The sequence below is a fragment of the Ambystoma mexicanum genome, chromosome 1p (assembly GCF_040938575.1).
Source record: "Ambystoma mexicanum isolate Mex_15411 chromosome 1p, UKY_AmexF1_1, whole genome shotgun sequence".
NCBI lineage: Eukaryota > Metazoa > Chordata > Amphibia > Caudata > Ambystomatidae > Ambystoma > Ambystoma mexicanum.
The window spans coordinates 194,325,623-194,469,801 of NC_090921.1; the positions used below are offsets into that span (position 1 = coordinate 194,325,623).

At 46.2% G+C, this 144,179-nt stretch overlaps 1 protein-coding gene across 1 annotated transcript; it reads right to left on the minus strand.

The window, feature by feature from the left end:
• Positions 1–2,824: 2,824 nt before the first annotated feature.
• On the minus strand, positions 2,825–66,623 carry LOC138464594 (extracellular calcium-sensing receptor-like). Its single transcript, XM_069607218.1, has 6 exons — positions 66,526–66,623; positions 47,692–47,983; positions 28,053–28,877; positions 5,537–5,761; positions 3,849–3,972; positions 2,825–3,753 (listed from the first exon to the last, which is right to left on the minus strand). Exons 1-6 carry the CDS (start codon positions 66,621–66,623, stop codon positions 2,825–2,827), a joined length of 2,493 nt encoding a protein of 830 aa, XP_069463319.1.
• Between the last annotated feature and the right edge of the window lie 77,556 nt (positions 66,624–144,179).

The following is a 144,179-nucleotide window of genomic DNA, read 5'->3' on the forward strand; positions in this document are numbered from 1 at the left end:
CACATTACATCACATTGCACTACTATGTCATTTGCATATGGAGTGGTCAAAGTGTAGCTGGTGCAAGAGTATTTGTCCTGTTGATGTGCAGGTGAGTGTGGTCTAACAGGGAGCCATGGAAGAAGCTACTTTCCTGGATTCTATGACAGTGCTCCCAGGTGTTTATGTTGGAGGAGGATATGCCAATGTATAGAGAGACAAAGCTATCAGGCAGGTACCAGAGGTGTCAAACATTAACATTCTAAGTAAATCAAAAGGTGGGACCAGTCAAGGTTAAAAAATCAGTATCAATATTTAATAACGAAAAAATCGTACAATTTAAAACATCCAATTAAATAAATTGGTCCACAATACAAAAATTGTCACATCCAATGTATAAAACAACAACAAGGAATACGTAGCAGGCTCGGATGGCCAGTTTAAAACGGTGTTACAGAAAAAACACACAGACACTGAGGGTACTTATCAAACAAATAGTATAGTACCCAACCAGGTTTGTATAGATGTGTCATAGATTTTAATCTCTGTTTAGAGTCCAGAGATTTGTCTCGACATGTTTCTGTTCCTCTAGAAAAAGGTGTGAAACATTCATCAGGAGGGACAATTTACAACGTAGCCTATTTAACAATTGGAGTGGTAAACATTACAACTACAGTATCATAGCACCTATCAGGGTGCCAGTTGGGGCTCTCTACTATGAATAGTAGGTGTAGATTGACAACCTTTGCGGCCCTTGAGAAGAAGGTCAGCCCGTAAGGGTAAGCTCCGGGACGAATCGCTACGTTCCGCACGTATGGGGAAAGTAAGCGGAGGACCAGTCTACCGCATTTGTTGGATCGACTCTGTGTGTCCAGTGGCAGGTGTACTTCATGGTGGAGGCAGGACAGAGGTATTGAGGTAGGTTGGTGCTCCACATTGTACTAGTAAGAGGGTGGATTTGAGGGTGCAGCCTGGGTCGTTGGGTCACAGGGGTTAGTGGGAGGAGGGCAGACATGAGAGGGGTGCATGGGATTGGGGCAGAGGGTAGTGGGGGTAGTGAGGACTTGGTGTGCTGCCGGGGCTGGGTCATTTGGTCAGTGGGGGCAGTGGGAGGAGGGTATACTTGAGGGTGCTACCTTGGGTTGGTGGGTTGAGACAGTGTGGGTAGTGGGACAAGGACAGACTTAAGGGTGCTGACTGGGGTTGGGGGTTGGGGCAGTGGGTGTAGTGTGAGGAAGGTGGACTTGAGTGTGCTGCTTAGGGGTGAATGAGTAATTCTGCAGTTTGTGGGTGCTGCTTTGAGTTAGGGGGTATGTGTTGCAGTTTCACAAGGCTTCTGCATTGAGTTAGGGGTTATGGGCCGCAGTTTTTATGGAGTTCTGCTTTGAGATAGGGGGTATAAGCCACAGTTTTGCTGGGAACCTACTTTGAAGTAGGGGTTATGGGCTGCAGTTTCGCCAGGGTCCTGCTTTGAGTTTGGGGGGACAGGCTGCAGTTTTGCTGGGGTGCTGCTTTGAGATTAGGGGGAAGAGGTGCAGTTTACCCGGGGTGCTGCTTTGAGTTAGGGGGGACAGGACACAGTTTTGCCAGTGTTTGCCTAGTGCCCGGCAGAATGGTTGTTTGAAGGTGCAAAATTTTGCTTGCCATGGGGGCGTGCTGTGGCGTTCTGGGAGCAACTTGTTATTCTTTGCACTGCACGTTACTTTGGGCTTTGGATTCTATGAATTGGCTACCACTACTAATCTTTTCATGCGTGCAAGTTGTCAGCACAGGGCTGTTTTTGTAAATCAGGCCCTTAGACGCGTACCCACACACAGAGCACGTTTGCTTGCGATCTGCACACATTAACACAAAAGCAAAGCAATTCTTCTCCCACTCCTTCTGACTACTGCCAAAGCATCCTCCCACAGGTAGCAGAGCACAAAGAGACCATGAAAATGACAGCAGAAAAGCCAATAACATAACATAACACAACACATTATTCTCTACATTTGGAACTCATGAATATTTGTATTTTATTCCAAGTGTGCTGGTTTATGAAGATGGTGGTATTTCTAGGATTGGGGACTATTGATCCACAAATGAACCGTTTGTAGGGGAATTGAATGATTATCTAAGCTGGACATCTTATTTGTTTGCAAAGCACAGACATTAATTCAAGCCCTTTCATATGGACCAACAAGTTGCCATTTATTTTTACTTTTATCTTATTGTCGATTTGTGCAGCATCAAATGTGTAAAATGTCTCACTTCAAAGTGGAGAGTTATCCATGAGATGAAGTGGAGCAGGGCAGGAAGCATGGAGGGGAGCTAAGCAGTACTACAATACTAATATGGAGGGGGTGTAAAATAGAAAATAGGACAGCTCCTAAGCAAGACTAAAACAACTGACCATTTACAGAGTATCGATGTACACATTTAGGGTGAGACATATAGGATACGGCAAGCTAATCCTGTTAGCAGCCTACATTCCCTCACATACAGGCAGCCACTTTCCATGTCCCTAGTGTGGAAAGAAAGATTAGAAGAGCGACATACCAAGGAGAAAGATGGTGCCTAATTCTGTAGGTTACAGTTTTTATTTTTACATAATCAATAGAAATTGTCTCCTGAACTGCGTTTGAAAACCTATATGCCATTGTTCAATCCCATAAACGTACTGGAAACTGATCCGCTCTTTTCTACATAGTACTTCTCCACTTTATACCTTACCAATGCTCTAATCAGTTCCTCAATAGAAAATGCAGATCATTGTATCTGTCCTTCTGTCCTACTCCTAGATTCGTCATTGATTACATCTTAGTTTATTCAATGTGGAAAAGGTCAACAGTAGAAGATTCTGGTTTTACATCCTTTTCTCCTTGTTGCTTTGGCCCGCTCCACGCCCCATCAGATATTCCTTTGAGTTCATCTCAGATCGAAACAAAATTATGTAACATTTAGGAGCAAATATGCAGGAAACCAAGGAAAAACTGGAGGATGAGATAGCAAAGATCTCCATGGCCACCATGTACTTTCCTTTAGTGCTCAGATAGGCTGGAATAAATGAAATCCAGACACTGAGGAAGGCCAGCATGCTGAAGGTGATGAATTTGGTCTCATTGAAGCTGTCAGGCAGGTTCCTCGCTAAGAAGGCCACTAAGAAACTGATGGTGGCCAGAAGCCCAAGATATCCCAGCATGCACCAGAAAGCAATGGGAGACCCCTCATTGCATTCCACTATGATCACCCCAGGCTGAATGTCAATGTTATTGTCTGAGAAAGGGGGAGCGCGAACCAACCAAATGACACAGAGAAGAACCTGTAGGAGTGTGCAGACACTAATGATGGTGTAGGAGAGTTGAGGCCCAACCCACTTCCTTAAGCCACTGTTAGGTTTGGTGGCATTGAAGGCAATGACCACCATAATGGTTTTGGCCAAAATGCAGGAGACACAAAGGGTAAAGGTGATACCAAATGCTGCCTGGCGGAGGAGGCATTTCTCTTGTGAAGGGTAACCAATGAAAGCTAATGATGATAGGAAACAAAGGGAGAGGGACAGCAGGAGGAGGTAGCTGAGATTAGAATTACTTGCTTTGACAATGGGGGTCTTCCTGTATTTGATAAATAGTCCCAGAATGACGATCGGGATTATCGATGATAAAATGTTGGTTGCTGCTAAAATTGATCCAAAAATGTCCTTGTAGGAGAGAAACTCTGTGATCTTCGGAATGCATCTGTCCTGTTTCCTATTAGGCCACTGATCCCATGGGCATGCAATGCATCCAATTGAATCTGAAAAGGGAAAGATATCAAGAACTAAGGAAGAGTTACTTTCTTTCGGTCTGGAAGATCAAAACTAATGGTCCATAATAGGTTCGAAGCCCTACCAGTTTGGTTAGAAATATCCCCCTGTAGACATGGGAGACAGCGGAAGCAGCAGTTCGGCTTTCCCTGCATTGCAGTTTTTCTGAATCCAGCGGGGCAGCTGGGACTGCAGACAGACACAGGGACCTGGGGGTCAAAAACAAGGACATTTAAGAATAAATAAGAATATATTAACTGTTGAATGAATGAACATTGTTCCCATTCAGTTAGGGACTCTGCTGACATGAGATTCCACTGCACTCAAGCGCATAACAATGAGGGACACAGAGACCTGGAGAAAGTGGTGCTTCTTTATTCTCTTCTCCCTTTCTGCCGGGAACGCTTCAAAACATGACTGCGCATGCGCGAGTGCGCTAGTGCATTTGTTACAGCCGGCATTACGATTAGCCTCGTCACGCTACGTTAAACTTGTCCTTGCTGGACATGACAGCCCTGACGCTAAATCTGTAAATAACAAACTGCAGGCGGGAGATATAGAAAGGAGGTCTCAGAGGCAGAAGCATTTCCTGCATCACTTTCACAATGCACTTTCACAATGTGCAAACGATCATATGCAGGGCAGGTGCACCTCAGACAGATATTCACTCACCTTCCTTCTGCGTCTGCACTTTATGAAAGATTGCACAGGGAATTTAGATGCTCTGGGGCACAGTGAGTGTGCATGGCACATTTCCTTTCACAGCAGGGCAGCATGGGCTATTGGCTAAAGGGCTTCATGTTAGCACATTCCATCTTTGACTGGATGGACCCTTTCTCCCTTCCCCAGTCCCTGTGCTGTGCACGGGTTGAGGCAGAATGGACATGAAGATGTTGCATGGATATCATGGGCTATCGAAAAACACATTGTGCCCGATTCATGGAATATTTGCCGGGTTCAAAGTGAATTTGAACTGCTGAAAAGTGACTTTGCACTTTCGACACAAACCCTTATTCATGGGACTGTGCAAAGTGTATTTTTGCAGGGCACAGACCGGTGGGCAAATACAGCTCATAATCATTTTTGCAGTTCAAAATGACTTTGCCCGGACTTTGCATGGCAAAAGTACACTTTGCACAGTTCCATGAATCAGGATTTGTGTCAGCAGCGCAAAGTCACTTTTCAGCAGTGCAAATTCATTGTGAACCAGGCAAATATTCCATGAATCGGGCCCTAAGCCTGTAAATTCAAAAAGAACACTGGTTCTATAAGGTCTCATATACCACTAACAACTCCCACAGCACATTCCTCCATTATTTCAAACAACAGCACAGCAATATACAAAAAGACATGGAATATCTTTCAAGAGAAAAGAAAGCAAAGAACACTTCCTTTGATCCTGTTGTGAATTCTCAATTATGCATTCTTCTGCAGATTCTTCGAGAATAAGCTCGAAGGGGCTATGGTATAGAAAAGGCGCATCTGTGGAAATAGGGCAAAGATTGTCCTGTTCCAAAAACGCATTGAAAGCATGTGTTTTTGCATCAGAGCAACTTTTACCATTGTGCTCATTGCATTCACACTGGTGCAACATTTTCGGAACAGTCTTTTGGCAAACAGGTCATTTGAAGCAACTCGTTTCATAGAATGACATTTCTTCTTCTTCTGTGTGAGTACGTTTGACGCACTAGAAGCGTCTTAATTGACTGATGACTAATAATACCTTTAGATTAGATATGCTGAGGTGCTTCCTAAAACAGTTACGCTTCCCACCTGTGTGTTCCCTGCAGCCCATCGGATCTCGCTGGCATTTATCACAAAGATCTTCCCTGTAGGGGCACTGGCATCATAACTGCCCACCTTGATGTGCCTGATGGTGTCCTCCGGATCCCGCTGCCAATTTACAATGTCATACCGTGTCGGGGGGTTGCCATATTTATCAAAGAAGGGCTCAGTGTCGTTCCGTCGTAAGCGCACCTTCTTGATGTAGTGAAGAAGCTGTGGAGAGAGAGAGGGAGTCTTATCATTGGAGGGCTTCTTCCGAAGTCTTAGGCATGTTTAAATAGGGCAGCACTTTGCAGGCTCTTGTCTCACATTCTTGTTGCCATCGCTGGTGGGGTTCTTATTGAAAATGATTTAAGAATAGCCCTACTTTGTGACCCACACTGCCTACCTATGGAAAGACACATATTGCAGATTAAGGGCGGCTGGCAGGACTGAAATCTGTCTGGGTGCTAGTGTTCCTAAGCACAGCCCCCAATTGGGGAAAAAGGAATGCCAAATGTGCCTTTACTGTGCATTCGGCTGAAACCAAAATACTGAATTCCATTACACTGAACCCGCGGAGTACTGGTTGCGGGGGTGTCCCCCGGTCCTCTTGTTTGGTATCATGGCTTTAGGCATTGCAGGGGTGTCCACTATTACCATTACCTGGATGGCGGGGGACAATAATGTAATTTAAAAAAAGTTTAAAAAAGAACAAAAGGGCTGTGGCACCAGTTCTGACGCACGTTAGTGGAAGAGAAACTGACGTGGCAGGGATAGGACTGAGTCGGTGCCACACAATGAAGTGTGTCGCTGAAAGGGAAGTAGGGGTATTAAGGGGTAGCGGGTTTGGGGATGCGGGAAAAGGTGATCTATGTGATCACTGCACGGTTTTCATTGTCAACATTGTTGTCGGAATTTCGTCCCGCGCAGTGATCACATAGGGAACCTGGGCAGGTAGTGCTCATGTGACTGTGCTTAGAAGGGCATGTCTTACTGTTATACACCTGAGGGTCTTGCCACACCTTTATGAAGAACACTATGCTTCTGTGGAATCTTTATGTCTTATCAGTTTGTGGCCCTCATTACGACCCTGGCGTTTCGACCATGGTGCTAGTAGCACCATGGTCCATGCCGGTAACTTACCGACTCCGCCATGGCGGAATGGGGAATTACAGCCCCATTCCGAGGTTGGCAGGGCGGTAATTACCCATGCCGCCATGGCCCTTCCCCATTCCCATTTTTGCCCCGTAGGGCTCAATGGGAATGGGGAAGGCGCTAAGTACGGTGCCGCAAATTGTGGCACCGTACTTAGCACCAAGGTCCTTTTGCGGGTTGGTTTTTAACGCCTGCAAAAAGCAGGCGTTAAAGTCTCCAACCCGCAAAGGGACCTCGTAATCAGGCGTTAAGGGTTTAACAGCGCTGCCACCTTTTACGGCGTCATTATCCCCTTAACGCCTGGGTTGTAATGAGGGCCCGTATGTGCTATTGTTATATATAAGGCATTGACACTGACCCGTAAGTGCATCCTCCTCTCCGCACCTGACTACCTTTCCCAAAGAATCCACCTCTCTACTTCCACAAGACCTACAAGAACACCCTACGCGAACATGCTCTGCGTACCCTTGATAAAGGGAGCACGAGCAGGTGGCGCTAGCTTCCCCTACCTCGCTCCCACACACTGGAATGCCCTACCCCCTTCCATTAGGGGAGAGGCATCCCTCATGGCTTTTAGAAAATCCATGAAATTCAAATGTATCAATGTACCAACGAGGTATGCATAAATGCATTTCCCAGCTGTACCTTCCCTGTAACTAAGCTCCTCACAAGTAACAGCGCCTTGATGCCTATGGGCTGCTGTGCCCTATATAAATGTAATAAATAATTAAATAAGAGAAGGATTGGACACAGGTACCCAGCCACTAAATGTTTGTGTATAAGCCTTTTGGTCTTCGGGTATATAGTCCACGTGAATGCACACCGGGGTATATACGGCCCTTAAGCACCTACGTGGCTTTTCTATCCCTCCTGATCCCCCTTCACAGGCAGCTTTAATGAACATTTGACCACAATTTAGGGTGCCTTGACTTATTCAATAATATTTGAGTCTAAGAAGAAATATGGAGAGCTGGAATACTATGAATGCAGTAAGATAATAGTCAGATAAAAGTGCACGCCAAGCACTAAGCAGACTCTGAATGTGAGTGTTGGTCCCTTTTGCTTTCATTTCTTAATGTGCAAATGGCATGTCTTGGCCATGCTGTCACATTGCTTTTCGTATATTTACTTACACGCACTTCTTGTTAGAGAGGTTTGTGGATTTGTATTTGTTTGTATTGATATTTGGGTTTATATTGTGCAAACCTAGCTTGCAAACACCAGAGCGCTGCAGCAGTAATTTGAGGTTAAAAAGGGGTCAGTAAATGGGAAGGTTACGGGTAATAATAGCTTGGATGCTCGATACTGCAGGGATGGAATATACCTAATAGTAGCATCTCCTGCGTGAGCGGGGCCTTGAGAGCCTTCCTGAACTGCAAGAGTGTGGAGTGGTCCTGATTGCGACCGGAATGGTGTTCCAGTAGGCTCTGTGCGCATGTCAAAGCAAGTGCTCTACTCGCTGTGCTATCTGACCGGCCGACCTTGCAATGGCATTGCACCTACAGGAGTGTGTGCCAACTGAGCCCACGAGATTTGTGGCTCGGTAAGTGGTTGTGTAGGCAGAAATTGCCCGATATGCACTGCAGGCAGTTTTGAACCGTATCCAGGCTGAGATGGGTAGCCAGTGTAGGTATTTTAGCATCCGGCAGATTTCTTTGATCCCATTATGAGGCCTCCAGCAGCATGTTGAGCAGGCCTAAGAGGTGCCGCCTGCTGCTGTTAAGAGCACTCCCTCCATTGAGATGTGTGATTACCAAGACCTAGAACATGATTCTGAAATCCTCAAATGGGAGCAAGGGTTTTATTTTCCGGAGGAGTGCTGGTTGATAGCCGGCGGTTTGGGCTTTTTTGTTGATATGTTTCCAGAAGAAGAGCTTGCTGTTAATAATGAACCTGACTGATTTGGCACACAGGAACAACAGAGGTGTGAATCCATCAAGGTGCATGCAATTCAGCTTTCATTGGATGGCCTCCTGTTTGGATGGATGGCCCAGTAGGACGAATAGGTAGGTTCCTAGATGGAGGCGAGGCATTTCTTCAGTCGTGGCATTTTTTGAGTGCCATACACTCTGATGTATAACTAAGTATCATCAATGTATTGGTGAAGGGAGATATTAGGGTAATTGAGAAGTGACCCAAGTAGTGCCATATGGATATTGAAGATCAATGGGATGAGTATTTACCCCTTTGGAACTCGCTGGTGACTGGACTACAGTTGGATATACCCATATGGACTGCTTAGTGTCTTTCCGAGATGTAGGATATAGGAGGCGAACCAGTTGAAGACTGTGCCTGTGAACCCCTATAAGTAGACTTATAAGTGTGAATTGGTTGATATTGGCAAACATGCCAGACCGGTCATGGAGGAACAAGAGCTGGGGGGCTCCTGTTGCAGGATTTTGAGAGCAGCATCTATGACCTGGATAATGGTGCATCCCAGGTTTAAATCCAGATTGGTAGTGGCTAAGCAGTCCATGTTGGTTAATCTGAACATGGAGTTGGTTGGCAACTGCCTTTTCAATGATCTTACAATAAATGGAAGGGTAGTGACCAGATGGTAGTTAGCAAGGTTATCATGTTTGGGATGTTTAAGAAGCGGGCAGATATATCCTGTTTTTAAGCCGCGGTGGAAGATCCCCTGATAAAGCAAGGCATTGACTGGAGAAACGCAGTATGGGCTGATCCTGAGAACTGTGTCTTGATGGTGGAGGGAAGGATGCCATCCATTTTTAGGTGGATTTTAGTGGAGTGAGAGTATTAGTGGTGTCTTTGCGTGTATCCAGGATTGTTTCGCAAGTATTGGAACTTTGTTGCATCGCCTAGACTTTGATTCTGTCCCTCATAGGTGGTAACTTGTTTTAGACTTATTGCTGGGATAGGCTTGTCTAGACTTCATTGGCAGATTGAAGTATACTCATGCCCTGAGGACCTGCTAAACCTTTATCCTTCCACTAACCTTTTATTTCTGCAACCTCAGAATCTGCAAAGTATAACTAGTGATATATAAATCCATTCTCAAACTTAGGTGGCTTGCCCCCCTGTTGTTTATAAATTGCACTGTATCAGTAATTAAAATTGCATTGTGAAACCTAGGCCATTCTCCCTCTATGCAGGATTCTCAAACATAGGTGGCTTGCCCCCCTGTTGTTTAAAATTTGCACTTTATCAGTATTTAAAATTGCATTGTGAAACCCAGGCCTTTCTCCCTCTATCCAGGATTCTCATGCTTAAGTGGCTTTTCCCCCCTGTCTTAAAACGTGCATTGGGATAGTTCTTTAATCCTGAGTGTTGTCGTCTTGTCCTATTGCTCAACCTTCTTACCTCTCGCTGGCTCGTCTGCCAGCACCCTGCCAGGTGTCCTTCCCTAGTGTTCCCCTCTCCCTTCCACCTCCCTACTCTCCCCTTCTACTCTATGGTGCTCTCTGTCTCTTCTATCTTTTCTAACTGATTCTCTATTGACTATCCTGCCCTCCTCACGAAATCTGTTAGGAAGAATTAAAAAGGATATCCTGGTCTCCAACCCAGGCATCCCTATCGCTGACACCTATACCAGTGCCTCCTCCAGGGAAACTCTCACTGACACCCTCTTTGCCATTCCCTCGCCAGACCTATGGACTCTACATACGGTCTCTGTGCTCTCTCCTTTCTCTTCTTCTCCCATTAATGGCGGCACCCGGTGGGATGCCCTCCTGGCCTCATTCCATTCCTCTAAGGTCATCATTAATGTTTATTCAAATGGGACCGTCCCGGTCCAAGGCCCTCAGGCCAACCTTCACCTCTTTGATAGATGCTTTCCGCACCTCATCAATTTCCTTTCCTCTCCTGCCGTCTCCTCTCCCCCTCCACAGCCTCCTCGCCTCCTCCTGCTGCCTCCTTGCCCTCTCATTCCCTCTCTGCCCCCCCTCAGGCTGCTTCCACACCTCCGCATGCGTACCTCTGATCTGTACCCCTCCCCGGAAGTCCTTCAAGGATGGCAACTTTTTCCACATTGCCACTCTTAACTCTCGCTCAGCTGTCAAACACTCACCCGACATCTGCCGCCTTCTGGAAGAAATTGACCTCGATGTCCTCGGTCTCACCGAGTCATGATTCACGGCCAGCTCTGTCACAAGCTTTGAACCGCTCCTCCCTGACGGCTACAAGATCCTCTCCGCGCCCAGTTCTAACCGCTCTAGAGGGGGTGTTGCCCTGATCTTCCCTGAGTGGATTCCTGCGCGGGCCTACTCCTCTTTTAGGCTCTCTCTCTCTCTCCCCTAGCCATTCCCTTACTGTGGCTACTATCTATTGGCCACTTGCTCAGATTTCCTCCTTCCTCTCTGAGTGGGCGGACCTCTCCTTCTCACTCCTGGCCTCAACCAATCAACTCCTCCTTCTTGGAGACTCCCACATCCACCTGGATGCCTCCTGTTCTCCCTCTGGACTCTTTTGGGACCTCTGCGACTCTCTCTCACTCACTTTTCTCCCCTTTGGCCGACGCACTCTGCAGGGCACACTCTGGATGTTCTGCTCTCCTCAGACCTTCCCCTTTCTGTCCCTCTAACCACTCCCCCCTCTTGGAGTGATCACTTTCTCCTTTACTCCCATCTTACCCTCTCTACCCCACAGGCCAAGCCACTTCCATCACTGCCACCCACCTTGTTGGTCATCCCACCCATGAAGCGCGTATCCGTTGAGGCTTTCTCTGCCACTTTGTCAACCCCCCTCACCCTTTGGCTCACTCTCATCCTGACACAGCCCTCCCCACGCTCCACTCTGCTATATTTGATACCCTTGATATCCTTGCCCCTGTCATGAGGATCCGCCTGAAGGCCAAAGCCAAGTGCAACTTCTGGTACGACTCAGACCTCGTCACCCTTAAACACAGGTGCAAGGTGGACGAGAGGAAATGGCCTGCTTCTTGTACATCCCCTGTCAAACTGGCCTTCCACCTGCTCCAAAGGCAATACCAGCTCATATCCACGTCCGCGTCTCGGCGGCATCAAACAACTCGGCTCAACTCTTTAAAATCTGCAAGGAACTGGCCAATCCTGCTGCAGTCTCTACCTCCCCTGTACCTTCCAAGGCCCTCTGCACGGCACTGGCTTCTCACTTCATCTCTAAAACTCAGGACATCCTATCCTCACTCTCCTCCTCTCCCCTCCCTATACTCCCTGCTCTTCCTCTGGCCCCTCTGCAGCCACCTCTCCTTCCTCCTTCTCTGCCTTTCCCCTGTTCTCCGCAGACAAGGTTTCTAGACAAGTCTAATCTATGAAAGTCTTATCAAAACAAGTTTATCCCTGTTCCTCCAAAACCATCAAGGACCACATTGACACCCTTGCTCCTGACTTCTGCAACCACTGCTTCACTACTGGAGTCTTCCCACACCCCCTGAAGCACTCCCTTGTGCACCCTCTTCTTAAGAAACCCTCTACCTATCCCTCCTGCCTGGCTAACTATCGCCCATCTTCATCACTCCCTTCCTGGGCAAGCTTCTGGAGAAACTGGCCATCTCCCAGCTTAATCTCCACACTGAATATGTTGGTTGTCTTCATGACCATCAGTCTGGCTTCAGAGCTCCCAGAGGCACGGAACTGCCCTCCTGAACATCCGTGAAGACCTGCTCTCCAACCTTGACTCCAACACCCCATTGTCCTCATCTTGCTTAATCTCTCTTCTGCCTTTGACACTGTCAACCATGCCATCCTCCTAAATTGTCTCTGTGATAAACTAGGTATCACTGGTCAGGCCCTGGCGTGGCTGACTTCCTTCCTCTCTGACCGACCCTCCCAGGTCCAACTCGGATCCTTCCTCTTTGCTATCTTTTATCTCTGCCGGTGGTGTCCCTGCGGGGTCTAACCTCTCTCCCTGACTGTTCAACCAATACCTGGCAGTCCTTGCCCACTGCATTGCCGATCTCTGACCCAACTTTCAGTGCTATGCGGATGACACTCAGCTCATTTTCAGGCTACCTTTGGCCACCTCTCCTCTGTCCCTCATCTCTGAATGTCTGTCTGCTATCCAAGAGTGGTGTGCCGCCAATGACCTCTGCCTTAATGCCAGTAAGACTGAGATTCTCCTCATCGGCACACCCACTCCCTTATTTCCTGTTGCTCTCTGGCCGGCCTCTCTTGACCCTTTTCCTGCTCCCACCCGCAAGGTTAAAAACCTCAGGTCATCTTCAACTCCACACTCTCCTTCTCCCCTCACATCTCTGACGTCTCTAAGAAGTCACACTATCAGCTGCACCTCCTCAGAGATATTCTTCCTTTCCTCTCCTTCCCTCAGAAGCTCACTGTCTCCAGAGCTCTAGTTCTCTCTAGGCTGGACTATTGCAACACCCTCTTTCTAAATCTGCCTGCTTCTACTCTACACCCTCTGCAAATCATCCAGGACAGGACTGCAACACTTGTCCTTAGCCTGAAGCCCAGGGATCGTATCTCTCCAGGACTGAAATCTCTGCACTGGCTCCCAGTGGCTGTGAGGATTAAGTTCAAAACCCTCTGCATCATCCACAAGGCTTTCTGGGGCCTGGGGCCTCAAGACCTAAATATCTTCCCTCTTGAGCTCTTCGCTCATCCGCCTCCAACTCCCTCAGGGTCAGTCGCTTCTCCAGGAAACACGTTGGTGGTAGATCTCTTTCTTCAGATGGGGCCTCCCTGTGGAACAGTCTCCCTGCCTCCCTGAAACTTGAGGAGAACCATCTCCGGTTCCGGAAGCACCTGAAAACGTTCCTCTTTGCTTCTTCTTTCTCTCCCCCCTCTCCCCTGCTGAAGTCCTGGCTGATACTGAGACTGCACTGGTTACCTGACCACCCATCTGATCTCGGGCCCAGTCCCTGCCAGTTGCACCCCTGCATTGCCTCCCTGGCAACCCCTGCACCTGGGGACTGTTTTCTGTATCCCTACAGTCCCCCACCAGCACTTATGCCTGCACACACCCTGAAATTTATCTTGTCATTTATTATCCCATGTACTGCACTTTCCACTCCCTCTTACCCCTGCACATTTCCTTTTCCCCCCTTCCCTGCATGAACTGAATGGCGCCTGGCCTAGTAAGGTCGCTGTCTTCCCTCTGCTCCCCCTCCCTTGCCTCGTCGCGCCTTGAAACACTTGTGTATAGGCGCGTTATAAATGCCATATCATATCATATCAATATTATCTGATTTTATCTATCTTTGTGGTGAAGTAGTTGTCTATTGCTACATGTTCCTGTAAACTCTGGGATTACCTCATCATGCAATTGGTATGAGCAGTGTATGAGTTCTACAAAGAGGGCTTTACTCCTGTTATTGGTTGCTGACATAGTTGTGGAGACAGACTCAGCTTTAACTTCAGAGTGAGTGCCTGTGGAGTACCTTTAATGTGAGGAAATAATTTTGCCTATTCGTTTTTCAACAGGGTTTTTTGTGTTTTGAAATTGGGTTAATTGTCAGCTCCTGATTGTACCAGGGGTGGAGGGTGTAATGCTGCAAAAATGGTTCTGGGGTAATGTATATCTACCAGTTCCTTTATTGTTTGGTTGACAGGTTTACTAGGGGAGACTGTAAGGTAACACCATTGCTTTAAATAGTACTATATTTAGATAGAGAGTAGTTTATTACTTTCAGCACTAGATTTAAAGTTGAGGTAATTAGCATTTATTTTGATGTTTAAAGGCAGAGATTTCATATAGTTGGCGCATCAAAATGTGGGATTGTTAACTGGTCTAAAGCATTAATAAAAATAATAGTCCCTGAGAACATAAGCACGGGCTTTATGGATAGACAGTGACTATCAGTTGTGTTGTTGATTTTGTCTAAAAGCTAAATCTTTTGCTGGTCCACGTACCGGCATCTCAGAGCTATCTCTCCTACAGTCCCTCACCGTCTCATGAGATTCATGGATCATTTTTAAAACTGAGAGGAGCAGCTCTAATGTTAAAGCTGATCTTGAAGGGGAAGTAGAAAGGAGGAAGGAAAGGTAATAGCCTCTGGTAGAAGGCTGGCCAAGAAAACCTTGTGACTATGTGCTTTTGCTGGTATAAATCCATCCACATCAACTTTAACCGAGTCTTCTAAAGCCGAGTTTGCTTTAACACCACTTACAAATTAGCATATTATCTTATTAATTCGATATAGTTTGTGTAATTCAATTACTCAATTACATTTTTTGAATGTCTCAAAAGCGGCCCCCGGAAAGGGGTGTGGATTGATGGCCATGCTGGGGTACATAGCAAGGTCCTTTTCTCAAGTCTCTCGAACCACTCAGAGGTGCATGGGGCAACAGGACGATGGAGCTCAGAGCCTGAAACTGGATCCTGGTGTATGGAGGCTTGGAGCCAAGAGTGGAGGGTAGAGAGCGGAGGGGGGAATGGGCTAAAGCAGGGGGGAATAGCAGGCCGAAAAAGCTGCAAGTTGCGTGGAAGTCGCTGTGTGAAGAGGTATAGAGGGCCTGTTTGTTCTGAGCTGCTTCCCTCCTTGGCAGTATTCCTCCGGTGAGCCAAGGTTTCCCTCCTGTTTTCCCTCCCACTTCCCGGTCTCACCATACCTCAGAATTCCAATCCACATTAACCGGGCTCTATCCTGGCACCCTCCTGAGGGGGCCTGTTTCGGCCTGATGGTCTGGTGGTTTTGTTGGGGGGTTTGTTGGGGAGGCAGCTTGTTTGCTGCCTATTTTTCAATTGGGGGCAGCTGGGCCCTCCCTTCCCCAACCCCTCTACGTCAACCTAAACCCACTAAAGTGGTGAAAGTAGTGAAGCTGCTTACGTCTGGGTCTACTGTCCCTCCTGTGACTGCCAAGGCAGCCTCACTGAGGCCACACAGGCTACTCCACCTCCACCTGGTCTCACCTGCTGTCAGCGTTGGGCCCGGCCCAGCCACATGCCATCTGGTATGGGTCATGTAACTGGTCATATGACCCCCATGGCCCCTTTAACACTGGCCACCATTGGGCACCCCTGCTCTGGGAGCACACACCAAAGCAGGACCCACTCAAGGGCTGTGTCTATCCCTGTTTGCCCCTGTTCGCCCAGGTGCAGCGCCCCTCCCTAGTCTCCTTATTTACTTTTAGCACTTTTCTGTCTACCTTACCCATCCTTATGCCTTTCCCTACCCCCACTGTTCTTTCTCCCCGGCAGTTTCCACCTGCTACTTACCGCTTCCTAAACCAGCAAAATCTCTCCTACCTGATTATATCTCCCGATCCTCTGTCTGTAGTTTCACTTGGCCTCTTCAATGCCCATTATCTCTGTAAAAAACCCCACCCTGTTCTTGATTTTTCTCTTTCCTTAAATCTTCACTTTCTCTGTCTAACCAAGACCTGGATATCTCACACTAATGCCACGACTTCTCCCTCCCTTTCTATCGGGTCTACCAAAGTCTCTCACTCCCAACACCCTACTGGCCGTGGGGTTGGCACTGGGATTCTTTACCACTCCTTATGGACTGTGTCTCACTCTCCGCTTGGCCAGCCACTGTTTTCCTCCTTTGAATATCATTTTCCTTCCTTTACTAAACTGCTGCTTATTTCATTCCTTACACTATCCCAACCTCCATCTCGACTTCTCCCCTTTTTTCTACCTTCCGGTTCCCCTATTTTCCTACTTGGCGATTATACTCTTCACCTCTCTCATTCTCCTTCTCCTTCCCCACTTGTGTCCCTCCTTGACTGCTACCACCTTATTCAGCTCCCTACTCCCTTCTCTCATATTTCCATCTCGTCCTTAGGTCTTATCTACTCCTCTTTTCCTCCTTCTGCTTCTGTTACTGCACATCCTACATATCTTTCTGCTCACTTCCTTCTTTGCTTCTCTCCTACACTTCCTCTCCACTCTCAACCCCCTCATACTGAAACCATCTTCTTTTGTTCTGCAATTTTCGATGCATCATCTTTTCCTGCTACCCATAGTTCTGCTATCCCCCTTTTGCATGAATTCTCCTCCCTGTCTCCTGATCATTCCAATTTACTTTCCACTCTTGTTTCTTTGCATCCTCTTCACTAGTAGTAACCCCTCCTTCATGGCTTAATCATCCTCCCATTGCTCACCATACTACACTGTGTCTGGGTGAGTGGCGTTGGAAAGAACCCAGTCTCCAAATGATCGTGGCACTCTTTCTTCTCCTACCTCATCCTACAATACTTCTATATTGGCAGCTTAAAATGCTATTTCTCTGACCTTCCTATCTCTTTGTCTCTTTGTCGAATCTTTCAGTTTCTCAAAACCATTCTTTCCCCTCACCCCACAGACCCTTCTTTAAATTCTGCATTATTGTCTTCTGGCACTTCACTCCTCAATTCTTACTTCCTCTATTAATCTTTCACACTCCTCCTTTGATCTTCCTTCTTTTTCCTTTTTCACTCTCTTAACTGATCTATGAAGCACAGGTATTCTTACACATGTCCACCCAAAAGCCTCCACTCGACCTTCCCTCCTCTTGTGTTCCCTCTATCTCTGTCTACCCCTTTCTTATCCTTTATCTCACCTGTCTTAAAATGCCTTTCTCTCACGTCTTTTGGGAGTACCCCTGACTACGGCCACTTTTAGTACACATTTCAAAACAGGCCTTGTTCACATCATGGATAATCTGTATTTTATCCTGGGTATTCTTCTGGTCAAGTCATGATGATAATTTAATAACATTTTTGATTAACCATCGTATGTCCCTTGGCAATCTTCACAAAATCAAGTAGATATTTTGCATTAACAGTACCCTATGGAGTGTGGGCCTGGAGGAGGGCGTCATATATCCCTTTAGCTCCATCAACATTTTAGCAAAAGAACTAAAAAGCCAGCTTTTTAGCCTCTGGAACAATGTGAAAGAAGATTTAAATATTGTCAAACCTTCTGTTAGACGCTATCTTCCACTCTCGCCTCCCACCAGGATGGCCATGTACCTGACCTTAATAACTAACTTTTAACATGTCTCACTTTTGCACAGAGCCAGACTGAACACCTTACAAGCAAAGCCTGTGACCTGTAACTGGCTGGGTACAAAATCTGTGATTGATTTCCTCTGTCCCTGTGGAAATGAGGAAACTCTTGCACACCTTATTCTTTTTTGCCCTCTATATATAGACCTGCACAGATTATAACTTGTAAGTTTACTCCCTGGTTTTGGTTTACATTACTGGAAACCTGCACTTATTGTGTTGTTGAACCCTGGTGACATTATCAGCACTTTTAGCCTTTTCTGATACCTACAACATGCATGGAAAAGAAGGAACCTATTGTTACAACGCTATCATTTGTACGCATGTTTTGCAGTAACTCTGTTTTAGGGTTACATGGGTGGCCCTGCAATGTTATGCTGGTATGTTTTTTTCATGTTTTTATAATGTTTTAGCATGTGTTATAACTCTGGGATTTTATGTATGACTATGCACTGTTGTAGTTTTATGGGTTGTTTTCTACAAATATGAAATAGACCTGATACTACTATACTACTACTACTTGTCTAATGAACATCTCTCTTTCTACTGCCTATTTCCCTTCCTCGTTCACATATGCCATCATCACCCCATCCCTAATAAATGTAATCTAAACCCTGCCCATCCTGTGGCCATCTGACCTATCTCTCCACTTCCTTTCTTCTCCAAACTCCTAGAGCGTTCTGTCTACTCACAAGTATCCTCTTATCTAAACTCACACTCACTTTACCCTCTCTTCAATCTGGGTTCTGGCCCAATCACTCTACAGAGACGGCTCATCTTTATGTCAATAATTCTCTTCTCTCAGCATTGATCCCCGAAAATTGTTCAATACTTAGGGCCTCATCACGAGTTTGGCGGTAGCCCTTAAATGTGGTGGTAGCTCACATTTAATGGTCCACCAAATCACGGCTTTGGCTGATTTCCCCCCAGCTCTGAGCTAGGGGGGAAATTTGCCGAGATTTTCGGCACGTTTACCACCGCCGGGAAATCCGCCGGCGATAAAAGCGCGAAATTTCCCCATTGAGCCCAATGGGGAATGGGGAATTCCCGAATGGGCTCAATGGGGAATGGGTAATACCCATTCCGCCAAACCCGTGATCCGGTGCTAATAGCGCCAGTGGGTTTGGCGGTAGGGCTAATAACGCCAACGGCATTAGCGCTAGCGTTACCACCCAACTCGTGATGAGGCCCTTACTCTTTTAGACCTGTCTGCAGCTTCCAACAATGTTAATCATGCTCTTCTTCTGTCCTCTCTTCCCTCCCTTGGGGTTTTAGGCTTAGGTCTAAAATGGTTTGCTTCTTACTTCTAAGACTGCTCCTACTCAATCTCCTAGTCCAGTTCTACTTCTTCCACCGTCCGCTGCACCACAGATACCCCCAACGCTCAGTCTTTACTCCCCTTCCATTTTCCCTATTCACTATACCTCTATCCGATCTCACTTCCTCTTTTAATCTATCGTGTCCCTTCTACCCTGAAAACATCCAGGTCTTCTTGTTCTCTTCTTTTTCTTACCCTCTTCACTCCACTGTTTCCAGCTGTCTTTCCGCAATCCAATCCTGGATGACTTCTCACTTTCTCCTTCTTAATTCTACCTAAACCGAGACCCTTTTTCCGCCCGCTAATACTCATCCTCCTCCTCTTCCTCCACCCTCTCTCCTCTTCCCTCCTACTCCTCTTTCCTTCACATCTGCTGCTAAACATCTAGGTGTCATCTTCGAATCTTCTTCTTCCTTTTCTTCTCACATTTCAAACATGGCTCGTGTCTGCCATTTCAATATCTATAATTGTTGTCGTGCTGACCCTTTTTTTATCCATCTCTGCTGCCAAACTCCTTTATTGACATTTGTTCTGCCTTGTTAGTCGGTCGTCCTACCTCTCAGCTTAGAGAACTGTGTTCTCTTTATATTGCTGCTATTCATCTACTCTTCCTTCTTCACTCTCGCACCTCCATCACTTCCAGTCTTGTGTCATTTTTTTTTCCTTTTCACTCTTGTCTCTTGCTCCACTTTTAAGTTATCATCTTTAAGTGCGTTCATGGTCTCGGTCCTCCCTTAGTTCTCTTTTTTCTCTCTATGCTCCTTCTGGCCCCTGCAATTGCAGTCTCAATGTCTCCTTGCTGGTCCTGCTCCTCTTTGTGCATCTTCTCTGTTTTACTCTTTCTAGCTAAACCTTGGAACTCTCCCACTAAACATTTGCTTTTCTCCCTCGCTCCTTCTATTCTGCACCCGCCTTGAAGGCCATCCCAGCTCTACTTTCTCAAACTAAATTGTGCTTCTTTTCTTCCTACATCCCTTCTCACGAATTGTATTTCTCATACTGTTTGTACTGTTATTATTATTTGTGAACAGCTTGGCAAAAGTGCTTTAGAAGCCCAAATACATACAAATTCAAATATAACTGTACTGCCATTTTGCCCTATAGTATAAATATATATTATGTTATTATTCAGGAGGGACGTCGGAAGCGGCCAGTTCTCAGCTCTGTTTCGGATTGTGAGCTTCGAACGTGGTGCGGCTTGACGTGCTCGTTCGTTTCATTACGGTGAGAACCGTGAGGTCCTTTCCTCTACGACGTGGAGCGTGATGAAGAGAGTGCAGAGGAACTTCGAGCAGCGTCGGAGAGATGCAGGAAGCGAAGCGAGTCAATGCCTGCGTTTGATCTCGACCCGCCGCTCCTACTACCTGCTCGCCACCAACACTGGCCGCGCTGCTGCCAGCTTCCCGCTGCCACCGCGACCTCCTGACTGGCCCTTCCAGTAACGGGACTCCATTCGTTGCATGGAGGTAAAGTGTGGTAAAGAGTGGTAAAGTGCAGCAGTACGAAGATTGGTGCCCTCCTGACCTTGCCTTGCCTGATTTTGCCTGATATATTAATCAGTGGGGTGTATGAATGCTGGCGCTGAGCGTGGAGGGTTAAAATTGCTGGTGTAAAGATACTGGCTGGGTCTACTTATCCTCAAATTATAGTTTAATGTGGGGCATTATCAGTTACTCATAAAGTCTTACATCACGACTGCTGTGGTGGGTCTAGTCTGCTTGTGCTGCCATTACATAATATACGTACAAGCTAGGGGAGACTGCGGGGGAATAAATTCTCCTTTGATCCCACTAGCTAACTCTAGAGCCCACTCTTTTTGAGTTATTATGTCGCCAGTGAGCAGTGCTAAAACGTCTTACAATTTGAGGAAAGGTAAGACAAATAATCCAAAGATGCCTATTAATAATCTGCCTGGAGGGGACAGTTCGAACTCCCCAGCTAAGACTAGAGGTACTATCCCGGCATTGTTTGAAAAAATCCCACAAGTACGTCCTACAGATCATACGGAGGACACTCACCCTATAATCCACAATGGTAGCCGTCCCCTGGATCTGACAAATTTTGATGACATAGATAATAATTCATTACTCGATTTGTGTCTGTCCATACAGAAATCAATGGCCCCCCTACAAACTCTGAGGTGCTGGGAAACCCCAAGAAGTCCGAGGGCAGCAAGTATGACAATTGAGGCGCAGGTACTGCAACCAGAAAATACCGCTCTGGGGTCTCTCTGCTCGGGCCGATTGTCGGAATCACCTAATCTTTTGATTGATATAGATCAGCCTGGGAAACACGACGCTGATCGTTTTAACAAATTATCACTGTTGAATTCTGCCGGGATTGCCGATCTGGAGGCGTCCTTAACTTCCTTGCAATTTGCGTTAAAAATCCTCCTAAAACTATGTGGGAAAATACATTTAAATACAGTCTTTCAGCTAAATTTACCTGGTTCAGGTCCATCCCACGGAGTGGAGTTTGAAGGAATTAAGGAGCCTGATATATTGATAATTCCAACTAATACAGAGGGGGGAGAGCCCCCTCCAAAAGAAGATCATATTCACTTGACTAAAAAACAGCGCAGAAAGGCTAAGAAAGCGGCTTTAAGAAACATTCCGGTGGAGGTGGCCTCTCCGCTTCCCAATACAGCGAATCCCCAGTAGAAATCTAAAAAAGCAAAAAAAAGGGCTCTGAAAAGAAAGAAACACCGAGGTAAGGGCCTGGGAACACTCACAAGATGGATATTGCCGGAGAAGTCCAAAGAAATATCCGCAGTGAGTAATGACAGTCAAGACTCTATTCTTATAGACAGCCCTATTGCTATCGACAACCAATTTTCCACCCCGCAAAGGAATAGTCTAAACAGTACCTACGAAAGCATGAACTCGGAGAAGGCATGTCCAATCCCAGCCACAGATGAAATTAAAGATGAAAATAGGATCTGCATCGTGAAGAACTTGAATCAAAAATGTGGAGACAAGTGGTTACCACGAGAGGCTATGCTTGAAAAACTTCACTTAATACCTCAATTAAGAGTTATTAGGTCAGAGGACTTGTCATTTGTGGAACCACTGTGTAGCACCAATCCAAATGTAACAGCACTCCATTGTACGGTTTTGGCTTCCGCACAGCTGATCCGTAAATATAGAGGCAACCTGGCGCAGGTGGGGTTGGGGGTGGATGTTAATCCTAACGATGAAGACCCATTGATTAAGGATAAATCTAAATCTACTAAAATTAATGACAAAATCAATCCCCCCCTAATTACCGGTAAGCAAGTACAAATGAGTGATATTCAGAATACACTAAAGTGGTTAGCAGAGGCTCTGCCCATGGCTACAAACAAACCATGAACTTGCTCATTGTTGTCCTGGAACACAAGGGGTTTTAAACATTTTATTGCAACTAATGGTCACTACCTTTTATTATGAACCATTCTTTTTTTATGTTACAAGAAACCTGGTTGATTGCTCCGATTGTGATAGATGGCTTTAAACTATACCACACTCCTGCCAAAAAAGGGCAAATGGGAAGACCATTTGGTGGACTGATGACTGGGGTGGCCAAGTTTATAACATCAAGAGAAATACCCACCGAACTAGAGGATAACATTAATGTGGTGGAGGTGGTCACATTAATTAAGGACCACTGGGCTAATCTATTGCTGATTAACCTTTATAACCCCCATGATGCATCTGTGAGTGACCAAATTCAAGATAGATTGCATGATTTGCTGAGTTATTGGAAGAGTGAATGTAAAAGCAATCTCATTGTTATTGCAGGAGATTTTAATTGTCTTATCAAGGGAGAAGGAGGTACGACCAATAATAAATTACTATACCCATACCCTCTTATGCAACATAACAGTGATGAGGAAGGAAAGAAATGGTTATGTTTCATGAAGAGTTGGGAGCTGGAATGTCTAAATGGAAGAACTATGAGCGACCGTCCAGGTCACTTCCCATGGGGAGCGGGTGTGGCGCCTCGTACCCTGGACTACTGCTTTACTAGTGCAGAGGTGGCATCCCTGGTTAATGATATGAGAGTGGTTGAGAATGATTGGAGTGATCACAATGGTCTCAGTTTAACCCTGAATAGTTATATCAAATCACCCCCTAAAATGATGACAGGAAGCCTAGCCTTCTTGTTAATCACTCAATTTCTCGACTAATTTGGTCAGAGAAAAATATTTCCAGAGCTTGCCGGGATTGTGGTGATTGGGATAATAATCATTATAATAGGTTTGTTAAATTATCTATGGAGGACTTGGAAGGGTGGATTTATAACTTCACTGGTAAATATAAAACCAAACAATCATTATTGGTTATTAGAGAACAGGGTTCGACTGAGACCTATGATAAAACAATAAGATATGCTAAACGCACACTTAGAAGGGAGATACGTAAAATCAGAGCTACCACAAAATCCATTATTACTATTCATGCCAGGATTAAAGAGATAAAAAATAGGAATAGATCATGGCTGAAACAATGGAAAAGGGCGAAAAAACTGGCATTTTGGCAAAAGACTGTGAGGATTATTTGCTCAAGAAATTCATGTAATATTTGGGCACTTCTGGGGGATGCGAGGGGTAGCAGGGAAACTCTGCAAATAAACCCGATTGATACAGAGGAATGGGTGAATTTCCTTGAGAAACTTAATGGGACTAGGGTTGCTAATTCCGAAATAACCGGAGTACCTATATTAGCTCCGATGCCCCTCCAGGTGAATTTGGAAGAGCTCATAGATAAGATCTCTAAACTCAAAGCCTCAAGGGCTCCTGGCCCGAATGGGCTTTCTAATCTGCTTATGAAGAAAAACCCAGTGTTCTGGGCTAACCTCTTAAAAATACTCTTTGAAAAAGTGCTTCAAGAGGGGAGAATACCGGAGACTTGGCAAAAAGCAATTCTGGTACCCGTATTTAAAAAAGGAAATAGATCCGATCCGGGAAACTACTGTCTGCTCTCGATGCTAGACTGTTCAGGTAGATTATTTGCATCTTTACTTTTACAGAGATTGCAGACCTGGGCAGAAAATTTAGGTATCCTGGATCGCTTTCAGAGTGGATTTAGAACGGGATATTCAACTACGCACAATCTATTAATTATGAATAGTCTAAGAAATAAAGCCCTGTCAGCTAATAACCCTCCTTTGTATGCCTTATATATTGATTTTAAGGCGGCTTTTGACAGTTAATAGAGAAAAATTGGGGATGAAGCTGAGGGGAATGGCATGCCCGGAAGGATTGTTACATTACCTACAACTCATGCACCAGAATACTTCTGTTCAGTTGAGGCTTGATGGAGGTGGATCAATCACCAGGGCGATTAAACAAATCAGAGGGGTGAAGCAGGGATGCGTAATTGCACCCACACTGTATAATCTGTTTGTCTCTGATATCCCTGAATATGTACGCACGGTACGTAACTGTCCCCCGAAAGATGGTAGCCAACATTGTTTAGTTATGGCCTACACGGACGATGTGGTTATCTTTGACCACACGTTCAGTGGAATCCTCCGCTCGGCTGAGAGGCTCTGGAATATGCAAAAGAGAATGAACTCACTATTAACCACACGAAAACAGAATTGATACTGTATAGTCATGGTAAGGTGAGCCGCCCGAGAATGACGTTGAGAGGAATGTAAATTCAATACACACAGTGCTACAAATACCTGGGAGTGGAATTTGATGCTAGTGGGAATTTTCAATCTTGTGTGCAAAACCGTAAAATAAAAGCGGCCCAATTAACCGCTCTGATCTGTAAGTTCTCTCGCAACCAGAGTGGTTTTTCTATTTGGGCGGCTCGCCAACTCTACATCCAAAGTTGGGTCCCTATGGTGATATATGGACTGGAGGCCCTGGTCGATCTTAACCTTGATTGGCTCCAAATACTGGAGGGTAAATTCTGGCGTAAGCTTTTAGGTTTACCACAGGGAATACCGATGGCGATACTGAGATTAGAATTGGGCCTACTCTCGTTAAAAGCATTGGTCTTAAAGAAAAGAGCTGACCTTTTCATTAAGATGCATATGAACAGTACCAATCAACTCTTGATGACGATGAAAGAGGACATAACTGGAAATAAACAGGTTAAGCTTGTGAGAGAAATGACCACTCTATTTGAGATGATCGAGTGGACACCCAACTGGGGTGATAACTCTGAATACTCGAAAGCTCAAATGGGGGAAAGACTAAATATTTGGGACTGGCAAAACAACTTTAAACATCTGGAAAGCCTACACAGCTATGGTTTTATATCCCATTTACTTTACACCTATAGAAGGGCACAAAGATATTTGAACTTATGCCCTTCGGATAATTTAAGACGCTTTATACTACTCTTGCGTATTAATCACCTACCTGTCTTAACTGTGATAGGACCTGAACGGGCCATTCCCAAACAAGAGCGATTCTGTAGGATGTGTAAAAATGAACTCTCACCCGAAACTGCGAGACACGCTTATGCTATGCCCAAGACTGAGTCTAACTTATATAAAACACTTAGTAGTTATGTCCATAATTTAGATCACATCAAGTCGAAAGATTTTTGGTATATGTGTATTAATACTTTGAATGCAAGTTTACATCTGGCTCTATATAGAGTATGGCATATGGTTAAAGGAAAACTTGAAGAATAGTTACTCCCACACTCAAAGTTCGCTTAAGAATTATAGGTGATTGGTGAATGATACTTAGTATCCGTTGCTTATAGGGATGGAGACTTTATGGCTCTGGGGGATAGCCAGTATACAAGAACAATTAAGGGAGGGACTGATTAGTGATCAATGGATTATGGATGGATTGATAAATTACATTCTCCTTGCACGGTTAAAAACATTTTCTTTTCTACTTATGGATTTTATTCAACACAGGTTTATGTGAAATTGAAGGTAGTGTACTCTTTTATATTGTATCTAATTGTATGAAATTTGAACTGAGTATTTGATGAAGTTATATGAAGGAATAGATGAAGATGAAATGTGTGTAACTTGATAAATGTATATGATGAAGATATTTATTTTTATTTACTGTATTATGTAATTTGATAACCATTTTATGAAATCATGTGTAAAGTTTTTGTTTAAAAAACTATATCACATTAAAATAAATAAATAAATAAATATAACTGTACTCCCATTTTCCTCTATAGGTACCCAACTGGGATAGGACCTGTTGTTGATGGGAAATATTTCAATAAAATTAGCGCCTCAAGCTCTCCCGACGTAGGGCAAGCGTGTTCCTCTCTCTTATTCTTCTTCCACAATGTTAAGATGTCACTGGGATCTGATGCTACAGCAGAGGTTTTTGTAATGTTATTCATTTGAAAAGTCATTTGAACCAACTCAAGGCTGCAAACTAGTGTCATGACTTTAGCCCCTCCTCAAATTGAACATCTTCTGGGTTTCCAAAGATCCAAGTTTCTCTTTCCAAGTTTGGATCTATAAGGTCTTTGTACGACGGGACTGCTATTGTATTACCATTTAAGCTTTGAACAAACAACTTCTTAAAGCAACGCAGATGTGCATAGTTTAGTTGGTTGTCCCCATGCCTCTGTGAAATATTTTCTTGTCATGCACTGTGATTAATTTCATTTTATTAAGTCATTTTGGTCAGCAGGTTTTTCATCTATAAGGCAAAAATAAACCTAGAACATATAAAAATAGTGAGATTATAAATTTAAAATATTGTGTATAACAAGCAACAATAGAACTTCTTAAAATAATTTTAAAATAATTGAGTCAAAGTGTATCTCGCGTAGAAAGTTATTTCTACAATATTGCCATTCAAATGCTGAACAGTACACTTCTAAAAGCAAGGAGCATACATTGTTTATCTGTAGCAAAATCTCAGTGAGATATTTTCTCATAATCTACTGTTAATTTGTTTTCTTTAAATGTATTACATTTATTTAGTCTGTGGACCTTTTACATACAAGGCAACGAATCTAATAAATGACACTAAAAATTGCAATAATTAAAAGCAGAATCATATCTTGGAGGGAACAGGAAGCATCTCTTGGGAAAAACAGGGAAAACATAATAAAATAGAAAAAAATCATATAAATGCATGGATTAAGTACATAGTAAATTAATGGGATGGAGAAAACCACAAACAGGATATGTGACAAGGTAAGTGACACATGGGCCTCCTATACATTGGCTGACAATTGCTTTAGATCTCCATTTCTCTCTGCTGCCTAGTATCCGCCCTGTGCCTGACCTATCTATACAAAATAAAAGGTATGAGTTCTCTATAGACAATCACCACATACCCTCCCATTAGTGAAGATGGGACATTCATAATATTTGGGAATTTGGTGGGATACTAATATGCGCACTGGAATTCTACAAAATTAATTTCATCTTAGCACTTCATCTTGGGATAGTCCTTTAAGCAACAAAGACATCTTTTCAGATATTCTGCATCAGAAATGGATTCTAGCCTTATTTACGTTGAGGCATGCGGTAACCTGAGATGACAAGAACAAGCATAGTGCACTTCCTTTATTTTTTGCATTCTGGATGTTACCCCGGATCCATGTAAGGAAACTGCCAGTGTCTCTGCCTTTCCATCCTGCATTTAATTTTCATGTGGAGGGAGAAGCTTGAATCCCTATGGATTCTGTCTGCATTTTAGGGAGGCAGATCATTGTGAGGCCCAAGACTGACAAGCAAATAGAAAAGCAGGAAGCAGGTGTTCTCTTGCTACACCCCAACCTAATGGAACACCATCCCATCGGAATCAGGACTGCTCTTGCAGTTCAGGAAGGAACTCAAGACCCTGCCCTTCAGGGAATGCAAAGGGGTTGCTTAGGACATGCTACTTCTTGGCATAACACATCTCTTAGTATGGGATATCCAAGTTACTATAACGAATAACCACCCCCTTGCATTGACCTCTGTTAACTCCAAATGACTTTTTGGGTGCTTTGTCATTTCTTGTCTAGCTTTTCACTATTTAAGTAGAATAGAAATACCCTTTGCTAATGATATTCTCAATGTTGATGTAATGTTGTAAAGGCATTCACAGTCAGAGCACAAGTTAAAGATATATCTTGGTATTCACCAAAATGTACGCACATTTCTGGGAATAGAGCACCTGGCCTGTTCCCTTCAATTTATAACAATGTGATTGTGACGAAATATTTTTCAAGGTATTACATACTTGCCATGGACGGAAGTCTGTGATGTTTGCACAGGTACCAACAAAGGAAGCACTTTGAGCATCTACACATGTATTTAGGTTGTGCAGTGACAGTGCGGTAGCATAAACTGCATTGTAGATATTGTACGTGATTCTTAAATCCATCATGCTGCTTAGGCGTGGGCTGTCCAGTTCTTCAGCCCCTGTGCATATCTTGGTTTTATTGTCCTTTTCATTGGGAAGGCTTTCCTGCTTCTTCCACTGGCAACCGAAAGCTTCCTCCCAGAACCTTATCAAAAAGGTATCCTCTGGAGATGTTGACGGGTGGAGTCTGTTGAAATATTCTTGAAAGCCCTCCATTCCTCCACTGTGTATTGCAAACCCAATGGTATTGGCTAGGATTTCAGAATATTTGTCGTAAGGGATGAGAAAAGATGTGGACCAGCCTTCGCTGGCAATCCAGATGTTCCCAGTCACATTCTGTCTAACGATTTCATCCAGGACAGGAACTAGATAAGCGATAGAAGAAAAAACAACAATGGCCTTGGCAGTGGAGGTAGTGATCACTTTGACGATATGCAATGCGTTCTTGTCAGCTCGGCTTAGCAGAATTTTCTCATTGAAGGCCACACACGCCCTGGCACTGATGAGTTCTTGCTGCACTATATGACTGCCCAGTTGTCCATAGTCATCATCTGTGGCAAGAATTCCCACCCAGGTCCATCCAAAGTGCATCACCAGCTGTGCCAGACCCAGGGACTGGAAGTCATCACTGGGAATGGTGCGGAAAAAGGAGGGAAACTGATTCCGGTCACTCAGGAGTGGACTTGTGGAGAAATAGCTGATCTTTTGATGAATAAAAATGGAAATGTGTTACCACATGGCCCCTCCACTATATTTCTGTTAAGCATTTTATTTTCTCTTTGAAGAGGCTTATTAAGTAAGTCTGTCTTGTCTACACTACCATACCCCAAAATTCACAAAGAGATAATTGCAGCAAAATAAACAATACAATGTGTGAAAAGCATATAAATAAAAATTGTATACAAAGATTTATTCACAAATTACAGACACATCATAAGAGAGAGCGGGAGACAGAAAAGGAGAAAGAATGAGAGCGAGCACTTGATTGGGCGACAGGAAGAGAGAGACAGTGGCAACAGTGATCTCACCAAGAGCTGCGTAAAACCCGTCTTACAGTTATCGTGCAATGAGGGATATTACAACCTGTTGTGAACCGAAAGCCAAGTGGCCAAACAGATAAACACTTTTCAAGTTCTGATTAGTTTTGCTAATTTGTTTTTAATAGTTCTTAATAACAAAGGCAGTTTGTACTATTATCATGAATTTACATAATTGCAAGCCGCCCCACAGCCTAACTTGTCTACCTACGTCACATGTTATGATAAGGTATATGGTGGCTTTATCGAGCGCACAATCACCTAATGGTATCTCAGCACTATATTACCTTGACCCAAAACTAAGTCAATTATGTTGCTATGCTTATAAGAGAAAATTACTAATTACGTAATTCGGCATGGAGTGTGTTCTATTGTCCGATTGCCTGGACAAAAAAGGTACAACCTGCCAAGCCTGCCCTTTCCATAAACAAGCAGGGTTAATCTTCTGTTAGCTCTTAATCTATAGGATCGTGATGATAGACACCCATTGATTTCCAGGTACAGAGAGGCCGGTGACGTGTGTTTGAGACATTTGAAAAAACGATACACACACTCTTAAAAGAGATGCAACTCCTCACCATTAACCAATGAAGGGAACACAGTGCTGGGGTGATGTGTTCAAATCTCTTGCATTTCAGCATGAATCAGAGGCAGCAGCGTGCTGTACTCTCTCCAATCTGCAGATCATGTAACCTGGTAGACCTAGGTAAATAGCTTTACTAAAATCAAGATGAGAAATAACCAAAGTATTCATCACCAGAACCTGGTGTGGAAAAGACCGATAAGGGAGAAGTTTCTTTATTCTCCTCAGAGTGTAATAACACGATCTTGTTAAGGCTGATATCTGTGCATTCAGTATAAACCTACTATCCATAGGGATGCCCAGGTTCTTAACTTTGACACTAGGCAGAGGGCAGTGTCCATATGAATCAGGACAACAAAAAAGGAGTCCATGTATTGATTGTTTCATTTATGATCAGTATTTCAGTTTTGACTAGATTGATTTTTAAAACGTATCTGTCCATTCATACCGTCACTCTCAGCAGACATTTTTATTTTGTCTGCTATGGCATCATCATTCTCCTTAAGGTCTGCCAGGATTTGGGTGTTATCAGCTTCATCAAATAAAATGTCACACCCGCTTCCTATAGAAGGTTAATCAAGGGGTGAAGATACACATTAAAAAGAAGAGGGGATAGGCCAGAACTCTGTGGGACGCCACATGCCAATGCCTGTGGAGTTGAAGAAGATCCCAATTGGATGTGTTGGGTCCAATCATCCAAGAATGATTCTGTCTATTTAAGCACTGTCCCCTAAATCACCAATTTATTTACATAGTTCATCAGCAAATGGTGGCCGACGGTATTAAATACCTAATAGAATTAAGTTTTGTTGTTATCTGCCTTACTTTGTAGGGGGTCAAGGACTGATATGGACGCTAATTCTGTGCTTCACATTGATCTAACACCCAGCTGGGCCCTGTCCCATAAATTGAAGGATTCTACAAAGTTTTTAACTGCTAACCCACAGCTCTCTCGAGTTGTTTAAATAAAAAAAGAAGTTGGGAGATGGGACCAAATTTAGAGAACTCAGAGGGATCAACTAACTTACCAACTATGACATGCCACCCACATTGCTGGAACATCCCGTGCCACATTTTGTAACCCCTCAACTCCATACTTCATATGTTATTCTCGACAACATGTACAGAGCTCTGTTGCTTCCTAGATAGGTTCTCGCTATATAAAAACCTGCAAACAAATTCAAACTCAATAGCGCAAGATTAAGCCAACACTGCAAGTGTTGACTGTTAGGAAAGATTTCATATTTGAATGTAATTTTCCCTCCATGTGGCAACCCCCAAACTTTTTGCTGCTGTTTTACACCCTGATCTAACCTTTGCCAGAGAAGCGCAGCCCTCCGCCGCACTCCTCTGGGCTTTTGCTCCATTCTTATGGGGAAACTGACATGCCCTTAAAACAGTCAGTACTGGGAGACTTTGTTTCCCTTAGTCCTTTCCTCATGTTGTAGCTTTTGTGCAACATGCAACAAGAGTGCAATGTAACTTACTTTACCGCACTCTTGGGTCTCTAGTCATTCCAAAGGCCCAAGAAACTCTCCCTGGACTTATTATGAACTGTGCAGGTGTGTCACGGACAGGACTGGTGGCAGCTATCGTTTATCTTATGTTTTGAACCCTTTTTTGCCATATTATCCGCGCTTACCGCATTTGGCACGAATAGGTGGCCTGGCTCCAAAATGGCCATGCCACGCGGTTCTTTGTCCTGTCTTTTGGCCATCTTGCCCCTTCACCTTCCCCAGGTTGAGCCGACCCGGGTCAGTCCTTATTTGGTCATGCACTTTCCTGCGAAACCCAAAGCTTTTGCGGGCTTCTGCATGCCTTGTGTGTGTGCCTCCAGGATGCGGGCTGGGATGTCTGTTCCCAGTACACATCCTGGGTGCCAGAGAGTCTGTAGTGTCCTGAATGCCTGGGACCACCGTGGTCTGTGATTGGTCCACGTATGGAGTATGTGTTTGTGAGCATATCTCCCATTGGGTCCTCTCCGTTTTAGCACAAAGGGAACTTTGGATAAGAGGAGGCCAAAAACACCACTACCATGTCGATCTCCTGAGTTCACACCGAACAAGGGTTAAGGAGCCAAGTATCCTGCAACAAGAAGCCGAGTCGAGGAACCGCTGGTGAACCGCTGGAAGGTTTGGCACCCTGAGCCCGCTGTCATCCGCTAGACCCCTCTGCATCTGATCATCCTAGAAGGTCTGCAAAGGCGATTCGACCCATTGGAATAGTGGGACCAACTATTCTCGGCACCTTCATCAAACCCTGCAAGTAAGCCTCTTTGGAAGTGTCCCTGTGCCAACCAGTGTGCTGACCAGCTTACACGGGACGTTTGCTCTGTCACCACCGCCGTTTCGGGGAAGCCCTCGAAACTTGGCCTACTGCTAGCTCTGGGTCCACGGCACCCTCACACCGAATTTCGTACACTTGGCATTCCCAGGTCTGAAGTGAGACGAGTGCGCCCGGACCAGAGTAAACGCGGTTGCCGTGTTGCCCTGCTGTGGTAACGACCTGTGCACGTTCGCTGCATTTTTGACCCCCTCAACTCTGAATCCTGCTAATGCGGAATCTACACGGTGTCGAGACGTCCTGATTGTCGCATCCGAACCTGCCAGCAATGTGAACTGAACTGGCGAAGTTTGGGTCTGCCTGCGTCGTGGACCGGTGAGTAGTCCATACCCCAACCGGTGGCCCCTAGCGCAGAAACCCATTTCTTTTCTACCGCTGTTGCGAAATAGCAGATCCATCCCACACTCTCACCCTGCCTCTGCCCGCAAGTGGAGGTCTTGCTTGAGTAGTGGGGACTTGTTCTTCATCGCTTCATCCACCTTCCTGATCTGTCAGAGACCCTTGAAGAAACCCTATTTTGTCCATTGGCACAAGCGTGTGCATGTACTATTAAGCGTAAGGCTCCTCTCTTCGTAGGGTTTGGACTACCTCCTAGTTAGGTGTATTACTGATGTCGAACTGGGTCTAACGATTACTTGCACTGCCTGTTTTCCTCCACATCTAGGTGATCTACATATTTCGTGCTTCTAACTCCTTAGACCCCTCAGTCTTGTATATATATTTTATTGATTGTGATGTGTTGGTTTAGTTTAGTATTATTGTGATTCTTTGCTATGGTCGATGTTACAAAGGCCTTGTAATAAATGTGTCTATATTTTTAATATAACACCTGTCTGGAGTAATTTGTAAGTGTCCTTGCTTTGTGTGCTCATTGAGGTCTTTCAGCCACCCTCACCCCTCTTGAGACTTAGTCTTGACCGCCGCCATCGCTACCCTGATTGGTCTGGCTTGTCCAGAGGTTACCCTGTTCCAAGAAACTAGGCTGGCCTTCTGAACCTCTGCCCCTCCAGGTCAGAGTTCAGAAATCCATCTTAACATTGACAGACAAACACCTCATAGAAGCAACAGTAAGACCGAAATAGGGTTTAAGGACTAGAAATGTTAATGATGGTGTAAGCCTAATTTCAAGGCTAAAAAAGCCCCTGAACTTAGGCTGTCAGCAATTTATTTGGAGCTGAGAAGAGTAAGTGTAAATGATATGTATAGTGACATCACTTCCAGCGTCCATTTTGGATTGATGACATCACTTCCTGTGGCCATCTTGGATTGGTAAAATAACTTCCTGAGGCCATCTTGGATCAACCCCTTTTCCAGTTGAAGGCCACTAGAGACTCCTCTGGAAAGACTAATCAGGAAGAAATCGCCTCATCCCAGCACCACCTGGGTCAATATCAGAGAGATCAACTTCTGACGGACTAGGCCATCAAGTGACAAAAGTGTGTGTCTTCCCTTCTGTACTTCGTCGGGGTATCAGGCAGGGACTTCCCAGTTAAGAGCATAACAGTAAAGGGTGAAGACCAGCCATTAACAAGCCTCTTTGTGTTTTAGCCTATGAGTCTTTGTTTTTGCCTTTCTCCCTGTTGCACCTATGAGGTTTTTATTTTTTAAATATTGTATTTATTTAAATAGAGTAGGAACAATGCTCTTTTAAACATAAAGAAAGGTACAATAGATTAGATGTGATGGGAAGTGGTGAGTGTGTTACAATGGGGTGAGTTTGAGGGACATTCTGACCAGGTTGTGGAGAGGAATACATGGAGCAGTCACCTGGGCAGGTCCCCAGGCTTCCTAATTACTGTTCAGTGTCTCCACACTGTGCTACTCACCTATACTACACTCATTCCTTCTCCTCCTACTACTCACCTCTTCCTACACTTTCTTCAGTAACACTACAACTGCCTCCCTTCCCATCCCTATTATAAAACTCACAACTCAAAACTCTCACTAATCCATCTCTCTTCTACCTACTTCCAACAAACTAAGCTGATGAGCTAATCATCCCTCCTCTATCGCCTATCTGCCTTGACTCTCTTCCTCTGAGAGTTAACTTCTCTACTCTTCCTTAACGTATCAACTGAACATTGCACTCTGGAATTATCAGTCCATAATTAACAAAACTTCCTCTATCACTGACTACTTTTACTCCAGCTCTCCTCCCCTAGACAATATTGCTATCATGGAAACCTGGATTTCTCAATCTGACACTGCCATTCTGGAGGCCCAACATGACTCCAAGCTATCCTTAATTTACTCTCCTTGACTGACTGGCTGAGATGGAGGTGCCAGACACCTACTCCCTTCCTGACACATTGCCTCACAAATATCCAAAACCAGGTCCTCTCCTGTCTCTTTTGAATTCACCATCTCTACTATTGATCTGCTTCACTGAGTTCACATCATCTCCATCCTTCGCCATCCTGGTCCGTGTTAGGGAGAGTTTTCATTTTAGTGCTAAATTCCTCCCACCATAGATATCCCAGCTCTTTTGCTGGATTTAGGACTTTTTAATGTTAATACCTGAGTGAGTGGGAACTTTTTCTCCCTCTTTCATGTGTTTACCTGATTTTGATTTTATGTTTTCACTGTGTTTGGAGTCTGACAAACTCCATAGGCATCTTCTTTTTGTATGGTGACACACAGCAACTTCAGTGCAGTGTCACTGAGAAATCCTTTAGATTTCTCTCAAGGTTTAAATGACTTTTCTTGTGTGAACTACAGTTCCTACGAATAGTAACGTGATAATTACTTTACTTACCTTTTCTCTTTGTAGGTCCAGCACACACCAGCTTATGTGGAGTGCTGGGGGGTCACTTAGTAGACCCTTATCCTACTTGCTCATGTAACATTGTTATGTTACCCTCACTTCTTTAAATGGCTGGTGGAAGTGATTTAATGTTAAGTGTCATTGTGTGTTTCTACCATAGGTTGAACCCTCAGCTGCAGTACATCACTCATGGGTGACCGTTTCGTCAAAATGGCTCCTGTCTTCTTTTTTCACCATTTTATATCTTGGGTTTTACTCTGTGCTTTGAGACAGGTTTGAGTCCTTTGTTTGTTTTGCCTTTGGTGGGCTTCAGCCCTGAAGCACGCCCCTGGCTCCTGTGTGTCTGGAAGGATAGGATGTGAGGGATGGTCTGAAACTCCCCTGTCCTTTATCTCTAGGAATGCCAGAATGCAGCTAGTCCTGATTGGCTGGCTGTCCCTTCAGGACAGCCACCCTGCTGTGTGATTGACAACCTAGGCAGTTTATGAATAGGAGAAACCTGCTTAAAAGTTGAGGGTTTTTGGGACTACAAGCAGAGTTGACCACAGGGAGAAACACCCGACGAAGAAACCGCAAACACCGCTTGCTGCAACCTCCTGGACTTTTCAAGTGCCCAGGGAATCCCTGCTGCTGTGCTGACCTCCTTTTTCACCTCGACAGAGAAGCTCTGGACGGAACAACTTCTCCCCATGGGTTAGTGAAACCGACTAAGCCTAAAATGAACACCACTGTACCACCATCCCCTACTTGATGTACTTCTCCGTTGCTGCGAGAGCCCAATGCCCGGGGTCAAGTGTCCGGAGTCAAGTGCAACATCTGCTGTGGAACGAATCCGGCTAGAAGCTCCAGGAGCCTCCTAAGGACATTCCAAAAGCAGGGCGTCCAGATCCAGAGTTCCCTCACCAGAGAGCAGGTTCAAGAGAGTGAAGGAAGTCCAACCGGTGTCTGAGATCTGCAGCAGTGCTGTTTGCTAAGCGCTGAAACCACGAAGTGCCGCAGAACCGATAAGAGCCCGTAGCTACCGACAACCCTCCCGAGTACTGCTGCAGGACCCCTCCAGCCATCCTCCCTCTTGTCTCCACGACTGAGGCTCAGGAACCAGGGTCTGCATCGCTGTAGTGAGACAGAATCCAGCTGGACCAGTCTTCTTCTAACAAGTGGTACTGCTTATGCTTGGGGTACTTACCTTACTGCCTGTAACTGCGCTTTTCTCACTGAGGAATTGCATTGGCTTACTTTTTTGAGTTGATTTTAACTCCCTGCTCACAGGTTTAACAGCTTGTGACCCTACAAGTGATTTTCTTCTGAACTCTCTAACTTTGTGCAAGACTTTAATCTAAGAAGTGCATCAGATCCATAGACTGTGTTCAAATGTTTTTGGCGGTCCTGGCTCCCTAAAAGCAAACCTCTAAATCCATTCACTTTGATAGTGCCTGTCCCTCAAAGGTGGTAGCTTGTGTAGACTTTCACTGCCGGGAAAGGCTTATCTAGACTTCATTGGAGGATTTAGTTGTCCTCACATGTTCTGAGAATCTGTTCTAACCTTTTTTGCTTCCCTTAACCTTTCCTTTCTGCAACTCTGAATCTGCAAACTATGCTAGTGTAATATATACATTCAAATACTATCCTTGTGATTGAAGTCATCTCTGGGTGTAGAAGTGTATGGAGCATATCCAAAGAATATTCACTGGCTTGTTTGATTCTGAAAAATAATTTAAAAGTTTATTCGTACTGTTACAATCGTTTACCTTTTTAGAGTATGCTTATTTTAAACTGATGTTAAATAAATATTTATAACTGAAATCTTGAGTGTAAGTGTTACTTGGCTACTGGTAGTTACGGATTTCATGTGTACAGCTCTACAGCTCACATTTACCCCTCTTGAGATAGGCCTGGCTGCTCAGTCACACTACCAACTTGTGTAGTACAGACCTATACCAAAAGGTGGGTTACCTAATTTATTTGTATTTTGTATTTGTATTTTATTTATTTGTATAGCGCACCAGACCCGAAGGCAACTGGGCGCATATCTTAGAACAACAGGTACATATAAAGGCAATGGTTACAGTTACAATCATAAAAAAGGACAGGTTAAGTAAAGTACATAGCAGTGCAAGGCAAGGCGGTTGTTGTCAAGTGATAAGGCGACAAGAGTCTGATCACTCGATTGTTTCCACCACCATCGCCTTTCCACCCTCTGAACTTTCCTCATCATTTGTTTCATCTATTACTAAAAGGAAATGTAAACCTACTGTCATTCCCCCTTTCTCTCTGACCTACAGTTCTCACTATCCCTTTTCACACCTAATGCCTCTTCCACTAACTTTACCTTCTCTAGCTTCCAATCCGTACTCAATGACTCATTCTCTGCTCACTTCCCACTGCTTACTTCATCCCTAAATCTCAGTATCCTCAACCAGTGGTCACCCCATTCATACGCTCTCTATGCACAGACATGCGTGGTTGCTGCACAAGCGGAGGCATACCCACTTACACAAGGACTGGTAACTCTACCTCTCTGCCCTGAACTCTCTCAATTCCACTCTTGATAGAGCAAAAAGGGAGTACAGCCTCACCCTCACCCTCATTGACTCTCACTACAACCATCCTCGCTGGCTACAGTGCACCCTAAACTCACTCCTCACTCTTCTAAGTCTAAGTCTATGACTATCAACTCCACTCTCGCAGCTAATGACCTACATCACTGCAAACATTTCCAAAAGGAGAGACTCTCACCTGGTCTTCCTCACTCGCCCTCCTCTGACATGTTATACTCTGCCTACTCTGCAATCATCCTCTGTCTCTATCTCCCACTTTAGTCACACTAATATTGACAAAGTGCAAGCTTTACTGATGTTGGCTATCCCCTCTTGTAACCCATCAGAACCTCTTGCTCCACAGCTAGTCAAGCCTACTGCCCTTTTAGTGGCCTATCAACTTGCTGCAGAGGTGTTTCTTGGGGGGGCCTAAGAGGGCTATAGCCCAAGGTCTTTTGGTTGTAGCCCCGGATAGAAGTTCAGGGGCTACAACCAAAAGGCTAGCCCTGAGTCCCGACATTAGTGTAGCCCTGAATCTTTTCCAGATTGAGCAACACCCCTTCCTCGCTGAACTGTTCCAACAGCGTTTTGACTCAATTTGATTTCCCTATGTTTTATAAACAGCCATTGTCTTCCCGCTTGTAAAAAAAAGCTAGGGGCTGACCCAAAACTACTGGCTAACTTTTGTCCTGTGTCTCTCCTTCAGCACTACTGTAAAGTGCTCGAAAGGGTTTTGTTCAACCGTCTTATTAATTTCTTAGGTATCCACAACCTTCAAGACCACCTACAATCAGGTTTTCTGCTCATGTCACTGCACAGAATTTGCTTTCATGAATGTGTCCAACTTCATTGCCTCTACTAAACGGTCCAACTTATTCTCTACCCCAGTTCTCCTTGACCTGTCTGCTGCCTTTGACACTGTTGATCACTCTGACCTCCTTAATACTCTATTTCATCTTGGAATTCATGATCAAGCTTGTGCCTGGATTGAATCCTACAATGCACCTCACCAATTCTCTGTCTCCTGGAACAACAACACCTCTCAACTCACTCCTCTGTTGATGTTCAACAAGGCTCCCTCTTGTGTCCGCTCTTCTTTACACTCCATACCTCTGCTCTTGGGGCACTAATCTCCTCCTTCGGGTTCTCGTATCAATTCTTCGTGGACGACACCCACATCATCTTCTCTTTTCCTAAACATTTCTCTGATCTCTCTATCAAAATGTTCAACTGTCTGTCTGCTTGTAAATATTGGATGGCTTTGCACTCTCTGATGTTTATTTCTACCAAAACAGAAGCACGCTTCATTCCTTCCAAATACTCTCTCTTGTCTTTTCTCTGCCTGTCCAGTTTCCACCTGACACTCACCCCTACTCTTCATCAGCTATAAACCTCAGCATCATATATGACCTTCTCACACTTTCTCTGCTTTCATCTCCAAAACAGCTCGCCTCCTTCCTTTCAGCACAGCCAAGCATCTCAAAACCACTCTTGTTCTCTCTAATCTGGGTTACAGTTCCAGCATCCTCTTTGGTATCCCCAAGTATGCTTTCTGTATTCTTAACACGATCATAAACTTTGCTACCAGGACTCTCTTTGAACTCCCTCATTTCACACATACCTCCTCATACCATTACCAGACTGGATGGCTGGCGATGCAAAACAGGTCAGATTAAAATTTCATCTCCTGGTTCACAAATGTATCCATGGTAAGGCACCTCTTTATCTATCCTCCTCTATTCAACTCTGCCAGCCTCCTCGTAATGTCTGCTGTGCCTCCTCGACTACCCTTGTGGCTCCTTGCCCGCTGTGGGCTTCCTCTCGCTTCCGCTCTTCCTCTTCTTGCTCCACTTGCATGGAATTCTCTCCCCCCCCAGATCCGAGCCACAGTCCACACGAATGTGTTCAAAGCCAAACTAAAAGCCTACCTCCTTGCCTCTGAGTTACCCTCTTAATTTACCTCCGATCTACATGGTAGCTAACATTTTTCCCACACCTCTAACCTGCCTTTGTCCCTCACTTCCTGAACATCCACTCTAGCACTTCACCCATTATGGTCAAATCCAGAACACAACTGACTGCACATCCAAGCTGCCCTTAAAGTCTAGCCTGGTGTCTTTTTCATGAAAGATCATGTACTACATCAAATACATCTTTAGCCACAACCAAACACACATCAATTATTACTTTTTTCAGCCACACCCATAGAAATTTAATGCAAATTTGGTAAACGTCATGGATGTTGTCATGTAAAAAATGTAGAAACCTCCTACCAATCAAGTGTTCTCTGCATTAAGTTTCCATAGACACACTTTCGGGGTATACATTTTACATTCTTTTGGTTTTTTCCATACACATAGGCCTTGCCCTAATTTTATAGCACACTGTCTGTGAACAATTGGGTAATAGGCTACACAGTATACGTCCTTATCGGGTCCCGGGAGCAGACCAGATTCTAACAACGGGCCAGTCATTAACGGGCCAGTTGTTAGCACCCTCCCCATTCCCATTGAGCTCTTTGGGGGCTCTAATGGGAATGGGGATGTACCGGGTCCGGGTTCCCTGAATGGGGAAATTTCCCCATTCAGGGAACCCGGACCCAGTACCCGGTATAGGAGTAGCCATGCCGCTAAATGCGGTATGGCTACCTCCATTGTCGTAATGAGGCCCATAAATTGCAAATCTTATGCCACCGCATCCTTAAAATGCTTGTTACTCGGTTTCTTCCATCTTTTACAGTGTGCACAGTTGTCAGGAGGCTTGATGCTTGGAGAGGCCCACCTCATTTTACTCTGCCATTGCTCAGGGCTCCTTCAGTGGGCACACCTTTGCCAGCCAGCAACCCAGATGCTGTTGCACAAAGGCGAGGCGATATGATTCAAAGGTTGTCAGGTCCAACAACCTTAGTCATAGGTATCTTTAGACGTGTCATGTCGCCTGGACAACAGTAAGGAGCTTCAGCAAATGTCTGTTGAGTTCCCTGGTTCTATCAACAGCAACATTGACAGGGTGTATTTAACCTTGGGTGCTATGCCCACTGTAATTTGAGTTGATCCCACCCCACAAGGAGAGATTTATAGAAGCCCATCTGTTGAATAGTGTCTATAATTCTTCTATGTTATAACATGCCAGGCTGTTTACGTCACATTGAAGCCAGACACCCAGGCATCTTAGTTTTAAAGGGTGCCATGCAAAGCCCACATTTACATGTCATTGAAAGTGGTAGGACGTTGGATTTGCAGCAGTTGAACTTGTATCCTACCTTCATAAGTACCAAGTTATAGTAGATAGAGCTTCTCGCTGCGAAATGCGTATGTCCTGGCTGACAAGAACCAAGTTGTCAGCTTATAGCCATAATGTCTGCTGCAGCACACAATAACGATACACCACTCACTCTGTCCTCATCAAATAGTATGGTAGCAAAAGGCTCCATTGCAATGATGAACAGGAGTGTTGAAGGGGGACATCAATGCCTCATTCGTCTCTATTTATCAAGCGGCAGCAAGATCAGACCATTCATCATTGCTGAGGCTGTTTGGTTCAGATATAACAATCTGGTCAGTGAAGCGAAGTTTGCATCATAGCCCATACTTTCTATCACCACAAATAGATAGTCCACTTGATTCAATCAAATTACTTTTCTGCAACCAAGTGGCTGGCATATTGCATTACCTGCCTTTCACATCTCATGGAGTAATCTCATCTCGTCTTTGACATTTCTCCCTTTGTGAACCCACTCTGGTCTTGATGTAACAATCTCTGTATTGCTCTCTGTAGTCATTGGACTAGAATATTTCTGAGCACCTTTTTACCAGGGTTCAAGAGACTGAGAGACGTGTTGCACCTGCAGTTCAAGGTTGGTTTAAGCAGCGGACTAATGATGGCATTGACTGATGTGCAAGGCAGTCTTCTGTGTGCAGCAACCACAGTTTGCATAGCATGCAAGAGCTTCACAGCATCTTCACACCTCACCTTGTGGAATTCGTCTGGCAAGCCGTGTAGCCTGGACATCTGCCCGCTCTTTAGTGGTGCAATCACCACCTCTACTTCTTCATGTGTGATCAGTGCTTCTAGCATTCTCAATGCCGCTCCCTCTAATTTCTGCAAGTTCCTTGTTTCCAAGTATTTCTAGATTGCTCTAGCCTAAGTCGTCAGCTCTGAGCTACATAACTTTCAGTGGGAGTTTTCAAATTCCTTATTGATCTTGGATTAGACAATTATTCTAGACCAAACTGGATTGTGTTCTGAAGCTATCGCGTGGTCACTCTTCATGCGGTGGAATCCATGAGCAAGGAAATCACTTACTCCTTTCCTGTTTCCACAGTAATTCATCCTCACTCTGAAAAGGGCATATTCCACTCTATCAACAACTTATTCAGCTCGAATTCCAAGCACTCCACATTTCTCCTGTTGTTCGTTGAGCTGGATTTCCTAAATCAGATCAGCCCTCTGTCAGCCCAATTTCACTTTCTAGTCTCGCAGTTTCTCTTAGTTTCTCTATTCTCTTCTGGCCTAACATTTGCCATACTGCCGGGTCCCACTCTTCTCCCATTATATTGTTTCTGATTAATTCCTCATGTTCAGCATTCATATCTTCCTTAAAACTGCCATCACTGAGTTATGATCAGTTCAGGCACCCGTTGAAGGATCGTCTGAGATGGTGTTTCATGGCTATCCTAAGGGATATTGGTGCGTGATCAAAAACCAGCATGTTTCCTATTCCACTGTTTGATTGGTAAATAAATGTTCATCGAAAAACTCCAATAACATCAGACAAAAAGGTAAACACAAAAACATAAAATAAAAATATAAATATAATACATTTACATTTTTAACAGTTCTTGAATGACCTATAAAAGGAGGTTTTAGAAATGAATGCACATCATAAGTAAAAGATAATTAATTACAGTTCAAACAGAGTGACCTAGCATTATTACCAGACCTAATATTATTTAAAATAAAGTAATTCATAAGCCATTTACCATTCGGAATTACCAGCAGGATTCTGCGGAACTTGTAATGAACCCTTATGGCCCTCATTCCGAGGTGGCTGTTTCGGAAATAAGGTGCCACTAACAACGTATATCGGCCACTTTCCGGATCGGCCAACTCCAAGTCTGCCGGTAAATGGCTGAATCACTAGCACTGTTACAGCGGCGCCAGTGATTTCGAGATACCTCATCTCATGGAGTGTTACGGGACTCCATGGATTGGGGAGTTACCAGCGTCTCCACCACCCGTAATAACCCAGTAATAACACCGAGATATCGGGCAGCAGAGACAGTACGATAGCTCCGGGAACTCATGATGAGCCCCCATCTCTTTAAGACATGCAAGGTCCTCACTTTTGGGCTGAAGCAGAATGGAAACAGTGATGCAATGTTTTCCCTCTCCTCAAATGTATGTATTTTATGGATTTACACAGCAGATATCATTTTCAACACTGTGATTTTCAGGGGGTGAAGATCTGAAACTGAAGGAAAATATGTAGCAAAGGAATTAGACATCATATATGCCCTTCAAATTTCCACAGCAGATCCACTTAACAAACCAACACTATGTTTGTTTTCCAAGCAACACAAGCTCAAAGAGCTCACACAGGGCAAATGGCTCCAAATTCAAAAGCACTTTTATTTTGCTTCTGTTATTTTTTATTGATGCAGGGGACTGCCTACATACAAACAAGAATAATGCTTGGGAAAAAATGCGGTTACAGTATTGCCATAATAGGTAAGAGTAAAATCCAAGATGGCGGATCAACATTTTAAAAGTTTGGCCCAATCCCAAAGCCCTAAATTAAATGAATGTAACCAAAGAAAAGTAGGCACTCACAGCCCTCATCCATTCACATGCACAGGTTCAGACCCTCACAGAAAGTCCAAAAGAAGGGTAGTGGCTCCCATTCAGGCAATGTGGGTGTTTGAAGAAGATGGTTGTGGCAGGAGTTTTCAGCGTGGTGGTGGTTTTTGGAGGTGACGGTGGAAGGACTGGGGATAATCAATGGGGAGCAGGGGAGGCTGGAAGTGAGAGGTGGAGTCAGCCATCAGGAAGTGAGTGGTATAGAACAGCAGGTGAAAGGCAGCGAATACCAGGAGAAGGTTGTATTTGAACATCAGTGGGTGGTTAATTTAGACAGAAGGAGGAGCCTGGATATGAATACCAGATGGGGTATGGAGCTGTTCATTAGCAAGTGGTTGGTTTAACATAGGAGGATGGTGAATCAGAATAAGGGAGGTGGCTGGATTAGAACATGTGGAGGGTGTTTGAGTGAAGAAATAGGAGGAAGAGCAAAATGCTAACAAGTTTGTAGCTGGCGAGATCAAGAGGGTGCAACTGAGCACTCTTTCTCCAAGGCAGTAAGGTGGCAGTAAGGCTGGGAGGTAAAGGCATAGGAACCATGCAACCAGATTTCTAAGAGAGGGAGATGGGCAAGTACTCCTGGACAGCTTGGAAATCAGAAGGAGATGAATTGGAGTTGGCATGCTACGCTGGTATTGATCTGTTTTCTCACCATCAAGGAGAGATTCAAGGTGAAAGTGTCTGAAAAAGAAAGATGAGGGAAACCGTTAAACCTGGAACTGAGAGGACAGGAACAAACCCCTGAAAAAAGAAGATACAAAGGGTGAAGGAACCACCTAAACCCAAGATTAAGATTCCAAGGACAGACTTTAAGAAAAGAGTGAAGAAGACCCTGGGCACCACTTAATGCTGAGTTTAAAACACCAGTGAAGACCCTGATAATTGAAGAAAATATGTTGAGGAATCTCTTACAACCATGATTAAACAGTCTTGCCCAGTAGGGCTGGTGAGACACAGTGATGGAAGAAACTTCGAGTGTGACAGACTAAGCACTTTGAGCCATGTGTATACAAGCCTGTTCTAGGGTTGTCCCGATGACATCTATGCTTTCTCTGTGTGAAACATTTGAAGAAAGGCATATTTGGGTGTCTGTGTATCTGTGTGTGTTGGTGTGTGTGTGTGTGAAAGGAATTGCCATCTCGCAAGGGTGCAAAGCCTGGCTTTTTGTATTTGTATTAATACATACAATGATGTGGGTGATTTCTTCTCCATACTCCATGACAATAGCATATTATACTTTTACCACGCTGCATCAGTAGCCTCTTCCGCAAAAACCTGCTCTGCTCATGGTGCCGAATGGGTCCAAAGGTCACACGATGCCCACTTAGCCACTACAGCAACACAAAGTCAATGCAGCACAAAGACAGCGTTTAAAATATGTCCCCTGTACCAAAACTACCATTTTATTTATTTATTTTGGCATTCGTAAAGTGTGCCTTAACCGGGGGCATCTTGGCGCTGCTGGGAGCATCTGGGCGCTGATCAATGATCATGAGTACCCCATGTTGATGGCAGAGTCATTTCTAAAAATAATGTATGTATGTGTTTAGGCATAGTGCATAGCTCTACTTAGGGATGCCACATCCAAATTGACATTGCACATGTGTTAGTTACTGTGAGTCAGCTCTGCTGTGGAAGGAATTATGTATTCATGTAATATGGGCCATTACTGCCCCAAGACAGGATAGAAATCCAGAGAACACAGCCTCTCTTTTATATCCATTTGTGAGGCGCTGGTAACACCCTCCCAAAGAGACTGTCGCAAAACAGGCAGCTGTCCTGGGCCCAGGTATGAAAAGAGCACACCCACTCAGGAGGCGTAGCCTCACACCAGGGTGCTGCATGTCTAAAAGTATTTGAAGTCATTAAGGAGAGAATGTGGCAGGAGTAGGATAGGCAGGAAAACTCTGGGCACTGGAAGAAGCCTTCCACAATCTTGTTTCTTGCTGTCTCTTTCCCTTTCATGCCTCCTTCACTTCCTCTGGTGCAATGCTCTTTGGGTGTGACATCAACATGACAAAGCCCACTCTGGCCAGGAGCAGGGTTTGACTGCCTAAAGCAGGATAGCATTAGACCAATCACCTGTGGACGTGTGTCTTGAAAAGAAAGGGACTCTAACCCCTTCAAAAAATTCCCTCTACTCCTCAAGAATCCTTTAAGCCAAAAGAGACATTCTGAAGAATCTCACTGGACTTCCTTTGGGATGGTTGTACTGTCCAAAGTCCTCAGCCTGAGGTGAAGAACGAGTCATCCAAGATAGAAGGAAGATCTCTACCTTAACCACTCCCAGAGCGCCAATTCTGTGAACCAGGACCACCACTCTGCAACAGATCTCCTAAGCTGGGAGAGCAGACCCTGAATGGAAGCATCATGTCCTATACTCCTTGGCGAAGGCCTCATAGAAGCTGGAGGGCCAGAGCAGCTGAAGTTCCCTGTTTTCTTGCACTCAACCAGTCTCTCTGTTCTCCACATCTTGAACCATAGGAAAGGTGCTGGCGGTGCTGGCGGTGGTGTCTGTGCTTCTCCAACCCGCTGAACAATTGCTTGAATCTAAACCAGCTCTATACTGTATCATGTTCTAGTGAAGCACTTCATTTGCTAGACCCAAAGCAGCTGCTCAATGCTGGACCTGAATCAAACTATTGGAGAGTCACTCACTGACTCTAACCAGGGGTTGCAACCACGGCTTGGCCCAGCTACCCTGTGAACTGCCGCCTCATTGATCGTACTTTGTCGCACCGTCGATCTCCACTTTGACGACCTGCGCCCAGCAACTCAAACTGCTGACTGGGGAACTGTGAACTGTTCTTGGGGCCGCCCAAGACTTCATCTTTGAAGAGCTGCTGTTCTACCGCACATATTATCCACATTCGCCCCACTTGATGGCCGTTTGCTGCCAGGCCTTCATGATCCTACGTGTCTGAACTGAGCCTGATCAGCTCACATAAACATTCAAACCCAGGTCTGATGCGTCAGCCTACCAAGAACTGAATCCAGGTACTGTTAACATGGAACAGGCCCACGTGTCCACTGGGACCCGAGAGACTGGTTAGGTCACGATCATCTCTGTTTTCAGTACGATAGTCTTTTTTTCGGTAGTACCTTACCTACCACCCCTGGAACTGCACTCAGAGTGCTACTTTGTCCAGTCAGTTGCATCTTCTCTGTTCTATCCTTTGGGGTGGGGTTTTGTATAGTAATCTCTTTTCGTTCTATGTGCGGATGGTGTGCTTTATAAACCTGCTTATATTTTTAATAGATAGCTTGTACATTCCCGTTATTTTGATATGATATGGCATTTATAACGCGCCTATACACAAGTGTTTCGACACTGTGATACTGTGTTGTCTGGGTCATACTGGTCATCCTCACACCCCTTTTGAGAGTATGCCTCCCCTCAGCATGCATTAGCAGAAAAGCTGAAGGAGTTATAGCTTTTATGAGTGCATTGTGTTTTGGTTTTTAAGTGGGCAGGCCATTTTATCCCTACACATCCTTATGCTCCTGCAAGACATCATCCATTTTTTCAGTGTGTGTGTGTGTGTGTGTGTGTGTGTGTGTGTGTTTTTGTTTTTGAGAGTGTTTGAGATTGTACTCTGGGCCTGTGCTCATTCTATAATTCACAGAAAAAGATGGTTGTAAGCAATAGTACGGCAAGCCCCATGATACACTGCCTGGTAATGGCCATAGGCCCAAGTGCAAGGCCTAGACAAACCCTTGGGGTGCCAATAACAAACGAAACAAGAAAAAACATTGACCATAACAAGCGCCTAGCTGTGAAGACATAAAAGAGGACATCTCATTTTCCATGGATATGAAAGGTAGCATTCCGCTCAGAGGGCATTTTCCATTTTCATGGCATATAAGGGAGGTGGCTGTGCTGGTGGCTGTTGTGGCAAGGTAAGAAGGTAGGGAGTGGGTAATGCGGGTGGAGGGGGAAAAGCCAAAGGGGTGGAGGAGGGAGGCAGGGGGCAATGGATGGTGCATCTAGGATAAGGCTTCCCCTGATCATATGCTTGGATCTTGGCATTCATCCAGGGTTTGAAGCTAACTGGTTGACTGGGGTTCCCTCCCAAGGTGCTAATTGATGCAATTGTGTGTCCCATTTAGAATGATATCGGAGGGAGAAACATTGGCGCGATATGTTCTTGCCCCCAAGATATTTCAAAGGAAAGGTTCAAACACAGACAAAAATATTTCTAATGCATTTCAGATCTAGTACTTATATAACAAATAATGAATGAAGCATGGGTCTTTCAACCTAGCCTTTGACTGATATTGTGAACTGGACATGGTATCTAGTGGTCTCTTCCCATGCCCATTCAAACACGGCCTCTGCCTTTTGATTAGCATAATCCCATTCTTCAAATCTCTAGTAATTCTACTCTCTTACCTGGGGGTGCCTGATGAGACCCAAGACGTGGGCAAGAATAATTGAGCGTGTGGATCCCGAATCCCCTATGATGACTGCTGGCAGCAAACCTCTCCGGCATTGGTAGTTTGGGATGGGTTCCTCTTTTCCTGATAGAGTCCATAGGATTCCCTTGAGAGACCGCTGAAGCAATGTACAAGAGTCATAGATCTGGAAGCCGAGGGTGATGTTGGGTAGAAGTTTGGGGTTGTTGTTAATCTCGTCAATGGCAAACAACATAGCCTGGATCAACTGGTAATTCTGAATGCCAAACCTGGAATATGCATACTAAGTTTACTAGCAAGTAAGTATGAATTGGAAAATATAAAATTAGTACTCCAAATGCATTAAACATGTTCAAGTGGGCTGCATAGTTCAGCGGTGTACATTAACATTTACCCTAGGTGTGCACTGCAAGAATAAAATTGTCCGGATCAGAGCAACAGAATGCAAGGCCCATGATCTCTGCACCTCTCCCAATCAAGAGATGAGCAGTCACTTAAGGATGGCCATCACTTAGAGGTTTAAATGAGACTTAAAGGGCAGGCTCTATTTTTATTCTGGCTGCCAGAAACTTCAGTATCTAGTAGATAAGCAGCTGGTCTTCCTCAGGGGGCATACTGGCTCCATGATGTAGCCTGTGTATTCCAGTCCTGGTCCATGCAAGGGTGTAGTCTTCCCTTCCTCGGAGTAGGGACAGCTCCCATGGATACCACCCTCCCCCACCTACCAGGCACGTGGGATAGGGAGGGGCACTGCACCTGCCGAATTAAAGCTCTGTTAATAAGAGATGGTCTTCACCCTGAGTTCGAGCACAGACCCGAGAGTGAATTATATAGGGATTCTAATGTGGACCCCTATTTATAAAACAACTCAACCTTTAATAATACTTTCCACTTTATTATTCCCTGGGATTCCCCTGATGTGAGCTCAAACTGCTATGTAAGCTCACCCTTCCTTGGAGGGGTTGTGTGGACCCTTACGGTGGGCCTGATGCAAATAGACACCTTAACCAAACTCAGGTGCCACCCACATGGAATGTGAGGCCAGAAGATGGCATCTGTGGGAGGTGCCATCTCGCTAGGTTGCCCAAGCAAGCAACCACACTATCCTGCTACCTCATGCCAGACTACCTCCCGTCTACCCCCTGTAATCTGTTAGTATCCATATATGTGTGATACCCTACCCCTACTTAATGTTTAAACCTAGATTACATTCCCCCTAACACTTACCCCAAACTCTACACTGAACAGTCTACTTAAGAGTAATTATATACACAAAGGGCCTCAATACATGGATGGCGATAAGTTATTACCGGCACCGTTAAGGGCACTGGTGCCGGTAATCACTTACCGCCCTGCTACGGGGTCCCTTTGCTGCTCCCTACCTTAACGGCTGGTTTTACCAGCCGTTAAGGACGGATCCGCAAAGAGACCTTGGAGGCAATTACGGTACCGCAATTTGCGGTACTGTAATTGCCACCTTCCCCATTCCCATTGAGCCCTATGGGGGCTCAAATGGGAATGGGGAAGGGCCAATGGTGAATGGGGAATTACGGCCCCGCCAACCTTGGAATTAGGCGGTAATTCCGCCATTCACCTTGGCGGGATCGGTAAATTACCGGCGGCAACCATGGTGCTAATAGCGCCATGGTTACCGCCTTCCGTGTAATGAGGCCCATAGACATATAACTACACATGCATATATTACAGTTGTGGCCCTGTAGTTATGGTTAAGTTGCTAAACCCGTAGGAAGCGCAGTTTTTGGGTGGCTTATAACTTTGGCGCTGTTTGGCGAAGCCTCACCAAACTTTGCCGAACAAGTATATGGCCACCTCCAAATGTTTTTGCGAAGTTTGGTGTGACATAATGACAAATTATGCTCATGCCTACTGCCCAAACCCCTAGATGGATTTGTTTGGTTCGGAAAGCATGCTTTTGCAAATTTTGTGTAAATCTGTCCAGTATATATTTTTAAAATGGCAAAAAAGTAGGTTCCTGATTTGGTGTCCGCGGACACCTCTTGGCCAATCCGGACATTGCGTAACATTCGCGGACAGCGTACGTGCCCTCTGTTTGATCAATTAAAAACGTGAGGTGTGTCAAAACTTTTGAAATGGATGCCATGTTGGATTTGCGATCTGCTCCCATAGTCCTTGAACATCGGAGCAAAAACATACTAAAAAACACTTGTCAAACCAATGGAACAATCCCTGGGGAGGTGAGGAGTGATGAGGATGGTATTATATGATATGGCATTTATAACGCGCCCATAGACAAGTGTTTCAAGGTGCAATGAGGCAAGGGCGGGGAACAAACGGAGGACAGACAATGATCCTACTAGGCCAGGTGTCATTCAGATCGCGCAAGTGCATGGAAGGGGAGGGAGGAGAAGTGCAGGGGGGTGAAGGGGAGAGGACAGTGCAGTTCATGGGATAAGAAGAAAAACAAAATAAACAATAAGTAAAAGTACAGCCAGCAGGTGGCAAGTGCAAGGGTAAGTGCAGACATCAGGTGTCAAGTGCTGGTAATGGGACTGTAGGGATACAGAAAACAGTCTCCAGGTGCAGGGGTTGCCGGGAAGGTAGTGCAGGAGTGCGACTGGCAGGGGAGGGGACCTGGGCCCTAGATCAGAGGGTGACCAGGAAACAGTGCAACATCAATGTCAGCCAGGAAGTCAGCAAGGGAGAGGAGGAGAAAAAGCAGAAGCAAAGAGAAAGGTTCTGAGGTGCTTCCGGAACCTAGGATGATTCTCCTCAAGTTTCAGGGAGGCAGGGAGGCTGTTCCAGAGGGAGGCCCCGGCCGAAAAAGGAGATCTACCACCAACACGTTGCTTGGAGAATGAGGTAGATGAGTGAAGAGCTCGAGAAGGAAGGTATTTAAGGAGAGAGAGTTGAAGGTAATGAGACCCCAGAAGGTCTTGTGGACAATGCAGAGGGTTTGGAACTTAATCCTCGCAGCCACTGGGAGCCAGTACAGAGATTTCAGCCCTGGAGAGATACGATCCCTGGGCTTGAGGCCAAGGACAAGTCTCGCAGTACTGTTTTGGATAAGTTGCAGAGCGCAGAGAGTAGAAGCAGGCAGATTTAGAAAGAGGAAGTTGCAATAATCCAGCCTAGAGAGAACCAGAGCTCTGGAGACCGTGAGCTTCTGGGGGAAGGAGAGGAAAGGAAGAATACCTCTGAGGAGGTGCAGCTGGTAGTGTGACTTCTTAGAGATGTCAGAGATGTGAGGAGAGAAGGAGAGTGTAGAGTCAAAGATGACCCAGAGGTTTTTAGCCATGCAGGTGGGAGCAGGAAGAGGGCCAAGAGAGACCGGCCTGAGAGCTACAGGAAAGGAGGGAGCGGGTGTGCCGATGAGGAGAATCTCAGTCTTACTGGCATTAAGGCAGAGGTTATTGGCGGCACACCACTCTTGGATAGCAGACAGAGAGAGATGAGGGAGGTAGAGGAGGAGGCTGAGGGTAGCCTGAAGATGAGCTGGGTGTCCTCCGCATAGCACTGAAAGTTGGGGCAGAGAGCGGCGATGCAGTGGGCCAGGAGTGCCAGGTATTGGTTGAACAGCCAGGGAGAGAGGTTAGACCCCTGGGGGACACCACAGGTAGAGAAGAAGATAGTGGAGAGGAAGGACCCAAGTTGGATCTGGGAGGGTCGGTCGGAGAGGAAAGAAGTCAGCCACACCAGAGCCTGACCAGTGATACCCAGGTTATCACAGAGACGGTTGAGCAGGATGGCATGGTTGACAGTGTCAAAGGCAGAAGAGAGATCAAGCAGGATGAGGACGCAAGGGGTGTTAGAGTCAAGGCTGGAGCGCAGGTCTTCACGGATGTTCACGAGAGTTGTTTCCGTGCTTCTGGCAGCTCTGAAGCCAGACTGATTGTCATGAAGACAACCAACAGATTCAGTGTGGAGATTAAGCTGGGAGATGGCAAGTTTCTCCAGGAGCTTGCCCAGGAAGGGAGTGATGGAGATTGGGCGATAGTTGGCAGGGCAGGAGGGGTCAGCAGAGGGTTTCTTAAGAAGAGGGTGCACAAGGGAGTGCTTCAGGGGGATGGGAAGACTCCAGTGGCGAAGGAGTGATTGCAGAAATCAGCCAGGGGAGGTGCCAGGGAGTCGATGTGGTCCTTGATAGTTTTGGAGGAACAGGGGTTAACCTGTTTTGACGAGACTTTCATAGATCGGACTTGTCTAGAAACGATGTCTGCGGAGAACAGAGGAAAGGCAGAGAAGGAGGGAGGAGAGGTGGTTGCAGAGAGGCCAGAGGAAGAGCAGGGAGTGAGGGGTGGTGGGGGATAGGAGGAGAGAGAGGACAGGATGTCCTGAGTTTTAGAGATGAAGTGAGAAGCCAGTGCCGTACAGAGGGACTGGGAGGGGACAGGAGAGGTAGAGACAGCGGCAGGATTGGCCAGTTCTTTGCAGATTTTAAAGAGTTTGGCCAAGTTGTTAGATGCTGCAGAGACGCGGGCTTGGATATGCGCTCTCTTCTTGGTTACAACAGAGAGCTGGTATTGCCTTTGCAGCAGGCGGCAGGCCAGTTTGTCAGAGGATGTACATGAAGCACACCATTTCCTCTCAGCCACCCTACACTTGCGTTTTAGGGTGACAAGGCCAGAGTCATACTAGGAGTTGCACTTGGCTTTGGGCTTCAGGCGGATTCTCATGACAGGGCAAGTATATCAAGAGTATCAGATATAGCAGAGTGGAGCGTGGAGAGGGCTGTGTCAGGATGAGAGTCAGCCAAAGGGGGAGGTGGGGTGAGGATGGGATGGTATATGGCCATAAAAAGCCAAAGTCAGGTGTTTTATTCTTTTCAGAACTCTGGGAACATCTGAGATGTTCGTGGACATTGCTGGGATGTTCATTTGCAAACTTTACAAAAGATCAAGGAAATCCATGCATATTTACAGGGTTGGTGATGGCTTATAACTTTGGTACCATTCAATGAAATTGCATGAAATTCTGCAATATCATTTTAGTTTAGACCCACCTTCGAATCCGTATCCAAAGTCTGGTGTTGTTTCGCCAATAGGGGACAACATTAGGGGTGGAGTCCCAAAATGTTTGAATGGCTTATACATTTGGTACTGTTGGACGAATCTGTGTACAGGTTTGCAAAACTTTTAAAGATCCAACTTTGAATGTTTTTGCAAAGGTTGGTGGAATTCTGGTAGAATGTTTTTGCAAAGGTTGGTGGAATTCTGTCAAGAGGGGGCAAAATTAGAAGTGGGTTTCAACATTTTAAGATGGCTTATAACTTTGGTACCATTTGATAAATCTGCACAAAGATCATAGACCGAACCCTGAATATTTTTGCGAAGTTTGAAAAGATTCTGTCAAGTGGGGGCTAAGATATATCACTATTATTTGTATGTACATTTTGACACTTTTCAAAAAATAAAACATCAACGGAATTGCAGCAAACGTGTGTGAGGAGCATTGGCAAGGACCCAAAAGCATAGTTTTGTCCGTGTTTTATGTTTTGAAAAGTGTCATAATGTAGGTACAAAAAATAGTGAAATACCTTTGGTGACTGGAAAGTGGGCCTGACCCTCAGCTGGGACTAATATCTACTCTGAATTGCTTATTGGGGCATGCACCATGGCCAAAGCCATAGGTTTGAATGGGAAAACAAAGTCTGCTTGTGGCTGCAGCCCGAAGTGCTGCATGGGATTGCAGCATACCTTGCATGAGGAGCATCAGCAAGGACCTGAAAGCATGCTTTTGCAACTCTGTCGTCGGTTTTGCTTTTTTGAAAGTGTTAAAATGTAAGTACAAAAAATAGTGATATATCGTTGGTGCCTGGGCAGTGTGAATGGCAAGGACAAATGTGTACTCTGACTTGATTATTGGGGCATGTGGTATGGCCGAAGCCCATGGACTGTGGAGACTGGCCATGAATGCAAGCGATGAGCAGTGGTCATTGTCACTTGAGGGTATAGTGGACGCTGAATAGGTACACCATAGGTTCAGTGGATAACGAAGGGCTTTGGTGGGCTGGGGTAATGTTCAAGCCTCATGTGCTAGGCAATTCATCCATTACTTACATCCCCAGCATGCACTGCTGATAACAACACACATCAGTATGCGTTGCAAAAAATATGTTTGTTAAAGGAGGTTTATCTATCGTTCTTTCATATATGTTACAAGAGGAATTATTAATAACATATATACAGTGATGTAACATCTAAAAACCTATGAAATTTACTGAAAACATTTTATTGAAGGGATCCTATGGTTAAATTGCACTAATAAAAATGAATGAAATTCATAAAAAATACTTTGTTAAAGGGACGTTATAGTTAAATTGCACTAATTAAAACCTTTGAAATTCAGTGAAAACAATTTTTTAAAGGGACGTTATGGTTAAATGGCATTAAAAAAGAGATCACATTCAGTGAAAAACCTTATTAAAGGGACGTTATGGTTACAAGTAAAATAAAAAAAGACTACACATGTGCCAGTTATGGTAAGCTATGCAACCATAGCTCGGGTCACCACCATGCATTGCTGATGACAACACATATCCAGGCCGGTTGTTTTTACTTATGTGTTGTCATCAGTGATGTCATCAATAATGCCATTTGTGATGTCATCTTTGATGTCCTGGGGTGTTAGTCTTAGCAGTACACAGCGGTGGCACGAGTTATGGTTGCATAGCTTACCATAACTGGTGAATTTCTTGGGTTTTTCTATTTTACTTATAACCGTAACGTCCCTTTATGATAGTTTATTTATAAGTGCCTATACACAATGTGTTTCAAAGCACTTCAAGGCAAGGGAGGGAACAAGGGAAAATATAATGACATTCTTACAGGCCATGAACAGTAAGGATGTGAAATTAACTATTGTACTCGGCCTGACAACATTTCAGTGCAAGAGCTAGACACATGACAACTGGCGAATAATATATTCATTAAAGATGGCAGCCACATGCAGATGTACACGAATGCGAGCGCGTGGCCAGCTCTAAGTTTACACCAACCCAAGATGGTAACCAGACGCAGACACACATTAACGTGAGAGCAAAATGAGCGAGCGTCTCTTACAGAGAACATATTTCTCGTCTGAATCGTGTGGAACCAGATCACAAGGAGTAGGCTAGAATTCCCACAAGTTAGTGCTGACGTGTTTTGGGTAAATCTGACACTCGGGAATGGCGAACAATAGACTTATATTGATTGATTTGTGCATGGCTATCTCTATAGGACACTGTATGCAGTAGGGGTACTGATAAGGAAAAACATTCGAGCCCAGAATTAATGTTCGATAGCGTCCTGAAGACGGGGGCTGACAACGCACTAACATCAGGACTCAACCTGCTTATGTGTTTTTCTACTCCCAGAAACAGGACTGAGTGTTGACGTGTCATGATAAATAGACATTGATTACCAGAATCACCAGTGTTACTAACATCACACTTTTTTTAATGCAAAAAGTCGTATGCACACCTATTCCATTGAATGTAGCTGCTAAGATCATGTCTGTATGATTTACGTGATACATTCTTTGTAAGTATTTTTCACAAAAACGCTGATTGTTCCAATGGCCTCTAGTAGGCCCGTCTTCTGGTCTTATTAGATTGTACATGTGTCTCTTGAACACATGGTCTTTTTATTTTACTGTGTATACATATTAACATATGTTTTTGATACCTGAACTGATGGTGACAGATACAGCTGAGTGAAAGTTATAATCATTCATGGAGTACTCATTCCACAGCCTATGTGTTGGGAAGGTGGGAAGCTAGTGGTGAAGTTGCTTCTCTATACAAACTGATGAGAGCCATCACATCACATGCTGACTCGACCTGACTAAATCACCATCCCGATCTGAGTTGATCCCTGACTCGAACCTGTTGGACCCATCAAACTGCACTATCCTTAGCACTGCCTCAACTGCACAGAGACCCATCTCAATGGTGGCTCAATGCTGGATCAAAGTGAGGCGCGTATTCTCAAACCTGGTTCAACTGCCAAAAAGCACCAAGAAGTCCGCCTCTACTCTGTTGAGACTCCCAAGGCAGGACTAAGATACTGTTGAGGGGCTCTGATCCTGTGGTCCCCTTACTGGGACCATAATGACTTGTGAATCCCATGGTCTCAGGTTATTCTTCAAGAACATTTTCATTAAACAGTGACATGGCTGCAATTGCTTGCTCGATCAGACCTGCTAAAGTTTCAAGAGTGCTCACTATTCTTAGAGAGGCACAGCTCCGCCCTACTGATGAGTTCCGACCAGACCAAAACACGTGTCTGGGGTTGGTGTTGGTACTCTTGTTCAGAGGAGGATTGCTTAACGTTTCGGTGCTGGACTGCCCTAGGGCAGGACAAAGGCTGATATGTTTGGGATATTTCTTCTCTGTGAAAGATAGTGAGCTAAAGACTCTGGGTAAGTCCCTCGTAACTGGGACTAATGTCCGGAAGAGGGACTCCCAGGACCAACCTTGTTTTTTGCCATAGAGACACAGTTCTGAATTTTCTGTGGGCTCTCTAAAGCAGTGGATTTTTTTTTATAATACTTTTAGTTAGTTGATTGCCTTTTTATTGTTTGATTTAGATTTATATATTTTTATAGAAACTTGATTGAGCATTCTTTTTTATTTGGAGTCATCGCACTATTGCTGTTTGGGTTGTTAATGTTATCACTTCACATCCCACCTGAGGGTATATCGTTCACTCATCCCACATTACCACAAAAGTTGGTCTTAGTCTGTTTTACCTTTAAGAATGGGATCAGTGCTAACTTAGTAGTACTATGGGTCTAAGTATGCAGTTATGCCCCTGCTCATCCCTGTACTCCTGCAGAGCAGTTGTCATTTTGTTAAGCCATTATTCTGGGTAAGGTGCTTTATTCCAGTAATATGGAGATGAGCTGGCACTTCTTGAACTCCCTACAGTGAGCCTGCAGCAAAGGAGAACTTGCTCCACCTAAAAGGGCCCCATGCACATTACAATAGCAACCCTGCCTAACACTGTACCAAAGGGCTTCCGATGCACCATAGGGTGCAGACAAGAGTAGAGTAATGCAACATGCTAAACAAGGAGCTGGGTGACTTCCTTCTGATATAGTCTTCCTTTCTCCCCTACCTCCTACAGACCCCATATTGGCATGGTGCACATGGGTATCTAGTCAATTCATCGAAAACCATTTCATCTAATACCATTCCATCAAAGTTTTTCCATCTAAAAAATGTCCATCTAATGCATGTTTTTAGGGGGTAAAGGGTTAATTATTGTTCCCTTGTATTTTAAAGGTTAAAAACAGGAGTTTGGGGTTGGGCGGGCAAAAAAAACAAGAATAAAAAATAATGCATGACATGGACATTTTTTAGATGGAACTATGTCGATGGAATGGCATTAGATGCAATGGTTTTAGATGAAATGGCCATAAACTGTGCACATAGCCTCATTACGACCCAGGCGTTAAGGGTTAACGCCGTCGTTAACCCTTAACGCCTATTCTGATTTTAACGGCTGCTCTTAGCAGCCGTTAAAATCCATGGCGCTAACCTGCCATGATGCTAATTACGCCACCGTAATTTACGGTGGCGTAATTAGCGCCTTCCCCACTCCCATTATGCCCTATGGGGAAAAAATGGGAATGGGGAAGGGAAAATGGGAAATGGGGATTTACCGCCCCACTCACCTTGGAATGGGGCGGTAAATCCGCCATCCACCATGGTGTAAACATAGTTTACACCATGGTGGTAAAGTTGGCGCAATTAGCGTCTGGATCGTAATGACCCCTATACACCCTTAGAGTGAGCAACAGTAGTGAGCATGAAACCCAAAACCACGGATACAAATATTGCCAACCTCTTGCCAGTCCATGTGCCTCGCCTGCATATACGCCAGCAACATGGAGGCTCCTTTAGCAGCTCGGCAAGATTGTGGCTGCAGATGTGTGCATTGGGAAACAAGACAGTGAATAATAACTACACAGCAGTGTGCTACCTCCAAAATAACTCGCATCAAAAAAGGTATAGAAAACTAGGACACAACTCAGAAGGAATCTACTGTCAGTCATAACCTGCATGCAATAAGACATCTCAAATGAAGTTCACGAAGTATACTCTCTCTCTCTCTTTCTGATAAGTTTCAATAAGAACTGCCAATAGAGCAGTCAGGGCAAGCACTAACTAGAATCCTCCGTCAGAAATAGCTACAAAAAGAGGAGTTGAATTCCCCTTTGGAAACAATAGTATGCAGTATCCTGTTGCCAGGCCAGGAAATAGCTCTGTTTCCCTCACACCTTAAGTCTGAAGGATAAGAGTTTTGCAAGTACCTACACACTATACAATCTAGCGAAGGGGAGAGTATAACCTCATACAATGAACTACTCACATGTTCAGACAATAGTTTCTCCCCAGGATGTCATAATGCAAAGCCCAGAGTGATGGGGGGAAATGGTTGCCACTGAGAACTATAGCGTCTGGATGTAATGTGGTCACTTCCTCGCAGAAACAAACAGGTTCCACTTTATGCTACACACCAACAATGATCAAAGCAGAGAAAGATTGTGGCAAGACCATGAAACTCTGTGGGCAAAGTCATAATTCTGACTAAACGCATTGAACAATCCACAACAATGTTCAAGACCGTCCTTGCCACACAGGAAGGGGGTGTGACATGGGTATGCACCCTTAGAATAGGAGACGTAAGAGCAGGACAAAAGAAGCAGCAAATTACAGTGTTTTAGATGTGGAGATCCAGGGCACATTGTGTCCACCAAGGAATAGCCAGCCCTTGGGAAAACATGCAAGGGGTGTGGGGCCACTGTACCAAGTAGTTCCAGGTCAAAGGGTGAAGAAGCAGGAAGCTGACAAGAAAGATCAGTATGATGACAATGTGTAGGATGGACCCAAGGTCGGGGAGCTAGCATCCTTGCTCAAAGGGAATATCCTAATTTATTTGGGACAGAGGGGCAGAAGACAGATGGTGCCGTAAAAATAAAAGCATGTCTCTTGCCAACTGCCTATTTAATCTAGTGACAGTGTCACACATAACCATGTTTCTTGTAAGGGCACAATGTCATACTGAACAAACACTTCACTCATGTACAAATTTAAGAAACTGTGATGTCCATGTGAATTCCAGCTAAGTATCTTCCGTTCAATTTGTATCAAACCCTGCTCTAATTGTAGTGGTTGTTTTGAGTGACAAGGCCAGCCATACTGAGCTTGCTGGTTCTTGGTCAAATGTAGCAAGCCTGCGTCCATCATTGCACACCATGCATTTTATATTAGGTGTGTCCTTTGGGACATTCATTGTTTGTGTCCCTACTACTTTACCATCATTCACATCCCTAGTCTCGTAGCTCTCACAACCTCTTTTTATCATTTCAATATGGTTGTTAAAGACTACATTTTTAATTACTCTAGAATAAAAATGAGCTTAACATCTGCCCACCACTGGATCATCAAAAAGATGGCCAAATGTTTTATCTGTGCAGGAAATTGCTGACAAGTCTGGTATGATTGAAACAAAATAATAATAATATTTTCGCCCGGTGGAGGGGAACATGCTCCTCACCTTGAATTGATTCAAACATAATTGAGAGAGAATCAGAAACCAACCAACCCCTCTAATGCCTTTGTGCACTGATTTTTATGTGGGATAACATTCGTGTTTACCCCCTCAATTGCATTAGATTAGATATGTGCAAGTTCCCCAAACCCTAGTCAACAATTTCCCTTACCTCTTTGTTTAGAATGGTGAGGTTGCAATTATCACTCTCAGGAGCGCCTCTTCGATCACCTTATCTTTATCATGATCATTCTATGTTGCTGCTGTACAGAATGACGTTCTGAGGCCTTTCTTTTTAGTGTGCTTTTTCTGAATCATTTTTATAAAAGGATTCCACTAGCCATCAGTCAGTCCCATTACTGGAACGTTTCCTATTTTCCTTGATCATTGAATTTGAGTGAAATACTTTCTGTGTGTCATTAATGACAATAACATCTGGTATCTTTACAGAATCCATAGAAACTTCTCTCTCCTTTGAAGCATTTAAGAGATTTCTTGAAAGCTTTCTTGACCCGCTTTTACTGTGGGGCATGCAAACTTTAGCATGTTTTGTTTTCTTTGCGATCATGCTGTTGTTGTTTTTCTTAGCCATATTGGCTAAAACCTTTAGCTCGTAGGTCACAGCATTGTGGATATGAGTTGCACTCCCTTTTGGATTTTCAGATGTGTTATTTGTGACGCTTGCTGGTACTGTCCTGACATTGTTAACAATAAAATCGCTAGTTATTAATCATGCTTTCAGATCCTGTAAAATGCTGGTATTTGTTCTACCTTCAGTACCACTGTATCGTAGAGTCTAATAAAAGACTGCAATACTAGGTTTAAAGCTATCAGTTGGGCTGCTGCCGCCTTCCACAGAGGCAATTGTGAGAGTGTGCACTGCTTGAAAAGCAAGAGAAGATTGTTCTCCTACATTCAAACGTGCTTGACAGATAACGTCTTCTATAAATTGAAATTCTTCCCTCACTCGCACCACGGGGAGTCAGTCACACAACTTCAGCGACACACTTAGCCTTGTGGATGGAATATCAACTGCATGAAATTCATCCTCAAAACTGATACACACATCCAACAATGATATACTAGACCGTCTTTCCACTTCCCTTAATATGGGCCCACAGACGGGTCCAGACCGTCACTGAAGTCATTTCCAGTGCAAACAATCAATGAGTCCGTAAATAGACTGTATTGTTTGAACAGCCTGACTGTGGGCCTCATTACGACCCAGGCGGTAAGTTACCGCCTGGTCCGTGACTTTACCACCATGGCGTAAACTACGTTTACGCCATGGTGGTTGGCGGACTTACCGCCCCATTCCGAGGTTGGCGGGGCGGTAAGTCCCCAATCCCCATTTACCCTTCCCCATTCCCATTTTTGCCCCATAGGGCCTAATGGGAGTGGGGAAGGCATTAATTACGCCACCGTAAATTACGGTGGCGTAATTAACTCCATGGTCCCTTAGCGCCATGGATTTTAACACCTGCTAAAAGCAGGTGTTAAAACCTCCATGGCGCTAAGGGACCTCATACTCAGGCGGTAAGGGTCGGCGTTGTTTCCTTTGTTTCATGTTTCTTCACTGAGCCCTGATGTTTTGGGCCACTTCATTGTCCAGTTGTGTAATTTCCGCACTTTTGGGATGATATCCTTTTTATCACGCATTCTTACACTGCCAGAATAGAGGATTAATAAAAGTACCACCAGCAGAACCGTCTGCCAATACCGACTGCTTTTAAGGATTAAATGCACTGCTATTGGCCTGAGGTTAAGCCGACCAGCCCAAAGGGCGGCCCCATAGTTACTGGTGGTCCTACAAGCACCAGCTCAAAGGAACGCTCAACAGTCACTGGGCAGCAACAGGCAGAATAAACGAGCCACCAGCGGACTCTAGCAACCGTCTGCAGCAACACTCGCTGCCATGTTTCTGAACCGCTATGCTAACGACTTCATAACTTGTCAACACAAACAACATCATATATCATCACAAGTTGACCATGCATTATGTCTGTTTAAAGATGTTCAGCGCCTCAAACTATACCTCAAGTAGGTTTTGCTCAACACCTTGAGAATGCGACAGTCATTGCCCTATTTCCTCATGGTTGATGGACAAAGTCAGCTCAAGTCGTCTCACACGACTGAAGTCGTTTCATCCAAAACATCCGCGTCTGCTTGCTGTTTCCTGCAGACAGTATGGCACTTTCCAAACACACCATGGGCCACTTCACGGAACCCACGATATTCAATGAAATGGAGGCAGAGCTAGTTAGTACCTCCAAACACAGCCTCCACACGCAGGTAACAGCAGGGGAAAGAACACAGCAGACCTCTCTGCAGACTGTAGGGCAATTTCCAGGCAATTTGCATACCTGGAAATGCCTATTTGGTATACCTGAACCCACGATGCAGATATCCATGTCCAAGCAAGACTTGGAAGTGCTAGATATTGAAGTGAAGCTGGTGATCTATGCTCCTGGAATATTCTCAGGGCATAGCATTAACCTAATTAGTTTGTTTGTCTTACAGATGCAATACAAGGACAGGATGGACACGATGAAAGTAAACCTAATGAGTCACAACTATTCATTCATAACCTGGAGGTACCTAAAGGAGTTTAGAATGGAACTAAAGCCTGACGAGCCTGAGCTGGTCCTCCTCATTGGGTACCTGAATCAGCAGTGATTTTAGCTAGCTCTTCCACCATGTTCATATAGAAAGTGGGAATGATGAGGTTATTTACACACACCAGAACAAAATAAAAAAAGCGACAACCCAAAGAATTGTAAAGTCAGGAATTCCTTGTGTCTGCAATGGTTATCTGAGGCAATTATTTGATGGCATGGCAGCAGATGCAACATTGAGGAAACAGAAGACTTGAACAAGTCACCCAAGTGGTCTTTGATTTGGCTTGAGAGGATTAAAGGTATACATCATAGTGGACTGACATCCCAGTCCTAACATAGTAGAGATACTAAGCAACGAAGACAACTTTTGAACTCTTGATTCATATAGTGAGTAACACCAGAGAAAACCCACACCAAACAGCAAGAAACAGGTTTTTATTTTTCACACCATTCGGCATATACCACTTAAAAATGTCCCTTTGGAGATAGTCCCAAGAATATTAAGCACCAAAGACCGTATTCTGAAAAAGAGAATTGCAAGCTGTACTAGGACCAGTTTGAATGATTTAGTAACACACTGCCCAGAGAGGGGATAAGTCAGACTGTCTCTTTTTTAAAGTCATTATAGCACCTACTACTCCGGCAAACAAGGAGGGACTTTCATTATTCTCAGGGACTTGTGAATGCTGCACAAAGCTCTGGTGATTCTCATGGGTTCTTAGAACTGAGGGGAGGAGGGGGATGAGACACAGGCTGGTATTGCAGGAGATTTCTACATTACCCTCCCCTCCAGAAAGGTGAAGCCATAAACATAGAAGAGGAAACTTACAATACTCAGAATGCACAATGAAGAATTCAATATGAATCTTCTATCTTACTTAAACTATCCATATTTCTATCATTTAAATATGGGAATTCCTTCTCTTTTGAGTTACTGACAGGTGGCAGTGGGAAGCCATAGCCTCTCATGAAATTTTGAGATTTGTGATTAACACACATCTGTCATTGACGAAGCATAAAATGAGTGTGATTGTTAAAGCTACGTCAATCAGGGGTGCACTCAGAAGATATGGCACGCAGAATGGAGGTGTTAGCTTAAATCACATGATAACAGTTTATACTTTTGGGTGGGCCTCTTTTGTGTGGCTCCGAGGTATGGGTTTTTGATACAAAAAGATTGATAAAAAAATAAGCGAGAGTTTCATGGAAACTCAATAGTTCCTTGATTTACCAAAATCCAAAACTGCAGAGCTTATGTGTAAGAAACTTCGGCTGGTTTTAATTAATTCAAAGGCCATAAAGAGAACGTTTGTTATGTTAATACTCCACTAGCACAGATGAAAGAATATGTGGAAACACATGCTTAACAGTGCTATTAGGTTACTGCTGCTTAACATACCTGGGGCTAGATTACAGAAACTTTGCACCAGTGCAAGTGCAAAGTTAGCACGGTATTAGCACTAGGGCAACGTTTGCCCTGTTTTAGAAACACTTGGACATATTAGAAAACTATTGCACCATGTCAAGCGCAGTTTTTCATGGTATAACCACCAGGGCAAAAATTGGCCTTGAGCAAAAAAGATACATTTCCCCTCCATTATTGCGCCAGGGCAAAGTTTGCCCTAGTGCTAATATGCAATGGCATCAGCACTAGCGCAAACATTGCCCTGGTGAAAAAACACATCCGAAATGCATCTTTTTTGCAATATGGCAATTATTTTCCTGGTGATTATACAATGCCAAAGTGCACTTATCATGGGGAAATAGTTTTCTAATATGTACAAGTGTTTTAGAAAATTGTGCTAATACCGGGCCAACTTTGCACTTGGACCGGTGCAAAGTGTGTGTAATCTGGCCCCAGCTGACATTTCTTCATTTGAACTTAGATGAAGCTAGATATGTAAATGAATAACATAAGAAAAAAGAACAGAATTATAGTACACGTGTGCTTTAATTGTCAAGCAACAGGGAAAACACAGACCTGAGTTTGGAAGAATCCCAAAATTAAGGAATTCAGTTGTCTAGGCAGTGCAGAACCTATGTGTTTAAATCTACTATTCAACTATGCAGGTCCTGTAATGATCCTGATTGCCTAATATGTATGGAATTGTATATAACTCAGCAATACAAATGTTTTTGACAATCTGCAGCACAAGTTGTACTCTGACACTAAGGGGGTAATCCATGGAATCAAGCGCAGAAGTGGCGCACGCGGCTGACGCACATAGTGCCCGTGCAGCAGCTTGCGCCAGCCGCCTGCGCTAATACCCATTTTGACGCACAGCGTATTCATGGATTTTTACATCCATAACCAGCCGTAGCGCAGAGTGACACAGCGAACCTGCAGCAGTGCCAGTTACGCTCCCAACCCCACCCCATGTGCCAAAAACATCGCACAAATCCCCTACATGGTGCAAACCAGTATACAGCCCCCCCAACCACGAAAAGGCACTAAAAACGCCACACAGCCCTCACGTGCCAGCGAAATCGCATGTAAAACTCCCTGCGCACCTCTCCGAATACTCATACCCCGCTCGTGCCAGCGAAACCGCGTGTAAAACTCCCCGCGCCCCCCTCGGAATATGCATACCCTGCTTGCGCCAGTGAAATCGGGTGTAAAACTCTCCGCGCACACCTCTGAATACACGTACCCTGCTCGCGCTAGCGAAATCGCATGTAAAACTCCTGCGCACCCCTCCGAATGAATGTACCCTGATCGTGCCAGCGAAATCGTGTTTAAAACTCCCTGCGCACCCCTCCGAATACGTGTACCCTGCTGCGTCAGGTAAAATGCGTGGAAAAAGTCCCCCCTGTGGTGTGGGCTGCCTGTGGGGCATGGGGAGGGTGGATGCGCTGCCTGCAGGTCATGGACTGGGGTGATGGGCTGCCTGCGGGGCATGGACTGGGGTGATGGGCTGCCTGCGGGCCATGGACTGGGGTGATGGGCTGCCTGCGGGGCATGGACTGGGGTGATGGGCTGCCTGCGGGCCATGGATTGGGGTGACGGGCTGCCTGTGGGACATGACTGGGGTGATGGGCTGCATGCAGGGCATGGACTGGGGTGATGGGCTGCCTGCGGGGCATGGACTGGGCTAATGGGCTGCCTAATGGGGCATGGACTGGGGTAATGCACTGCCTGTGGGGCATGCCAGGGGTGATGGGCTGCCTGCGGGCCATGGACTGTGGTGATGGGCTAGCTGTGGGGCATGGGGAGGGTGGATGGGCTGCCTGCGTGTATTCCGGGGTTGCGCGTGGACTTTCACACGCGATTGGCCTGGTGCGAGCGGGGTACGTGTATTCCGGGGGTGCGCAGGGATTTTACACGCAATAGGCCTGGCACGAGTGGGGTATGTGTATTCCGGGGTGCGCGTGGAGTTTCACACACGATAGGCCTGGCGTGAGCATGGTACGTGTATTCCGGGGGCCCGCTGGGAGTTTTAAACGCGATAGGCCTGGTGCGAGCGGGGTACGTGTATTCCGGGGGTGCATGTGGAGTTTTACGTGCAATTTCGCTGGCGCAAGCGTGGTACGTGTATTCCGGGGGTGCGCAGGGACTTTTACACGTGATAGGCCTGGCGCGAGCGGGGTACTTGTATTCCGGGGGTGCGTGTGGAGTTTCACACGCAGCCCATCCCACCCCACACCCTTCCCCATGCCCAGCAGGCAGCCCACACCACAGGGGACCACCCCACACCCCTGGCCATGCCCCGCAGGCAGCCCATCACCCCATACCATGCCCCACAGGCAGGCCACATGGCACCATGCACTTGGGAGCCCTGACACATGTCCCCCACTGCACCCACAGTGACGGACACCTGCCAGCAGGCTCCGACTCATGTCCCCCACCCCACCCAATATTCCCACCCACCATTGAGGGGCACCTGCCAGCGGCCCGACTCATGTCCCCCACCCCACCCACCCACCATTGACGTGCACCTGCCAGCAGGCCCCGACTCATGTCCCCCACCCCAGCCCCCCACCCACCATTGACGGGCACCTGCCAGCAGGCCCCGACTCATGTCCCCACCCCATTGATGGGCACCTGCCAGCAGGCCCCGACTCATGTCCCCCCACCCGATCACCCACCCACCATTGACGGGCACCTGCTAGCAGGCCCCGACTCATGTCCCCTACCCCATGACGGGCACCTGTCAGCAGGCCCCGACTCATGTCCCCCACCCCGAGACCAACCCACCCACCATTGACGGGCACCAGCCAGCAGGCCCCAACTCATGTCCCCCACAACACCAACCCACCCACCATTGACAGACACCTGCCAGCAGGCCCCGACTCATGTCCCCCACCCCAAAATTGAGGTGAGCAAAAAAAATAAAAATAGAAAAACCCAATGAAAAACAAAAATCCACAACAGGAAAAAAGAGAAGTGGTCCATTGCCAATGTCCATATAAAGTACATAAAAATATTTAAAAAAACATTGATCAATGGGATGTCCAAAGAATGAAAGTATATACAAGTCCGGAACTATATACAATGGAAGTCCAAAGGGTCCATGATCCCCAAACAAAAGGAAAACCACAAAAAAGTCCTATTGATAAAAAACTATATACATAAAGTGGAGCAAAGTCCATGAACTCCAAAAAAAAATATAAAACAAAGGAAACCTAAGCCTAAAGAACTATGAACAAAGGGGGCGGGCAAGTCCTACGGCTCACTTTTTGATGTTCCGGGCCAGGGCATCATCGAACTCTACGTCGATGTTCCAGAGGCGGGCCTCTTCCCTGGCCTCGAGGTCTCGCAGGGATGCAGCCATGGCCTCCTCCAACTCCCTATGAGTTGCCTCGAGGGACTCAGCCCGCCTCAATGCCCCGCGCTGGAGTTCGCCCTGACCATAGTGAGCTGTGCCTCCTCCGTCCGCCGCCACTCTGCATCTATCTGCTGGCCCAACCGCTGCCACATGGAGGACACTCCCAATCCAGGGTCCTCCTGCCCTCCGGCCGATGCCTGCCCCTGTGGTGTTGATGGCTACGAGCCATCATCGCTCCCACCCTGAGTCTGCTGCTGCCGTGCATGTGCCCTGCCTGTTGATGCCTGCATGTCCTCCTCTTGCTGGGGTCCAGTTGGTGGGGTGACCAGCCCTGCTGGACCTCTGACTCCCGACTGTTGCAGGGATGTGTCCTCCACCAGCCTGGCCACTGGCTCAGGGGCAGCTCCACAGGGTGCCCAGATGATACTTGGGCAGGAAGATGGCACGGCGGACGACTGGCACATAGGGGGTTCAGTTGAGGAGGGGGACGCAAGAAGATCCAGCACACGGAGGAACCCATCACCCATGACCTGTCCTAGTAGGTTGACGCGGTTAATGAGGTATTCAAAATGACGTTCATTGTCCTCACGAGAACCATGCACGTCATCCTGAATACCACGCTGGCGCATTGCCATCCCAGCTAGGACAGTCACAGATTGCCGCGTTCGCAGGGAGAGGAAGGCCAGTTGTTGTTTGCGCATCCCCTCCCTGAAAACGGGTCTCGACGAAGGCATCCTTGCTGGTGCGGGATGATGCAGTCACAGGATCGGGGACAGGATTACACAGAGGAACCACCGCGGCGGCCTGTGCTGCCGCCTGTCCCTGCCCCTGGACTGCACCACTAGCACCAGTGGAATCCCCCCTCCAGGCCCCGTGCGTGGGCCTTCCACAGCCTCCTCCTCAACCGAACCCCCCACCAACCTGGATGACTCCATGCCATCTTCCTCCACAGGCCCCTGTGGGGGCTCAGCTGCCCCTACTGCTGCCGTGGAGTCCACCTCCAACCTCCACCACCTGGACCTTCCCTCAGCAGCTGCGGCCATGGACGCGGCACCAGAATCCTCACTCCCGGAAGAGATGACTACGTGGGAGGAGAGCTGGGCCTTGCGCCTCCGGCTGGCGGTATGATCCCTGCCGCTGTGCTCCACAGCACCGTCTCCACCCTCTTCATCAGTCGATGCTGCAGACAGGGAGAGACAGAACACAGGCATCAGGGCACTGTACAATGGTCGGATATACACATGACAGTTGCACATGAGTGGCAGTGTCAAACTTCACAGATGGCATCACACTCCCAACACTCATATCATTTGAACCTACACACATGCACAAATTGACAGGAATCGTGCAGCAGGCAGCAGCACCCATACACACACACACACCAGCATGAACATCTGAAGGTTGGCATGATGTCACAAACAACATGGGGAGTGCTGAACACATGCACACACGCCAACAGACAGACATGAATCTGTACATCTCCACCACCTGTCACAGTGCAATCATTGGCAACTAGTTCACATCTGCCAATCAGGTTCCTACATGTCTGTGTCACATGCATCCATGGCGTATCACAGTCGCACACATGTCAAACACACATACGCACATGTATGCCGTGCACGTATATGAAGGTGGAACCAGCATCCATGCGTCACACCCCAACCATGCCATAGTACATACACAGAAATACTAACATGTGTGCTTCTCCACATGCAGTTGTGCATCATGCTTTGGAACACATACACCATTGATGTGCATCACACATGACAGGACTCACATTCAGCACGGTCATGTCCCTGCACATACACATCCATACATGGCCCTTTTCAAACATATGTCCAAGCTGCACACTCCTGGCACACCTCAACATGCACTGCGTCCAATAACTACGCATGGATACTTACCGCTCGACTCCTGACCAGTCTCCCCCTCGAGGACCGAGTGGTGAAGTGCTGGGTTAATGCATTCCAGGGCCCTCATGTCGTCGGTGGTAAGGTGGACCCAGCCTCACTGCATCCGCTGCTTCCAAGAGGTGCTGGGCCTTCCTGAGGATCCTGGACCTGAAGTCCTCCCAGCACTTACGGACGTCTTGTAGGTCGCGGGTTGCCACCCCCTTCGCGTTGATTGCAACCACAATGTCCAGCCAGATCCTCTCCCGTCCATCCTTGTCGGCACGTCTTCCATAGAGGGCACCATAATGCACCAGGACATGCTCCACCACCATGCCAACCTCTCCTGCTGTGAAGCTGGCAGCCCTCTGCCTCTCTGGCTAGGGGTTGCTAGTGGTCTCTGATGGTGTTTCCCCCGACATGGCAACCCCCGAGGCAGGTGTGGGTGGGCAATTGGGTCCTGGTGCTGGGCTGTGGAGCGATGGAACTTCAGTTGGGAGTCTTCTGTTCCAGTCACATCAACTGGACCCCTGCAGATGGCAGACGTGCAGGCACCAAATAGCAGGGCATGTGGCCAGCAGGCAGGCAGGCAGTAGCAGATGGCTGGTGGGAGTCGGCTCGGGGCTCTTGGGGGCAGGAAAATGGCCTTCTGGGCAGGAGCGTTTTCTTCTGTGTGTGGTCGCGTGGCAAGCTTGATACGGAGTGATTTGGCACGTGAAAAAACAGCATTTCAGGGTGTAATTTGAGGAAAGGCCCTTAGCGCGTAAGCGCGTATGTGACGTAATGCGCGTGGGCGTTTCCCTCGACACGGGTGCATAGTGATTCAGCACGTGAAAAAACAGCACGTCCGCGTGTTAATGCGTGCAATTCGAGGAAAGGGCCTAATCGCGTAAGCGACATGATGCATGTGGGCATTTCCCTTGGCACTGGTTAAAGGTGAGCGGGGCCAGAAGTTCACTGTACATGCCTTTCATGGAGACCAACGCGTGTGTTGCTACTTCTGGTTGTTTCACGCGCCATCACTACTTCACAGCGGATCAAGGACGTATCTCTTCTTTTGGCGGGGGTATTGGCTATGCGTGTTTTTCATTACCACGCTAGTCAGACAGTGAGTCACGCACTCTATTTTCCCCACTGCCGGGGGTTGCGTGCACGGTTTTACTGCAGTTTTGGGGTGCCTGAGCGTTGCGTGACCCGTCACTGCATACATAGAGCCTTGCAGGTGCACAGGGGTGCTGTTAACATCTAGTAACCAACCCCGTTCACCCCAATTGCCCAGGACAATTGTCGTGTACACCTCCCATTGGCACTACTACATCTGTGCCGGCACTACTACATCTGTGCCATGGATGGGAGTCCACTAAAGGTGAGGGGCGCCTCAGCTGGGCGTACTCCACGTGGAGGGCATGGTTAGGGACGTGGCCAGTGTGACCAGGGAGTAGGGGGACTCCAGGGTGTCCAGGGTGGCTGCAGACGGGGAAGAGTCAGGGGTGCGCCACTTCGCCAGGATGTTCTGCCACGTGTTGGTGCAGTCATGCCACCACCCCCTGTGGTTCCGGGAGATGCAGCTCTTGCATCTGGCACAGGTGCCCATGTGACCCGGCAGTCCGCTTCATCGACTGCCACGGGCCCAAGGGTAGTGGTAGCTGCAGGTGCAGCTGTGGACACCACCACCCAGGCTCAGGGTCGGCCAGCGCATGCTGCGTTGGCACCTGAAGAGTCCCAGGATGATTTCCAGGAGGTCAGGAGGCACACAGTAAGTGCATGCAGGGCTGCCCTGATCGAGGCACATGTACCTGGGGCAGTATTGTCATCTGCTGCCCCGAGCAGCCGGGTGTTGGAAAGTGCATGGGCAGATGCAGCCGACACCATCCCGGCTGTGAGTCTACCATCCAGGACAGTCCCGGTCAATGAACTTGGCACAGCGGATGTTGCTGCGCAGGGTAAAGGCAAGGGCACCCAGCAGCCACTGACGCAAGTCAGGGCTTCTGTCCTTGTTCCACCTGCCACTGCCTCATTTCAATCCACCAGCGCCACTGCCCCTACTGATCAGGGAGGCATTTGCAAGTCAGGGTCCAGATCACTACCCAAGAGGAGGAAGGTTGCACCTGCACGAGAGGTTGGGACCCACACACGGCTCCGGCCTCCGGCACGTCGAGGAAGAAGCATTTCAGCAAGCAGGAACTGGACTTCCTTGTGGGCTACATGTCGGAACACGACCGTGATATGCTAGTGGGCCCAAATTGTCACACTACGGCTGCCCAGCGTTGGGACTACTGGAAGTGTGTTGCAGAGAGTGTTGGTGCATTCCGACATGAGGTGCTCACAGCTCAGGAGTGCAAAAAGCGTTGGGATGACCTCCGACGCTGTGCTAAGCTAAAGCGTGCCTCCAATTATGCCATGACTGGGGTGACTGGCGGTGGACTACCACCTCAGGAGGAAGAATTCACTCTGCACGAGTTGATCACTGCAGAGTTCATACCGGCAGAATTGTACGAAGGAGTTGCAGAGATGCTGGATTTTGACGCCCCATCCAGTGAGTGTTTTTGCGTGCTTGTCCAGACCATGTGTGGTTTGCTTGTACAATGTGTTGTGCTTGACTGCCAATACATGCTGTGTACATGGTTCTCATGTGCAAGTCATGCAATGCTTCACTAATGCGTTCCTGCTGTGCAGCATGCTGGGCATGTAGTGAAGACAGGGACTGTCCTCATCACCACACTTGCACCCTACTCACATGCTAGTCACACAGCTACCCCTCCGGTCCATGTTCCAGCTCACTGGCCCTTCTGCATGTAGACTGGGGTGTCTTTACACTCAGCACTCGGACTATGTCATCGCATGACTGACATGCATGTGTCTTCTGCCTGCATACTGGTACTCCACATAGGCATGCTCCCTTGCCCCTCCACCCCCCTGCACCACTATTACGCCATTGCACTGGTGGGTAACATGTTGGACTACCGCAATGGCCGGTTCAATGCTCCTGTGTGCTTGCAGACTTCCCCCTGCCAACCTGCCAGACACATACTGTGGGGTACATCATATGTCCTTGATGCAGGGTGTCTCAATCGCACTGTGCAGATGGCAGATTATCCACAGGGACATGAGTGCCCATTCATGCTCCATGTGCATTACATGCATGGCCCTATGTGTCCTTTGCAGGATGATCATTGTAGTACGTGTCCAGGATGACATGCATTTAATGGCATTTCATCATCTATTCCATGCTAACCCTGGCTCAGTCCGGCATCTCACACATGTTTAGGGTGTCATAGTCTGTGTGGGGCACAGGCCTCCCCCCGTCTCAGGCCCCCTGACTGTGTCAAACTGGTGTAGTGCCTTCTGCACAAATGGGTATACTACAGAGGGTTCATCATGTGTCCTGCTCACTGTCCCATTCTCACCGGCTGTGTTGTCAGTTGACTCAGAAGATGCAATTGACAGTACTCAACGCTGTCTGCCAATACACAGTTCTCTGGTCAACCTTTCACTGTCATGCAATGCCTCCCTGCATTTTCACTAAGGGGGGGGGTGTCTGTATCATTGCAACCCATTGCATGCACATTGCACGTGATGCCTGACCTTGCACTTACACTGCCTTCTTCTTTATTGTTTGGCATCATAATGTACTTGTTGATGTAGATAGTCAGTAACGTGCACATGCTCTGCACTGCACCAACCCACTTCTGAGCCATGTCACACCATTCTACATGCCTACTCACTGATGCAATGTCAAAGTGACCTGGCATGTATGGTCAGATTTTCTTCCCTTCACTGTCATGAAAGGCATGGGCACAGGTGCATCCTGTGACACATGTACTCAGTATTGAAACACCCTGGTGGGTGTTTAGCAAAGTTGATAGGTCAATCTGCGGCCTACACTAACCGGTATAGGCCACCGATTGACTGTAGCCTGCCAATCGGGTTGTAATGACTGTGGAGGTGCCTGCACGTGTGTATGTGTACACTTTCACATACCTCAAAGCAAGCAGCGTTGTAGCTGCTTGCTTTGCTGTATTGGTCGCTGTTCATGTGCACAATACAGGTGTATAGGGAAACGGGTGTTTTTTAACACTTTCACATGTACATATGTGAGCAGCTTCAATGTTGTGTAGTGCAACATTGTGGCTACTCACTTATGTGTGTGTGAAAGTGTTCATTTACACATGTGTCTTCTGCAGCTTTTTTGTTGTATAACTAAAATGTAGTTGATTAATGTTAATGCTGCTGCGATTTCAGCATTGCGCCCATTATGTTCAACTGGCACAATCCTGAAGGTGAACTATGGTGCGTATGTGTACGCCCAGGCCCACTTAGCTAATCTGGTGGGGCCTGGCCGTAATGATTTGACACACTAAATAATGTTTTGGGGCACAATCAATGCACAATGTGCTCAAACAGGCCCTAAGGGGTGTTCTGGAGGCGTCATGGCCGGCAGCTCGGACCGTACTGGGTGTTATGGTCCCTCATGCCTGGTTGCAGGTCCTTGCTTTGCTCGGGACATTCACTATGTCTACATGGCCCATGACACCCGGTATGGGACGAGCTGCAGATGGATGAAGCTATATTGGTGATGATGGTTTAGTGATGCATGTCTACATGCATGTTACTTGTGTCATGGTGTGTTTGGATTCGCTTGCAGCTGTGGCCATTTTGCAGTTCAGACATGCTTATGGTATGTGCCATCTCTTTGTTGCCATCTGTCATTTATGCCTGTGACATGTGCCTGACAGAGGTGGTGTGTGATGGAGGTGATATACTACATTCTGTACATGTGTAGACTTTGCTATTTACACACATCCATTTCTGCTTTTAGGATGTGTTTGAATATCAATGCCACTGGATGCATGCCGGAATTTCATTTGTGTGTGACATGTCTGCTTCATGTGTTGGCTGTCGATGTGATGTCTATGTGTGTGTGGGTTATGTGCTTCTCACATGTGTACTCATGTTTGTTTTTTCCACATTACAGATGATGACACAATGGAGCCAGAGGATGGTGATGTCAATCCTGACACGGGGTTGCTCTCACATCATCAACCCGGCACAAGTGGGGATCGTGGGGTGGTAGGCCACGAGAACCCACTTGTGCTGCAGACCACAGTGTCCTGGGCTGGCAATGGGTCTAGCTCGGGTGATCACTCTGACAACAATGTTGAGTTGGATGCGCGTCATGTCCATTCCTCGACGGTGAGTGATTCTGATGTGGACGATCTTCTGTCCGCGACACCTGCAATGAGGGGCCAGACGGTGTTGGAACCTCCGCCTGTGGTGGATCGGGATGCACGGTCACACTCCACACCAGTTGCTGATGTGCCTGGGGCATCATGTCAATGGAGGGATGTAGTCCTGCAACCGTGGGCGGTACCAACCCAACGAGAACCAAGGCTCCTTGGGCCCTGCGGGTGTCAAGCCCAGCAACGCGGTAGCCGTGCACCACTGGGGTATACTGAGTGGGAGCAAGCCATGGTTGCCAACTCCGAACAACAGGGAGCACCAATTGATAAGATCGCTCAGAGCATGGAACATGTGTCCCAATCCGTGCTCCCCCCTGCTAGGCAGGTGGATCTCCAGCAGCGGGCAGCACAGTCCACAGCCTGCTCGCTCAGGCTGGGCATGGCGGCCTCAGACAGTGCACGCCGGGCTGAAATGGTGTCCCTGCATCAAGCACTTGCTGCTCACGCAGAGGCACACAGAGAAGCCCTGAGGGATGACCATCGATCCCTCAGATCTACTCTGGGTGTGCTCTACATGCTCCAGAGGCAGCGGACAGAGGAGAGGTTGGAGCAGCTTGAGAATACCATCTCAGCTGAGCTACCTGCTTGCCGGGAGGTGCTCCAGATGTCATGCCAGGCCATACAGGAAGAACTCTGTGTTACACGTGCTACCTTGCAAGAGGAAGCACGCGTATCACGTGTGGTGCTGCATGCTGACCACGTGTCATCGCCACACAGGACCAGGCTTACCAGGCCTGCAGACTTGCTTCCGACGAGGGGAAAGCTGCGCATAGGCATAGTCAGGGTACTGTGCCACGTCCACCTTTTGAGTCAGAGGGTGAGCAGGACGACGACTTATCTCCCACAAAGGTCGGGTCGTCCACGCGTTGAGCCCATGCTGTTTTTTTTTTATCTCAACATCATTGAATGTGGGTGTTGAGGTGCACCCTGTACCTCCCCTCTCCTGAGTGCCTCCCCCCTGGGTTGTATGTGGCCATTTTTTATTTTTATAGTTAGTTTAATGAGTTAATATAGTTTAAAATTGTTTGTCTATTGTGCATTCATGTGACGGTGTGGTGCTTGTGAAAGCATTTACTGTCTGTTCCAGCTGGGCCCATTCAAGCTTGTCTCCTGTAGGTGTTTTGCAGCATGGGGTCCTGACTCACATATGCCACTCCTGCTTCCCCTATCCATGGGCTCGCAAGGTTGGTTGGGTGTTATAACCATTTACACAAGGGCATTGGACTTTTGTCATATCTGTGGCCTGTCTGCTGCTGTACCACTTGTGTTAACACCCCTAGTGGGGATTATGGATGTTTTCTCCACGGGATGTCTGCGATCAATTTTGCTGAGTACATTATTGAACTGTCCATTTATTGATGTTGATTGGGATGTATGTTAATTTCTTGCCTGTATACGTGCTTGATGCACATCATGCTGTAGACGGTAGCCTGCACCCTTTAGCTGTCAAACTCACACTGATGGTGGGAGGGGCGCGGGCGGTGACAATGTCAAGTTGGTACGTGTTCAGTACAGCCCCTGGGGATTGTAGCAAAGGAGGAGGATGCATTAGGGATGTGACCCAAGAGGCACAACTCACGGTCCAGTCCTCACCTGAGATATCCGCCTATACTACTACTACGCTCTGTTCTGTTTGGACGGCACGTTATGTCTGTTTTCCCTCTACGACTTTGATGCTGCCTGACGGCGCAGTTTTCCTACTAGACTACGGCTATTTTACTTGTTTTTCAAACTCTGGTGCCTTTAATCCCTGTTCTTCTTCCTGCTACTGTCCTTGTTGCAGATCTGTCCGCCCGTCTCTTGGGCAGTTATTTCCACGTACTCTTACACTGCCTTGGTTTACCTCAGTACACTTCTGTTCAAATGCATCTCTCTGTCGCTCCTCCTGTCTTTCATATATTACATCCATATTTTTTTGTTGAGTGTTGCCTTTTGCCATTGCTGTTCACCTGTTGTGGCTCTTAACTTGCTGTCAGCTGTTTCCGGCTATCTTGCATTCTCTGTGCCTTTCCAGACTTGTGCTGTCTCTGCCTTTCTTAGTTCACGCTATAAAGGTTTTATTGTGTTTCGGCTCAACCATCCAGTTGTGCCAGCCTCCTTAGTTATTTTCTACTCAAGTTCCAGCTCTACCTGTCAGGGTGCAGAACCTGGGGTTGTGTGGGAGGAGGTCAGATGTAGGTCTCAGACATGGCCCAGTAACAAGCAGCATGAAGACACACACAGAAAACTTTCCATCCTTATTAAAGCCTTTTATGCCCTTTCTGCAGGATAAGGGGCCTCCAGACTACCTTTCCCAGCAGACACCGGGCCAAGAACTACTAAACCCTTGCCACGTTGGGTGGGGCACACGTGCGCATGTGCGTGCAAGCAAAAGCACAGGGCTTGTGCTCAGACGTCCGACAGAAGCAGGCGTGTTTCCAAGAGCTCCAAGCAAGGTGAGCAGCACGAGGGGCCATGCCCCAGCCGACCTTCCTCCAGGCCCCTCACACATGCAAGCTAAGTAGCACCAGTGCTGGGGAGCTTGGCCAGGCGTTGGGGAAGATGTGCACAGTACAGCTAAACCGCGCTGAGGACCAAATGCCAAGAAGCTTTCCAAGTTGTCACGGGCACACGCAGGGGGCGTCGTCCATATCCTCGAGTCCAACTTGCTCCATAGGAGCTAAATTATTAGTGCAGTAGCGTTCCTAGCCACAAACTAATACAGCCCAAGGGGGGGCACACAGTGACGCACAAACTCGAGTGCAGTGCATATCATTAGCATATGCAAATTGCCATGTGCGCTACCTATAGAAATCTGCAGCTGGCAGAACGCGACTGCATGTTGCACCTCGCCACATGCATCTAGCAGCTCAACCAAGGACCATTCTATCATCTTAACACATGGTCTTCCATTTACCGCGGGGCAACGTGCGGCTGCCTACCTCATTAACGGTGTATGAACCATCACGTGGCACCCAAAATTATACGAACGAAGCAGCAGACAAGAGTGCTTGTTTGGGGAGGAGTCACTAAGTTTGAGGCATGAAAGGTGTTATGTGTGTGTCGGGAAATCACACACAGAATAGGAACTCACGCTATCTTTGCAGCATTGAGCTGCTCCTGTTACCGGACCTGAGAATGCACAGGCAGGAGGCCAGCACTTACCCCCGAGATAAGTCTCTCTTTGTCTCGCCTTTGAGCCATTTTGTACAATGTGCATGAAGAACATGGTTTCTCTGATGAGGATGTGTAATTGTTAATAGTTGTATTTTGTCTTTTGCCTACTTTCCCTTGCCCATCCACCTCCCCTCTCCTGACCCTCTTTCCGGTTATCCTGAATACCGATGCCTATCCAAACAACGGATCCCTAACCCTTTTTCCCCGCCGGGGTCTCGGAGGCCAGTGTAAGTTTTACCTTGCAGGCGCCTCGACCGCGGAGGGGGTTGTTGATTTGTGCCACTCCTGCGCCTGGAGACCGGAGCTGTGACACTACCCATCAGTTGTTGCTTCATCATTGATTATTGTGTACTGAAAATGCTACCCATCCTATTGAACCATTGTTCAACTGTGCTACCATGGTAGTTCTTATATTATTCTGCTTGCAAATGTGCTTGGCCATATTCAGCGACTTCAAGTAATCTACTGGAGACTCTTCGAGGGTTTTTTGGTGGCTACAGGTTTTTACCCTGGTTTGGGAGTTTGGCTCCTTGAGTGCTCTGCGATTTGGTATTTTTACCAGTCAAGGTGGCCTCTGAGGGGGCTGGACCCTATTTACATGCAGGGTAGAACAAAGGAACCAAGGGGTAGGGGCATCCCGAAGCCAGGTAGACTAGAAGGAAGAAGGCAATGGACCCCAGACACAGTTTTTCTGGAGGTCATGGTGATGAGTAAATGAGGGAGGGCCTTTTGTTGTCGAACGGTACGCTTGGGCTACAGTGTTTGGGCACTCTCTGACATTCTCATTGTGGGGTACTATGTACATGATGTGTTCTGCTGGTCAATGGCTGTTCCTGTGTTGGGTTTACTTTTCAGGTGTCAGGGGATTGTTGGTTTGACATACTGGGGTGTACACATGGCCAATGTTCTTATGTGATGTGTACAGGACACTGAGGTTCACTTGATTTCACATGAATGTATTGAGTGCATGTACCTACTGACACACACTTACACAATGCTCCACCACACATACAACCACCCTTCCATGCCCACACGTGCACACAGATTGCCTTCTCTGGCATGATTTGTCCCTGCAGCGCATGATCACTTACCATTTGGGGATCGTGTACATGTGTCAATAGGTAATCTTTGTTGCTTGTCCTTTTTATATGATGCTCAAGGTGTATCCCCGGCCTCATCACGACCCTGGCGCTAAGTGAAAAACGATGGCGGTAAATGGTTACCGCCATCTTTTTCCGCCAGGTCCGATCATGACATGTGACCGTTAACTACGATGCCATTAGCGGCATCGTAGTCAACGCTGCCGCTAACTGCGACAAGGGTCCGCGCCCGCGCCCGCCCACACCGTACTTAGCGCCATGGGGGAAAGTTACGCAAATCCCGACCCAAGCGGACATGCACCTAACGCCATCACCCAGCCCGTTAAGTACCTTACCACCATGGTGCTAACAACGCCATCGCGAACCAACCGTAAAGGGCCATGTTAAGTGAATGCAGCTGCCACAGGTGCACTGAAACAGCACAGGTGAAGGCAATACAGACTCAGGAAGTACAAAAAGAGCCCACCCCACCCCTTCCCACACCCAGACACACTCCACAATGATACCAATTCGAATGGCAATGTTGGGGCTGGAGGACCTGATAGCAATGCATGTGCTACAACAGCAACAACAACAACAACAACTACTACAACAGCAACAACACCAGGCAGCACAGAGGAGACGCAGGAGGAGAAGGAGGGCAAGGCAGGCCCAGCAAGCCCCACCTGCACAGCCAGTGCCACCACGCAGGCAGCCCCCAATCCCACGCATCAGAGCCAATCCATTCAACCTCACTGCTGAGCAGATCCACACCCTGTACCGTTTGGACCGGGACACCATCACCGCCATCGTAGACATGACACACAACGACATCGTCAGCATGATAGAAAGTCCAACCGCCATCCCCCCCCTACTGAAGGTAGTGGCTGTACTCCACTTCCTGGCCACAGGCAGCTACCAGCACACAGTGGGGCACCTGCATGGCATTTCACAACCATTATTCTCGCAAACACTCATCCAAGTGCTCGATGCCCTCCTCAAGCACACAGACAACCACATCTCATTACCACGGACTGCACAGGAGATAGCTAACACCAAAGTGGGTTTCCATGCACTAGCCGGCATACCCGGTTGCATTGGTGCCATCGACTGCACCCATGTGGAATTGGTGGTTCCACGTGCCGTGGAGGTACCGTACCGCAACCGGAAACAGTTCCACTCAATCAACGTGCAAATGGTCTGTGACTCCAACAAGATCATCACACATTGTTGTGCCCGATTCCCCGGATCAACCCATGATTCCATGGTCCTGAGGAACTCCACAATACCACGCTACATGGAGCAACATGCAGGCCCAAGATCCTGGCTACTCGGTGAGTCCAATGTAATGGAAGTGGGCAGGTGAATGACGTACCGATGCATACTCCACCTGGCAGAAAGGGGGGGGGGAATGCATACTCCACCTGGCTGAAAGGGGGGGGGAATGCATACTCCACCTGGCTGAAAGGGGGGGGGGAATGCATACTCCACCTGGCTGAAAGGGGGGGGGGGATGCATACTCCACCTGGATGAAAGGGGGGGGGATGCATACTCCACCTGGCTGAAAGGGGGGGGGATGCATACTCCACCTGTCTGTGAGTAACACGGAGATCGGAGACAGAGGATGGGCACTTACAATGCACACAACCCCTCTGCATACATTGGGTGATGGCATGCAAAACAGGCCATGGAAGCCATGAGCATATACAGGTAGCATTGTGTGAATAAATTAGGTCATGTAGATGTGAGCCAAATTAACAGTTGGAAGCAAGCCATGATGGAACATCATGTTCCTGATCAGACAACATGACTGACACATACATTCTCGCCTACATACAGGTGATGCTGGCTATCCCCTGAAGAGTTGGCTCCTTACACCAGTCCGGAACCCGCAGAACCAGCACGAGGAGGACTTCAACCGTGCACATACACGTACTCGTGTGGTCATAGAGCAGACATTCGGCCTATTGAAGGCACGGTTCCGAAGCCTCAGTAGGTCTGGTGGGGCACTCCTGTATGGCCATGAGAAGGTGGCAAAGATCGTCATGGCATGTGTAATGCTACACAATATGTGCGTCAGGCAGAATGTGCCCCTGCCCCCTGATGCAGAACTACAACCACCTGACGATGAGGATGAGGAGGGAGCAGATGGGGCGGCACCCCATGGAGGAGGCGATGCACAGGAGGGGCGTGCAATGCGCCAAACTATCATCGACCACTGCTTCTAGCACACATGGCTGGTGTGTGTCATATGGTGACTGCACTTGGGGCACTGTGTGGCACCGGGACATGCACACTGTGGACTGTACACCAATAAAGCACACATGCGCAAAGAAAAAATCAACACACTCTGGGTTTTTTTCCAAGGTAAAAGTGTATTCAAGACATGGAACGTTGTGACCCACCACCTCCCACCTCCCCCCTGCACACACACCCCCCCAAACTCCCCCCTTAACTCCCCAACACACATCCCCGCCACCCCCCTGCACACCCCAACACACCCACTCCCCCCTCCACCCTCCCCCCCCCCCCCTGGAATCCCAACAAAGGTGTGAGTTAGTCTGTGCAGCAGTGTCAGAAGTAGGATTCCTACACTGTCCGGCCACTATTGGCAGCCCCCTCCACTGGCCCCCGGGGCACCCCTGCCTGTGCTGCGGAGGTTCCTCCCCGATCGGTGGATGGGGCTGCTCGGTGTCGAGCTGGCAACCGAGGAGGATCCTGCCTGCTCATTTGGACGCATGGCCCGTATTGTCTGCACAAGGTCAGTGATGGCGTGCCGCACAGCAGCTAGTTCCGCGCAGATGTCCTTTGTGGACGACTCTATAGCTCCCTTCACTGTCTCTGCACATTTCTCCATTGCTGCACATGACCCCCCACATTCAGCAACATGTTCTTCGAGCAGCGAGGAAAGTTGCTGCTGCCGGGTGGCAATCGCCTCCAGAGAATGGTTGGTATTCTGGCCCATGGCTAATGGCAGTGGTATTCCCATTGGGCTGATCTGCCCCTGCAGCGGGGATGGAGTGGCTGGCCAATCGTCATCCTCTGGCTGACCCTGTGTGGCATCCGCATGCGGGCTGCTTAGGGACGGGTAGGGGGAATGAGGGTGGCCTGTGGGGCTTCTGACATCACTCTCCTCAAAGATCCCTGCTTCGCTGTCGGAGGAGGCAGCAATGGCAGCAGTTTCCCCAATTGTGCTGCTTGCAGCAGAGGCTGTGGCTTCTGTGGGCATGATTTGTGTGATGTCTGCTGCTGCTGCTGTACTGCCTGCTGGGGTGGCTGTCTGTGCCCTGTCCTGTTTCCCTTGCATGGATTTTGGCTGCTGTGGGGTTTTCCTCGGGAGGGCAGAGGTGGAGGGTTGTGGTGTTGGCACAGTTGGCCTGGCCCTCTTGGTGGGTGTGGAGGCAGTGGTGTCCTCTTCCTCAAGGTCGGAATTTGAGCCTGTGGTGGGACAGAGGAGGGAGAGTGTTATTGATGGGTCTGCGGACATTGGCCGGGCATTGTGGCGACTGGCATCTTATCAGTTAGTACATGTGGCACATTTCATGCAGGGGAAAAAAGTTGTCTCCCTTTTGTGTGGAAGTAGCATGGAGGTATGTGGGTGGCTGCTGTTAGGGTGTGCATACTGCATGTGTACAGGGTGCAGATCGGATGTATCTGTGGGCAGTCTCCGGCTGATGTGTTGCATTTACACTATGGGCCAACATTGTACTTCACATGAATGGACTTAGGTGAGATTTGCATGCCTTGATTTGAGCCACTTACCTGCATCGCCCGATGTCGGGGCTCCTCTCTCCATTCCTCCTACTCCTTCAATGCTCTGCATTCCGATTGTGGAGGCACAGATTTCCTCCCATGGCTGCAATTTTATAGGGGACTCCGATCCTCCCCCAGTTGCCATTGCCAGGTTCATGTTAGCTGATAGTATGCTCCTGACTCTGAGCCGGAGATCGTCCCACCGCTTGCGGCACTGTTTGACATTGCGGGGTGTTGTTCACACGGCACTGACCCGCTGAGCTACCAGTGCCCATATGGCCTTCTTCTTGGATATGGCCGGTCTTGTCAGTTGGTTGGAGAATACCACTGCAGCGTTCTCCTGGAGGGTCTCCGCTAGCATGATAAGCTCCTCTCTGGAGAAGCGGTCTTGCCGCTGGCGGTCACAGGCTTTTTTCACAACTTTAGGCATCTTCCTGCAGGTAGAAGGTTGAAGCCGGTATTTGCGGGGTCTCAGGCTCGGATGTCCAGTGGTTTCGGAGGATGGCAATGGATTGTGTTTTTAAAGATGGCCGCCGTGCTCTTTCCCGTTCCGCCGCGGTGACGCTACTTCCGGTTCCGCTTATCTACGGTCAACGCTAATTGCGGTGACCGCTAACTACGGTCACCGCTATGTACGGCGGTGGCGGTGGTGCACCTTGCGCCGCATACGATGCCGGTAGGTGCCGTTTTGGGGGCACTACCGCCATGGCGCAGTTTACATTGCCGCCATGGCGTAATGCTCGTGCGCGATGGGTCGTAATGTGGCGCCCTTTACGCCATCGTCCCACGGCGTTAACGTTCATTACGCCATGGCGGTAATGACGGCGGATTACCGCCAGGGTCGTAATGAGGCCCAATGGCTGCTCACTGTGCTGTGTGCTGAGCAGTGTGTTGCGGGAGACAGGTGTTTGTGGATTTGGCTTGGCCAATGTGCATGCATTCTGTCTTTTGTTGATGGTACCGCTGGTGGCATGCATTTGTGTATGACTTTGTATGTATGGGAGGTTGTTGGTCAGTCATTTCATCTGATTCCATTTCAGGGGTGATTGTCTCAGGCCTCTTTCCATTTAGCACGTGTCACTTCGTATCTAATTGCTCATGTGTTGGGCTATTGGTTTGCTCTTTTGCTGTTGCATGCCATGTCATGGTGTGGCAGACAAGGGTGATGTGGGTTGGGAGGGTTTACGTGACATACCAGTGATTGTCATGGCCTGTTTTGCAGGGGGTGGTGTGATATACACCTTGCATGTGTTCCTTTTGGTCACACAGGATTGGTTATGTTTAAGTAGCTAGGGATGCACACAATGTAGCACTTCCATGGCAACATTCTCAGGGTGGTAAGGTTGTGACAGTTGACAGTCTCTTTGTCATCATCAATTGTCACCTGGTATGTGCCAGGCCTGTGTGTACTCCGCAGGGTTGGGAGCTTAGGTGAAAAATGTGGCACCAAGCTGGGTCCAGGCTGCCTCGCCAAATGACCTTTCCCCTCCCAGGGCAGCCCCTGTGCCTGTGGTTGGGGATGTGGGGGCACCACCATGTCCACCAGTACGCCCTGCCGTGTTGCAACATTGTGCAGGACACATGCTGCCACAATGATCCTGCACACTACTCGGGGTGCATATAGTAGCTGCTCGCCAGAGCGGTCAAGGGAGCGGAAGCGTGACTTGAGCACTCTGAATGTGCGCTCCACTATGCCCCTGGTTGCAATATGGGCAGCGTTGTATCTTACCTGGGGTGGTGTGGTGGGATTCCATATTGGTGTCATCATGTGGTTGCTCAGAGGGTAGGCACTGTCCCTTGGGGAGGTGAGGATTGTTGTCATTAGTTGGGTTTGTGTATTTGTCTGTGTGTGACATGCATGCATGTGCACAGACATTTGTACTTACCTATGAGCCATGTGTCACCATGCTTCCCAGCTTCCAGGAGGACATTCTGTATATGAAACTGTCATGGGTAGACCCAGGATAGTTTGCATAGACAGAGTTGATGATTCCATGGGCATCGCATACAACCTGTACGTTGATGGAATGCCAGTGCTTGCTGTTTCGATAGATGTGCTCAGTGGCCCTAGGACGTAGGGCCACATGGGTGCAAACTATGGCACCGAGCACTTTGGGGAAGTGTGCCACTCTGTAAAAGTCCTGGACCACGGCCTTCCTTTCTGCGGGTGTTCTGGGCATGTATATGTGCCTGCGGACTGAGGGGCGCGCAGTCATGATTGCCAACAGCTGGTGCAGGCGGCGTGACTGCGTGGCCTGTGAGACGCCCCCAACTATGGCAGTTGTCCGCAGAAATGACCCAGTGGCCAAAAATGCAGGACATTGAGCACCTTTTCCAAGGGGCTCAGTGCTTGGGAGCTCAAGGGGGGTGATGTGAAGTCATTCTCCCACTCATTGACCAGGTCTAGGATGATATGAGGTGGAAACCTATACCTGCCATAGACCTGGTCATCAGGCATCCCAAAAAGGCTGGTCCTGGCCAAAATAATGCAGGGCCTGGCTATTCTCCTCCTCCTGCGGTGTCCCACGATCAGTACTGCGAGAAATGGGACATTCATCATAGCTGTATGTACGTGTTTGTTGTTTGCACGCACTTTTATATTGTGCAGGGACGCTTCCGCCTGCCTTCTTGTGGCAGATGTGTTTACGCCTGTGCGTGTCTTTTGGCGTACGCAGGTTTCCCGTATTTGATTCCATGAATACGTGTTGTTCGCGCGTCCGTGTATTTCCCAGGAGTACTTCGCAGTTACGCCTTCATTTTCACGCGTTGTGCCCCGTTCCGCGTGTTCTGCCCACTTTGTGGTGTGTGTGCTACACGTTGTGTGCTTTCGCTGTGCACGTCGCACACGGCGTTCGGGATGTTGAAGTGACGTGTGCGCCCATGTGTGCCACCCACGGATTTGGCGCACATCCCGGGGGAAATACGCGCTTACTTTTTCACTTTTGAGCCAGTTTGCGCCACAAATTTCGGCGCACATTTGTTCCATGAATCGGCCCCTTAAACCTCTATGGGCCTCATTAACAGAATACCGGTAACGTTAAATCCCCATGCGGATTACGACCCGGCTCACTGCTATTAGCGGCACCGCTAAGTACGGTGCCACTAATAGCGGGCAGGCCGCGTGCGCGCGACCCTCCATCCAGGAAATTACGCCATGCTGCTATCAGCACAGCATCACAAGGCTAGTGGACATGCCAATAGCGGCATGGTAAAGCCCCCAAACCCCTTACCGCCATGGTGCTAATACCGTCATCGCGAACCACCCGTTAAGAGAACTGAGAAGTGTTCCCACCTGCCACAGGTGGACACAATCAGCATAGGTGGAGGCAATGGAGACTGTGGCAGCTCAAAAGGAGCACACCACACCCCTTCCCACACCCCTTCCCACACCAAGATGGTTCCAATGCTGGCAGCATTACATGGCCTGGAGGACCTCATTGCAGCGCAGCTGCAACAACAACAGGCAGCACAAAGGAGACGCAGGAGGAGGAGGAGGAGGAGGACAAGACAGGCACAGCAAGCACCACCACGGCACCTAATCATACCATAGAAGCACCCACCAATTCCCAGGATGAGAGCCGGTCCATTTAACCTAACCCCTGAGCAGATACACACCCTGTACAGTCTGGACCGGGTTACCATCACCAGCATCATGGACCTGATACACAACGACATTGTGAGCCTCATAGACATCAGAACTGCCATCCTCCCACTACTGAAGGTGGTGAGTGTGCTCCACTTCATGGCCACAGGCACCTACCAGCATACACTCGGACAGATGCATGGCATCTCACAACCAGTATTCTCCCGCACGCTGAACCAGGTACTCGATGCCCTCCTGAAGCATGCACCTGAACACATATCCATGCCACGGACTGCCCAGGATATTGCAAACACAAAAGTTGTCTTCTATTCACTGGCAGGCATCCCAAGTTGCATCGGGGCCATCGCCTGTACCCATGTGGAATTGGTGGTCCCTCATCACAATGAAGTAGTCTACCGAAACAGGAAGCAATTCCACTCCATCAATGTCCAAATGGTATGTGACGCCAACAAGATAATCACACATTATGTGGTGTATGTTTGGAAGCACGCAATGGACCCTGTCGCCAATAAAGTACACAAACACAATGAAGATGTCCAAGCCTGTGTTTTGATCAGAAACCAGTGTATTGAGTAATGGAAAGGTGAACAAGTGCAAGTCCCCAAACATCCCACCACCCTTCCCCCCACAACAGACTCATAACACCCTTCCCCCCAACCCCCAGAACAGACCCATAACACCCTTCCCCCACCCCCACAACAGACCCATAACACCCTTCCCCCATCCCCCACAACAGACCCATAACACCCTTCCCCCACCCCCCACAACAGTCCCTCATGTGTCTGCCATATTTGCGTTGGCCCATGCACGCAGAGGAATCTCCATTAAGCCACTATTTGCCATTGTCTGTAGCAGCATTTGGAGGATGGGCAGACGTGCGCCTGGTGATGCGTGTTGAGCGCCGGAGGGGGCTTGTCTGTCTTGAGCCGGAAGATGACGATGGGGCAGACTGGCCTGGTTGTGAGAAGTGGCGGTCCATTGTGTCGGCCATGCGAGTAAGGACCTCCCTGAGCCTGGATATCTCGTTACACAGCCTGTCAGTGTTTGTGGCCATCCTCTCAGTGGAGTGCCTCGCCGTCTCCACAATATTCTCCCTGAGATGGGCAGCCTCCTCAACATGCTGGCCAACCAGCACAGTCAGTTCGTGTTGACGCTGCAGGATGGTGGTCAGTTGGAGGGCAGTGCTGGGTGATGGTGTACTGGATTCTGTGCCCTCAGGTGCATCCACTGCAGCAGGTGAAGCCACCATGGGGGACATTATGGCTGGATTGTTGTCCTCAACAGTCACATCAGACCCAGGTGTCTGGAATGGTGCTGGCTCTGTGGTCCTAGGGGGGCTTGGGGTGTGCATCTCCATTGGCCCAACTAGGGTGTCCTCAGGATCAGATAGGGCGGCAGTGGCGGCTGCCTCACCAGCAGAGCTTGCCACAGCTGATGGTGGGCCCTCGGTGGCTGGTATTGGTGCCTGTGGGTTTACCTCCGGTGGTGGGGCTGCAGTTTGTGGTGCAGCTACTTCTGCCCTGGCAGTGGCACTCCTACGATGTTTCCCGCTCATCAGGTGTGACCTTCCCCACTTGCCCCTGAATGTTGTGGGGGTGTCCTCCGAGTCCTGTGCCCTTGGCCTCTTACTCGTAGCTGGTGCCTGGTATACATTAGCGGCATCCTCACCATCTGTATGTGAGCCTGTCAGGGACAAGAAGGGGGATGACATTGGTTGCGTTTCAATATACTTGATGCAGATTACATAAATGATGCAGTTGTGGCCATTGGGACTTAGCAGTTGTGGATGCAGGTGATGTGCCAGTTCAGTGCCTCATTCATGCATGGCTGTGTTTGGAACTTGTCTCTGGTGATGTGTGCATGTGTGTGTGTTTGGGTCTGACACTGACATGGTGAGGGATGGATGCATGTGTGGATGTGTGTCCATGCATGAGAGGAGTATGTGCTCACATATGGGGGGAACAGTACATTCACATCGCATCCTGTCATGTGTACACTCACCTCCATCCGAAGTGGTACCCACGCCGAGCTCCATGGTGCCTACTCCCTCAGTGGATTACACAGCAATCAGGTTTCCACAGGTCTCCTCCCATTCGTTTAGTCTGATTGGTGAACCAGCTCCACCTGCACTGGCAATGCGGTGGTTTTCTGCAAGGATGCCCCTCACCCGCAGTCTGAGGTCGTCCCACCTTTTCCTGCACTCACGCACAGTACGGGTGCTGGTGCCCAGTGCACTGACTTTGACTGCAACTTCCTCCCAGATGGCTTTTTTTTTTTAGTAGTGTTGGCCGCCGCATGTCATTGGCAAAAACAACCTCTGCATTCTCAGCCAGGGTCTGTGTCAGCATATTCAATTCCTCTGCTGTAAATTTCTCCTTGCGCTGCCTGTCAGTGCTTTTTTTTAATGCCTTGGGCATGATGCAGGTGTCCCGGATGATTTTGAACTGCTAACGACTCAAAACAGGCAGAGGATGGCAATGGATTGTGTTTTTAAAGATGGCCGCCGTGCTCTTTCCCGTTCCTGTGCGATGACGCAATTTCCGGTTCCGCAATTTAACGGTCACCGCTATTTGCGGTGACCGCTATTTGCATGCAGCAGGAGGGCGGAGGTGCAATCTGCACTTTCGTCGAGGGGGCGGTAGGTGACTTTTTTGGGTCTTTACCGCCATGGCGGTAGGGGGTTTACCGGCATGGCGCAATGCTCGTGTCCACGTACTCGTAATGGTGCGTTATTAGCGCACTCTTGCGAGGGCGGACACGTTGATAGTACCATGCCGGTGTTTTGGGATTTTTACCGCACAACGTGTAATGAGGCCCTATGTGTCTAAACCACCAAGAACCTAATATACACAAACTACCCTTCAATGCACTGATAAATATTCTATTCTATTTAGAAATTATGCATTTCTTTCCAATTTCAGCTCTTAACTTACTTTGTTACACTTCTAACATAAACACTTCTATTACATTCATTTGTAAGTTCATGTAAATGATCTTTCTTCTCTAGCATTCAATAGTAAAATTCAAACTAATTTGATATATATATATTAGATCAACATATTTTTATATATATCTTGTCTTGGTAAATTTTAACTCTTCATACCAATATGCTAGATTATAAATCAGCATTCTTATGTAATATATCATACCTTTAATACATTTCTGAATCAACAATCTTTTGTGAAGTCCTTCGAATATAAACTTAGACAGCCATACTCTAATAGAATCTTTAGCAACAGTTTGTGTCATATGCCAATGCGTGTTTCACTCATAACCACATGTAATTGTGTGGATTTTAAAGAGCTTCTTCAGGGCTCACTTAATTCAATGACACAAACAATACTAAACCATGCAAGTATACAAAACAGATAAAAAGAACATGTATCAGTAATAAATACTATTTTACATAGTTACGTTTGAATTCAATATAATTTTAGTATAATATCCTTTAATCAAATTTGATTTCTAACAAGGTTCCTAATACATCAAACTGGAAGATCTCCATTATGACAAAAGGGACATATCACAGTTGAAAACACTATAATACGCCTATTACCTTATGCTATAAATACATTTTCTAGAATGATATAAAAATATCTCAAATTAGGAACATAATGTTGTAATATTTATTGATTTGTTTTTAAAGAAATGTTAGACTGGCAAAGGCATGTATTTTTTTATACCTCTTTGAAATTTTCGTAATTTTGCTTATAATCGATGCATCCATTTTTCTATCATGATGACCCAATTGTTTTTCTTATATTTCTTGTGTTTTGAGTAATTCCTTTCTCTCTTCTTATTAAAGATTCATTGGAGAAGAGAAACTGTGAAATAATCAACATTCTAATTACTAAAATCAATGTTCCATATGCTATATTACAAACATATCTTTTAGTAGTTATTCATTTTTACTACACAAAATATTATATTTCATTTCTGGTTTTCTGTTTGTCCCTCTTTTTGGAATGCGTTTGTAGTTTAGTTATCTGTTAAAGGAAAGAAACCCAGCAGTGGCGGAAATGTATATAATTTAATTAAATGAATGCTAAAACAATATTTTCAACATATGATTTCATGTTTTTATCATTGTGATGTCTCTTATCATCAGTAACACCAAATCATTTCGGTTTGTAACACATCATTGTAAATGGAAAAATAAACTAACAGTTTGCAATAGGTGAGTCAGTATCGGCACTTGATGCCTCTGGATTCTTGCCTTATATCAGGAGACTTTACCACAGAAGACTTAACCTGGAAACTGCATGGTCAATGGCATTTTACCATAACTCAGTATCATTTTAAATCTACTATTTATTTTCCCTTTCATTGACATAGGAAGAGGATGGTATCACAATCTACTTAAAGTATGTTTCTGTTCCTCCATCATAGGATTTGTACTATGTTATTTTATGGTAATTTCAAATCCACTGAACATGAAAAAAGGACTATGTTCATCCATAATATTAATTGGGCTATGGTCCCCTGGCTATCTGCGATCACCTCAAAGGATATGTTGCAACTAGAGCTACCCAAATGGGGAAGTCCTACTAACTGGGCGTCAATTTGTTGTGCCTCTACTGCAGGAGTATCACTATTGTGTGCTAATGGCAATGCCTTGTATAACATGGGTTTGAAAGTCACGGTTTGCAGTGAACGGCCAGCTCCTAGTTGGCCACAGGGTTTGGCCCAACCAAGGCTGCACGCCATAAACTACGCGCACATAGACGAGCCACGGCGTGGAGGTCTCCCCCTGGAACACCAGGCACTAAGGGTGGACATGGGGAGGTGAATTCTGACTACAAAGCTATCTCTTCGGGCCAATTGAATAGTGCAGATAGCTTTTCTTGCTCTCGGGAGGGAGGCCACTGACTGGTCAGGATAGCTAGTAGGAGCATGGGTCGATGTCCACACTGACACATTATACAACACTTTCCTGCTTCAGGAGACTTGGTTGAATTGTCTCCTACAGGCCGAGAGATATCCCATTTACCAGACTTTGGCTAAGAAGGGCTTCAATGGAAGACCCTTTGGGGGACTTATAATAGGAGTTGGACACCCCTTAAGCTCCTGCCTGGTGGGTCCACCCACAGCTGATGACAAGGTTCTGGCGGTGGAGGTGTAACAGGAAGAAAGGGTGATGGACTGGAAAATGCTGATTTTAAATGCATATGTTCCCCCTAGTACTAACATACTTGACGATTTACAAACTAGCATTGAAGAAATTATGATGTTACATGAGGGGGATGCCTCCAAAGATGTCATCATCCTAGGTGGGGACGTTAATGCCAGATGCATGGACGATCTGTTGTGTGCTACCTATCGCATTGTCATAAGTAAGAGTGTGATGGCACAAGAGAACAGGTATCCCAAGGGGAGATTATGGGTACCTTTCCTGAGGTGGTGGGAGCTACATATGTTAAACGGTAGAACTAAGGTTAACATTCTGGGAAATTACACTTGGGGCGGGAATGATAGTGAGCCTACCTGGACTATTTCTTCCTGTGAATAACACTTGCCTTACGATGATTGATGACTTAAAAGTTGTCCCTATTGCGCACAGTGACCACAATGTATTTGCTCTCTCTATCAACCTATCAGTAAGAGTGTTTGCATCGGAATCCAAGCTAACCACTCCAGCAACTGTGTTAGTTGGATGGCGAATCATTTGCGAAAAGGTGAGGGCTATGATTACCAAGCTACGAGATGAGTTTAAAGATGCTTTGTGGCTTATGAGTCGCAACAAGATGGAGAAAAGGGTTATAACACTGGCTTTTGAAATCGTCACAGGTCCCAATTAGATTTAACCATCTGTGATGCAAAGAGAGCGATGCGCAGGCAGCTCCTGAGTAGTCCTCACATTTGAGGTGTATAAAGAAAAACTACTAGGGTGGCTTAAACGATGGAGACTATCTAACCTTAATTCATGCTGGCAGAATATGATTGGGGCACTCAGAAGTAGAAATCCTACAGACATATGCAGTATGTTGGGAGAAACCAAGGGGGACGGTAAGAAACGTATTCTAAACCCTATACAGGAATTGGAGTGGATGGGGCATGTGGGGAGTAATCGTGGTGCTGGTAGTGAAAATTTGCGCCTGGACTATATGATTGGGTCATGGCCCATGTTCTTTGATGAAGGCAACATCTGCACTGTTATAATGAGGCTCAAAAACACCAGGGCCCCCGTATCAAATGGCTTGGCCAACGTGGTATCAAAACCGAACCCCGATCAGTGGGACAGTATACTGAAAACTCTTTTTGACAAGGTATGTGCAATACAAACTATTCCAGCATCATAACAGCAGTCTGTTCTTGTCCCTGTCTATGAAAAGGGACCTGTTCCTGCCAGAGAATTACGGACTGCTATCATTGCTGGATGCGACAGGAAAAATCTTCTCCACATATGTCTTGAGGGCTGTGGGTGGAGGAATCGGAAGTGCTGCAATTTATGCAGACTGTCTTTCACCCAGGCTGCAGCACATCACACAAACTTTGGACTCCCTGATTATGGAGACGTTGGAGCCTGGTGACACGTTGGTCAAATACACGGTGGAAAACAATTTGAGTATTAACATGGGGAGGACCAAGGTCATGGTGTATTCACCTGAAAGGACCGAGTGCCCTCGCTTCAATACTACGTTTGGGAAGCTTGATTATGTTACACCGTATCCCTATCTTTGATTAGAAATGAGTGACAGTAGGTCATTTTCCTGTATAGTGGCTGTTTAGAGGACTAAAGTGCAACATACGATTTACCAAATTGGAAACTTTGCAAGAAACACAGCTCGATTTTCTTTGGAGGGGAGTGTTAACCTCTCCATTCAATGCTTCTGCCCCATGGTCTTGTATGGCCATGGAGGACGTGCACTGGCTTGACCTGATTGAGGGTTTCTTCTGGAAGCGTATCTTGAGGCTCCGTACCTCTACCTCTATCGAATACCTGCGGTTGGAGTTGGGTCTGGTTTCACTTTAGGGGCCCCAATCTGTGGTTGTCTTCCCTGATTGGCTGGGGCTAGGTTCATTTTGGCCTATGAGAGTGGTGCTGAATGCTCCCTGCAAACCCCCAATGGTTGCTTGTGTGCTGAATGCTCCCCCCACACTCCTCTATGGTCACCTGTGTGCTGAATGCTCCAGCCATGCACCTCTATGGTCGCCTGTGTGCTGAATGCTTCCCCCACTCCCCCTATGGTCATCTGTGTGCTGAATATACCCCCTCCTGCTGGTCCATCCCTTCCTCCCCTTCCTCTTAAAAACACCCACCAGAAAGAATAAGTCACTAGGCATTGTACGTGGCTGCCGCCCTGCAAGATGGGGTTGTGCACCATGGCTGTGCACCATATATTGACTATTCTGCATTGTATGCTGCTGCCGCCCCTCAAGATGGGGTTGTGCATCATGGCTGTGCACCCTATATTGACTATTCTGCATTGTATGCTGCTGCCGGCCTTCAAGATGGGGTTGTGCATCATGGCTGTGCCACCTATATTCCCTATTCTGCATTGTATGCTGCTGCGGCCCTTCAAGATGGGGTTGTGCATCTTTTCTGTGCCACCTATAGTGACTATTCTGCATTGTATGCTGCTGCGGCCCTCCAAGATGGGGTTGTCCATCATGGCTGTGCCACCTATATTAACTATTCTGCATTGTGTGCTGTGCCGTCCTTCAAGATGGGGTTGTGCATCATGTCTGTGCCACCTATATTGTCTATTCTGCATTTGTGCACTTTACAAATGCAAATAAATAAAATAAAAAAATAAAATAAACCATATATATATATATTCAAATCTCTGAACATTCAAACCTTATTCCAAATAACAAACCTGATCATGTATACAGAAGCATTTTATACCTTTGTAGAAAACAAATATTTTGGTTCTTCCAGTGATACATTTCAAATTTATAAATGCAAATAATGCATTTTGGCAAGATGAACACATCAAATAAACATATTTAACTGACAAATAGGTTATGAAAATGAATACAGATCATGAAATGTATTCAGTTTTACCGTAGTACCGCAATAATAAAATGTTTTTGCTTCTTGTTTTTCACAATTACATCCTCGCTTCTCCCCGAACATTTTCCAGATTCCATAAAACCGTGTTTTAAGAGACCTTGTTATACCTACTTTGTATATCTTGTTACAGATGCAAGTAAAGCCATACATCAACGCGCCTTATCAACTTCCTTTCCTCTTCTGCTAGCCATTCTTACCCCTCTCTGGCTCCTCTGCTACCTCCTTCCTCCACCACATCTTCGGCACCCCCTGCTGCTTCTCTGTCCCCCCCGTCACCTCCCTCTTCTGTCACCCCACTGGCACTCTCTCCTCCCTCTCTGTCTAGCCTGCATTCTCTTCCTTCCTCCTCTGCCCATCCTTGGGCACCTCCAACAATTCCTCAGGGTGTACCTCTGGCCTGTATCCCTCCCCAGAAGTCCTTCAAATGTGACATCCTGCTCCACATAGCTGCTCTCAAATATCATTCAGCTGTCAAACACTCCTCTGACATCTGCCGTCTACTCAAAGAGCTTGATTTGGATGTACTCGGTCTCACCAAGACTTGGTTCATGGCCAGCTCTGTCATCTCTCTCTAACATTCTGGAAGTCATAGCCGCTGTCATGAGGATCTGCTTGAAGCCCAAATCCAAGTGTAACTCTTTGGTATGATTCTGACCTTGCCACCCTTAATGCATGTGTAAGGTGGTGGAGAGGAAGTGGAGGCCACCACTAGCTTGCTGCCTGCTCCAAAGGCAGTACAGACTCACTGTCCACTCTAAGAAGAGAGCCTACATCTAAGTCTGCATCTCTGCGGCAGCTAACAACTCAGCCAACCTTTTCAAAATCTTCAAGGAGCTAGCCAATCCTGCTGATGTCTCTACCTCCCCTGTTCCCTCCGAGGCCCTCTGCACAGCCTTGTCCTCTCAGTTCACTATTAAAACTCAGGGCATCCTGTCCACTCTCTCTTCCTCTCCCTCCTCTTCCTTCTGTTCTACCACTCTTGGCCCATCTGAGGCTGTCTATCTTCCTCCTCCTATCTTGACTCTAATCTCTTTTCTGTCCTCATTCTCCTCTAACTATCGTCTGCTTTTGACACAATGAACCATGCCATCCTGTTCAATCATTACAAGCTTGGTATTACTGAACAGGCCTTGGCCTGGGTGACCTCCGATCTCACTGACCAACCCTCTCAAGCTCCACTGGAGTCTTTCCTCTCTTCTATCTCTCTCTCTAATTGTGGTGTTCCCCAGCAGTCTAACCTCTCTTCCTGGCTCTTCAACCACTACCTGGCACCTCTTGCCCACTGCATTGCTACATTCTGCTCCAACTTTCAATGTTATATGGATGACACTCAGCTCTCTTTCAGGCTCTTTCAGGCTCCCCTCAGCCACCACTGCTTCTTCTCTCATACCAGACTGTCTGGCTGCAATTTAGGAATGGTGTGCCACCAATGATATCTGCCTAAATGCCAGTAAAACTGACATCCTCTTCATTGGTACATCTGCTCCTTCCTTTCCTCTATCTCTCTGGCCGCCCACTCTGGGCCCTCTTCCTGTGAGGCTAAGAACCTTGGTGTCATCTTCGACTTCACCCTCTCCTTCTCTCCTCACATCTCTGACGTCTCTAAGAAGTCAAACTATCAGCTGCACCTCCTCAGAGGTATGCTTCCTTTTCTCACTTTCCCCCAGAAAGCTCACTGTCTTGAGAGCTATGATCCCCTCTAGGCTGGCTATTGCAGCAGCCTCTTTCTAAATCTTCCTGCCTCTACTCTTCAACCTTAACAACTTATCCAGAACAGGACTGCGAGACGTGTCCTTCGCCTCAAGTCCAGGGATTGCACCTCTCCAGCTCTGAAATCTCTTCCCTGGCTCCCTGTGGCTGCAAGGATCTACTTTCAGACCCTCTGCATCGCCCACAAGACTTTCTGGGGCCTGGGACCACTCTACCTCTAACTTTCTCTTTCAAAACATCTTCCTTCTCGAGCGCTCTGCTCATACATCTCCAACTCTTTGAGGGTCAGACGCTTCTCCAAGCAGAGAGTTGGGTGTATATCTATCTCCTCGGCTGGGGCCTCCCTCTGGAACAGCCTCCCTGCCTGTCTCAAACTTGAGCATAACCACCTCCGGTACCAGAAGCAACGGAAGACCTGGGACCTTACCTGAAGTGGTAATGCCCCCCCTGTGAGGGGCTTATTGCTTAAATAACCAAACATATATCAACCTATTTGTTTTCTTCACTGGCATAAGTATGCCATTTGGTTCCATTAAATATACTTTTGTCTCTGCATTTTTAGTATCCTTTTTGTTATACACTTTAATGACAATTATGTGTCTAAATATGTCACATTGTTCTTTAAAAGATCTATTTATTTAATTTTATTTTTGACTTTTGTTAAGCGTACCGAACCCGGGGCATCTGGGCGCTGGTTACATGGAAAGCTTAGTTGCAGCAGGTTACAGGAAAGGAAATGCAATAGGTTCTCTGATTACATTGTGTACATTAGTTAATTACATTTACATTGATAGCATTAGTTGCAGTAATTGTTGCCGGAGATGTTAAAGTAAGTGGTTCATTCATTTTGTCTACCACGACAGATCTAGTTTGAGTTAAATTTGGAGGTCTTGTGAGAACAGCCATGTTTTAAGGCCTTTGCAAAAAGATCAATAGTAAGAATTAGATCGTAGGGCTAGTGGGAGAGCATTCCATAGCTTGGGAGCAATCACTGGGAAACTACTTCCCCCTGCTTTCTGTCGTTTGTATCTGGGGATGACAAGTGAGTGGGAATAGGTGTCACTGGTACGTCTGGTTGACGGGGCCTTAGTTATTTTCTTGGAGATCATTTGTGGGTCAGTGCTAATGTTTTGAATGTGAAACATTCTTGGGACAGGAGCCAGTGTAAGTTACGTCTGACTGAGGAGCTGTTGTCTTTTTTGGAAATGATTAGAGCTGCTCGTACAGCGTTATTTTGAATAAGCTGCAGGTTTTTTTTAATGTTGCAGGTATTGGTACTTACAAAAAGGGAGTTGCAGTAGTCGATTCTGGATAGGATGAGGGCTCTTGCGAAGGTAATGCAAATGTCTGTAGACAGAAAGGGTCTGCAGGCGTTCATTAGTTTAGCGGTGTATGCTTGTGCTGATGCGATGGAGTTAACCTGTGTGGTTAAGGAAACAGTGGAACCTAGATAGATGGTGTTACCGTTGATGTTGAATGTTTTGTAGGAGTGGTTGAGTGTCTTTAGGCGAGATTGTGGCCAATGAGGAGTAGCTCCGTTTTTTTCGTCGTTGAGGCATAGGCTTGGATGGTATGGTAAAGTTTGCTGAGTGCGATGGAGTCTGTGTTGTAGTTTCTGCAGATGGGTATGAGGATTTGGGTGTCGTCAGCGTAGTTTGTGTATGTGATGCCAAAGACATCAAGGCGGTCAAAGAGGGGTTTGGTAAAAATGTTGTACAAGGTCAGTGAGACACATGAGCCTTCCGGCACTCCACAGGAGACTGGTGAGGGTGGGGCTGTTGCAGCGGCGCAGAACACTCCCATAGTGCAGTTGGTAAGGAAGGACTCGATCCAGGCGATGGCTTCAGGCAAAAAGTGGGCAGCTGAGGAGAGGTGTTGCCAGAGAATCTTATGAACAACAAGATCAAAGGCTGCTGAGAGGTCGAGGCGGAGGAGGATAGCCAGGTTGCCCTTATCATTGATCTCGTTCATTTGTATTTTTAAATCCAGGAGGGTGGATTCTGTTCCATGGCCAGGGCGGTAGCCCAATTGGCGAATGCCGAAGAGTTTATGGGATTCAAGATGGTTTTGGATTTGCAAGGAAGCACCTCTGTCCAGTATTTTGAGGAGGAAGGGTACGGTTGTGATGAAACGGAAGTTGGTGTGTATGTTGACGACAAGTGAGGGCTTCTTGAGCAAGGGGAGTACTCAGATTCTCTGGGACTTTGCCAGTGGAGAAGGAGTTGTTAATTAATGTTGTAATGAAGGGGGAAAGCTCTTTGGCACAGTCCTTTGCAAGGGTGGCCGGGCAGATGTCTCCTTGGCATTTTGAAGGTTTCAGGCCTTTGTTGATCTTGGTTGTTTCAGTAATTTTGATCGGGGTGAATTTGAGCCAAGGGGTGGGGTGAGGGCTGAGGGGGAGTTGGTCAGAGGACAGGGTAGGTGTTGGGAGTGGGTATTTTTTTGGTGATAATTTTAGTTTGCAGTAGGGCAATTTTGTCTAGGAGTGCGTTCTGGATGTTTTTGCACCAGCTGAGATCTTTGGTGGCATTGTCGGGGGCGGAGGGGCTGGTATTTCTAGCTTGTCAAGGATGGCAAATAGTTGACTTCTTCTATTCTCTTGTTGTAAATGGAGCATTTGGTTTGCAAAATGGCTTTTTTGCATTTCTTGGAAAGGGCTGTGAAGCAATGTTTGTTCTCGATGAAGGGTGTTTTTGTCCAGGTATTCTTTGCTGCTCTTTAAGAGGAGCGTAGGACTTTGAGGTTCTGGGTATACCAGGAGTTGAGGCAGGCACTTAGTTTGGGCTTGCGTACACTCAGTGGCACTTCTTTGTTGATGGCATTGAGGAGGATTCGGTTATAAAGGTCGACCATGGAGTTTGGGTTTGCGTGTGTGTGTGTGTGTGTGTGTGTGTGTACGCTGTTAGTGGGAGAAGTAAGGGGAGTATGTTGGCTGGTGATATGTTCTGTGAGTTTCTTGAGAGGGATGCTGGAGCTGGTTGTGTTAGGACCTCCAAGCAGCTGTCTCGATGATATTTAAGGTAATGACATTGTGGTCTGACCAGGGGTAAGGAACCTTGGTTAGAATGGTGGTACTGCACTTGAGATTTGATATCCAATCTAGAGTGCAGCCTTTATTGTGGGTGAGGATTGAAATCAGATGTGTGAAGCCTATGGATTCAATGGTGTTGGCTAGTGATTGAGCATGGGAGTACGATGTGTTATTCAGACCTAAGTTGATATCTCCCAAGAAGATGATTTTGGAGGTGGGCTTGGTGTTGGTGGAAAGGAGATGAGTAATGTCTTCCTCGAAGGAATGTAGTCGGCCTGGGGGTCTGTAAATTAAGTGAATTGTGAGGGTGGTTGTGGCAGACAGGTTGATTTTGTTTGAGAGTAGCTCACCTGAGCTGATGGATTGGTTTTGGATTTTTCTAAGGGGAAGGGATATTTTGGCAATGAAGGCTACTCCTTTTCCTTTAGTAGACGGTCCATCTTTCCTGAGGGTTATATAGCCATCTGGGACAACTAGGGTGAGAGAGGGGCTGGCAGCAGGGTGCAGCCATGTTTTTGTGATTGCTAAGAAGTGTAGTCTGTTGCTGGTGATGAGATCGGAAATGTCAAGAGCGTGGGCAAGGAGGGATCTGGCATTGATGAACGCTTCTGTAAGTGGTGTTGTGGTGTTTACATTTGACTTGGGGGTGGGGGCAGTTTGACTGGGTGTGTGATTTAAGCTAGTGTGGGATGCAGGTTTGGTAGTGGTGGTGGTGGATGCTCTGGATATGGCGGTCAAGTCTGGGATGAGGTCAGCAGGGATGTTGTTGGCTAGTTGAAGTGTCACGGGGGGATGGGGATGGAGATATGTGCGAGTGCCCAGTATGTGATTGTCCAGATCAGGGGCCAGGTGTTGTTCTTGTGGTGAATGGCATGAAGGGGGTGATTGGAAGGTCTAATGAATATAAGTGTGATGGCTCTAGAGTTGAGTAAGGCATTCCTCCAGGTTAGAGGCAGGTTTGGTGGAAAGTAAGTGTTGACTGGTTGTGAATAGGTGAGTCGCTAGTCTTATATTCAGGTGGTTGAGGGTAAAAGGTTGACTGTGGCTTAGGGCCTGCATGTATTTTGTGTCTTGTGGGCTGGGGGTGATGTGGAGTGTCTTGGGCAGGGAGATGGTGGGACATCAAATGGTTTAGGAAGGTTGTTTGTAAGGTGAGTGTATGATTGTTGTTGTTGGAGGTAGTATGCCATAAGTGGATGGAGAGGCGGATGGATGATTTCAGTGTGTACGAGGCATGGGGTGGGCAGGCTGGGGTATTAGGTATGTTAGGCACCATACACACATTTGGGTTTTGTACTTTTGACACCTTAGGCAGCAGGTCCTATTTTTTAGTGGAGTGGCAGGTGGAGTAGGTGGGGAAAAGGCCTACTTCGCAACCTCTATGTTGGAGAATCAGGTAGTCAACAGAGCCTGAAGAAGGGCAGGCAGAGGTCTAAATGGAGTGTGAGAAAGGGGATATGGAGGTTGAAGAAAGGGAGACAGAGGATAAGAAGGGGAAGAAAGAGTGTGAGGAGGAATATTTGGCTACCAATCCTCAGGAGGTTATGGTAGCTGCAGAGCCACTCATAAAATAACTGTAAACACTTTTTAGGAGGCGATTGGGACCAATGTACCATTGCCTCCCTGTGCTAAAGAGGAAAGGAGGTTTCAGCTTTTGTTTCTTTTAACAGGGTGTAGGCATGAGCGAAGCATCCCCACCAATGACATCCCATTCATCCTATCTGGTTACGGGTGTGGGAAAACTTCAGCTTGCAGAGGGTGTAACTGTCGTTAGGGAGGCAGAGAGTGTAATATGCAGTCACTGCTAGATGACACATCTCGGGGATAACCTAAAAAAAAGAACACTTTACAGGCAAATACTGCAGGCAGTTGCACAATGATATGCTGAAGGAGTGCACGTCATGTGCCAAATACCCAGTTAGTGCATCACTCCTCTTCTGCAGCAACAGTGGTTTAAAGTGCTCCCGTGCCATCTGTAGGCCCCATGTGGCCCCCCAATGGCCAATGGCCTTATCCAGTGGCTCCACCAAATAGTGCGGATGCTCTAATTCCAGTGGCAGTCCAGCCTCTTGTTGGTGTTTCTTGGCATGGTGCCATTTGTGTAGGACAGGCAGGACAGACTTAAGAGTAGAGTAATGCAGGCACACACATGCATTCATTGACCTCTGTCAGTCAGGGAAAGCTGAATTCAAAGGCATTGGTGGTTGCTATGGACTGGAAAACCAATCCACCCTCGTTTAGGTTTCTGGGATATAGGGTAGTAAAAGGGAAAAGATGGAAACCTGGGAAAGAACAGACAAAATGCATTAGTGCATCAATTGGTTGCTTTAGGAAAATTAAGTCAGAACCTCCAGATTGTGAGTGCAGCACTAGGACTCGGAGAGTGGTTCTCTTGGTCGGCAAATAAACTGAGGATGAACCTCTATGAGGCTACTGCCACAAACCCTACCTCCAAATCAGAGAGAATGAGCCAATTTGTCACAACCACCTTTAATCTCTCCCAAAGATCATCTCTCTTGTGGTACCTGTCAATGTCAATGAACCCTACATTACCCAGCATGACTGCTGTATTGGGATTTGCTACTGAAAGATACAGGGAAAGGTGAACCAGTGTCCTGTAATGGCTATGGAATGTATGCCTTAAACCTTGGTCTTCATGACCATTGTTAAGTAGTCTTTCCAATCCTCACAGGGGTCAGTGTTGTCCCCAGTGGTTCCATACAAGGTACTAGAGATGAGGTACTGAAGTTCATATGAGGTAGTGCTAACTCAGAATTCCCCAAATGGGATAAACAATACCATGGAGCTCTCAGTAATTATGCTTTTCTTTAAAGAAATGCCCAGTATAATTTGTGTCACCATTACACCAGTGCTGTTATTCAAAAGACAAGCTGTTCATGTCTTTAGTGATATGGGTTGATATATTCAAGCCTCAGCAATAGTGATCTGGTGAATTGACAGGAAAATAAGTTGTTGGTTTTCCAGACAAAGATGGTGTGTTGACTGTGCTGGCGAAAATGTGTGAATAAGAAAGATTATCTGGCTTAATGGTGCAGGAGTGTGGTGTCAATGTGTCTATTGCCTGCCATTGTTGGGAGGGAGGCTGCCTTAATCCCCTTTGTTTTCTTTTGCCATTAATTCATAAAATGCTGTGCCATGTTATGTTAGGTGGTATTTATAAAGCACCTGCTGCCATTGGTATGGCCTTGAAGCTCTGTGAGAATTGTGAGAGGTTAGGAATGAAAGCCAGACACAATGTTGTCATGTTTTTGTTAAAGACGTTTATTAACTTAAACAGTTTGGGAAATGCCCCTCTGTCCATGCTCTAAAGAGTAGTTTCCCAACGTAAATTTAAAAAAATAAGGTTCTGTCTTTGTCACAATGTCAGAAATCAAAAGCTATCCTTATGGGTATATCCTGACCCTCACACTACAAACAAAAGAATAAAGAGTGAAGGTGATTGTCCTTAATCTGGGATGGGAAAAAAATGTTCATAGATAAAAATAGAATACATGAAAAGACCTTGGTTCCAGAGGGTGATGCCCTTCCCCTGAATTCTTCAATGCTATGACAATGTCTCTTGGACTAACAGTTCTTTGTGTCTTTCTTGGCCCACAACAATCCTGATTTTCTGTATACTCCCCTGCCAGCACTCTTTATGCACTCACAACTGCATGATGTACTCTCCTGTCAGGACTTCTCTTGTACTTCCATCTGCCTGGTATACTCCCATACCAGGACTTCTCTCTTGGACTTTCAACTGCCTGGTATACTTCTCTTACCTAGACTTCTCTTTATTACAGTTCCTCTCTATATTCAAATCACATATTCCCTCCTGGATTAATTATATCTTTCTATTTCAATGTCCTTTTAAGTTTCTTGAAGATTCCCCAAATCTGAATTTCGTGCACTCTTATGTTATTGGGGTTTGGGTTTGTACTCTGCCCTTTTGACTCAAAAGCAATCTTCTTATTGTTTTTGTCTCAGCAGCTTTACAGCATTCAACATGTCGTTGGCGGGGTCGCCGTAATGCCCTGAGGTCTGCACTTTGCTTGGATTGACTCACTGGCTCTCTGTAGTGTCTTTGGTCCCATTTGGGTTTACGGGGCATAGCTCTGCTGTTTGCTTCCCACTCTGGGCTGCTCTGATGTCTCTCAGGCTTCTCTCGTGGCACTGTTCCTTTATGCCATCTTTCCTTCAGGTGCCGGTAAGAATAACACATTCTCTTCGAACTGCCTAATGCCCAGGAATCCTCTCGTGACTCTTGGCATCTCCACAGCACCTCCTGTTCACGCAAAGTTCCATTCCTTCTTTCCTGGCAAGCTCCTCTGCTCTGCCACCCTGGCTCGTGCCGCCAGCGTCTACTTGCCTCTATGGGAGTTGCTAAGCCCTCCTCTGAACTTCTTTTCTTAGTTTTGTTGCTATTTTTAAATATCCTGTGCAAAGGTGTTTTCACCAAAAAACTAGCACGCTTGAGGCTACTGCTGCCCTGTATCAATTCCTCTATCCTCCTTTTCTCAGTACATAGGTGGTTTTGGGAGTCTATTGATGTCACGCGATAGGATTTGGAGACTTTCTCTCAATGATTCCATATCAAAGATCAGTTCTAAACTCTGGGGAGCAAAGTGTAAGTGTAGCAAAAAACTCCAGTGGCGAGATTCAAAGCAGCAAACCCACACTTGGAACACTCTGGGAAGCAAAATACATGTGTGGCAAAGTACACCAGTGGCAAGATTCAAAGCAGCAAACTTACATTTGGAACACACTGGGAAGCAAAATGCAAGTGAGGCAAAAAACATCCACAAAATGCAAGTGTGGCAAAAACATCAGTGGCGATCATCAAAGCAGCAAACTCACTATTGGAACACTCTGGGAAGCAAACTGCAAGTGAGGCAAAATATAACAGAGGCGAGATTCAAAGTAGACGTTTTTACCTGAGAGTAGCTGTAGATGGAGAGCGAGATGTCTGGCAGGCTAGGCGTTCAGGTGAACAGGCAAACAGGAAGAGAAGCTGCCCTAAGGAAGGTGCCCTTACCCCGCGCCCTTCGCCGGCGGCCTCGGCAAGGCTGCCCTGAGTCTCAACTCTAAATGGTGTGTGTATTCTGGGTTATCTCTGGAACGCCAATCAGGGCTCGGAGGGGTAGGCCGAGGGAGGGGGGAAAGGTGGGCAAGGGGACAGGCTTACTGCAACATGCCAATGTCATTGGCGAGATATCAGACTCTGGGCTGAAATAGGAGAGAGATGGGGCGTGGGACTTACTTGTGTGGGAGTAGGTTTGCAATGCTAAACTTTCTTTTTGCTGTAGCAGTTGGAAAGGCTGAACTGTGCCCCAGCAGCTCAGCTTGGGGGCTGGTGTGTTTCCTGGGTCAGATGACCCTCTAGAACATCTTTAAGGGCTCAGGGAGATGGGCAGAGGGAGGGGGAAAGGCGGAGAAGGGAGCTGGACTGTTGCAACACGCCAATGGCATTGGATTCAGCTGGGGTGGACCATGTGGGAAAGAAGTGCCAAAATGAGCACCCTGCTGCCCTTGCAAAATACTTTTAAATTAGCTCCACAGTACGTTTTTTTTGGAAGGGCTGTGGAAAAACCTAATATCACCACCCTCTTGGGGCCTGCTTGGTGCACTTTACAGTTGATGATAAGTGGGTGCCAGAGGCATAATACACAATTAGGGGGACCCCTGTAAGCCCTCCTGAGAGTCCACCGCAAGCTCCTCGAAGCTTTGAACCCTTCACCAGAGACTCTTGGGATGACCTGTGCCACCACACATGCCCAATGATTATGGTTACCAGCCTGCTGCTGTAGAAGCATGCTGCTGACTTCACTATGTGAAAGATGCAAGGTGTTGAAACAAATATTACAACGTACACCTAACACAAAAACAAGGGGGAGATGATTGGCACCCAAATGTTCCAGCCGCCACTGTGTGCAATCAGTAACATTAATATACACATGGCAGTAGCAGTACCAGCTTTGTGTGCGAGGTGGTCAGCAAGCTCCTGAGGGGATACTGACTTTGTAAATGATACAAGTTCAGTGGGGGTAAGTGCATATCTTTATTGTAGGGCCGTTAACGTGTTCCATAAAGCAGTGCAAACGACCAAGGATAGCACAAGAGCCCTAGGAAATATGGTGTTTCTCCCAAGAACATTTGTAAAAATAATCTGTTGAAATGATGCATTTTTCAGGATATTTTTGCAGAAAAATGGGGTAAAAGTAATACAATTTACAGTTGCTTCTCTAGGTTAACACATAAAAAATCTAGTAAATATCATGTGACCAACAATGGTACACAGGAGCATTTGACAACATTTTCATGATGCCTTAGTTCACAAAATATAACCAGCATTGCCATTGCAAGTCATTTATATGCATCGACTGCCATGATATATCCCAGCATTGGCAGTGCAAATCATTTCATGAAGCTGTGTCCAAATTAAATGCTAAAATTCCTAATGTAAAGCATTATGACTTTTTTGCAATAATCTATGCCATTATGGTCACTGTAAATAACTTTTATGAAGCTGCAAACAGTATCTAGGCATGTCTAGTCACATATATCAATTTGGGAATGCTTTTATTTCTGGGTGGGTGAGTGGGTAATAACTTCTGGTTCCAGCTTGCCATATGGGTGATAGCGCCCCCCCCCCCATCAAGGCAGGGGGGCCCGCAACCACAGTGGTGGGTGCTGTTAACTGAGGAACCAATTCTGTTGATGTGACTGACTTCAACATTTTACCACCACTAGCATGTGTTTTATCAGGCCATATTTGGACTGGTGAAAATAAATTGGCTGAAGCTGGTTTCCTGTTTACAGTGCTTGCACTTGTGAATTGAATGGGTTTGTCAATGCATGTAACCTCCCGTTTTGTGTCTTGCTCTCAGTTACTATCCTCGGTATCATTAGAAGAGGTTTATGTGCCTTGTCCTTTAGTCAGGTGACAAAGTATAATCTTTGTCTTATTCTTCATTGTTGTATGATTCCAAGGGGTTCAGAGTGTGGGAAGTTTCAGGAATCACCTTTTGTTTTTGTTTTACATCTGTTGATTGATATTTTTGTTGTGAGCTGATGTTATCCCTGTTCACTCTTGTGACTCAGTTGGTGAGGAATCAATGTCCTCATTCTATTCCTGGCCTCCATCTTCTGGCACCTGATGTCAGGTCGTGGTATGCAAAATTGCATTTATTCCTGGCCTACTAAATTAACTTGATTAGATATCCCTGTTCTTTTCAAAGGATGAGATATGCAGCTACCGATTGAGCTCTGTGGCCAGTGCAGAGACCCATTTACTATCTGGGCTTCTCCAACTCAAAAAGCTACAGATACAACAGGTGATAAATGCCAGATAGATTCATCCACCAACCTCTCTGCACTCCCCTAGTTTGTTGGAGCACTACAGCTGATCCAAACGTGTCTATTAAATGCACCTCTGGCATTCAATAAATGCATGTGTTGTTCTTAGTGCTTTAGCCTTTTCCTCCACCTGCAAAATGCTACATCAAGGTTCTCTGTGTTCTAACGGTCTCCCAAGACTACAAAGTGCCTGTGTGCCTAACATTGCTCTGGCCTTTTCTGATCCTCAAAAATGAATGTGAGTGGGCTTTCTCATTGCTTTGACCCTCTCATATGCCTTCTGAACACAGCATGGGTTCTCAGTGCTCTGGCCATCTCCTCTGCCACTAAATGAATGTGATCTTTTCAGTGCTTTGGCATTCTCCCCTACCTACTAAATTCAGGTGGGGTTCTCAGTGCTTTGGCTTTCTTCTACTACTATTAACTACACAAATGTTATTCAGTGCTTTATCCTTCTCTTCTGCCATCCTAATGCTTGCAAAGTGCTCAATACCTTTGCTGTTTCTTCCACATAGAAATGCATTTGGGGTTCTCAGTGATTTGGCCTTCTCGTATGCCCAGTACATGAATTTGGGGTGCTCAGTGCTTTGGCATTCTCCCTGCGTATAAAATGTAAGAGTGCTTAACACTATTTTAGCCTTCTCCTCTGCCTCCTAAATGGAACGTGGGATCCTCACTGCTTTGGCTTTCTACTCTGCCTACTAGCCTACTAAATGCAGACAGAGTTCCTGTGCTTTAGCCTTCTAATGTGCCTTTTAAATGCATGTGGGGTTCTCAGCGGCTTTAGTCTTCTCACTCTCCTACAAAATGCAAGTGTGTCTAACACTGCATTGGCGTTCTCCTCTGCCTCCAAAATTGTCCACTTCACCCCTTCCCACACATTTCAATTGTGCTTAACACATCTGCCTGCTAAATGTGTGTGGGGTTGTCAGTGATACAGTCTTCTCCTATGCCTACAAAACATATGTGGGGTGCACTGCCCTTCCACCCACAATTTACACCCAAACACAGACACACAAATCAGGTTTACCCCAGCAAAACCCTAAGGTAAGTCCCTAATTCTACATAGATTCTACTTTAATCTACAATATCCTAGCTACAATTGCCTACTTAATAGGCTGAGCTGCTGGTGTCCTGTCAAATACCAAACATTACATTTTTCAAGGTTCTACTCACCTGCCTTTAAGTAGATGCAAGGAAAAATCAGTAGAACCTTATAAAGTATGAGCTTATCAAACTCCAGGAAATTCTCATGGTTTGAGTTTTGCACAATCTTTATCAGCAACGCTGAATAGCAAGGGTGCGATGAAGGGCACAGAAGGATAACATGATAAAACTTTAATTTAAATATCGAACTGAAATACATAATTATTCTATGGATCAAAAATCAGCATTGTAATCTGCTCAAATCCATTATTATCCCTTCTTCACAATGCAAACATATTACTATGTGTAACTGAACCACACACTAATGGACATAACATGAAAAACGAGTTTAAGTTCAATTCATTATTACCTTTGATTCATCACTGTATAGACTAGAGAAGATTAACCCTAAACAAACTAATCAAGCCCTCATTATGAGTCAAGTGGTAAGAGTATTTCAAGGACTGGTTCTTTTTACCTCCTGCTTGATCATATAGCTCATGAGGTATTTGTCCCCTTTCATGTTCTTGGCTAATTCTTCATGTGGTAACTACTACATGATTAGGAACATGGATTCTGCGTACTAATTCAAACATTTTATTTAAGATAAATCAATTCTTCCCATTTTTACTGATAACTCAAAGGAGGAAGTCAAATGATAAACAGCCGCCTCCAGAGCAAAACATAAAAATATATTGTGCTGTTTGAATGAAACAACGCACCGAGGCACCCCTTCAAATTAAGGGGCAAATATGTGCTGGGTGACAACCAAACAGAGTGAAAATATGGGTGTGTTTTATGAGCACCTTTTCACCACCTTTGCTTTTCAATGCACAGGAGAGTCATTGCGGGCCCTACTGTGGATTTTTTAATAGGACAGTAATTCTAATTATCGAACACAGTGATTAGAGGAGAAATTCAGTGAGACTCATGCTGAGGTTTTTAGTTTCCGACGCTGTATTTATCAGATTTCAATGGAGAGCATAGTACTCACGAGGAAACCAGTTCACTTCTAGAGTAAGGATGTCTGTCTGAAGGGTTTTACTCAAACAACATCCACACATACTTGGTGTGCAGGCTGGCACCTTATTCTGATGCTCCATGCCATACCAGAGTTTAGCAATATTACTGTGGATATTCTATGAAGCTATTGGGTGTGTTGCCATATGTTTGATAAGTGGTTGAGATATAGGAGCTGATTCACAAAGACATTACCATCAGCAACTGCTGAATTATTACCAAAAAGAGAAGAACAAGTCTAGATTAAGACATAGTTAACACTTGTAACCTCTTTGTGAAGCAAATAGTCTATCTCCAGGCTAACTGTGTAACTTATTTGTAAATTGGCCTAAAAGACTATAGCCGCCTGGTGACACCTTTGGAATATGTGCTGGTACAGTGTTTGAGTGCATATAATGGTTAAGAAATACGTGTTTGGGCTTTTCTGTTTTACTCAATTTGGTGTAATGTATGTCTAATTCTTCTATTACTAAACAGAATTAAGAAAGTCCATGGAAAGAACATGAGTGAGATTTCTATTTGATCAATATGAATTAATACATGCATAATTGCTCAGTTGGTGACCATATTTGGCACCAATTACGCACAACAACTATGTCCAGTTATCATGTTGATAATGCGTTACGCAAGGTCTCCCAAAATAATGATATCAGTAGTTGATGGACAAAAATAAAAAAATCTTCCTGATATAAGTATACATTCTTTCAGAAGAGGATATGAAAATATTTCTTGATATGATTGAAAGTGCACACGAAATAGGAGTGGGAATTGTAGCACCACAAATTACGTCATTGTTAGGGCCCAACGACTAAATCCAGTAGTGGTGGCTTGACACGTCGTGAGGCAATTGAGTCTTTCTGACAATATACCCCTCAAGAGTACAAAAGGACAGATTGAGGTGAGTATTGCTCGAAATATTTGGTACACCCTGGTACCCAGACAGCTGGCTGCAAGAGAAAGTAACCAGGTATTACAATATGACCCAAGACAACGAAATAACTAGGCAAGATTATGAGCAGATACTCACAAGCAAGAATGTTGGCTGGGACTGATAAGTTCCAAGCTAGATGGGTGAGTATCCTGTAACAAGAGAGGTAGCTATTACTATTAGTACAAGATAGGAAGAAAAGGAAGAACTAGGCAGTAGTGTGCTTACCAATGATTGTTCTGGAGGAATTCCGAAGAGGAGATTGCTGTACTGAAGTGGTAGTCCTGGGAACACAAAGTCTTGTTTCCTATTCCCGCTGGGTCGAGGACGCCTTAACAAGTCTTTGATCCTTGTGCCATTGCGCTAATGTCCTTTAAGTTCTTTAGAGTCTTTGGACCAGAAAAAGAAGGAAGACTTGACGATGGTTTGGAGATTAGGAGTCCACACAGTGTTCAGGAATCACCAAAGACTAACGAAGTGCAGCCATTTGAAGAGAGACGATCCAGTAACGTTCTAGTTTGGCAGCAGGCAGATAAGACGTGAAAGGATGAGGCGAATGCAGTCCAATAAACGTTCCGGTTTGGCAACAGGCAGGTAAGATGTGAACGGTTGTGGCGAATGCAGTCCGTAGACGTTCCGCGTCGACAACAGATACCAATTAAGCAATGACAAGGGACGAGGCAAGGGAAGTCAAAGAACAGACCAGGGGATCGAAGATCAGGATAACAAGGTAACAATATACGAAACTTAGAAAATACAAATTCAGAAGCCGCCGTGCAGTGGGGGCGGGGCTAATATACAGATCAGCTGACTGCACGTACAAAGCGCCGCTGCAGATTTGAATGCCTACATGCATGCAATGGGCGCCATGTGTGATTTATGACACAGTGTGAAAAGATCAAGACGAGCAAGCCTTAGCTCATGCAAGACTTCTAGGTCTGATTTACAGGTGTCAACCCTTAAGCCAAAACCTATTAAAGAATTGGGTTACCTTAATGTACATCATGCTACTCAGGGCACATACGTGGATTCTGTAATGAGAGGACCAATACATAGTACTTTGTGTTTGTGTTGTTTTCTGTTAATGATGAAATTGTGTTGATTTTGTAAATTGTGTATGAACTTGTTAATTGTTGATTAAAGTTGTTTTTTAACATAATAAACCAGACAGAAAAATTATTTATTCAATGTTTTCAGTCCTCTGACCTGACAGACCCGTCTCTATCTCATTACTGCTAAACATAATGGACATTACCATGTTGGGGTATGAGGGAAAGCCTGGGAACAGCACAACCAACAAATCCCACCCTAACCCAAATTGCCACAGATCTGTCACAGCCTTTCAGGCCCCAAAAACTATAAATAATGTTGCATTTAAGTATATTTTGCCAGTTTGATATGATATGATATGGCATTTATAATGTGCCTATACACAAGTGTTTTAAGGTGCACCTAGGCAAGGGAGGGGGAACAAAGGGAAAACAGACAAGGATCTTACTAGGCCAGGTGTCATTCAGATTGCGCAAGTTCATGGGAAGGGGGAAAGGAAAAAGTGTGGGGGAGGGGAAAATGCAGTATATGGGATAATAGAATAAATAAGATACATTTACAAAAACGGCCAGCTGCTGGCAAGTGCAAGATAAGTGCAGACATAAGTGCTGGTAGGGGGACTTAAAGGATACAGAAAACAGTCCCCAGGTGAAGGGTTTGCCAGGGAGGCAGTGCAGGTGGTGGGGCCTGGGCCCGAGATCAGAAGGGTGGCCATGTAACCAGTGAAGTTTCAGTTTCAGCCAGGAATTCAGCAGGGGAGAGGGGGGGAGAAAGCAGAAGTGAAGAGGAAGGTTTTAAGGTGCTTCCGGAACTGGAGATGGTTCTTCTCAAGTTTCAGGGAGGCAGGGAAGCTGTTCCAGAGGGAGGCCCCAGCCGAAAAGAGAGATCTACTACCAACTCGTTGCTTGGAGAAGTGACTGACCCTGAGGCAGTTGGAGGCGGATGAGCAAAGAGATTGAGAAGCAAGATATTTAGGAAGAGAGAGATGAATGTATTGAGGCCCCAGGCCCCAGAAGGGCTTGTGGACAATGCAGAGGGTTTTGAACTTAATCCTCGCAGCCACTGGCAGCCAGTGCAGAAATGTCAGTCCTGGAGAGATACAATCCCTCGGCTTGAAGCAGGCAGAATTAGAAAGAGGCTGTTACAATAGACCAACCTAGAGAGAACCAGAGCTCTGGAGACAGTGAGCTTCTGAGGGAAGGAGAGGAAAGAAGGAAGAATACCTCTGAGGAGGTGCAGCTGGTAGTGTGACTTCTTAGAGACTTCAGAGATGTGATGAGAGAAGGAGAGTATGGAGTTGAAGATGACCCCAAGATTTTTAGCCTTGCAGGTGGGAGTAGGAAGAGGGCCAAGAGAGGCCAGCCAGAGAGTGTCAGGAAAGGAGGGAGCAGGTGTGCCGATGAGGAGAATCTCAGTCTTACTGGCATTAAGGCAGAGATCATTGGTGGCACACCACTGCTGAATAGCAGACAGACAGTCAGAGATGAGTGAAGGAGAAGAGGTGGCTGAAGGTAGCCTGAAAATTAGCTGAGTGTCATCCGCATTGCACTGGAAGAAGAGGTGGCTGAAGGTAGCCTGAAAATTAGCTGAGTGTCATCCGCATAGCACTGGAAGTTGGGGCAGAGAGTGGCAATGCGGTGAGAAAGAAGTGCCAGGTATTGGTTGAACAGTCAGGGAGAGAGGTTAGACCCCTGTGGAACACCACAGGTAGAGATAGTTAAGTTGGACCTGGGAAGGTTGATCAGAGAGGAAAATGGCCAGCCACAGCAGGGACTGACCGGTGATACCCAGGTTATCACGGAGACAGTTGAGCAGGATGGCATGGTTGACTGTGTGAAAGGCAGAGGAGATATCAAGCAAGATGAGGACACAGGGGGTGTTTGAATCAGGTTGGAGAGCAGGTCTTCACAGATGTTCAGGAGATCAGTTTCCATGCTTCTGGCAGCTCTGAAGCCAGACTGATGATCATGAAGACAACCAACAGATTCAGTGTGGAGATTGGGCTGGGAGATGGCCAGCTTTTCCAGGAGTTTGCCCAGGAAAGGAGTGATGGAGATTGGGTGATAGTTGGATGGGTAGGACGGGTCGGCTGAGGGCTTCTTAAGAAGAGGTTGTACAAAAGAGTGCTTCTGGGGGGATGGGAAGACTCCAGTGGCGAAGGAGTGGTTGCAGAAGTCGGCCAGGGCAGGAGCCAGAGAGTCAATGTGGTCCGGTCAAGGCCACAGGCCCCAGAACAAACAAAAAAAACACACCATCTAGTGATGGGGCAATGGGTCACTTGACTCACTTATGTCCCTTTGGGACCCATAAACACATGAGCCCTGGCTGGACTCAGCTTTTGGCGCCAGGCTCATACAGAGATGTGAGCAGGAACACTTTATTTCAGTGCAGGAGTGCTTTTACTTTATTTCAGTGCAGGAGCTGAAAGCCTTTATTCCAGAGAACATCCTCATGTGCTGACTCATCAGGTGTGACAGGGTGTGGCGGCAGGCAGGTTGATCCTGGTGGCCGTGGCTTCAGAAGCTCAGCTATATGAGCTGCTCCATCCTTAAGGCCAGTGCTTCGCGTTACTGTGCACTCGCGTGAAACGTGACGCTCACTGCCGCTTGGACCAGTTTACTTACCTTTGAAACCAGGCGGTCTCCTGCATACTCACCTCCAGGAAACCGGTGCTTCATCGCTTCATTTGCAGTCTCATCTCCTGACATCCAGTGATCTTGATCCCGACGCCGCAGCACTGCACTCCGCATCCATGAACTCAGACCCTGTGAAGAAGAAGAAAGACAAGGTTGGTACATCCGTCCTAGGGGTGTGGCGCATTTGAACCCTGTGAGACCCCTAGTTAACAATTTACCAGCTACTGTACCGCTGCAGCTTCGTTCCTCATTCCCTCCGACTGCCGCCTCGAGCTCCGCAGCTTCTGCCGGGCCGGCAACATCACCTGCAAGGGAAGAATGCAAAAGAGCAAACATCAAAAGTGGAACGGACAGCAATGCAAGACAACAAACTTTACAATACAACAAAAACAGATGAGGAAAGACAAAGGAAAACAGGAACACTTACCTGAAGTATAGTGGCTTAGTCACAGTAGGACTGGACTACCACGTGCAAGGGACCAGTGAAGGTAATCGGTCCAGCTCATACAAGCGCCCCTGCCAGAAGCAGCAGGATGGAGAGCTCGCCAAACCTAATCAACAGGTGAACTTTCCAGGGACAGTGCATCCCATGGGTACCACGGTTTGGGAGAAGGGTTCTTGAAGGGGATCAGGCGCACAAGCTGGCATACTCACTCTCCTATTCTCCATGCAGGAGCAGTCCCGAGAAGCATCACCTATTACCATGAGTCATCACATAAGCGCAGAGGACAAAGTCGGACCCGAGCAACCTCACCCCTGGGAGGGCTGCAACCGTGCCCCAAAGCCTTCACAGAGACCAGGCGAGCGTAACAGGTCCTTGATAGCTTTGGAGGAACAGGGATGAACTTGTTTTGACAAGACTTTCATAGATCGGACGTGTCTAGAAAACTCGTCTGGGGAGAACAGGAGAAAGGCAGAGAAGGAGGGAGTAGAAGAGGTGGCTGAAGAAGGGCCAGAGGAAGAGCAGGGAGTTGAGGGAGGAGGGGCAGAGGAAGATTGAGAGGACAGGATGTCCCAAGTTTTAGAGATGAAATGATAAGCCAGAGCTTTGCAGAGGGCCTGGGAAGGGACAGGAGAGGTAGAGAATGCAGCCGGATTGGCCAGTTCCTTGCAGATTTTAAAGAGTTCGGCCGAGTTGTTTCATGCCGCAGAGACACTGGCTTGGATGTGCGCTCTCTTCTTGGTGCGGACAGAGAACTGGTATTGCCTTTGGAGAAGTCGGCAGGCAAGTTTTCAGAGGATGAACCAGAAGCATGCCATTTCCTCTCAGCAACCCTGCACTTGCGTTTGAGGGTGACGAGGTCTGAGTCGTACCAGGAGTTGCACTTGGCTTTGGACTTCAAAAAAATCCTCATGACAGAGGCAAGTACATTAAGAGTATCAGATATAGCAGAGTGGAGCATGGAAAGGGCTGTGTCAGGGTGTGAGTTAGCCAGAGGAGGAGATGGGGGGGAGAAAGTGGCGGTGACAGCCTCAACTGACACACGCTTCATGGGTCGGATGACCGAGAAGGTGGGTGGCAGTGCTGGAGTTCGTTTTGGCCTGAGTAGTAGAGAGGGTGAGCTTTGAGGAAAGGAGAAAGTGATCACTCCAGGAGAGAGGAGTGGTGAGACGGATAGAAAGAGGAAGGTCTGAATAGATCAGAACATCCAGAGTGTTCCCTGCAGAGTGAGTCGGGCCGGAGGGGAGACTAGAGAGTGAGAGAGTCACAGAGGTCGCGAAAGAGTCCGGAGGAAGGACAAGAAGTATCCAGGTGGATGTTAAAGTCTCCAAGAAGGAGGAGTTGATTGGTCAAGACCAGGAGGGAAGAGGAGAGGTCCGCCCATTCAGAGAGGAAGTAGGAGATCTGACCAGGTGGCCGATATACACACAGACACATTTACACTCCAACTAATCTGCACTTTGTGAAATCTATGAGGATGCTTTTAGACACTTTCCTATTTGATTTTAGCATTTCAGATGCAGAGGCTATGAACACAAGTCTGACAGTTTGGCTGTGACTCCAGGACAACAGACACCTTGAGAAAAGATACCTCTGCCCTGTTTCCTCCTGTAATTCTTAATAAGGAACGTTTGTGCATACACTGTCCTAAACCCAATGGAGACAGGAAACATTTTTGCCTGGGGAAAGTACAATCTTCCAGCCCATGGTGCAGTGCAGTAGACCTCGCCCACAAAGAAGTAGCTCCATCTTCAGGGACAGATAAACTCAATACCAACCTCTCCCTCTCCCACACAGTCTCAAGTATATATAGTAGACATTGTTGACTTTCCTTTCGGTTATGTGTGCAATTTCTTAGAGTCTTGGACCCCAGGAAACTCTCCCATCTGCTTAACATTGGAAAATGATTTCACCAGGATATTGTAATTAGTAACATGGGAAAACTAGGATTTTAGCCCATGATTTCTTGTGTGCAATTTGACAGCAGGCTACATCTCCTCCAACCCCATCTGATCCCATCCTTAGTTTGTGACCAATGTAAAAATGTGGTGAAGCTACAGAATTCACTGGTAGGGCTGAGCCATTGCTGAATCAGGGGGCATAGATTTGCTCTTAGAGACAAACATGAATCAGCATAGCAAAAGAGGCTACCTGCTTCCTGCCTCACCAGACACCACAAAAAAAACACACCTGGTATCTTATTTTCCTCCAACAACATAAGAGTCTCACCAGTGCACATTAAATAAATGGTTACAATTATAATTATTTATGGACTAATACTTTAGATTATAAACCCATACAAGTGAGACTTCCTCTATAGGTAGTTAAGGACAATAGGTCACAGTGATGAAAAGTTCTTTGTTTAGGATCACTTAATGTATGGTGTGTCTCTTCCTGATTCCACAGTTTACAGTTTGCAGGGCTGGGAAGGCTTCACCTTCTCTAAGTACATCTACATTAGCACCCTGCAAGGGGGTGCTTTGCATTCATGAAGCACGGATCGCAGGCAGAATTCTCCATTCGTTCCCTGGGAAGGGCATTAGACAATCAGGTGGCGGGAATAGTAGGTGAGAATTTACATTCTCCACCTACTGTGGCAAAAAGCCCAGACCATTCCCTGGTTGGCACCATTTAAAAAAATGAATGTGGGGAGGCAACAGGGAGCTTGAGGGCTGCTGACCAGCTCCCCTTCTCTTTGCCGCTCGTACTTCACTTCCCCACTCCCCCTTGCCCTTAGCACCAGGGTAGTTCATATGTGTTTGCTAAGGGTGTGTTAAACTTACAAAAAAAAGAAAGCCTGCCTCATGGTGCAGCGCAACGCTCCATTTTTGGAGTTCTTTTCCTTGGTAATGACGTCACGGTCATCGACACCGATAAAGCGCAGTGCATTGTCTCAAGATAAGATTTTGTTTTTTATTAAACGCACCCTTAAAACCCGCGTAGAACTACACAGGTGCAAATAGCCATATAACCCTCTGGAGCAGACCGCCGGCTGCCGGTAATGGCACGCTGCCAATGTTAAGGGCCCGAGTGGGGGGTATATGTTCTCAATATTAGAAACCACAGAACACTTTGTGCATTATTCAAGGGCTAAACTATTACACTGTTCACAAATTCTTCATTTCAAGGCACCAATGTATTAACAAGAGTGAAAACTATTAATCGTCTCTATCCTGATGCAAAAACATCTGATAACAGTACAGAATAACATTATAATTATAATGAAAACGTAATATACTCGTAATCTAAGTCCTCAAAATCATGTGTACTTTCAAGTCACAAGATGAAGCAATGTGAAAAAAAAGATATGAGAATTCTCAATTGAAACATATCTTCATAAACAAAGTGTACATCAATTCATCAACAACCAAAAGGAAAGGGGTCAAACAATTCTCACAGTCAGGTGGGGTGGCATGCAGGTGTTAGGGAGAATTCTCTTATAAGGCTAATTTCCCAAACCTAGTGAGTCCCCCAGCAGCTTTGCTGGACTTTATGGAGTTTGAACACAAGTGAAGGTGTCACCACCAAAATGCTGATGGTCTCTCTAGGGTGTTTGTAACCGACTAGAGGTATGAGATTCATCCAGGAGTGGATTCAATCCTCCTGTCCCTTAGTCTGGTGGGGGGCGGCGAGTGTTAGGGAGAATTCTCTTATAAGGCTAATTTCCCAAACCTAGTGAGTCCCCCAGCAGCTTTGCTGGATTTTTGGGGTTTGTTTTTTTCTCCTGCTAAGAGTGAGGCTCTTTTCCTCCCACTCTTAGGCATGATTTGAGGTACATATTTGACTCTTTGTTTGCTTATGGGCTATGGGGTTTTCTTTCTGCTCCATAGGGTATCATCTATTTTTTATGTGTGTGTTACACAGCACCCTCAGTGCAGTAACACAGGGGTGTCATAATGACCCCCAAACATAGACTCCATACCCTGGGACTGACTACTGTCTCCCAGGGCATGTAAAGTCAACATTGACTTTACTAGTCCTAAATTGTGAACAGAACCAGCACAAACCATCATATTGTGGAAGTACTGGAAGGGGTTAATTATATTGCCCCTGGGTCTGTTTTCAATGGGGCACTGTCCAGTCACCCCTTGTCGAGTTTCTGGCTGGTGGCAGTGGTTACCACGCGAAATATTCCACCGGAATATTCTCTATGGGATTTTCCCATTGATTTTAAACGCACCACTTTTTGGTGCAATGTTAAAGATACCGCCGGTTCATTTATTTAATATTAAATCAACAGTTGGGTCTTTTTGCCAGAACTCTTTTCTAAAATGGCGTTCGTGTCCGTCTCTGTAACTCTGACCAAGGTCGAGCCCTTCTCCACAGAAGCCCTCCAAATGGTGCCGCTCTGTCTGGGTTCCACAGGAGGGATGGAGGGGGGAATTGGCACCCTGGACTGCGTTGCCTCGGCAACCCAAGTCGCACTCTACTCTGATTGGCCCGGTGGTGAGACGCCCAGCTCACCACTTAGCATGTGTGATTGATAGCTAGGCTGATGAATGGGGTTTGTTCTGCATAAAAGCAGGGCCTTTGGGACTGGAACTTCAGAAGTCGCCACAGGACCTAAGAATCTCTTCCCCTGGTCGAAACAATGAACTGCAACCACTGGCAGGAACAACAGCCACCTGTACTGTGTCCTGCCTGGCCTCCCTTTCTTCGGTTTGCCCAAGGTGACCCTTAAATCCTTGGCTTGCCAACTGGGTTGGCCCCAGACCTTTTAACTTTACCTTCTTGAATCACCCCAACCTCTTTTGAACATTCTGCAAAGACTTTTAGTGCATTTTAAACCGTGTGATCCTGGGCACATTTCGCTTTGCGCCCTTTAAAGTGGGCCGGGCCTATGAACTTTGGTGCTATAGTATTTACTGCCTTTATTCCCTTGCTGAGAACTCTTAAAAGTGTTGGGACCTGTTTTATTTCTATGCTCTGCCTTTTTCTCTCCCTTTTACTGAACTATTGGAGTGCCATCAGGTTATGCGCTCACATCTGTTTAACAAATTGTGGTGTTTTAACTCTGACTTGTCTGATAGTTATCAAGGGAGGTGTGTATACTTTACCTGACTGTGTTTTAACTTGCTTTTGATTAAGAGTGCTAGTATATTGCCTAAAGTGTGTTTTAAATAAATAATGATATACTTTTTATACAAAGCTCTGGTCAGTGTTTGTTTGCTCTACTGTGTTTTTAGCCCTATTGAGTTTACTCTATATACTGCCCTACTCTTCTTGAGAGAGGTCTGACTGCTCAGCCACAGCTACCAGGTAAATCTGGGTGGTGCAGACTGCTACCAATTCGGTTTACCCAATTGGTAGCAGATCTAATGCTTACTCCTGTGGTCTTAATCTTTTTGCAGTGTTCCCCAAGGGAACTGCACAGGATTCTGCCTAACAGCAGGTGATGCACAGATCTCAGCAACAGTCACTCAACCTGCTGACATACCTTTCCAGATGTGTATCTCTGTCTCATTTACCCTACTTTCTGTACCCATCACCCTCCGATGACCTTCCCTTGCATGATATTCCTAATGCCACGTAACCCCATGTTTCTAACAATCAACTTTCAGACCTCTGTTTCCCTTTTGCTCCATCCTTAACCGTTAACCCTTAACTCAATCCCCTTCCCTTACCTTGCATGTAGCCCCTACCCTGTCCTTACCCTGCCAAATTCTTTGTCACTCACCCCACCAATTGCTTATCACACCAAGTCCATTGCTTGCCCCTCACCACCTTCCGAGGTAACTCTGGTTTACATGCAGATAGTATATCACCTTAATTAGAAAGTCAGCCTCTGACAGACACAACAAGAAGCTGAGGTCAGTGTCTTCCTGGTAATTGTATCTATGGGGTTTTGCCCTAGACAATGCAAAGCGAAGTAGGGGACTTGACTTTTATTGTTCTGCTATGTTGCACTTTCTTGAAAAGACGCCTGCATATTTCAAGGTATGAGGTCATAAAACGCGGCAAAAATGTCACTGGAAAAATAAAAACGCAGCAAAAATGCTGTCATTTGATCCGGTAAAGGTGTACCCCATAATACCATTTAAGGAGAGCAGGGGTTGCAGGGGTGTCCCCCGCCCCCTTAAATGGTATAATGGGTCTGGGGGTTGCGGGGGTGTTCCCCATCCTTTACATGATTATGGTGGCAAAACCACAGCATTTTTGCCGCAATATTTTGTATTCACTGCCATTTTTCTTGCGATTTTAAGACATGGAACCTATTTCAATTCATGGAAGTCGAGGGAACTGAAAGGGGAATCACCCTGGGATCTAATAATGGAGAGGGAGCAAGACCGCCCCATTATATTAATGTTTGTTTTCAGGGAAGATAGATTGTGGTAATGTGTGTCCGTGTTTGTGTTTATGTTTCAGTTTCTGTGAGAGGGAACATGTGTTTGAGTGTATTTGTAACCCGTGTAAAGTATGTTTGGAAGGATGTATATGTGTTCAAGTGACTTGTTATCTATATATATATATATGCATTAATCTATTGTTATGCATTGATCTATATATATGCATTAATCTAGTGTTCTGGACAAGACAACAAAAAATGATCACATGTTTAGGGGGTCATTCAGAGTTTGATGGTACAGTAACATTAAAAGTGTTTGGAAAATACTGCTGAATTTACCATCCACCCAATTAAGAGTTTGATCAAATACCATCAGAGGTATACCATGGGATAGATATGTACATCATCAGTGATGTCATTAATGACATTTGTGATATCATCTTTGATGTCCTGGGTGTTAGTCTCCGCAATGCACGGTGGTGGCGCAATTTATGGTTGCTTATATTCCCATAACTGGCATATTTCAGAGGTTTTTCAGTTTTACTTATAAACATAACGTCCCTTTAACAACATTTTTTCAATTCATTTTATAGGTTTTTATTAGTGCAACCTAACCATAACGTCCTTTTAACAACGTTTTTTCTGTGAATTTCATGGGGTTTTACCAGTGCATTCTAATTTCTTACTGCTTACTAATATCATACTTACCCCAATATAGTAATATTTTTGTCTAGTTTACAAAGTTTCACCTTAAAACTCTGCCATTTTCCACCTTTTAGCATCATTTTTAACATTCGGTACACTTTTGAACACTTCTTCCACACTGTTTGCGTCCATCAGACGTTTTTCGAACGTCAGATTTCATGGCGTACTTCCGGACAGAGTCACGTGACCGTACGCATGCGCGCGGCATGTTGACTTGTCCGTGAACGTGTCTGCACTTCGCGACTGTGCTTCATGGACAGGTCAGAACTGCACTTTCTACTGATCTAAGAACTTTCAAGCTCAAAATGTACCATTGCACAGCTCTTAAACCTATTCTTACACATTATCCATTAACAATCCCGCACAGAGCACACACTCGGAAGAGTATTAGTAAAACTGATATTTATCTTAAAAATGGCATCATCTATTGCCATCCCTCCTCTCCAAGAGCCACCATCACCACTACCAGTTGGAGGATGTACACAACAAAAAATAAGTGCAGTACTTCAAAAGACAATGAAGAGGACCAAGAAAATGAGGTAGGGGAAGTGCCTACCTCTAGCACCAAGACGGAATCATGGGTGTGGCAGTTCTTTACCACTGTTGGGAATGTACCAAAGGCTCAAGCTATGAAAGTGAAGTGTATTGAGTGCCACGTTAGTGCCACGTTGTACTTAGACACAGACTACCTGGACAGTACTCCTATGGGACTATGTCCATGTGCCATCATACCCAATCCAACCATTGCAATGCTTTCAGAAATGCTGTTCCTTTTTTAGCAAGTGGTACAGTAACCACACAGCCTACTTTCATGGGACAAACTATCCCACCAGCTACCTTGCAAGCAATAAAAGAGGCTGTTGATCCATATCTTTCAAAGACAACAGTCCCCTGTATACACTGCAATGCACTACTCTGCAGAGGGGAGCAATTTCAAAGTGCTTTTGAAGCGGTAATCAAAGATTATGAGAAACACTGCCCCCTACCTTAGATGTAACACATGTGCAATATACTTCCCCTCTCCACCTGCCCCTTCATATTACTGATTGGTTCCTATTCCCTTATTTTCTGCCCAACCTTACATTGTGACCTTTTCTGCCAAAAAAACAAAAAAGAAAAATACAGGTTCCTTTAGGAACTACCTATCACATTTAAAAAAAATTGAAAAAAAGTAATCATATAGGACCCATCTACTTTACATTTCTCAATAAAATAGATAACCTCAATAAGATTTTGTCGGTCGAACTTCAAAGGGTCTTATGGCACTGATTACATTCACTGCTAACATCACTATATGTTCAGAATGAGATCCACAAATTTCAATGACGTTAGTGGGTAGCACAGCCAAACATACTTGGTCACCACCAACGTTATAAAGTTATGTAATGGAGAACAACAAACTTCAACACAGACATCCAGAACAAACATAAAACTTTTGTGCCTTTTTCCAAAAATTATATAAACATTTTACTGAGCACTATCACCACCGGAGTGGTTCCCTGACGCTCTGGCGGCTCCGAGAAAGGGAAAAGGGGTGGGGGGGTGAGTTAGTGGGCAAAAGCTGGAAAAGTGCAAGAGAGCAGTGATGTGCTGTTGACGGCCTCAGCCCGGTGGGTCCGTTGGCTGGGTTTGGGGTGTTTACAGTCGGTAGTCGTTCTGTGCTGTGTGTGAGTCTATGTGCGATTTGTTTTGTTGTTGCAGTGTAGTAAAGTTTGTGCGGATTGTTGTGTTGTAAGTTTGTGTTTGGTTAGAGTTTGAGAGGTGTATGTAGAGGGGTGAAATTGTTAGTGGATTGGTTAATTGGCATTGCTGTCTGGAAGTGAGGCGCTGAGTTTCTGTGTTCTCTCCAGGTGGGGTTCGGCTGCGGGAGCATCTCTGTGTCTTCCGTCCTGATCTGGGCTGTCCGATAGTCACAGTCCCTTTCACACATGGCATCCACTCACATTCATAACCCTACCCGAGTTCGGCTTTGGCCACCTACTTGACACCTGTCTGTATGCGGGGCAGGCATGCGTTTGTGCGTCCCTTACAATCAGGCCCAGAGAGCATTCCCAATCCAGTCGGTGCGCGGCATTGACTAGCCATGGCTACTCCATCCATATGTGGCGGGTGGTTGACATTTGTCATCGTATTCAGTTGTTTTTTGCAGGCTATCGCTCCCATCTCCTTCGAAACGTGGCACATTTAAACGCTTGCAATTACGTCCAGGGGCGGCACCTGCTTTCATTCACGACTCCATGCGGTCAGTGCCCGTGCCAACATCCACAACTTAGTTCAAGTGTGGCAAGTGTTCTAACATTCACACAGCTCTATACAAGTATGATACTTGGTAGCGATTATGGGGTGGGTGAGGTTGTTGACATTGAGTTGGCTAGGGATGGTGATTCCTGTCCTCAAGGGTGTCACTTGTTTCCTATTTGACTTAGCATTGTCTCTCTTGTTGTAGTCAGAGTTTCTTTGGTCGGTTCTGGGTGTTGTCAGTGTCATTCTAAATTTAGTCATCCTTTTTCTTTGTGTTTCCTGTTCGGTTGTTTTGGTTTTTCAGTTTTAGTCTGTGGTGTTGAAGATGAAAACATTCAATTAAGTCCATGAAAACTTTGTTAATTTTTCAAACAGTTCATTGCTACTGAACTTCGCAGCGTTCACATTTTAAAGGAACCTGTCAATAGTCATCTTCTACTGCCAAATCCGATCATTGATCCATCATACAAGTCTTTGTGATCTTCACCAAAAATGATCTTCCATAACCAATGAATGATCTATGCACATGATGCTCCATTACAGAGGAGAAATTACTGCTTTTAAATTGAAATAAATGCAAAACGTTCACATTCGCAATTTTCTAGAACCTATATGTGCCCATGCTGCTCCTTGTTGTCCTGCAATCGTCCCAAATTATTGTTATCACATATCCGTTGTTGAAAATGATCATCCGACTACTGTTAAAGAAGCTGTTGGCTGGTATACTGTACCCATGACACACACAGAGTGGGAGAATATAACTATGTAAAAGTGATAATGCAAAAACAAATGTCAGTAATCACTTTACAATTAAATATACACAGTACATTCTTATTTTGGCTATAAATATATGTTTCAAGTAACAAGTACGATGTCTACTCTTTATGTCGAAATGAACATTCATCCGTCACAGCATTCATCATATAACAGACAGTACACTTTCCACATTTCAATGACTATTACTTAAAATGTTGCTTGCATTTCCATTCTCTCATGTTGCAGAGGACCAACTGCTTCACACAACAGTTTCCTGAAATAGAAACTTTACTTTTCGATGTCTGCTTTTAATACAGTGAATCTTATCATTTCTTTGTGGATTGTCGGCATATTTACTACCACAAATTCTTAGTGCAGCGTTATAAAGGACGCACAACAATGACACCATTTATGTAGCGTTCCCAGCATGACTGAGTCAGTTTCGTTTCTGGAACCACATGGCACAAAAATTAATAATATTAATGCCAAACAGTGTACTACAAAAACAACCACATATTTCAAGTAAACCACACATCACAATATTTACTTCCATTTTTACCGGTATCACGCACCTGTTCCCAATACATTTACATTTTCTTTCAAAAATAACATTATGGCGGTGCACACAGGCACAGGCTTCAATATACATCAATAGTAATGTGCCCCCTGCTCTCAGCTATGAGAAGCAGTTCCCTAGCAGAGAGTTGAAGCGGCAAGATCGAATGTATCATGAAGACAACTAGTTGGTCAGAAAAAGCTGCAAGGAGTGTGTTCCCATGGCCAAAAACAGCCTTATGGATAATACAACAGTCTTCAATTTCATCCTTAAAGCAACCACCAAGGCTGCAGACTTTGTCTGGCATAATTGCTGGAACATGAAAGAATAATAGTGATGAAAATACAAGTACAGTCATGACGTGAAAGTGTAAAATCATGAACAGTGCAGTACAAACTTACTAGCGTCTGTGTACATCTATTCCTGCAATCATATCCATTCCTGCATTCATGCACGCGCCCCTCGTTGTTCTGTGCAGTAAAAGGTAAATGTGCAAAGACCACAGGTGCATGTTCATAATGCACATTGGCCATACAAATTCCTTAGCCTGTTAGTTCAATGTTGGCTAACACTGTGGCACATAAAGCTTTGGTCTATTGCAATCTGCAGCCACTAATCCTGGTACCTACTTTCCAGTGTGTTCAACCTTCATTTACTTTATTAATTTATTTCTTTGTTATTTGTGAAGCCCCTTAAATCCCCCAAAAATGTGCACGTCGGCACAAGACCAAAAAAGGGTGGTGGGGCCAGGGAACAAAACAAAAATGGTTTGATATAATACGTCATTTGTAACGCACCTGTACACAGGTGTTTCAAGGCACAACTTGACAAGGAAGGGAACAACAAAAGGAAACAGAATAAATTATCTTACTAGGCCTTGTATCATTCATATCACGCAAGTGCAACTGGAAACAAGAAGTGCCAGGGAGATGGAAGGGGAGAGTGTAATAAGGAACCTCCAGTAAGTGACGCCGAGGTGCCCAGTTCTGAGTGCAAATAGGCATTGCACCATGTGCTTGTAGATATAGTCCATATGGCGTGATGGGCCAGGAGACAGTGGTTGGACTGGTGATAAGGCAGCCTGCTCCCCATAAGGTTTACTGGGTGGCCAGCTAAACAGTTGGTGCAACAGAACGAGAACTTCAGCAGGGGAGAGAGCCAGAAAAAGCAGAAGAATAAAGAAAAGTCTTCAATTATTTGCAGACCCTGATGTGTTCCTGCTCAAGTTTGAGAGAGGCAGGGACTCTGTTCCTGAAGAATTCACCAGCCAAGGAGAGAAACCTACGCCCCCACCCCCCTACACTCTCTACCTACAGAAGTGACTAACCATCAGAGAGTTGGAGGTGCAGGAGTTAAGAGCTGAAAAATGCTTAGGAAGATAAAGTTGCAAGTAGTGTGGTTCCTTAGCCCCAGAAAGCCTTGTGAACAATACAGACAGTCTTGAAATTAATAATTACCGATGATGAGGTGAGTCAGATTCAGTTCAGTGCAGAATAAAGAAAAAGACAGTCATCAGGCTGACAGGTTGCTAATTCTCTTGTGTGGAGAGCCAGGTTTTAGTCTTTTTTTCTAAGAATATTAAAGGATGGTTTGGATCTAAGTGTTAAGGGTAGGGAGTTCCACAGCTTAGCTGCTAATACCGGGAAGCTGCTACATCCTGCTTTTTGCAGTTTGAAGCGTCAGATCCTAAGACAATGTGACTCAGCTCTGTAGGGCGATCTGAAATGTTTCGAGAGATGTTGTTGATGAGGTAGCTAGTTGCTTTGCTGGCGAGACAGTTGTGTGTCAAGGATATGCCTTTTAGGTCGATTCTTTGTCTGATCGATAGTCTTCTTAAGCTTCTTCTTGTTGTGGAGATGTGTTCTGACCTGGCAATATTTAATGCCAATCTGATGGCGTTATTTTGTACTATCTAACAGATTTTGTTGATTTGTTCCCAGGTAGAGCGCATTGCAGTAGTCTAGCTTAGATAAGACTAGTGCTCTGGCTAGAATTATGCAGTTGACACTCGTGAGAATGGTCTACAAGCTGTGATTAATTTACAGGTGTAGGCCGATGAGGAAGCTATCGCATTGGTTTGTCTAGATAAGTTCAGAGTCGAGTCAATGTAAATGCCTAAGGTTTTTACAACCTTAGAGACATTGATGTTGTTACCATCAGTGTTAAATGAGTTGAACTTACCGTCAAGAATATTGAGTTTGGATGGTGAGCCCAAGAGGAGTAATTCCGTCTTGTCATCATTTAGACAAAGTCCATGCTTCTCCATCCAGGCTTGGATGATGCTGTAAATGTCATTCAATGCTTAGGAGTCAGTAGCATAGTCTCCGGTGACAGGTATGAGTATTTGTGTGTCATCAGCATAATTAGTGTAGGTGACACCCAAATAGTCAAGATCATCAAACAGGGGTTTTGTAAACACATTATAAAGTGTGGGAGGGACACATGACCCTACACCACATGTGACTGGTGCTGGTTGTGCCGAGGCCGAAGGTGCAAAGACCACATTGTTCTATTGTTGAGGAATGATTGGATCCAGCTATTAGCTGTATCCGAGAAGTGTGCTGCAGAGGAGAGGTGGTTGCATAGGACCTTGTGGTTTACTAAGTCAAATGCAGATGACAAGTCTCATAGTAAGAGGAGGGCTAGTTTGCCTTTGTCCTTAAGGTTTTCAATTTGGGTCTTTAGAACGATCAGTGCCTTCTCAGTTCCATGTTTAGGTCTAAAGCCAGATTGCCTAAGTCCAAGGAGGTTGTTTGCTTCTAGGTATTCTTGGATCTGCCAGTAAGCTGCTCTGTCCAAGATTTTTAAACGTCACTGTGGTGATGGGTCTGTAGTTTGTGGGAATATTGGGATCAAGGGTCGTTTTTTTTAGAAGTGGGAAGACCCAGGCGTCTTTTAGGTTATTGGGACTGTACTTGTTTCAAAGGAGGCATTGATGAAGGATGAAATGAATGGCGCCATGTCTTTGGCCGACTCTTTGATGACCGGGGCCGGACAGAGGTCACCCCGACATTTCAATGGTTTTTATCCAGCCCTTCTTTCCACCACCAAATGACCCAAAATGTGTTTTCCAGATGTTTTCCAACTGCAAAGTCTGCGGTGAGCTGCAACTGTCCATGGGTCCAACATGGCAGCGCTTCCAATAATCTGATGCACCTCACGTTTTGAATTGACCAGTCTCCATGGCACATCCGATGTCCACGGACCTCACGTCGCCCGGTACATCATTTGGAGACCCGCCCACGGACCGAAGAGGGAAGTGAGTTCATGAACCAAATCCAGATATCACAAATTTATTTTTGGCCTACTTTTTGGTCATTTTCGAAAAAACGAGTGGACAGATTTACACAAGCACGCTTTCAGTACCAAGCCACAGCTCCTGCCACAAATTTGCTGAAAATCCATCCAGTGGTTTGGGCTGTTGACGTAAGCACATTTTTGTTTCGATTGTGTCTATGAGAAAAACTACACATTTTGGGACCCCCGTATAAATTGGCCCCCCCTTGACTAAACCTAACCAATTTCTGCAGGATTAAATTTGATGGGTCCATACACTTTTTTGAAAAGTTTTGTGAGGATTCTTTCAGGGGGGAAATAATTATAAGCAGCCCAAAAAGTGCTCTTCCTATGGGTTCAGCAACTTAACCATAACTGCAGGGCCGCTACCGCAGTCCCGGTAATATATATATTCAAGGAAAAAACTTTATTTGCAGGGACGTTAAGGTGAGGACCTAATGCAACAAGACCCCTGAAATTCAACTAAAGTCACCTTAAATTCACGCCCCCTGTTCTTGTTGTGCATCGTATGACTACAATGATGACATCAGAGAACACATCACTGATGACAGCACTAATTGCATGTTATATGAGAAAACTGCTGACCTTACAAATCACATCACTGATGCAGGCACATACACATATATATATACATATACATCTATCAACTCCAAAAGCCCCCTTGCGGTGGTGCCAAAGCCTGCTACCGCGGTGCTTCAAAACTCGGCAAAGGGAAAAAACGCAAACAGACCAACCATTTCTGTGCTTCCAGTGTAAATCAATTATCAGTGACAAACACTTACGCCACAGCCAAAGTAACCAAAGCACTCGATCCCCATTATTTCGTGCTAAAACAGCCCTTTATTCTTTGTTAAAATTTAAAATCATGTTATAACATACCAGTCAGCATGGATTTACGACCAGATTTCCAAAGTCCTAAAACTGCTGATTCATTGCCACACGTTCCATCCCAGCTCGGGGACTTCCTCAGGCAAATCTTACAGCCTAACCATAGGCTTCTTTTATATTTACCATGTTAAGGGAACCTCCTATGTGCGGTCATGTGACCTGTATTTCGAAACCATCCTTAATGGGGATTGCGTGCCTTGTTTACTTTGACTGTGCCGTGTTTGTCACTGATAGTTGACGTACACTGGACATAGTTCTATTTTTGCAGTTAACCTTCCCTTCTCTTTCTCTGCTCTCTTGGGTGTAGCAGATACACGGATTCCTCTATTTCTTTGCTTATTTTCTTCGGGTTCCCACCATCTCCGTTTTTTCTCTTAAATTTTGAGAAGCCCTTATCCAACTGTATTAATTCTGTTGTGGATTTGGGAACAATGTTTCTCTTTTATAATGGTTTTAACACCTTGCTCACATGACCCAGTGTAGGTTTGTTTTCGGTATGAGGGTAGCTAGGTCACTTGGATTCTGACTTTTTTGGTTTCATGTCAGAATTGTGAGAGCCTTATGGCCTTTGGACTGTATCATAGTAAACCATAATAATGTTGGCTTTTCTACAATTTTATGAAAACTCATCTCCTCGGGGTATACCATTGTTGGTACTCATTACTTTTACAGTCAGATGCTCTCAGCTGTTGTAACCCTGTGGAGCCCCTGGTTGAGGATGGTTACACTTCCCATGCGTGTTTTAGCTGGTGTAACATTACTCACACTGTATGACAGTTTTTTTAGGAGGTTTTCATCTTGTGATATTAACTCATGAGATCATTATCATGTGCTTCACCTGAAGGCAATTTTGCACATAATCCTTTGCACTAGGCATTTTTAACGTTGATGTCAATGTTCATATTGTATTGCATTATGAACTTTATAAATGTATCGAATTAGATTTGCACTATGCACCTTATTTTAAGATCAAGATGCTGATCATATAATATTATTCTGTATTCTATTGCACCATGCACTTTGGCATCCAACAATAGGATGAAGCACTATGCACTTTATTCCGACACCCTTATGCAGCTTATGTCATCTTATTCTGTACTCCACTGCATTTTGCACTTTGTTATTTAGAAATAGTAAGCAGAATTAGGCACCTTATCGTTAAAACAGAGTACTGTAAATTGCACTATGCACTTTATTTAGAAATCAATATGCTGCTCAGGTTTTGACATGATAATTTCATCTGCAAAGAAGGAAAACCCAAAGATGAGGAAATACAGGCTGTTTGCAAATCAAGGTGCCCTTTACATTGCACGATTTGTGTTAATTCCATGGCAGAATCACAAAAATAGAGAGGACATGGATGGGGGAACGGGGCTCCAAGCGCAAAACACATAAAGAGAACGACAGGAGAAGTTGCACGATGGTAAAATGCCATTGTAAGAAAAGAACACGGCAAGTTGCTACAGGTAGTGGGTTTCTACAGGGGGCATCCTTCTGAAAGAATAGGGAAAACAATAAGCCCTTGCCAGATCTTCCTTGCCAGATGTCCCTTCCCAGCCTCCAATGTTAACTAGTGCCACACCTAGAGAGAACTGTGAAGATTGGCCTGTACCACATCTAGATAGGATTGTGAATGTTAGCATGCGCCACACTTAGATGGAATGCTTAACTTTAGCCTGCATCACACCTAGATAGGATTCTGAATGTCAGCATGCGCCACACTTAGATGGAATGCTTAACTTTAGCCTGCATCGTATCTAGACAGAAATATTAATGTTAGCATGTGCCACACTTAGATGGAATTCTTAACTTTAGCCTGCGTCACATCTAGATAGAAATGTGAATGTTAGCATACGCCACACTTAAATGAAACTGTGAATGTTACCAAGTGCCACACTTAGAGGGAATCGTGATCACTACCCTGCCTCACATCTAGATAGGATATTGAAGATTAACAAGTGCCACACTCAGATGGAATAGTGAATGATAGCAAGCATCACACCTAGACATAACTGCAAGGACAGCAATGCCAATTAACTGATCCACTAACAATTTCACCCCTCTGCATACACCTGTCAAACTCTAACCAAACACAATCACAAGCCTACAACACAATCCACACAAACTTCACTACACTGCAACAACAAAACAAACTCGAACAACAGCACACGACGACTTCCGACCGTAAAAAAACCCAAGCCCAGTCAACGGACCCACCCGGCTGATCACATCACTGCTCTCTTGCACTTTTCCAACTTATTCCCACTAACTCATCCCCCATTTTCTTTATCACAGCGGCCAGAGCGCCAGGGGACCACTCTGTTGGTGATAGTGCACGGTACAAATATCTCTTAACATTAACATTAACTGACCAATACAAAGAAATAAAAGGAAGCACCAGTGTTGCTAGATCTTGAAAAGGTTTGGGGCTACGCTAATGTCGGGTCTGTTGGGATTCGGGCTAGATAGCCATTCAGTGGTAGACCCTGAGCTTCTATCTGGGACTACAATCAAAAGACGCGGACGTATAGCCCCAGTAGCCCCCCCAGCAACGCCTCTAAAAGGAATCAACATAGATAATTGATGTATACGGTATCTATTTATTTGACCCACTGAATGGACATTTTTTTTAAAGCATGCCATATTGAACATAGAGGGTAGCATGAGGGGCAAGGGCAACGTTCATTGCTTAGGGTACAACCTGTCATTCGCGCCACAGGTCAGTTTATATCTGTTCCCTGACAGCTGATAAGGGTGAATGTTTGCCACTTTGAGGCACAAAAGTCGAAAATTGTTAAACGTGGTTGCGGGACTGCTATGTAACAAAAAGCTATATACTTGTGTCAAAAAATAACTACAAGCATGTGACTTATCTGACGCGTGTCTAAGTCTCAGAGACATGTCTAAGTCTTGGAATGAGTACCAAGCATGCGTCTGGGTCTCAAGTTCCTCATGCTAGCTCTGAAGCAACCAGTCAGTCTTGGGTTTTAGATCCATAACATATTGCATTATAACTCCCCATCCAGAGCTCCCCGCTTCTCCCATCCATAGCACCCTGCTTCCCCCATCCAGGGCTCCCTGCTTCCCCCATCCAGAGCTCCCCGCTACCCCCATCCAGAGCTCCCTGCTTCCCCATCCAGAGCTCCCCACATCCCCATCCAGAGCACCCTGCTTCCCCCCATCCAGAGCTCCCTGCTTCTCCCCCATCCAGAGCTCTCTCCTACCGCCATCCAGAGCACCCTGCTTCCCGCATCCAGAGCACCCTGTTTCCCCATCCAGAGCTCCCTGCTTCCCCCATCCAGAGCTCCCTGCTTCCCCATCCAGAGCTCCCTGCTTCCCCATCCAGAGCTCCCTTCTTTCCCCATCCAGAGCTCCCTGCTTCCCCATCCAGAGCTCCCTGCTTCCCCATCCAGAGCACCCTGCTTCCCCTATCCAGAGCTCCCTGCTTCCACCGTCCAGAGCTCCCTGCTTCCCCCATCCAGAGCTCTTATCGATCTGATCCAATACTCACAGACTACCCTAGTAATACACTGCCCCCTACCCCCCTTTCCACGTCAGAACATCTCCAAATCGTTATTGTAGTCGTGTTTGCCTGCTGTGGTTCCCCCTGGAATTAAGAATTCAGTATCTTTGGTTAATAGTGCTGATTGTCTTACCTCTGGCACGTGGCTGGTTCAGGTGCCTCCCGGAAGTTGACTTCTCGCTGCGCCACGGAAAAGTGAACCCGGAAGATCCCGCTGAGCAGGACATCTCCAACTCTCGAGAATCCGCTGACTTTGCCTCTCTTGAGCTGGCACCCGTTCCCTGTGGTCTCAGCAACACTCGCTGGTATCAGGCAGCAGAACTGCAGGGTTACGGTCACTCCAAAGCAGAGAAGAGCGTTCATACAAGTCATTAACGACATGCTTTCAATGGCCGGCTCGGATTACTTCTCGACACTGGGTCGGATTACTTATCGACACATTTGTACACGTGTGATCTTAATCCTACACCCATAGGTTACAGCCCTGGCTCATGTGGACAAGATTCGTGTTTTTAAATCTTATTCCATTTTTTCCTAATAATGCCTGAATCCCATTTAAATAAAACCCCCAAAAGTGAATTTAAAATATGGAATCTGACCTTCAGAAAAAAACGTACACATAACTGCTTAAAGTTCATGCACTGGCTCACATTATAACGTTGTAATATTATGTGGTTGCTTGTTCTAATGCTGCAATATATGTGCTTGCGTGTGTGCGTGTGATTGCCAATGGCAGATTTATTCAGCAGAGGTGCAGTGAAGGGCTAGCTGCAGGCCTCGACATCTCTCCATGTGTCTGCCATACTCTCTGCCCAGTATCTACCCCTTCCTAACACTTATGCAGAGCTTTGCTAACATAGTGGTTTCTTAACTCGAAAAGGGTGGGACATGCCTTTGCACCTGTGTGCCTTTGACGTTTTATAGTGTAACCAATTCCCAGCACAGAGACTGGTGGGGGCATGGGGAATGATGACACTCCCAGAACCATCCCAGGAGTCCCTTACCAATTAACACCCTGACATCGCTGGATCACATAATGGATCAAGAATAAAAGCAACACCATTAGCAACCTGAAGATTGTAATCACAGAATAACTACTGCATTGGGGCACCCTACAGACGTTTCCCCGCCACCGATTCTATCCAATGTTTGCATTCCCTGCCAAGCATTGCGACCTATATCCCTCTGAAAACACTGGAGCCTTCACCTACAACATTCACAGCGCTGGATGTACCTCACTTTCATGATGCTATTGTAAAAGCACTTCACTGCCAGGCTGTGCTATTCAAATATTCTGACAAAAATGTTAAAAATCAAACACATTGCACTGACAATTTGGACTCTACCAGTAGCAATCCACACTCTGTTGTGTTAGGCAGTGTGAAGGATTGCCGTCTGGTAAGGGCAGGGACGCAATGACTGATTTGTATTAATAATAAAATGAGGCAAATAAACCATCTCAGAGTGAGAGGTCTTCTAACCAGACCTCCTTTTCATCAGACTCCAAGCCAAAAGCATAGTGCACACATGTGTCCGGTCAGTATCTTGAACGGCAGTGCCTGCTCCCCAGTGGCACAGAGCAGGGTCAGCGCTCACGGGTGCCCAGTTTGTAAACTTCTGTGACAGCAAAGTCTTTGCAGTGCAGAGACTGCATTTAAATCCGCACCTCTGTTCCAAAACCACATAAATATGAAAAACCATCAACCCAGTGTCCGTTAATCTGGAAATATTTGCTCTACCTAGGTTTGGTATGGCGACAGATGCTTCACATAAATATTAAAAGACACATCTGATTTGCATCATACAAGTATCAACCATGTATCTAACCATGCAAGGCATTTGGATCACAGACACCTGTCTGTGTGTGTTCCAGGGAATCGGACAAAGGACAGCATGCCTACCCTCTGTGGAAATTCGGGGGGTTTGGTAACTCCTCCCTGTGAGGCCCATTGTCTCACAAGAGGAGATTTACTGGGAGCACAATATTCAAAGAGGTTATTCCATAAAAAAGGCATGCCTCACAGAACGGGGGTTCCTCACCAGTGTACGGCTAGAGAAGGGGATGGTTTTAGGCAGAGAGGGAGAGCAGAGCACAAGGAAATGATTCATTCTCTTGATTTTCTGTTGGCTTATCTTTTCTTCCTGTCTTCCACACTTTCTACACAGCAAAATACTTTGGGCTTGCTGTAAAAAGGCATATCTTGTGTTATCTTAACCAGGATTGGACCCCTTAAAGCAGGCTTGCTTTGAGCCATTCCCCTGTGGTCTGTAGTCTTTATAAGGAAGGAGTCCCCTCATCTTCCTTTGATTCATTTTGGTCCTTCACGACTTAAAAATAATTCCTTTATGCCTCTTTTTGGAGGGCAGACCTTTCCAAAGTCCTCCAATAGTGAGGTGAGAAAGGAGTGTTCCAAGGCAGAGGCAAGCTCTACTCCCTGCACTCTCATGGGAACATTTAGGGAGAGCTGTTGATGGATCAAGACATGCCTCTCTGCCAGAATACCTTCTAACCAGGACCTACCTTAGCCTGCCTCACCCGGATTGGGTGAACGAGAACAAGAGTTCATCTGTTCCCTTTGTGCCTGGATTGAGACTCAGCAACTGAAGAATAGAATTATCTAGTTTCTTAAATTCTACCATGTTGTGCCCCCGTCAAACCATCAGCAACTGCTGTTAAACACTTTCTACCCAACAGAACCTGTCTGCGTCCTCTGGAACTTCGTTCAACCAGTTTTGTTACTCCATGCTAGCTGGGTACATTGATTGCCTCAGCATGAGCAGCACCCAGAACCACCAACATCTTCGGCATCAACCCAAGCCCGACCTTGGTGGCTGCATTGACCCGCATCCTTTGAATGCTGCATCAAAAACAACAAGCTTTATCTCAACAAGCTTCATCTCGAACCCGACTCAACACCTGCTCCACTCCTGGATCACCCCCACTAGCTTCATTCAAACAATGCTCAACAACCTTGATAAGTCTGTTTCAGCACAGTCAAATCGCTTAGAATTGATTAGTGAACGGCCCACCCCACTGGTCCATTTGTTGTGACCCCAGAGAATAGTTAAGCCCCCCTTCGCACCTTTTTACAAAAGACATAGCCAATTTGACAGACTTGATCTGATTTATTGCTTTTTCCTCCCTTATGAGTATCCATTGAGCTTCATCATTACATTCTGCATTCCTCTGTCTTCCTTTACAGAGGTGGGTGTTTCCAAGTACAGTTTGTATTGCTTATTGGTGTGTTTATATACAACACAGATTTGTATAGAACCTTGACTGGACATCTGTTTATTTTGGACTGTTGTACCTTGCTTTTTGGGGCGCCACTGGCTCACATTAAATCTCCTCTCAAGAGTGTAGCCTGCCTTTGGGTCACGATACCACAGCAGGCAAAGGAGATACATCTCTTGACTGTGCCTGTTTCATCTTTGGGATTGGGATCACTCCTGTTTTGTAGCAGTATGATGGATGAGTAGGTGGTTTAGCCACTACTCGTCTTTCTGCTCCCGCACAGAATTAGTCATTTTGTCATAGGCATATCCCTCCATACTATTCCTTTCATTCACTCCACTGAATATTAACTTACAAAGATCATAAAAAGAGAACCACCAAATTGGTGTTTTATATATAACTTCTCCATTCCTCGTGAACCCTCCTGCTCATGCGTTCTAGTGTGAGAATTGCTATAAAAGATACACCTTCAACCCTTCCTTGAAGGACATGCTGAGTACAAATGAAATTCCAGAGGTGAGGCCTGAAACATCAAGCACTGGACTCCAACGACACCCTGTGGGGTAACTGTTCTCCTAGTATGATAGACAGTATGCCGGCTACCCACACTCTGTACACTGCTCCGCTGCTCTCGAGCTAGGTCTGCACTTTAAATAATAAAAAATAATAATAATATTGCAGACAGGTTCATATATCATCTGTTGGTTCCACTATACAGCATGATTGACAAGCACCATCTCAGCATGGAGGTGAGAACGTGTGCATAGGTGTCACCCATGGATGCCCCTCAAACAGGGACTTCCTTTAAGCCTGAACGCAGTAGTCAGAATTATTCTCTATGTTATCAGTCCTGTGAGTGTGTGTTACAGAAACCTAACTAAGCTTTTCATTGGACAGTTCAGTACCCCATGTCCGCTGAGAAGGACCTTCTCCTTGCATCACGTCTGCTGTGCACTTCTTCTGATTCCAGTTGCTTGGTTGAGTTTAATTTTTGTCATGTCTTTCTTGGGCCTTGGAAATAACTATTATATCTGGCATCATTGCCTCTCATTTTTTATTTTCTGCCTGCCTCATTCAACACATACATACAATATGTCCAGCGAACTGATTCACCTCTGGTGCCTGGAGTGACAAACTGACAACCCGTTTTACTTTCAACGCCATGCCTGCTCTTATTGCCCATGTTGCCTGACATACATTTTACATCTTTGTTGAGTTCACAAGAGTAAATGTCATGGGCCTTCTCTTTAAGGGATATATGATATGATATGATATGGTATTTGTAACGCGCCTATACACAAGTGTTTCAAGGCGCGACGAGGCAGGGAGGGAGGGAAACAAGGGGAAGACAGACAAACGATCCTACTAGGCCAGGTGTCATTCAGATCGCGCAAGTGCAGAGGTAAGGGGAAAAGGAGAAAGTGCAGGGGGAGGAGGTGGGGGGAAAGTGCAGTACAAGGTAAGTAGCGTAATAAAAAATAAATAATAAATGATAAATAAAAAGGGCCAGCTGGTGGCAAGTGCGAGGTAAGTGCAGAGCAAGTGCTGGGAAGTGCTGGGATGACATTTTCAACGATTTCATGAAAACTTCTGCTGACCACTTGTTTTCACTGCTGTGTTTTAAGAAAGTGGGCACTAGAATACGGTCTATCGCTGCCCCTAATGCAAATCTGTTTCACGCCCTGGCAGCAGCAAAGAAATACTCATTTAGCTGTACATGAAGTCAGTTAAACATGACATTGCAATTGCTACGCATATTTCTTTAAAAGGTATTTATCATTTCACATTATTATTGCCATCGCTTTCAGTTTTTCTGCCTACATTTATTTTAAAACTCTATCAGGTAAAGCAGCTTACAATGTGCATAGTTAATTTAGCTTCCTTGAAATTAATGCGATATGGAAGGCTGTAACTGATATATTACCAATAACTAATGAATTAAAGTGTTTCTCATGCCAATCAGTTTAACGTTTTAGAAGTTGTTCATGGGAAGGGGGGGAAAGTTAGAGCAGTCAGAGAGCAAAGGTGGGCTGAGAGAAGGAGTCTACTATCTTGATTCCTCTTAGGGCTGTCTTCTTTTGCCTGTCCACTCCGTTTCCTGCAGGCAAGGTACTCTTGGTGTCATGTCATAAGACAACAGGCCCGTGCTAAACCTGATTTGGACTCCTTATAACAGGCTTGCTTTAGAACAATCCAAAGCAATAGAGACCTTATACGGAGAGTGGAACCCCCAAATCCTTTCATTAATCTTTGGACTATTACAAGTACAATAAGAATTCAATGGACCTCTGTTGGAAGTACTGGCTACTTCAAAGTCATCTGTCATAGAAGTAAATAGAGAGGTATAGAGACAGGTGAGGAGAGAAAGACATCAAAGTTAGAGGAGCGATTTTTCCCCCAACCATCCACAGGGAACAGTGGATGTGATTAGTGCATACTAGGGCCTCACAGCTGGCTGCACTCGTTCGAGGCTCCGATTCACTGGATCTGAAGGATCCACTGGAGGTGCAGGCCAAGGTCCCTGGAGTGGGAGTTGAGAACAGAAGGAATCACCTTGTTATGGAGACCCTGAATGGTGACTTCCAGCAACCTGGAAGCCCAGAAGCTGTTTCACCACCTCCAGACACCTTCGAGCCAGAATGACCGTGGTTCATGCCTTTTAGCCACCAAAGTCTCTTCAGTTCGGCTTTTGGTACTCTACCCAAATGTTCAACCGCTTGCTGCATTTCAAGATATCCATACTTCAGCTCCACCTATTGCTGCAGAATTTCTCAAGCAAACCAGCCAGAGGCTCTACTTTTGTACGAGCAACAATGCAACCTGCTGGATGCCAGAGAACTCACCATAGGGAAATCCGTCTCGGCCCAGCATAAGCCATCATCTTGCTGCAGACTCGACATAAGCATAAATCATTGGAAGACATTGCCCCACCATTTTGAACGCCTTTGGGAGCCTGCACCATCAAACAGACTCAATTGTGACTGCCAGTGGGATTGCAACAACTCAAAACGTCTTGCCATTCGCTTACCTGCAGCTAAAGTGCCAAGAAGCCTGGTTCAATGCTGTCGAGCAGCCAGAGACAAGAATAAAAGTACCATGAAGGGGCTCTGTTCCCCTTGTCCCGTTTTTGGACCACAGTGACATGTAAAACCACCTTTGCTACCTTTTTCATTGAAGCCATGTTAAACAGTGGCATTGTTGATTGATTGCCTGAACGCCCTGGCTCATCGGCCCAGTGTGCCCTTGCACAAAGGTCTGCATTCTCAGAGTTTTCTTTGGTAGCAATGGGTTTTCCTAGTGTTTTCTATTTAGTTCATTGCATTCTTATTGTTTGATTAAAAGTCTATATTTTGTTTATGAAATCTTGAATGGACATTCTTTTTTTTTGGGAACAATTATACTTATTTTGCTTGGGTAGTACGGTTATCAACTGACACCCCTTGAAGATACAGTCTGCTCTCGGCCAACATTACCATAAGAGGTGAAGGACGTATACCTTTCGAGTTGTGGCTGTTAAATCCTTATGCATGGGATCTCTGCTTATTTAGTTGTAGTGTGTGGCTGAATAAGACGTTTAGCTGCTGCCCATTCCTGTACTCCTGCAGACAAAGACAGTCAGAACAAAATATAGCTCTAGGGGTCCCTGCATTAATTGAGTGGAAACAGCACATATAGTGTAAAAGCTTCCAGAGCATCCCGCCTTCGAGTGAATCATCCCCTGAACTCTAATATTTTGCCTGAAAACATGATTAACTATGCTTCAATGATCCAGTTTGAGGTGCCCTACTGGCCATTGTGGTCCCTGAAGACTGTCATAAGGCCCAAGCACTGTGAGTACTTTCACAAGGTTTACATACATTCATAGGTAGCGAGCCCCACAGAAAAGCAAGATGGTTAAACGTTCCCTCAGTTCCAATCAGATCTTTCTGGCTACTCTAGCCCCCCCCTTCCCAAGCATGCAGCTTCAATGGTCCTCTGGTATGCAACACTGGCCTTTGTTATGGGTGTGCCGCTTTGAAGCATGGTTCCCAGGGGCTCTCCTGCTGAGAGTTTACTGGGCTGGAGGAAAGGTGTTACCCACCGCCTTGGAGATTAAATGAAGTATCCTACATACCTATTATTTTGCTTGCTGAAGCCAAGAAAGGCAGTCTGGCCATGAATCCTCATAGCCTTTCCATAGCTGACCTGAGCTCACAGCGTTGACATGAGGTTGATACCAATCTGATGTGGCTTTATTAATTGTGTGGCGTCACCATAAAAAAGCTGCTATGCCTTAGTCTTAGAAATTACCCTGCCACCAGATGGATAGGCTCACACCTTTCATATTTTTGGACAGAAGGTGCAGCAATAAATGCAACCTCTGCCTGCAGTGGCCTTTTGTCACAGCAACTGTCAAACAGGGCACATGTGAACTCTGAACCTGCTCTGTGCCACAGAAGGACAGACACATTCAAATCAGTAGACTGAGGCAGCAGGGCACATGTGTGTACTAGGATTGACAGTTTCTGTAGAAGGTTTTCTAACTTGAAACGCGTCAAACAGGCAGCACGACAGATCATGCGGGTCATCGTTAAATAACAAACCATAACTGTGCGCAAAACTGTAAATTACAGTGTATGACTACTTTCCGTACGTGTACACTTCAGGGCACTGTGCAGCAATTGTCTATACTGTGCAAACAGTGTGGACAATTTCATGCTTATTTTTTAAACATTTTATTTTTATTGTTTAAAGCGTGGACCTAGCTTGAGAGCAGTGAAGTGCTGTAGACAGTGTAAGTAGCCGGCATTTTGACTGGCATCTTTTAACAGTAGCGCAGTACTGTGCGATATGTGCGTCGGTATGTGCATCCATTGGAATTAGTCCTTGATCAGGTTTTATTGACAGAGCCATGTTTTGAGAGATTTGCGAAATTGGGGCCGACACTGGGATCGAGCTCCAGAGGGTGGGTACAGATAACTCCTGGTACGGCAGAGGGCGGGGTCTAGAAAGCTATTATGTCCTGCTGAAGAGTGGGGTATTAAAAGCCAGAAAAGTATATCTGCCTGGAGTGGTTGTTGGGAACGAGAGAGTTCCCAGCAGACATAGCAGTGTGATGAGGAGGGATGTCAGAGATTAGAAATGAACCAGTACGCGTCTGTCAGTTACGGCCCACCAAAGTAAATGGAGGCAGTCCGAAGGATAGGTGGTGGGGCCGGGCCACGTCTGCCAGGTGCTTCCCGGCAAACATGTTGGTTGCACCCGACAACTCAGGATCAGGTGGGGGTGGGGGAATAGTCGGGTGCACACCCCGAGCAGCATTGAATGGTGCGTGCAGGCGATGAGACTGTCAGTGCAGAGCTCTATTTCATCACAGGAGCACAGTGCTGAGAACCCTGATGGTGGCTGTGACTGGGGGAGTCACCCCCTCTCATTAGCCACATTCCAGGCCACATGGAATATGTAAGCCCTATCAAATCGTAAGTCCTTGAAATGAGTCAATGGGCGAGTGTGATACAGACTTACTCGAACGCTATAGCGGCAGAGCTGGAAGCCGACCGTCAATACGCGGGCCTAAAGGTAGAATGAAAGGCCTGCGATGTCAGCAGAACGTAAATGTAGCCGATGTGCAGATGCAAACTTTAAGCCTGTGACCTTTAGATTGGATAGAGGAGTGGAAGGGGTAGCAAGAATAACCATGATAACCAGACGCTTCTGGCAATGTCTCACGAAAGTCAATGAGGGCCGGCACGTCAACAGTTTGGAGACACCGTAGTCAAAATAAAGAAATGCCACAACCCTAGAATGTGACCGCTGCACTAAAAAGTACAACCTGTTAAGGAAAGACTCGGCGACCATCTATATAGACACAATAGACCCGTGTCCATTGATTGTGTCCCCATGATAAAGGCAAGGGGAAACCAAAAATAGCATGAAATGATAGCTGGAAGATCTTGCAAAGAAATAAATACATTACCGGAATTAGCAAAGTGAAAATGACTTAGGAAATCATTGAAGACAAGTGCATTTAGCAGTATTAGCAAATATGCAATATGCCGAAATGCATGGTATGCCACAAGGGCTACCATGCAGATGGAAAAACCAGCAGGCCCTGCTTAAAAATTACAGGGTAGAATGAGGGTCAAGGCAGTGAAATGGAATGTAACGCAGTACGTCAAAAACATGACAACCATTCTTCTTGGAGTTTAAGCCCTGTAAGTGATTTCAATCCGGCGCACACCCAAGTCACGGCCATCGTGTAGTGCACAAATTAAACCCTTATTTATTTTATCTATAAGTTCAATATTCTGAACGATATACCACTCGTATCACACCCTTCTCCTGAGACCCCCCGGTCACACTGAACCAGGAAACAGGCTAGTTTGCAAAGGTACATTTTTATTTATGTATTTAAAATTTTATCACAATGGCCCTCATTACGACCCTGGCGGAAATCGGAAAACGATGGCGGAAATGCAATACCGCCATCGAATAGCGCTCGGTGCGACTATGACCCGTCACCGCAAAGTACGAAGCCATTAGCGACACCGTAGTGAACGCCAACGCTAACTGCACCAAGCACGCGCGCGCGCGCCATGCGAAACCGCAAACACCACCATGGCGCAAGGGTACGCCAATTCCGACCCTAGCGGACATGTACCTAACGCCATCAGGCATGGCGTAATGTACCATTCCGCCATGGTGAGAAGTACGGCATCGCGAATCAACCGTAAACGGCCCCACTGAGTGCCTGTACACCGCTCCCTGCCCACAAAGTACAACTCCCCGTAGGTGCAATGAAGTCACAATGCAACCAGTGAAATGTACACGTCACCCATGCATGGCAACGAACAAAAGAAACACAAGAGGGGCCAATGGGAGCTGCAGGGCACAGATGGCACGAATACAGAAGCCAATCCAATGGACATGACCACAGTCCCCCACCAAGAAACGCACGCAAACACAGGCACCTGTGACCAGCAATATTCCGAGAATCACATCATTCCACCAGTCCACCTGGCTGACCGGCATCTGTTACACAAAACCCAATCCCCCGCCCCTGAGCATGACAACATTCAAACTGTCATATTGGCAGCCCCCATCCCTGACCTCACGGGCTTAGTAGGCAAACGCGCCCAGTACAGTACCACGCAACTAAACTCCGAAGCCGGAACCCAATGCAGATCTCCTCACAATACATCGCCCCCCAAATAGGCATATGCCACATCACTTGCAAAGAAAAACGCTACACGGGCCAAATCAGAATAGAAATTTAATGCACATCAAAGTCACCAAGCCCATACAGCTATCAGGCCATGAACTCCAAAACACTAATCGCCATTGTGGGCTGCATCCGCAAGAAATGACCAGCCACTACTTGTGTGTCGCCCTGTTCCCTCATGGTACACAGAGCCACATTCACGTACGAAAAGGCAACATGGAAGCGCACAGAACCGCAGGGCCGTCCCAATGGGGAGGCACTAGTCCAGCTGAAAGGCCAAAATGTTGCTCCGAGCCACCAGTACTGCGTATGGGCATGTGGGCCATTGGCGATCGTCCCATAAGATCGTAATGCTGCTCCACTGATTAACACGAAGCAGCAGGTGTCGGGAGTAAAAGCCATCTGCAGGAGTGGCATACAGATGGCAGTGGCAAAAGGGGAGGAGATACCTGTCAACCAAAAGAAAAGAAAAAGAACAGAATGGCCATCAGAACCACATTCCAACAACTCACTTCAATGATCACACGAAATCCACAGCCATATGCATGCTAGTCCACTCCAAAGGATCATCACCACCCCAAAACCACTTGCGACTCATAACCATCTATATCGAGGTGCAAACACCATCACAAACGAGTGTACCTGTGCATGCGTCTGTCAAAACAGAATCCATCAGATGGGAATGTTAACGTGCATGGACACTAGTGTCTGAGGGCGCGTCGAGACAGGGAGGGCTCAACAAGGCCAGATAGACGATGGTCCCACTATGGCAGCCCTGCATCACATAGCGTAGGGGAGGCGGATAGATCCCAAGAAGCCCTGTACATGGCAAACTCTGTATCAAATCACCTGCCCATGCATCCATTCATCATTCCCTCATCCCGGAATCAAAACGCCTGAATAATTACTCACATAACATTAGAAACATCCATTGAGTCCGTGCGTTATGCAGCCTGCAAAATCCACAGTGCCCCAGCCCGTAATTCCAGTGTAGTGAAGTAACATGTATTTGGGAACGTCCGGCCTCATCGCCCACGTAGCAATTGCGCATCCCAAACTATTCATATCAATCATTGCTTCCTCGCCATGGGCCCTGTCTCAAGGACATTGAACAATAGAACGTTATATTTGCAGTCAGACCTGTGGGCATCTCCTCGCCGCTAGCTGGAAACCGAAAGCGCCGCCCTTCGAATTCCTCATTTGCAACATCACGCCGAAAAGGCATCTGTGGCCGTTTGTAATCACTAATTATTCCATCGAGTGCGGCTGTGTGTGAAAATGGCAACTGCCTTCACCCACAAATGGGACGCCCCGCCCGTCGTTGCAACTCGGTACAGTGATGCATGAGGGCCCACCGTTACTCGAGTACTACGTTCTACTGACCCTTCACAAGTCTGTTCGCGACTGCACAGATAGTATGTGCAACAATGGGACCACAGCAGAATGAACATGTCAACCAATGTTACACGGCCATCGGGTACAAATACATGATTGCAATAGCAAGATGCCATTCCCCGATTTGCAGCGTTGTGCGCGGGACGTGCTCGGCCAAAGGGGAGAGCAGTTAGCACAGGTGGAATTAATCACCACAGGTGGAGGCCATACAGCCTGAAAACACATAAATTGCACAGCCAGTCTCCTCCCACAACCACACCGAAATGCTACCGGCAGGACTCGCGATGTTGGCCCTGGGGGACCTGATAGCACTGCAAGTACTCCAACTCCAAGAAGAAGACGAACACCAACTGCAACCGGCCGCACGAAGGAGACGCAGGAGGAGGAGAAGGCCAAGGCAGGGCCAGCAAGGGGCGCCAGCACAGCCACTACCACCACGCAGGCAGCCCGCAATCCCACGCCTCCGAGCACATCCGTTCGACCTCACTGCTGAGCAGATCCACACCCTCTACCGTCTGGACCGGGACACCATAGCCGCCATTGTGGACATGACACAGGCTGACCTTGTCAGCATGATAGATAGCCCAACCGCCATCCCACCCCTACTGAAGGTGGTGTCTGTACTCCACTTCCTGGCCACAGGCACCTACCAGCACACAGTCGGACAGTTGCATGGCATTTCTCAGCCACTGTTCTCACGGACACTATTTCAAGTGCTCGATGCCCTCCTGCAGCACGCAGACGACTACATCTCTCTACCACGCTCGGAGCAGGAAATTACCAACACAAAAGTGGGATTCCATGCACTTGCCGGCATACCGGGTTGCATTGGTGCCATCGACTGCACCCATGTGGAATTGGTCGTCCCACATGCCATGGAGGCCCAGTACCGCAACCGAAAACAATTTCATTCCCTGAATGTACAAATGGTGTGTGACTCCAACAGGATCATTACACATTGTTGTGCCCGATTCCCTGGATCAACCCATGATTCTATGGTCTTGAGGAACTCTACAATACCACGCTACATGGAGCGACACGCAGGGAAAAGATCCTGGCTACTCGGTGAGTCTCATTACATGCATGATTATGTGGGGTATGTGATTTGGCAATGACCTGGCAGGAAGGGGGGGGGTGTGCGTACGTAGCAATGGCATTCCACATCATACGTTTCTCGTCCACATACAGGTGATGCTGGATATCCACTGAAGAGATGGCTCCTCACACCAGTCCGGAACCCACGGGACCAGCATGAGGAGGACTACAACCATGCCCACTCACGTACCCGTGTAGTCATTGAACAGGCATTCGGCCTACTGAAGACTCGTTTCCGCTGCCTCAGCAGGTCTGGCGGGGCACTCCTGTACCGCCATGAGAAGGTTGCAAAGATGGTCATGGCATGTGTCATGCTCCACAACATGT

What these genes read in the sequence shown, in the direction of transcription:
- LOC138464594 (XM_069607218.1), bottom strand. Translation starts at nt 66,623, where the DNA reads ATGGCTGCATCCCTGCGAGACCTCGAGGCCAGGGAAGAGGCCCGCCTC. An exon ending in GTCTCATCAGGCACCCCCAG is followed by an intron (nt 28,878 to 47,691) that starts GTAAGAGAGTAG and finishes ATTCATCAAAAG; the next exon opens with ATCAGCTATTTCTCCACAAG. An exon ending in GGGCTGCAGGGAACACACAG is followed by an intron (nt 3,973 to 5,536) that starts GTGGGAAGCGTA and finishes TTTGACCCCCAG; the next exon opens with GTCCCTGTGTCTGTCTGCAG.